Source organism: Spermophilus citellus (assembly GCF_964194105.1).
Source record: "Spermophilus citellus genome assembly, chromosome: 13".
NCBI lineage: Eukaryota > Metazoa > Chordata > Mammalia > Rodentia > Sciuridae > Spermophilus > Spermophilus citellus.
Window position 1 is genome coordinate 95,170,075 of NC_138193.1, and position 105,402 is coordinate 95,275,476.

At 42.4% G+C, this 105,402-nt stretch overlaps 5 protein-coding genes across 11 annotated transcripts; 2 read left to right on the forward strand and 3 right to left on the reverse strand.

Moving 5' to 3' along the window:
* Window positions 1–6,423: 6,423 nt before the first annotated feature.
* On the reverse strand, window positions 6,424–28,244 carry GCKR (glucokinase regulator; the record flags this gene model as incomplete). Its single annotated transcript, XM_081264402.1, is given in 20 exon segments — window positions 6,424–6,594; window positions 7,266–7,400; window positions 10,514–10,618; window positions 10,620–10,664; window positions 17,861–17,944; window positions 18,043–18,140; window positions 18,324–18,420; window positions 18,786–18,862; window positions 19,200–19,297; window positions 19,495–19,593; window positions 19,976–20,094; window positions 21,431–21,536; window positions 24,516–24,610; window positions 25,690–25,743; window positions 25,920–25,986; window positions 26,335–26,408; window positions 26,807–26,875; window positions 27,499–27,567; window positions 27,746–27,901; window positions 28,170–28,244. Coding segments are annotated over 20 exon segments (1,878 nt in total). The 5' UTR covers window positions 28,230–28,244.
* Window positions 28,245–30,686: 2,442 nt separating this feature from the next.
* Window positions 30,687–33,212, forward strand: FNDC4 (fibronectin type III domain containing 4; the record flags this gene model as incomplete). Its single annotated transcript, XM_081264851.1, is given in 7 exon segments — window positions 30,687–30,706; window positions 30,708–30,817; window positions 30,902–31,017; window positions 31,260–31,464; window positions 31,921–32,010; window positions 32,322–32,446; window positions 32,635–33,212. Coding segments are annotated over 7 exon segments (702 nt in total). The 3' UTR covers window positions 32,671–33,212.
* Window positions 33,213–35,007: 1,795 nt separating this feature from the next.
* On the forward strand, window positions 35,008–72,021 carry IFT172 (intraflagellar transport 172). 4 transcript variants are annotated; one of them, XM_081264505.1, is made up of 48 exons: window positions 35,008–35,152; window positions 38,483–38,626; window positions 38,830–38,942; window positions 39,664–39,703; window positions 39,989–40,054; window positions 40,268–40,347; window positions 40,547–40,634; window positions 41,389–41,603; window positions 42,495–42,618; window positions 43,034–43,129; window positions 44,561–44,722; window positions 45,066–45,119; window positions 45,298–45,401; window positions 45,571–45,656; window positions 48,746–48,858; window positions 49,949–50,116; window positions 54,011–54,147; window positions 54,319–54,426; window positions 56,229–56,313; window positions 56,546–56,638; window positions 57,311–57,388; window positions 57,816–58,064; window positions 58,178–58,256; window positions 58,446–58,566; window positions 59,039–59,183; window positions 59,692–59,781; window positions 60,361–60,458; window positions 60,578–60,713; window positions 60,797–60,913; window positions 61,258–61,400; window positions 62,519–62,612; window positions 62,960–63,024; window positions 63,220–63,400; window positions 63,607–63,716; window positions 63,809–63,938; window positions 66,231–66,329; window positions 66,508–66,617; window positions 66,752–66,815; window positions 67,028–67,114; window positions 67,397–67,513; window positions 68,279–68,389; window positions 68,688–68,807; window positions 69,506–69,601; window positions 69,795–69,854; window positions 69,934–70,032; window positions 70,573–70,726; window positions 71,532–71,623; window positions 71,809–72,021. In XM_081264505.1, the coding sequence occupies exons 1-48, from the start codon at window positions 35,114–35,116 to the stop codon at window positions 71,896–71,898; spliced, it is 5,250 nt and encodes a 1,749-aa protein (XP_081120631.1). In that variant the 5' UTR covers window positions 35,008–35,113; the 3' UTR covers window positions 71,899–72,021. The 4 variants fall into 4 exon arrangements, with proteins under 4 accessions (XP_081120631.1, XP_081120632.1, XP_081120633.1 ...); XM_081264506.1 differs by lacking the exon at window positions 35,008–35,152 and adding an exon at window positions 37,798–37,830; XM_081264507.1 differs by lacking the exons at window positions 35,008–35,152; window positions 40,268–40,347 and having other exon boundaries at window positions 38,487–38,626.
* Window positions 72,022–72,036: 15 nt separating this feature from the next.
* Window positions 72,037–73,653, reverse strand: KRTCAP3 (keratinocyte associated protein 3). Of its 2 annotated transcripts, XM_081264517.1 has the most exons (6): window positions 73,246–73,653; window positions 73,090–73,149; window positions 72,728–72,934; window positions 72,483–72,617; window positions 72,264–72,376; window positions 72,037–72,140 (listed from the first exon to the last, which is right to left on the reverse strand). In XM_081264517.1, exons 1-5 carry the CDS (start codon window positions 73,402–73,404, stop codon window positions 72,269–72,271), a joined length of 669 nt encoding a protein of 222 aa, XP_081120643.1. In that variant the 5' UTR covers window positions 73,405–73,653; the 3' UTR covers window positions 72,037–72,140; window positions 72,264–72,268. The 2 variants fall into 2 exon arrangements, 1 of the variants encoding a protein (XP_081120643.1); XR_014018529.1 differs by having other exon boundaries at window positions 72,264–72,617.
* A 132-nt stretch (window positions 73,654–73,785) lies between these two features.
* NRBP1 (nuclear receptor binding protein 1) lies at window positions 73,786–84,404 on the reverse strand. Of its 3 annotated transcripts, XM_081264512.1 has the most exons (19): window positions 84,255–84,340; window positions 83,630–83,783; window positions 80,875–81,104; window positions 80,577–80,699; window positions 80,297–80,398; window positions 79,814–79,903; window positions 79,619–79,659; window positions 79,163–79,257; window positions 77,582–77,665; window positions 77,333–77,391; window positions 77,074–77,172; window positions 75,729–75,861; window positions 75,485–75,590; window positions 75,290–75,340; window positions 75,058–75,193; window positions 74,819–74,872; window positions 74,662–74,725; window positions 74,420–74,475; window positions 73,786–74,333 (listed from the first exon to the last, which is right to left on the reverse strand). In XM_081264512.1, exons 3-19 carry the CDS (start codon window positions 81,082–81,084, stop codon window positions 74,229–74,231), a joined length of 1,608 nt encoding a protein of 535 aa, XP_081120638.1. In that variant the 5' UTR covers window positions 81,085–81,104; window positions 83,630–83,783; window positions 84,255–84,340; the 3' UTR covers window positions 73,786–74,228. The 3 variants fall into 3 exon arrangements, with proteins under 3 accessions (XP_081120638.1, XP_081120637.1, XP_081120639.1); XM_081264511.1 differs by lacking the exon at window positions 83,630–83,783 and having other exon boundaries at window positions 84,255–84,404; XM_081264513.1 differs by lacking the exons at window positions 83,630–83,783; window positions 84,255–84,340 and adding an exon at window positions 78,662–78,685.
* Between the last annotated feature and the right edge of the window lie 20,998 nt (window positions 84,405–105,402).

Here is a 105,402-nt window from a genome sequence, read left to right on the forward strand (position 1 = left end):
TGATTTTTCAAGAAGAGGGAGAGAGGTCAAAATAGCCTTGCACACACAAACATGTTCCCTGTCTCTTGCCATGTGATACCCTGTACCACATCAGAACTGCTAGCAAGAAGGCCATCCCAGATGCATGGTCCCTCAACCTCGGACCAGAACTGTGAGCCCAAATAAAGCTCTCTCTTGATGAAGTAGCCTGCCTCATGTATTTTGTTATGGTAATACAAAATGAGCCAATATAATATGTATGTTAAAATGTATTATTTATGTCTTAAATATTTACTTACCACATTGGACATGTACCTCGTTGTGGATTCCCTACTAGGCATGGAGTCCCGGGTTCTATCCGCAGTACCACTAATAAAATTAAAAATAAAAATTCTATGGGCTGGGGTTGTGGCTCAGTGGCAGAGCGCTTGCCTAGCACGTGCGAGGCACTGGGTTCAAGTCTCAACATCACATATAAATAAGTAAAGGCCCATCAATAACTAATAAAAATATTTTTAAAATTCTACACGTTTAGCTGGTTACAGTGGTGCATGCCTGTAATCTCAGTTGAAGCTAACCTCAGCAACTTAGTGAGACACTGTGTCAAAATAAGAAATATAATGGGCTGGGTATGTGACTCAGAGGTTGAATGCCCCTGGGTTGAGTTCCTGGTAGCAAAAAAAAAAAAAAAATCTACATGATTAAAAATTATATTCTGCAGGTGATAGAAATAGTGTTTCCATGTGTCCATTCATTCAATTTTTCTCATCTTAATGCTCAAGCCTATATTATTCCTAAGCTTTTGTCTGATTTTCCATCAATTACTAAGACAGATATGTAAAATCATTTGCATGGATTTATTTCTTCTTTGATATCTTTAGATTTTATTTTATTTATTTGTAATTATTTTAAAAATCATAATATGTTCCTGGTGAATTAAACCTTTTATCACTATGAAGACCCTCTTTCTCTCTAGAAACACTTTGTCTTAAATTAGAGACTTGCTAAATTGCTGAGGTTGGCTTTGAACTTGTGATCCTCCTGCCTCAGCCTCTCTGAGTTGCTGGGATGCACAACTGCGCCTGGCTCTTTTTTCCATTTTTACTTTCAATCTTTCTATATCCTTTAAATACTGGATATAAAACAAAAAAAAAATCTAAATATATGCTAATAACAAGAGACATATCAAGGACAAAAAATGCATTTGACTCAAATGTATGTCAAGATCATTGTATTGTCATGAGCAACTAATAAAAAAAGAAAAAATGATTTTAATTAGAGCATGTAATCCATTTACACTTAATGCAATTACTATAATACCAAATCAAAATCTTACTTTGTACTTTCTAACTTGTCCTGTTTTGTTTCTTTTTCTCTCCTTTCTTGCTTTGTATTTAGATGACTATTTTTAAATTACTCCATTTTCCCCTTTACTAATTGGAAATTAGACACTCTGGTTTTATTCTTTTCATGTAGGAGTTAACAAACTATGGTCTGTGAGTTAAACCTAGCCTGCTGCCTGTTTTGGCAAACAAAGACGTATCTTCATACATCATGCCCATTTTATGTATTGTCTATGGCTGCTTTCATGCTACAACACAGTCAAGTAGATACATAGGGCTGTCGGCCTGCAAAGACCAAACTATTCACTATTTATTGCTTTATAGAAAAAGTTTGCCAATGCTACTTTTAATGGGTTTCTTTTTCTTTTCATTCCTTCTTTCGTCCTTCCTTCTTTCTTTCTCTTATTGAACTTTACCAGAGACACTTTACCACTGAGTTACATCCCTAGCCACTTTTTAATTTTTATTTTTGAGATGAAATTGCCAAGGTTGACTTCCAATTTGCGATCTTCCTGTCTCGGCCTTCCAAGTAGATGGGATTGCAGCCACATACCACTGTGCCCAGCTATTTCTTTTTCTCCCGTCCGCCCCACCATGGTGCTGGGGATCAAACTCAGGGCCTCCCACATACTAGGCAAATACTCTGCCTACACAAATCCAAGTGGAAATCTCCCCCCTCCCCCAGAACCAGGGATTGAACCCAGGGGTGCTTTACCATTGAGCTACATCTCCAAACCTTTTTATTTTGCTTTATTTTGAAACAGGGTCTTGATAAATTGTCCAGGCTAACCTTAATCTTGTAATCCTCCTGCCTCAGCCTCCAGAGTAGCTGAGATTACAGGTATATGCCATTGTGACCCACTCTGGTAGCTATTCTTTAAAAATGCAATATGCACACTTAATTTATCAAAGTTTTAATCAAGACCTTTATCCTCTTTTGGGGGGAAGTATCATGGATTGAATTCAGGGGCACTTGGCCACTGAGCCACATCCCCAGCCCTATTTTTTATTTTATTTAGAGACAGGATCTCACTGAGTTGCTTAGCACCTTGCTGTTGCTGAGGCTGTCTCAGCCTCCGGAGTCACTGGAGTCACTGTGATTACAGGCATGTGCCACCAAGCCCATCCAACCTTTATCCTCTGATGGATAATTCAAGGCCCTTAAAATATTTTAGCTCCATTTACCCCTTCCCATATATTATATGTTAATGTAGTCAGGAATTTTAGTATTTTTTTTTTACAGAAGAGTTATGGAGATAGTATGTCAGTCCCCAAATTCACCTTTCTTGCCTGATGCTAATACTACATAACTTTGGTGCATTTGTCAAAACTATGATGTTGACATTGGTACATTTACCCATTAATTGAATTTCAGACTTCATTTTTATTTTAAATTTTCCCACTAATATCTTTATCTGTCCAGGAACCAACAAAGGCTACCACATTGCTTTTTATATGTATGTGGTACTTGGGATTGAACCCATGGGGCGTTTTGCAACTAAGCTGCATCCCACCCACCCCTGCTTTTTCAGGTTGGCCAGGAACCTGCAATCCTCCTGCCTCAGCCTCCCAAATCACTGGGATTACAGGTATGGGTTACTGCAGGCTACCACATTGCATTTAGTCCTTCCCCTCCCTGCTCCTCCCCCCCCCCCCCCCCCCCGCCAGTACTGGGGATCAAACCCAGAGCCTGGCACTTTCTAGGTAAGTGTTTAACCACTGAGCTATATCCCCTGCCCTCAGGCAGATATTTTGTAAAATATTCTTCAATTTGGATTTCTGTGATGTTTTCCTGATACATAGAGACTGAGGTTATGTGTTTTGGGGGGGAAGTATACCACAGGGTGGCATGATGGTCTCATTACATCATATCAGGAGGTACATGATATTAGCAGTGATGCTCATCTTGATTACCTAGTGAGGGTAGTGTTTGCCAGGTTTTTCCACTATTTTCCTTTAAGCCACACTGGAGATGTAAGGGGTATGGAGTGAGTAGGCTCCATTTCCTGAAAAGGGCATAGATTCTTGTATTATTTGGAATTCTTGTGCAGGAAAGGTTTGTCTCGGTTCACCACACTCTATTTATTCCATCATTTATTTTATGGGTATGAAGTTGTGTGTATTTGTTTTTAAAACTTTGTGTTATAGTCCAATATTATGCTATTTGTATTGTTGCTCCATCATTCCAACTTTAGCCATTAGGAGCTCTTTCTCCTTGGCTCTGATGACCCTTTGGCATATTCCAATCATTGTGGAGATCTTAGGTCATTGTGGAGCTGCTTAGGTCCTCACTAAGCACTAAGTTGCTGAGGCTGGCCTTGAATTTGCAATCCTCCTGCCTCAGCCCCCCCACCCGGAGCCTCTGGGATTACAAGTATGCACCACCACACCCAGCCAGATGTTTGTTTTCTCCAAATCATGTTAAAAGTTGTCACCCTACCATTTACCTTTAAGCAATTCTAATAAATCTTTGAATTTTCCATCTGAGCTATATCCCCATCCCCCACAATTCTTTGAATCTTTATTTTAGCTCTTCTGAGTCCAAATTCCATTGACAATGATCTGACTTTCTGATACAGGATTCACATTCCAATGGAAGTCTCAAACATTCCCAGGTTTTCTTTGACTGTTCCTTTACCCCACTCTAACCTCCTTTCTTCCAAAATTTTTGGTGATTCTTGGATTACCCTGTAATCTCCCAAAATAATTCTGGCAGCTCTCTGTACTTACCCTGCTGTTCCAATCCAGTTCAACTGTTTTATATTAGAATTGCTTATAGTGCTTGTGAGTTTCTGAGGGGATAGGGATCAGAGCTTAGTCATCTTTGTGTCCTCTGCAATGCCAGAATTTGTCTAGTCTCCAATGTCTCCCAAGGTTAAGGCACACACTCTACTTTGTTCATAATACCTGAATATCACATCCAACTATTTAAGAATTAAATTCTCTGGATATCTTTCTACTATCCAAGAACTTGGCAAGTCAAAGAACTGGAGGCTTCTAGAGCTTTCTTGCATCCAGTGTGGGGGAAATCTAATCCTGTACTATCTCCCAGCCACAAGTAGGAGTGGGCTACTGTACATGTTGGCATCATCTATAGGATCAAGCCTGCTCTGCCTGGGGCTCTAGAAATCTGGATATCTCCTCTGATGACCTCGCTCATGATCACAAGATGAGAGGTGGGTTTATCCAGTGAAGAAGCACAGGAGACATTGTGGGTAAAGAGAAGCAAAGGGCCTTCATAGCATCCTGGCCTAATTTCAGCCATCTTGAGTGATAGAGTTAGGAAGAAGTATTTATGTAGAATGAAAGACAATGCTATGGCACTCAGAAGGCACTGTAAGAGTGGTACTGGGGGAAGGGATTTGGTTAAAAATCTAAGACAGCAATGTGAACATATAGAACAAGAAAACATAGACCCCTCCACACATCTGGAAGCCTGCAGATATATGGAGGAGCCTATGGCTGCTTTTAAGAACATGATTATCCTCATAAAACTGAAAACTGGCCCCTTAGCAGTCACCCCCCCTGCCTGAAAGTTCTTCTTTAATTGGGGAGGTTTTATCTCCAGGAGCATTATTGGGTGTCCACCATGTGGATATTTCTCTGCCAAAAGGGGGAGCCAGCTCTCTGCCATTGGAGCCATATGTCACAGGTACTGAAGAGCTGGCATAGATCTGGGAGGAAAGGGGGACCTTTGCTTTGTCAAAACATGCAACAGCTGAAGTCTAAAATACAGACTGAGGGGCTGGGGCTGGGGCTCAGTGGAAGTGCACTTGCCCGGCATATGTGAGGCACTGGGTTCGATTCTCAGCACCACATATAAATAAATAAATAAAAATAAAGGTCTGTCGACAACTAAAAAAAAAAAAAAGCTAATTAAAATAAAATACAGACTACAGAGGTTTTTAGTATTCAATGGGTCTCATGTGAGGATGCCGAATTCCAGTAATAAGGACCCCGTCTTTCATGACTAATTGGGATTGCCTTTTTCTGGGTGACCTATTGTGAGGATTGCCTTAGGCCAGAGCCTAAGCAACTCCATTTTAAAAACTGCAGTTTGAAACCTGCAGTCTCACCAGACATACCCACAGGGCCCTCCAGTATGGCCACAAACAAGTTACTTCCGCTCACCTTGATAAACAGAGTAAAGCCGCTGGCAGGCTGTTCTTGCCTGATAAAAGGGAAAGGTGAGAAGATCAGGGAGGAGACCACCAGACCAGATGTTTCTGACCCCAGGGTAAATGATGTCATGGAGAAATCCGGTGGTAGCTGATAAGGATTGAAAGGGGGTCAAAAGCCCCCAAATTTAGTATAAATAATAGAGCTGATGAACAGGGATTCAGCCAGCTGAAACAAGGATGCATTCAGTGGTAGAGTGCTCGCCTAGTATGCATGAGGCACTGGGTTTGATCCTCAGCACCACATAAAAATAAAAAATAAAGGTATTGTGTCCACCTAAAACTAATATATATATATATGAACCTATAGAGTGAAATTGCATTGAGTAGTTTGAGTAAATAAAGCACTGAAAGGGGCAGAAGCACGTGGACCTTCTTTATTTCTCCCCTCGACTGCATACGTCGCAATTTTGCCCCCTCGCGACACCTATGCTAGGGACTCAACTCCTTCCCTCTCTCCCAGGAATTACCTAAAACTTCCCACCTCTCCTTGTTTATGTGTCTGTCACAAACGCGTGCAGGCATGCCTGCCTATTGCAGATGAGAATACAGGGATGTCGGAAGAGGTTTGGACTAGGGGGCAAAGGAATGGGACAAATCATTAAAAAATCAAATCTGCCATTAGGACCAACTCAAGCCAGTCATCCTGTCCCACCCTTGTCTACTGAGTCTGACTTACTGACTTTGATGGATAACTTTCCAAAACAGGAATTTAGTTTTATTTCTAAAATCAGAAAAAGCCAGTGAAAGTGAGAGACACTGAGTCAAGAGCAAGAATTTCTCCCCTGAGAAGGAGAAAATCTTTCTCCCCACCAAGTGCTGCTGGTGCCCCTGGAAACTGGATTTCTTCCTCCTACCACATGTGCTGCTGGCACAAGTCCCCTTCAGCTGGGCTGGGTTCCCTCACACCTGAAAATGCCAGGTCACTGCAGGGCAGGCTGTAGAGACTCCAGGGGGTCTGTCCTGCGCTTCCGACCTGGCCCAGCAAGGGCGCTCCTGACAGCCTCACAGACAGAGGGAGCTGCAGCCAGGTGTGCCTGAGCCTCAGGGATGGAGCATCTGAAGAGAAGGCTCAGCAAGGCTACAGGGATTACCTGTGGGGAAGAGGCAAGGAGAAGTAAAGATAGAGAAAGTGAAGTCATCTAAGAAAGAACCCTGGAGAAGCTAGAGCATCCATCAGGCTGGATGCAAAAATAGATTGTTTTCAATACTAGAAAGTGGTAATGAGGTGGCTCAAGAGCAGAGGGAAGCCAGGTGTGGCGGCCCATGCCTGTAATCCCAGTGGCTCAGGTAGTTGAGACAAGAGGATCATAAGTTCAAGGCCAGCCTCAGCAACAACGGTGAGGTGCTAAACAATTCAGTAAGACACTGTCTCTAAATAAAATACAAAATAGGTTTGGAGATGTAGCTCAGTGGCTGAGTGCCCCTGAGTTCAATCCCCAGTACCCACCCACCCCACACAAAAAAAGAGCAGAAAGAAAACTTCATCTTAACCCAGTAAACTGTTCATCCTTCAAAATCCAGCTCAAAGACCCCACTCTTCTTCTTGACTCCCCTCCAAGCCAGAAGGGAGCATTCCTTTTTGGTATATTTTTCACACCTCTGTTATCACTTGCACTGTCATGTTCCCCATGAAGGGGAGCTCCTGGAGAGAAGGCTCAGCAGAATATCACTGAATTTTGTAAACCAAATATTAAGCAAAGTTCCTGACATACTAAAAGTACTCAGTAAGTGTTTGTTGAGTCACCAGCAGAGGGCAGGCTACCTGTTCCTTCTCCTGTGCAACCTGGATGTGGCAGGAGATGGGAGCAACCCGAATTTCATCCGAAAGAGGCTGAGGAAAGTGGATCGCTTGGAGGAGACTCTCAATGCATCGGGCCTTGGACTGCCCAGAGAACTGCTGTTGAAGAAGTGGTTAAGATCAGCGTCGGCTAGAAGACCAAGGGAACTAAGAATGGAGAGAAGAAAGAACTGGGGAATTGGGAGGCTAGGATCCTAAATATTGACTATAGAGGTTACAGGGAATTTGTCCCTTTGGGCAATCCTGAAATCCCCAAATGTAAAGAAAAACTGGGCTAAAGAAGTTGGTGGTGCATCAATGTTTATAGCAGCACAATTCACAATAGCTAAACTGTGGAGCCAACCTAGATGCCCTTCAGTGGATGAATGGATTAAAAAATGTGGCATATATACGCAATGGAATTTTACTCAGCAATAAAAGAGAATAAAATCCTGGCATTTGCAGGTAAATGGATAGCGTTGGAGAAAATAATGCTAAGTGAAGTTAGCCAATCCCAAAAAAACAAACGCCAAATGTTTTCTCTGATATAAGGAGGCTGACTCATGATGAGGTAGGGAGGGGGAACATGGATGAATAGATGAATTCTAGATAGGGAAGAGGGAAGGGAGGGAAAGGAAGGAGGCAGGGGATTAGCAAGGATGGTGGAATGTGATGGACATCATTATGCAAAATACATGTATGAAGACACGAATTGGGTGTCAACCTACTTTACAGAGATGAAAAATTGTGGTATATATGTGTAATAAGAATTGTAATGAAAAAAAGTCCATGTATAAAGACGTGAATTTGTGTGAACATACTTTATACAAATATATGAAAATTTGTGCTCTATATGTATAATAAGAATTGTAATACATTCTGCTGCCATGTATTTTAAAAAATAAAATAAAACAAAAAAGAAGTTGGTGGTGGGCCATGAGGTTGGGTTAAACTGGAATTAATGATGAATTAGTTCTGCGACGACATCCCAGCAACCCCATAGGTAGGCAATTTTAAACTGAAGTCCCTCCCTCCAGTTTCTTTCCTAATAAAATCCACCCTGCACATTGCTGTCTAGCTATCAGTAAATAATGCTTCCATTTTGTCAGTATCATTCTGTTAGTTTAGCACTGCCAGAAATAAAATGCAAGCCACATATGAATCTTTTAAGTTTTCCAATAGGTACGTTAAAAAAAAAAGAGTGAAATCATTGTTGACACATTTTATTCAACCCAACATATTAAAGTTATTTCAACCTTATAAGCAATATTAAAAACTATGAATGAGATATTTTATGATATTTTTGTAATGAATCTTTGAAATTTATTTTTTATTATTAAAAAAAATTAGTTGTAGGTGGACACAATACCTTTATTTTATTTACTTATTTTTATGTGGTGCTGAGGATTGAACCCAGGGCTTCACACGTGTTAGGCAAGTGCTCTGCCACTGAGTCACAATCCCAGCCCCATGAAATATGAGATTTATTTACAATTACAACACACCTCAATTTGAGTGTTTGATATGCAAGGCTAAAAAGTGAGGTTCAGTCCTACAAACACAATAATGTTGCATTTAATGAAAAAAATTTTTTCAGCTGGGTGCAGTGGTGCACGCCTGTAATCCCAGCAACTTGGGAGGCTGAGACAGGAGAGTTCCAAACTTGGAGACCAACTTCAGCAACTCAGCAAGGCCCTAACATTGTCTCAAAATAAAACTTACAAAAAAGGGGGTGACTGGGGATGTAGTTCAGTGGCTAAGCAACCCTGGTCTCAATTCCCAGTACCAAAAAAGAAAGAAAAATTTCACTACTTTAATTTTTATATAAAATTAAAAATTCACACTAGCCACATTTCAAATGTTCTAGAACCATATGTGGCTGCTGACCATTGTTTTGGACAGCACAGATCTACGTATATTTGGCAAGTCCAAATTCCTGAATGGCTTTAACTTTTCACAATCCCTTCTCTTCCTGCTCCTTTGTAATCCCTCATTACTATGTAAAGTTACTCTCCACTCTAGTCATATCTGTGTTCCCTACATAGCACACCTAGTCCTCCTTCTGACCCTTGGCTAATGTGTTTACTAATATGAATACAGTTCTGCCTTTCAACTATCCAAGTCAAAACCACCAAGTCTAAATCAAATATCACCTCTTCCATGAAGCCTTCTGCTTGCTACAGTGCAAACCAACCCCATCTTCTTTGAAGTTCTATTGGACTTCAGTAGGTCCATGGGTTGTTTCAGGACCCCAATGGGTGCTCATTAAATGTTGGATATATTGATTTTTTTTTCCACATTGGATTGCCAGATTTAGCAAACAGAAATATAGGATATTCAGTTGTATGTGAAATAATGGGAAAAAAATTCATATACATTCCAAATACTGCATGGAACATTTATACTTAAAAAAAAAAAAGTGTTCGTTATTTATCTGAAATTCAAATTTAATTGGTTGACCTGAATTTTTATTTGCTAAAATTGGCAACTTTACTTTCAAGGTCATCCCTCATGCTAGCTGCTCAGCATCTGTTCCTCCTCCTTCTGGAATCTGCATCTTGTTTTCCTCTGGAGAACTATGGTTTTCCCATGCTCAGGCCACAAGTTTTGTGAAGCTCACCTCCCACCCTTTCCTCCATCACCATGTTGTAGGGAAAGCACACGAATCAGGTTGGGCAGTGATTGGTTCAGGGGTGTGCAGGGGACCAAAGACAAGCCAATGAGAGCCTTCCCCCAGGCATTTGTGGGACTCACAGGACAGATGGAGTCTTTTCCTGCTGGGGTTGCTAAACTGGCAAGGATATCAGCCTGGTACTACTTATGGTCAATTTGCCACCTACTGGAGAAGATCTGTCCCAGAATGAGAGCAACAGAAGAAAGTAGAGGTAAGAGGTGAAGTTTCTCAGTCCCACCATCAGAGAATCTGGCTGCCCTAGACTGTTCCATCCATAGGAGCAATCATTTGCCTTGTTTAGTTTACACCAGTATAAATGGGGTTTGTGTTACATACTTGTAGCTGAAAGAATCTTGCCTACTAGTTTTTGTTTCACAAACAAGAACCAATGTGTGCACACACACTCGGGGGGGGGGGGGAGGGGATGCATCTGACACAAGGAGGAGGAAAGGCACAAAGCAGAAAAATCAGCCCTTACCACTACACATCTCTCTGCCTCTGCAAAATGCCTTCCAATGGCAGCCTAGGTTTTAAGTCCAGGCCCACCCCATCACTTTACCTGCAGCATGGCCAGTGCCCTCCAGAACAGCTTGGAGTTGCCAATGCGGAGGTCCAACATGTAGTTTTGTAGGATCTTCCCAAGAAGAACATGGGCCCCTGTACTCAACTGTATTCAGTATCCACTTGGTGCTTAGCTCACGCTGAAACTTCTAAAAATGGCAGACACATGGGGAAACGGAAAATTAGAAGATGGGAGAGCAGCAGGATAGAAAGGGCTGCATTACTAGACAAGAACTAAGGGTGGAAAACCAGGAACTAAAAGATAGACATCACTTGTTTAAGCAGCACAGGGTTTAAATACTAGGATAATGGGTGTAAACCAGAACATCTCAGCAAACCTAACAGCTGTACCCATTTGTGTTTTTAAACCCTGGGCAAATATTTTTTCTGAGTCCTTCCATAGTAGGTTTTGCTCTTGCCAAAAATTTCTTTTTGCTCCTTGAGTACCAGAAAAGGGAGGATATAAGTCTTGGGACTCATCCACTAAGCCACAGTTTCCCTGAAGGCAGAGATGGTGTCTAATTCTGCTCCGGAGCCCCAGACCTTTTGATAATGATTGACACATGGCTCCTAATAAATACATGTTTGTTGAAAAATGAATTTCGTTTAATCCTTACATTATCTCTACGAAATAGATATTTATTTATTTATTTATCTATCTATTTATTTATTTATTTATTTTGAGTTGGGGGACTGGGGATTGAATTCCGGGGGCACTTGACCACTGAGCCACATCCCCAGCCCTATTTTGTATTTTACTTAGAGACAGGGTCTCCCTGAGTTGCTTAGCACCTCGCTTTTGCTAAGGCTGGCTTTGAACTCTTGATTCTCCTGCCTCAGCCTCCCAAGTCGCTGGGATTACAGGTGTGCACCACTGTGCCTGGCTGGAATAGGTATTTCTATCCCATTTCTACCTATGAGGAAACTAGAAGTCAAAAATAAACTAACTTGGATAAGCTTATATGATAGTGAAACAGAATCAGGACTTAAATCCAGGTCTTGTGATTCAATGATGAAGGTATTTCCTACTTTGCCACAATTATCTCCTAGATGAATGAGAGAGTGCATGTGAAAGCATGTTGAAAATTAAAACGTATGGACAGGTACTGTGAGTATCAACTGCTATTTGACCTTAGCCCGGATATCTTGTTCACACTGTGGCCCTTATCTATTACTGCATTTGTTGTAACAGGGATCTAGCCAACATGTTGAGAGGAGTCACACAATACTAGAAGGCTGAGGAAACAAGACATCACTATGAATTTTTCTTTTTTATTCTGGAACCCCTGAAATAACTAGTCACACAAAATCCTGGAAGAGGGTATACTGTAAACACTGCCAAGGACACTGAATACAAAAACAGAAATCTGACCATTCTGACCAATCAGCACAAGGCTGGCTATTATTTAGCATTCATGCTATGGCTACATATCACACTACCCTGTAGGACAGAGGTCAGCTAACTGTGAGTTATGTTCTTAGCCATTTGCACCACTAACCATTTTTATGATTAACACAAAAACATTTTAAACTTTACATAATTTAGATATACATTCATTTAAAGTTTATAAAGTACAGTAAATCTGAATTATAACTGGGAAAATCTTTAAATAGTAATGAAGGGAGGAGTATCCCTAGTTGATAACAAACATACTATTAAGTCTCTATTATATATAATACTAGCATATCAATAGACTGACCCCTGGAACAAAACAGAAAGTCCAGAAATGGACCAATTAATATGGAAATTGAGTATGTGATACAGGTAGTATCCCAAGTCATTCAGGAAAGGATAGACTAAAATAAAGATTAATCAGGTCAACCTCAAAAAAATTAAAGATTTTTAAAACATTGTTTTAATTGTAGATGAACACAATACTTTTATTTTATTTATTTATTTTATGTGGTGCTGAGGATCAAACCCAGTGCCTCATACATGCTAGGCAAGTGTTCTACCACTGATCCACAACCTCAGCCTCCTCCCCCCAAATTAAAGATTTTTGCATGGTTAAAACCTAGAGAAAATATTTACAACATATATCATGAATAAATGGCTAATGTCTTTGGGCTGGAGTTGTAGTTCAGTGATGGAGCGCTTGCCTAGCATGTGTGAGGCACTGCATTTGAACCTCAACATCACACATAAAAAAATAAAAGGTACCTTAACAACTAAAAAAAAATATTTTTTTTTCAAAAAAAAAGCTAATGTCTTTGGGACCGGGGTTGTAGCTCAGTGGTAGAGTGCTTGCCTAGCATGCATGAGGCACTGGGTTCAATGCCCAGCACCACATAAAAATAAACAAATAAAATAAAGGTATTGTGCCCATTACAACTAAAATAATTTTTTTAAAGGCTAATGTCTTTATAAAGAACTCAAAGTCAGGTTCCAAAAAGATTAAAAGCTCACCAGAAAAAGAGGTAAAATTCATTAACATGCAATTCATAAAGGGAATAAAAAAGATTCACAAAAGTCCCTTAACCAGGTGAAAAGTGCTTAGCTTCACACATAATAAAAGAAATACAAATGAAAACTACACAGAAATGATATTTCTTAACTATCATATTGGCAAAATCTGGACAGTACTCTCTGTTATGGTTTGGATCTGAAAAGTCCCCAAATTCTTGTGTTTTGGTCCTCAGTACAGCAATATTCAGAGGAAGGGCTTTTAGAAAATGACTGGCTCATGAAGGTTCTAACCTCATCAGTGGATTAATCCATTGGGTGGATTAATAATTTGAATGAACTACTGGGAGGAGGTGAAACCGTGGGCAGGCAGTGCATGGCTGGAAGAAGCAGGTCACTAGAGGCATGCTTGGGGACTATATCTTGCCCCTGACTCTTCCCTCTGTCTCTTTATCTGATTCCCCCTGCTATGAGCTTTCCTCTGCCAAATTCTTCCACATATTTCTGCCTTGGAGCCAGTTCACCTTGGATTGAAAATTCTGAAACTGTGAGTCAAAATAAACCTTTCCTTACTTAAGTTGTTTATGTCAGGTTTTTTGGTCACAGGGATGAAAATCTGACTAACACTCTCAGAGAAGCTACATGGAAGAAGCATTGCTGGCATGAGAAGCAACATGGTACAGTCCTATAGGGGATCACTTTGCAGTATCTAACAAAATTACATATGTATTTACCCTTTGACCCAGTTCTAATACTTCTGGGAATTTATCCCCCCAAAGACTTGTAAGATTACAAAAATACATGCACATTCATTGCATCATCGTTCGCAGTAGCAAAATACTGTAAACAACCTAAATGCCCTACACAGGAGATTGGCTGGGCAAACTATTATACATGGGCACATACCAAAAAGCTAAACACCAACGAGAAAGAGAGCTTTAATTGCAATGGAATCATTTTCAGAATATCTTGTTAAGCAAAACAGGAAAGATATAAAAGATATGCCACCCTTGGCTTAAGAAAGGTTTTTGGTTGTTGTTGGTGGCGGTTTGTATTTGTTTTGCAAAAATAAACACAACAAAGAATGTTCAAATATGGATATAAACATGCCCCAGGGAACCAACCTGAATGAGCTCTAATTTTGAGCATTAAAAAGAGAAATGAATGGGGGCTGGGGTTGTGGCTCAGTGGTAGAGCACTTGCCCAGCACATACAAGGCCCTGGGTTTGATCCTTAGTACCACATAAAAATAAATAAATTAATTAAAGATATTGTATTCAACTACAACTAAAAAATAAATATTTCTTAAAAATATAAATAAATAAATAAATAAATAAATAAATAAAAGGTATTGACAGCTACAACTAAAAAATAAATAAATATTAAAAAAAAAAACAGAGAAATGATGGGCTAGGGTTGTGGTTCTGTGGCAGAGCACTTGGATAGCATGTATGAGGCACTGGGTTCGATTCTCAGCACCACATATAAATAAATAAAATAAAAACCATCAACAACCAAATAAATAATAAATAAGTTAAAAAAAAGAGAGAGAGAGAAATGAGCGGGGTGAGGTGGCACGTGCCTGTAAAGCCGGTGGCTCAGGAGGCCGAGGCAGGAAGATCTCAAGTTCAAAGCCAGCCTCAGCAAAATTGAGGTGCTAAGCAACTCAGTGAGACCCTGTCTCTAAATAAAATACAAAATAGGGTCGGAGATGTGGCTCAGTGATTGAGTGCCCCTGAGTTCAATCCCCAGTGCTCCCCACTCCAATTAAAAAAAAAAAAAAGGAGAGAAATGAGCTGGGTGAGGTGGCACACCCCTGTAATTCCAGAAATTTGGGAGGCTGAGGCAGGAAGATCACAAGTTCGAGCCTTAGTAACTTAGCAAGGCTCTAAACAATTTTAGCATGAACCTGTCTCAAAAATGAAAAGGGCTGAGGATGTGGCTCAATGGTAAAGCGCTCCTGAGTTCAATACCTGGTACCGAAATCAAAACCAAATAAAACATACACACACACACACACAAACCAACAGGTAACAACAGGAATGTATTAAGACACATTTAATGCGGGACATACCTATAATCCCAGCCTCTTGGGAGACTGAGGCAGAAGGATCCCAAGATTGAGGCCAGTCTGAGCAACTTAGCAAGACCTTGTCTCAAAATAATATAAAAAGGTCTGGGGATGTAGCTCAGTGGCCCTGAGTACCTCAACACACATGGACACACATACACATGCATTTAACAACAACAAACAAAAAATTTATGAGTCCAAAATGACACTAAACACACACAGATGGGGTGCATAGTGAAGAGAAAGTTTTCTTTACAGAACAATGCCAACCAATGAAAATACCTAGAAGGGATAGAAATAAAAAGTCACCAGTTTAAAACCACAATAGTTGGTTCAACCAAGAATCATCAGTTGATGCTAAAACTATGGGTGAAGATTGTTGACCAACAGGATGCAGAGAAATCTAATGAACATCTTCCTAACCAAATGATCAACTATAGCCTCACCAGTAAAGGGACAAACTGATATCAGTTGCTCCTGATGTGACAGGGCCCAACCCCACCTGTGGGTACTCTTATCAACTTGAATATAATGACTAAACAGCTGGGCAAATCCAAAATGAGGCATGTTCTGGAAAATACCTGAACTAGACTTCTAAAATGTTGTTGTCATAAGAATCAAAAAAGAGAAAAACTGAGGACTATTAAAGGAAACCAAAGAGACCTGATTAATAAAGGCAACGCATTATCCTTGATTGGATCCTGGAATCAGAAAATAAAAACAATACAGTGATAATTGGGGAAATTTGAATATAGCTTGGATATGAGTTAATAGAAGTGCAATAATGGTCATTTTCCTGAATGGATAATTGTGTCATATTTATATGGCAAATGTCCTTGTTCTTGGGGGACACATTCTAAAGTAACTGGGATGGCGTTCCCTCATAGCTCCAGCTATGTTTCAAACGATTCAGGGAAAAGAGATAAAGCAAATGTGGCCAGAGGAGTTAGTGAATCTAGGGAAAAGCCTGTGAGAGTGTTCATTGAGCTATTTTTTTTTTTTTTTTTAGAGAGTGAGAGAGGAGAGAGAGAGAGAATTTTTTTTTTTTTTAATATTTATTTCTTAGTTCTCGGCGGACACAACATCCCTGTTGGTATGTGGTGCTGAGGATCGAACCCGGGCCGCACGCATTCCAGGCGAGCGCGCTACCGCTTGAGCCACATCCCCAGCCCTCATTGAGCTATTCTTGCAAATTATTCTCCGAGTTTGAAATTTTCAAAATAAAAATCCGAGTGTAGTTTACATAAAAAATATTTCTACTACTAAAGATTCACAAGCCCTAATGGAAGCCTCCTTCTTTTAAACAATTCCAATCCATTTAGAAAGGTAAACTCGGGGGCTGGGGATGTGGCTCAAGCGGTAGCGCGCTCGCCTGGCATGCGTGCGGCCCGAGGTTCGATCCTCAGCACCACATACAAACAAAGATGCTGTGTCCGCCGAGAACTAAAAAATAAATAAATATTAAAAATTCTCTCACTCTCTCTTAAAAAAAAATAAATAAATATTAAAAATTCTCTCTCTCTCTCCTCTCTCACTCTCTCTTTAAAAAAAAAAAAAGAAAGGTAAACTCAACATCTAGAGAAAGATAAAAACTAACAAAGACAAAGTGGATAGATTTGAGTACAGAAAATTTTAAATAACTTATCTCCATATCAAAAACATAGAAATCAAAGAAACATAACGAGCTGGAAAACTATAAAACAGAAAAAAAAGTTACTTGGTCTATACATCTCCTTATAAATCAGAAAGAAAATAAACAACTCCTAAAAAGAATGAGAGAATATACTAGAAAGAGAGGAAGAACTAAAAGGAAAAGGATCAAATGGCCAATACATATCTTTAGATATGCAACCCAATGTTCAAAGGGTGTGAGGGAACAAGAAACTTTGCACTTTGTGTATTAGGGATTATGATGCCATCAAGGAGCCTAGATGTGTGGAGAGGTACAGAACATGAAGGAAGGCCAAGGTGACATGAGATCAATTAGAGAAGACTTTTTAGAAGACAGGCAAATCTCATAGGAGACAATGAATGTGGGAAGCATGACAAGAAGCAGAGAGGTAACAAATGCACACCACTTGCAGGAGAAGACAAAGATGTACATTAGAATGAGAACTGCTCAGGGGAAAAAAGTTTTCCACAGACTTCTTCGTCCAGTGAGGCAGCAGCCAGTTGTGTCTGGTCAAGTGGGGAAACTTCCTGAAGGAGACGGTTCAAATAATGGATGAGAGACCACATCCCTCCAGGGCAACCCTTCAAGGTCTTGGGTCTGCCCCATGGAGAGTGGGCAGATAGTGAGTGTGAAAACTAAGACCCAGCGATGTAAAATTGCTTTTTTCCTTGGGTTACACAGCAGAGCTGGACTAGCACCCAGTTTTCCTGATGTCCATTCTAAACTAAAATGCAAAGTACACAATCTGATTATTATTTCTATGATTATTATCGGTGTTTGTCCTGGATTATAATTTTTTATTATAATTTCATTATCAAGCAGGGGACCATATCAATGCAATATATATACACTAAGTCCAGCTTAGAATATCTTGCCAAAAAGCCATGCCCTAAAGGTTTTTAGATTGTGATGATAACTAGAGTATCCACAATTAACCTGTCAATTTCCGTGATAGAAGGCAGGATAAATGAGCATCTGTTAAGTAATCCTGCCCGTTTTGATTGTTCCTAGAGGGACCTGAACCCAGTAGCTCTTTGCCTTGGAAACTCTGTCTAGTGACCTGGTAACTCAAGAACTTGCCTGGCTGAATTGGCAGGGGGGCTAGATATCTCTGTCCTCCTGCTTTGGGTTTTCAATTTCTGGAATCCTTCCCTCTTTTATCCCCTCATTGTGGATATTACTTTCTCATCCCCCTTACCTGGATGAAGTTCCCTTCATATTCAAAGAACAGCAGTGGCCACGTGATACTGATGATGGAGGGAAAGAGCTTCTTCAGAGGGGTCTGAAGGTAAACAGAGAGGAGCAGGAGTGAGTAGCATGTCCAGGAAGGCCTGGCTATAACTGCCACCCAACGTCCCCTCCTCAAGGCTGGAGCCTCACCGGCAGAGACTGCCCCACAGTGCTGTGTGCCAGGGCCTGGATGTTAATGGTCTTCTCTTTCACCTGCTCCACCAGTGTCTGCACCTCCATGAGGTTGTCTAGGGGTGGGCATCAGAGTTGAAAGATGTGCTAGTCTCCTTCCTGCCACCCTGAGCTCCAGTCAGGACACTCACCCCATCCCTCCCTCTTAACAGGTGTCCTAAGATCCAGAGAAAGGACAGCTTCTCTGCTACCCTACCACTTCCAGCCCTTCACCCCTTCACTCCCACCTCCCCTCTTACCATCCAGGGTGAAAATGAAGAGCACAGTGTCAATTTCCGTGATAGAAGGCAGGATGGAAGTCAGGAAGTCCTCCTGAGAGAAGGAGAACTGGGGACCCTGGGGCAGAAGATGATGGGAGAGTCCCTTCCATGAGAACACTCTAGAGCACAAGACTGAAGAGGACTTAGAGGACATCGAGTGCAGCCCTTTGGACTACAGATGTAAAAATCAAGGTTCAAAAAGGTAGTGTTTTTGCCCAAGATGATGTAGCAAGTCAGTGGACTGGAGCCAGGTTTTAGGAAGTAAAACCAGAGCCGTCCACACCCCCCAAGCTGCCTCAAAGCCTAGTGACCTCTAATCCATATTCCCTTCTCTGGACAGTTTATCCCATCGTATTCTCACTTCCACCCTCACCTTCCCCTATTCTCCCTCCCCCTGCACACCAGTGAAATTCACAACTTCTCCAACTGTCTTCCTCTGACCTGGTTGGTGAGCTCAGCCTTCTGGTTAAACATGTCACTATGATCACCCATAAGAAAGCCACGGACATCTCGGAAATCTGGAAAGTTTAATGACAAAGAGAAGTGATGGGGTTTATAGGAAAGGAAGGCTCTAGGCTTTAGGAGCTAGGAGAAAAGCAGAAAGTGGGGTGTGGGTGAGGAGTTACCCATGTGGGAGGCCATAGTCATGAGCAGAGGTGGGAGTTGAGAGATCAGGGACTGAGATGGGATGGAAAGGACGAATAATTTGATTGAAATGCCTATTTAGGTAGGGCAGGATGGACACTGAGGAACCTCTGTGAGATCCTCCATGGGTTGGCAGGAAAATATCTGGATAGTGGACAAATTAGTTGGAGTCAGGTGGAATCAGGAAGAATATTGGGACTGGGAACCCACCAGCGCCAAAAGTGTGGATGCACTCTACTCCATCCATGATGGCAATGATGCCAAGGGTCTGCCAGCCAACCAAATGCACTCGGCCTTTTTTCTCCAGGCTGACAATGCATCAGAGATCAGGACATGAGTGATCACCAGAGGTCAGAAATACATATGGAAGAGCATAGGCGTAAACAAACAAGAGTCAACCATGACCCTTCGGGTAGATCCATTCACCTCCCTATGTTAGCATATCTCACAGATCCCTACTCTCCCCTGCTCCTAGGATGACCCTTCCAAACACAAATCCAAATACCTGGTGCTGACTTGCTTCATCAGGGTGGCAATCTTGGAGCTCTGACTGTAGGTCACCTGATGAGCCCGCTCAAATGTCCGGAGGATTTCCAGGAGGCATCTAGAAGAAAAGTCAACAGTTCCCAGGAGGGCCCAACATCTCAGAAATTTAGGTACTCCCCACCCCATCTAGGGAAAGGCACAATTCTCATAAAACTAAAGCTGCTGGTCCATGGTGAGGTGGGCACAAAACTAAAGAGCAGAGAGAGGAGTAAGGGCATCAAGAGAGCTTTTGGGGAGGATGGGATCAGAGAGTAGATGAGAAAGTAAGTGAACCATCTGGGAGATAGACTAGAGACTAGGGAAGGAGGCCATAATGGGATGGTCTCCAGCCCGTATGACCTGGATCATGCCCAAGTTAATAACCTCTGGACCTGGTCCTCCCATTTCCCCCTCCACCATCCAGCTGACTGTGATCTATCTCTTGCCCAGATCCTTCATACCTTTGAGATGCCGCAATGCCACAGTCCACAGTCTTATGAGCTGCTAACAACAGGGTTTCCAGCAAGATCTTGGTGGCACTTCCGCCTTTCATCCGGGAGGAACCGCTGAGACCCTCAGGCTGAGGAGGCAATGATACTCAGAAGGGATTGATAGAGGAAGGAACCTGGAGTCCACCAGTTAGTGACCCTGGACACAGAATATGGTTGGTGATCTCTGGGCATGGAATGTGGTTGGTGACCCTTGGGCATGAACTCTGGTAGGTGACCCCTGGATATGTACCCGGGTTAATGACTTTGGGCATACACTCTGGTTAGTGACCCCTGGGCATGTATCTTGGTTTGAACCTTGGGCATATACTCTGGTTAGTGACTTCTGAGCATGTATCCTGGTTAAAGACCTTGGGGATGCACTCTGGTTAGTGTCCCTGAACATGCTTTCAATAGTGGTGGCTTCCAGTGTGTTGTGGAGAGGAATGCTTGGGTAGGCTTAACTGAAATAAAGAGGGAAAAGGCTATCTCTGGTCATCCTTGTGGTGCTTCAGGATTCTCAGGGAGGAGGTCTCTTCTGAATTGAGTCAAGGGTTTTTTCAGAGAGTGTTTTTTTCTGAAACTTTCTCCCCACTTTAATACTAATAATACTTTCAGCAAAGTTTTTAGCAGAGCAAAGCTAATACTCAACTACCATGTTTTGTGGTAGTTTGTCAACCCAAATGTCATAGTTCCCATGCTTTGGACAAACCCATGAAGCAGCCATTGCAATAGTACCGATTTGTAACACAGCATTCCAAAAACTACAGCAAAGATAATTTAAAAAGAAGTGATTGAGAAAAGAAGATTGAGAGCCTGTAGAGTGGAGGAAAGAGATGAGCATGGAAGAGAGAAGGTGGTGGAAAGCTTCTGTGGTATGGAATTTCCTCTTCTTATCTCACACAAGGAAGATCAAGGAGAATGTCATAAATGTGCCCACCACAGGCAGAGGGAGGCAATGGCAAGGCTTTGGCTAAGGCCAGAATAAGGGTAGATGGTACCAGTAAGATGCATCCGCAACCCAGAAAAGAGGAAAACAAAAATTAAATAGGAGCCCAGAGGCTAAGGCCTGCTACATCCTGGAGAGGATGCAGAAAGACAGGAATGGAACAGCATCCCATATTTGAAATTTAAATATATGAAAGAGTCTAAATGAGACAACAATGGCTAGACCAGGCTGTCTATACCCAGATGGAAAAAAGCTACCCTAGATCACTAAAGTGTTTAATAGTTATTGATTTGAGAATCAGAGTTGGAATAAAGATAAAACACTTCAAAATGAAAATAGGATTTCATTTAAAATATGCTAGATGACACACAATACCTCAGGAATTTGAGCAAGATGAACTGAACCACAAATCAGAGGCCCTAAGCAGCAATTCCCAGATGCTTGAGGGAGGGCATAGAAAAAGGAGAGAGAGGCCGTACCCCTATGGCAGGATTCAGCACAAAAGCTTCCTGTTTCTCTTGCATTTTCTGCATCCGCTCTGCTACTTGCCGGAATGTTGAACTCCAGTCTTCAATGGGGTCATTTCTGGAGTCCAGAGAGACACAGAGGTAGAAGAATTGTCTGTGAGGATCCAAAGGCAGGACTTCCATTGGGAGTCAGGGTCAATGACCACATTAAGATTGCAGTCAGAGGTCAACAACTTTGTAGAGAGATATGCTTTGGAGCTCATGGGGTAGTGTGTCCTTGAACCCCAAGGATAGGATTAATAATACTTTCAGCAAAGTTTTTAGCAGAGCAAAGCTAATACTCAAGTTTAAAGTTCTAGCAGGAGACAAGAACCTTATATCCTGGCCCTAGCATCAGCCCCACTGCCATAAGCCCCACAGCCATGGCCACCCTAACCTTGCTCTCTGTGGCCCACTAGGGGAATGCCCATCGCCAAATGTCAGAATTGCCTTCTATCTTAGGGTCCTTTAGCAGCCCTTCCCATTGCTGGAAATACATTCTGGAAATCCTTCCAAGGGAGGAGGGAGGGATAAGTCCATAGTGAGGGAACCAAGCTACAAGATACTATTTGTTTGTTTGTTTGTTTTTTGGGGGGTGCTAGGAATTTATACCCAGGGCTGCTTAAGCACTAAGCCATATCTCCAAACCCCCACCACCACCTTTTCTTTTTCTTTTCTTTCTTTCTTTCTTTCTTTCTTTCTTTCTTTCTTTCTTTCTTTCTTTCTTTCTTTCTTTCTTTCTTTTGATGGTGCTGAGGATTTGCACATGTGAGGCAAGCACCCTACCAACTGAGCTATATCCCCAGCCCTCCAGCTATTTTTTATTATTTTTTGTTTTGCAATAGGACCTTGCTAGTTGCTTAGGGCCTTGAAAAATTGCTGACGCTGGCCTTGAACTTGAGATCCTTCTGCTTCAGCCTCTGGAGTTGCTGGGATTACAGGTGTGTGCCAATAAGACTGTAATTTTGTTCTTTGGGTTTTTTTTTTGTTTGTTTGTTTGTTTTGGAGACAGAGTCAGGCTAGGTTTGAACTTATGATTCTCCAGCCAAACCAAGACACTGGGGTAGAAGACAAGCAACACCATGCTTGGCTAGCTGCAAGATATGAAGCATACATAGCACCTGACAATTGGCAGGCATTCCTTGAATAAATTAATCAAGAACAAAGCAATGTGTTAATGAGATAAGAGAGCTACAGGCTTGTTATCTGCTTAGTTACAAATCATAGAATGTCAAAGAATGAGTATCTCCTGTATTTGCTTGCTAGGGAACAATTTGTGAATCACCTACTGTGACAGGACCTTAAAAAGTCACTTCTGCACATCGCATCCCTAACTTCCCCTTATCAATCCCTGCAAAGATTCCCTCCCTTCTTGAACTATTTTGATATATTTTTTCTTTTGTATAACTCCTCTTCTTCTCCTTCTCTCCTTCTCTCCTCCTCTCCTTCTCTTCTTTTCATTTTTTTTTTGTACCAGGGATTAAACCCAGGGACTTTTGTAAATTGCTTAGGGTTTTAGGGTCTTGCTAAATTGCTGAGGCTGGCTTTGAACTTGCGATCCTCCTGTCTCTGGCAGCTGTTTTGTGACTTCTAAAGCAGACAAATTTTGCGTATTTCATATCCATTGCATAAAGTTATTTCTTATTAATCATTTATCCTCAGGCTATTTCTAAAACTTCCTAGAACCTTTAAGAAAGAGGAGACTTAAGCAAAGAAGTGAAATAATGTCTATATCGTGTGGTTTAAAATTCAAACTCCTAGACTTGGGCTGGATATTGAAATCACCAGGGGAGTTTTGTTTTTAATAATTATCCGTTTCTGGATATCATATTCACCCTCAGATTCAGAACCAATAGTTCTGGAGCAGAACCCAAAAATCAGTATATTTTAAAAGCTTCTCAGATGACTCTGAAGATCAGCCAAGTTTGGGAGTCACTGATTTAAGGAACAACTGGAAGATCTCCACGCCTACATTGTTTGAAATTCTTCATTTCACTTAGTCACAGGACCTGAAATTAGCATCCACTGCAGCAGATATATTTTTGGTGAAGGAGAGTCCTCCATGAAAAGGATCAGGGTTAGGAGTATCTCAGACTCATTTACACCTTTTGTAGGAATTATACTACGAATCTAGAGTCTGAAACTTGGAAAAATACCTCCAAAAGTACCCAACTCATTTGCCTCCCCAAGATCACCACAAAACATGCAAAGCTGCTCTAAAATAATCAAAAAGCCAATGTTGTGATCCTTTCAGTGACAGGAAGCCCTCAGTCATATCGGGTGGCCCACTCCATGAGTTTATTTAGCAGATTCCTCTAAAACTGGCTGTACAGTGGAATCTCCATGGACACTTTTTAAAATGGACATTTTGGGGCTTTACCTCCAAATCAATAAAATCAGATCTCTAACACAAGGGGCTAAGAATTTTCTTCCCTCTTATTTGTTATTACCCAGGCACCCTAAGTATAGAACCACATCTGCACACTATTGGTTAACTTTCTCTGATATCAGACAAAATGGGAGGGAGGTTGTTTGACAGCACAGGGCTCTCAGGGAAAGAAGAGGGGGGTGGATTTGAACAGCCAGAGGGGAACAAAAGGGTGCCTGGAATGATGAGAGATATTGGGAATGCAAATAAGAGAGCTGAATAAACAGGAGTAGGTGCCACTTGGCATCTGCTACTTTGAAAAGACCCTTGGTGCTCACCCTAAATAAAAGCACAGATCTTTGTGGTATGCATTCTCCTCACCCCAATTTTTCTGCTCACCCTTGTTTTCCTTAACTCTTCAATCCTTCTTTTGAATGTATGCCAACTTGTGTATTTGTTATGTAACCTTTGTAAACTGCCTTCAATCCTCTCTGAAACCAGGGGAGAATAATTCAATCAACCAATCAAAAAAAACTTCATAAACTTAGGGGTACCCCATATTTACTTTAGTATTCTGAGATTTGGCAAACAAAACTATTCCATCTGTCCTCCTTTTGTGATTGTACTATAGACTTTGGCATGTCGGCCCCAACCTCCCCCAGGGCTGGCCAGTCATTACAAAAGGCTCACCTGGCCATGCTCACTGGATTGAAACCAACCAGGACAGGCAAGAAGACATCTGTGTTGTCCATGCAGTAATCCATCTGGCCTGCCACAAAGGGAGCCTGATGGTGGTGAGAGAGGAGGACATGAGGAGGGGGTTACTCTGAGTGTTGCTCCAAGGCCCCTGTGCATCAGAATCCCCCAGAATGCTTGTTCAAAAGGGAGATTCCTAGCGATTAAGAGGATCCTAAATTGGGGGCTAGGGATGTAGCTCAGTGATAGGGTGCTTGCCTAGCATGCACAAGGCCCTGGGTTTAATCCCTAGCATCACAAAAAGAAAAAAATTTAAATTTAAAGCAGAGGCACATTTTTAACAGATACCCTAAGGATCCTACATTTTTAGTAAGTTTTTCTAAGGAAATTTTCTATTCTGTAAAGTTTGGAAATTACTGAACTAAACTGCAAGCTTCTGGAAATCAGTATCCTCTTCTCCTTGTATGCCTTCCTCCATGGCATGCACTGCTGGGATCTAGATTTCTGCTCACTGAATTCTCTCTGATTGAGAGCTGTGGAGTTGACAGGAACCTTGGGGTCCCTAGTTCAGTGCTTCTCAAACAAACTATTTGAGAATCTTGTTAAATGCAGATTTGGACTCAGTGGGTCTAGGCTTGAATCTGAGATCCTGAATTTTTTAACAAATTCCAGGTGATGATGTTGGTGGTGCAAGGACTAAAGTTCATGTAGCAAAGGACTAGCCCAAGGGACATATTTTTCTGAAAAGAGCCAGGGAATAAATACTTTAGGCTATGTGGGCCCTATGATCTCTGTCCAACTAGTCGTCCCTAGTGCTATAGCACAAAAGAGGCTGTAAACTATATGAAAACACAAGTGGCTATGTGCCAGTTAAACTGTTTACAAAAACAGGCAGCCAGTTAGATTGGCTGCCAGCATAGTTTGCTGACCCCTGGACTAGTCCATATATTTTGATTGATGATGGATCAATACACAGTTATTCTGAGATAGGATCTCTTTTCCCTCTTCCCACATTCATACAACTGGATCTAAATTAGTAAAACTAATTAAAATTCCTTGTGCAAATTTTCTGTTTTCTAGCACCCACATTGTCTACCTTCCATACTATTCCATTCTCATCCCTTTTCTTCTTGTAAAATTGATCCACTCAACCTGCCTTCACACTTACAGAGAGTCCCACTGAAATGCCAATGACGATCACCCTTTTTTTCCCAGCAGTCACCTAGGGCAGGCAGGAAGATGAGCAAGTTAAATAACTGGGAGGACTCCTGGGCCCACCCAATAATAATATTAGTTATCGGGGCCAGGACAGACTTGATCTGAATGTTGGGGCTTTTATGTCCCCATGAGAAGGAACAGACAGAGGTCTCTGGTTGAATATTAGTAGGAAGCACAGACCTTCTTCAGTTCCTCAATCCCGTGTAGGGCACTGTCTTCTGTCCTTTCCCTAGAGGCCACCACAGACCTATAAGGGCAGACTTAAGGTCAGAGGCACTGGTTGTAAAGCAGAAGTCTATGGCTTATTTAGGGCAAGTTATGCTGAGAGAAGGGAATGAAGGAAAACAATCATTGAATGAACACCTACTGTTTATTGGGCACCATGATAGACACTCCATAGAGTTGAAACACTCAAATACCTACAAAGGCCAGTCAGGTAACCTAAGTATGTAAAGTAGGCCAAAAGTAAGGCGATAAAGAATGCTGGGGACTGAGGTATTTTGGAAATAATCTTTGTCTAAAGTCATTCAAATTCAGGTTCTAAAATAACACATATTCAGGCCAAATGAAACATTTATAGGCCAAAGTGACTTACCTGTCACCCCCTGCAATGAGGTAGGTATAAAGAGGTTTTTGTCCTAGACCTTTCATTAGCTGGTTAAAGGAGACCTGTCAACAGGGAGAATATGTGAAGAAGTAAAGACAGTGAAGGAACAAGTAACTTGGACTTTCAACTCCTAGAGGGTAAAAACTGTATAATTATCTCTTAGGCCAGTGCTTAGCTCATTCCTACTTGGAATCTGCCAGTTAAAGATGCTAGTTGGAGATGATTATTTAGGGATGCATGGGATGTAGAGACATTACCAATAGAATGGTGGGTCTCCAATGGGCTCAGGAGAAATCGGACTCCATGGTGGGATCTAACTTTTGGAGGAGAGAGTGAGGCATGCAGCCCAAGTCTAATGAAGGGTCCACCTAGAAACTTAGCTATGATGACCTTCATGGACCTGGGGGATCATCTGCAGAAGGGAGAGAGAGGAAAGAAAACTGGGGAACAGGGTACTCACTGACATGAGGAATGCCATCCGGCCAGAGGTGCCCCCTCCACTAAGTACCACCAGCGCCTCCTCTGGCTCCTGAGGAAGGAAAGATATCTAGATTGCCAGGACCCAGCTGGAATATAGGGAAGCACTTTCTTTTCTTTGTCATTAATGGAAGAGGACTTCAAGGGACTCCTTATCCCTCCTTGCATCACAAAACTGAACACAACATTGGCTATGTGGTGTAGTCAAAAGAACACTGGATTGGAGAAAGAAACTTCAGTTTGACTCCCATCTCTGACATAGCTATTTATTCAGTCCCTAATTTATTCTAGAAGGGGCTGAGAGCAGCTTTGTCATTCAAATAAAAACTTAAAAGCAGTATTATCCAATAATTATTAGCATTTGGGCAAACTACTGTGATTATTCTAAGTCTTTTCTTTTTCATCTGAAAGTAAACAGACAGTAACACCAACTTCACAAGTCTTTGTGTGGATAATGGATGTGAAAGTGCAGGGTCAATTATAAAGTATTATGCAGTTAATAGTTATTATTATTATTATTATTATTATTATTGATTAATAAGATTACAATAAGGATCCAAGAGGGAGGACTGAAAGAATGGACAACTAAGATCCATAAAATAAGAAATGGAGACCAAAGAAAGAGAAAGAGGGAAACAGAATAGCGTAGGCAGGGAACAAACAAATCATCAGTACCTTCAGCACATCCTGAACTTTCTCAGCCACTTGCACCATGGTGGTCAGAACTGATTCACTGTATAGTCTCTACAGGGATGAGGCAGGAATCAGAAGCCAAGAAAGGGAGGTCAGTGGATCAGGATGGAAGAAGAGAGGGTTCTCGGGGTTTCCAAAATCAGGAGCCATTGTCTGGGAGGGCAGAGGCTGAGAGGGGGCTGGGGTTAGCATCTTTATCAACTGTGTCCAGGGGCTGGGGCTGGGTCACCTGGTATGTGGGCATGGCTTGCCCCTCCTCCTGGAAGATCTCAGCATCACACTGCCCCAGCAATCGAACAATTTTCTCGGCATCTGCTTTGTCTAAGTCCCTGGTCAGTGGGTTTGACTTCTCTGTGATTGGCACAGCTGCCTCATACCCAGACAACTAGAGAGGAAGGGGATAAGGATGGGGCAGGAAGCCAATGCCTCCTTCACGCCTGCTGCGCTGGAGGTAGGAGTAGCGGCAGACAGTGTTTGAACCACACACACACACCCAATACTCACACACCAGGACCTTAGCCTTCTCTTGATTATTTGAGCCTATTAGGGAAGGAAGATCAGGAGGGAAAATAGGAAGGAAAAAGGAGTGGGCAGAAACCCAGGATGGAAGGAAAGGAGTCAGTGCAGAAGACCAATATCAAGAAGGGTCTTACCTCCCACTCGCCAGGCTCTGGGGTCTCAATCACGTGTTGAAACCGTTTTGTGCCTGGCATGGTCCTATAATATGGACACACTGTTCTGCCTGCCTCTTCAGCCACACAAACCCCTCTGGTCACAATGACTCTGCTTCCAATTGGCAGGGCTTTATCTGAGCCACAGAGATGATTAACCCAAGAACCCTGGCCTCTCTGAGCACCTCCCCCAGCATCTCTGGCTACACCACTCTTTCCTGGTTACTAGGCTCTCAGCACTCTGGGGGAGCTTCTGGGGTCCTCTTTGTATGCACCCAAAACTTGCCAGCCCCTTCTATATTTTCAGAAGAGGAAGAGCAGAGGTTCATTACTCTTGCCCTTTAGATACAATGCTCTCTTCTTTGGAAGACCTCAAGCTTGGGAGAGCAGGACAATACCCAGTCCAGAGAGAATCTCTGGGCAATCTCTGGATGCCCCAAGAGGCCAGAGGTCAGGGTCCTTGGATCAGCAGAAGTCAGAGGACCTGGACCATGGCTTGATCACATGCTCAGCACTCTGTTGTTCTTTCCTGCTCTACTGGCCCATTTTTACCTCTCCTCTCAGAAAGGAAAGCAACAGAAGCTTCAGAGCCCCAGGTGTGCACAAACTGAGTATGGGGGGGGGGGGAATGCTACAGAAATAGAAATACTGCAACGAGAACAAAAGACTCTGCCCTAAATACAATGTTATCCAACATTTATTTACTCTGAGCCATGCACTTTTTACATACAGTATCTCATTGAATATATCAACACTAATAAATCAATATTAAGCCAGGCATGGTGGTGCATGCCTGTAATCCCAGTGGCTCTGAAGGCTGAAGTAGGAGGATCACAAATTGGAGACCAGCTTTGGCAACTTAGCAGGACCCTGTCAAAAAGTATGGGGGGAGGCTGGGGGAGCTGGGGTGTAGTTTAGTGGTGTAGTGTCCCTGGCTTCAATCACCAGGACTGGGAAAAGGAAAAAAAAAAAGGTCAATATTGTTTGACATCCCTTGTTTTTCAAATCGTGGAACAGACTCAGAGAAGTTCAGTTAGCAGTTAGTTGCTTAAAATCACACAGTTGGCTGAACTGATACACCTAAAATCTCCAGATATTATACTAGGCCAAAGCGTGAAATAATTTAGGGACTTTCATTTCCTGAATGAATGAAACAACTAACAGGGTGCAAATCAAAAATAAACACTCACATAGTATTATAAGATTTAGAGAGATCTTTCCCCAATATTGTCTCATTTGATCCTCACAACAACCCCATTAGGTTTCATATGCTTTGCTTTATATGTGGAAAAACTAAGATGCAGATTAACCAATTTCTCTAAAACCACACAGAAAGTGGCAGAACTAAGAGCAGGAAGATTTGAGAGAGAAGACAGAGACAGAGAAGACAGAGACAAGAGATAGCCAGCCAGCCATAAGTCTTTGCTCTTTACTTCTCCCTCTAAGACCAGCACTCTTAACAATCTCTTCATCTCTGGGTCTTAACATAATGCCAAACACATAGGAGATACTTCGTAAATATTTGCCGAATAAATGAAAGAATGAATGAGAAAGCGAAGGGAATCAAATAATATTATGAATGAGACTTAAAAAGCTGACGCAGTCTACAAGTAATAGATTGTTGAAACAATTATCTCCATCACTCCTCTTCTCAGTCCCCGCCCGCACCGGAGGTGGAATCCCTCCTCCCAACTTGGCTAATTCCTCCCCGGGAAGGAGGGGTTCTCCAGGTGCCCAAGACCCTCGCACTTGCGTCTCTTCCCGCGCCCCCGCCGGATCATCGGCTTGAGTCCGGGGAGGAGGGATTGGGGGCCCGGGAGGCCGCCATTGGGAGGGTCGTGGGAGGAGCCCCGAGAGAACCGGGGTGGGGGGGCCGAAGGGGGGATGACGGCGGCGAGAACCCCGGCGGGGCGGGGTGGGCCCGCACGTCCCGGACGGGCTGCGGCGGAGCGCGCGGAGCCAGCTCTGCAGAAGGCGGCGGCTGGCTGGCCGGCCGGGACGGTCACATCCCGCTGCAGGGACCGGCGGAGGGAGCCGCACTGCCCTCCGCACCGGAGACCCAGGCAAGCGGCCAGGCCGCGCCGGCAACGCCCCCAGCTCTGGGACAGACCGCGCGACCCGCGCGGACTCTGGGGTCCGCAGACCGGCAGCCGTGCCTACTCCGCCACTGTCCTCTGCCGGCAACTCGGCCTCGCGCTGCCGGCCTCGCAAGGCCAGTGCCGGAATGGGGTAGGGGCAACGCCAGAGTCGGAGGATGGGCCGCCCCCTGGGCACCGAGCAGCCCCCGGAGGCCTGACCGATCGCGAGGACCCGCGGAGGTGGGTGTGGGCAGGGAGAACCGCGCACTGGGGTTGCCGCGGGTTATGCGGGGGCGGGGAAGGCGAGCGGAAAACCGGGCTGCTGTGGGCCGTGGGAAGCCTGGGAGAGCTGCTGCCCACCATGCGTTCTGGGCAGCCTCTGACCCTCACAACTCCTGCCTCTTCCAGGAGCCCCGCCTGGATGTTAAGCGGATGCTCCAGTGCCCCCTCAAGGGACTATGGGGACCATGGCTTCGCTGATGCCTCTCTCCCCATATCTAAGCCCCACGGTCCTCCTGCTGGTCAGCTGTGACCTGGGCTTTGTGCGAGCAGGTGAGTAAAGACCAATGGGGGTGAGGTCAACCGGAGCTGTGAGTGAGTGAAACCTGTTAACCTGTTAACACTGGGCACCCACAGACCGACCTCCCTCTCCTGTGAATGTGACGGTCACTCACCTCAGAGCCAACTCGGCCACTGTGTCCTGGGACGTCCCGGAAGGCAACATCGTCATTGGCTACTCCATTTCCCAGCAAGTATGAATCACCCTTCTGCTTCCCCGACCTGTGTCCTTGGATCTCTGCACATTCCTTCATTATATCCACCCTTTAAATTCCCCTCCCAGAGGTCGGGGAATCTGGGAGCTGGTGTTTCTTGGCTCAAGCTGCCATTTTCACCCTACTCCCTTGGAGTGCTTGGATAGCCCGGAGGCCCTGGTTAAGCCCTGTGGCCAGGAACTGGGGTGAGGCTGCCCTCCTCTCCCATCATCTCCCTGCAGCGGCAGAATGGCCCTGGGCAGCGTGTGATCCGGGAGGTGAACACCACCACTAGGGCCTGTGCCCTTTGGGGCCTGGCTGAAGACAGCGACTACACAGTGCAGGTCAGGAGCATTGGCCTTCGGGGAGAGAGCCCCCCAGGGCCCCGGGTGCACTTCCGAACTCTCAAGGGTTCTGACCGACTGCCCTCCAACAGCTCCAGCCCAGGTGAGGGTCTGGGCTAATGAGTTCTTTGGCTTTTTTCCTGACTTATAATCTCATATTTGCTCCCCAAGGCAAGCAATCATCTAGCTTAGATGAATAGAGGGATGATTTATTCATTGTACTGCCAGGAAAGGAAGGAAAAGCAGGTGGGCAGGGGACTGGGTATAGACGCACTGCTAATGAATTCTTTGGGGGAAGGGCTTCTAAGCTTCCTTTCACCCAACCTCCTGTCATTTCAGCTGCAGCCTGCTTGAGTGAGTTCTGTACCTGACCTGCAGCCCTCCTGACTATTGGTCTCTAACCACCTGTACATCAATGGCTTCCTCCCAGGGATAGGCTACCTTACAACTCCAGGGGCCATACTATGATGGGTCCAACCTGATTCTAATCCCCAGCATCTCCATTCTGCAGTTTTAGTGAATCCTCTGTAACTCTGGAGTCTGTTTCCTGTCTTCTCAGGTGACATCACAGTGGAGGGGCTGGATGGAGAGCGACCACTGCAGACAGGTGAAGTGGTCATCATCGTGGTGGTGTTGCTCATGTGGGCCGGTGAGTAAGCTGCTGGTTGGAGGACCAAGTACTTAGGGTGTGGGACTCAGTGAAGGGGGGAGGTGGCGAAGGTTTTTCTGTTAGGAGAAAATGGAGTGGGAAAAATTACATGGGGAGATGCTTGTTTGAGGGAGGATCATCAAGACAAGTTTAAAGAGAATGAGAGGAGGCTGTTGAGAGCCCAGAGACAAAGACTGCCTGGACACCAGGAATCCAAAGATTTTCTAGAAGTTGTGTGGGTATGTTGTTACTCTCAAGGTTGTGAGTAGAGAGGCTGCCATCAAGGCTTAGATGGTATTGTTGTGTTTCAGCTGTAATCGGGCTGTTCTGCCGTCAGTATGACATCATCAAGGACAATGACTCCAACAACAACCCCAAGGAGAAGGGGAAGGGGCCAGAACAGAGTCCTCAGGGAAGGCCAGTGGGAACAAGACAGGTGATATTGGGCCAATGAAGGTGGGAAGGATAATATGGGCCCAGAGAAGCAGCCAGGGAAAGGGATGAGACCAAAGAGGGGCAGGAAAAAGGGGAGAATGGAAGGTCTGGGATGGAGGAGGCCAAAGAGAAAGGATGGCATCTACTACCTTGCTGAAAATTAAAGACCCAGGCCATTTTCTTTCACAGAAAAAATCATCATCAATCAACACCATTGACGTTTGAGTGAAGATGTGTGAGTGAAGATACAGAACTAGAAGAAAGATGCAGTAACAACCTGGGGATGGGGATGGGGTGGGGTCAGGGAGAGCACATAAAGGTGATCTAACCAAGACTCCAGAGGGTAACACACTCTCATGATCTCAAGCTGGTGCCTATCCTCTTTCCACCGTGAGCAGGGACAGAAGGTAGGTCGGTTAGAGTCTGCACCTCCGGACCTAGAGAGCGGATATCAGATGAAGCATCTCCTATACCCCAGGCCCAGGGAGAGTCATTTATTCAATCCTTTCCCATTAGGTCCCAAATAGGGGCCCCATTTCACCTGCATCAGGACTCTTGGCATCCCCAGCTGCTCTCACATCTTGCCTCTGGGCCTTAGAGAGGGGTGTTTCTGTGGGTACTAGCCCTCCCCCAACCAATAACAGGAATCGCCTGGGACTAGAGGCAGATGCTGCACTGCACTACTCCAATGTCTTCCATGGAGCCTCTGGTGCTCCCCCCTCACCTGGCAGCCCCTCCAGCTGCTGGTGACCTCACTCCTTGGACATTTTTCCAATAAAGGTTCTTGAACAAACTGGAGCTGAGTTTATATTCTATGGTACGCTGAAGACAATCTCCACACCTCATCACTTATATTTGACTGTACATGGGCATCTCACACCATCACCAACTTGACAGGGGCAGATGTATTGTGAGGCATTTGCTTTAATTCTCTGGTCTGAAATGAGTGCAGAGAGACCAGGAAGAAGGGGCATAGAAAACTAGAGCCCCAGTTTCTTTGCTTTGTTGAATGAGAAGGGAGAATACTAGAAAAGACAAAATTCTTCCTGTGCCAATGGAAATTAAGTTATGTCATATGACAGAGCCAGTAGCCTTGTCATCTTCACTGCTTACATCGCTGGCCCATCTCTACATCATAATTCTGTTGACTCCTCTGTCAACCCTATAAAAGACTGAGCAGTATCTTGGGGACTAATGAAAGAGCAGCTACACTAATGGATCCCTCTGTGTTGCATTCTCCTATCCTGTACATTCTTTTGCCTGTTCTTCCTGCCTTTGTCTTTCCTTTCATCTCCATCTCTACCTTTGTTCATTCAAAGTCAGTAATAATTGTAATGCATAAATTTACACAACCTGCCACCATATTCAGAGGAGGAGTTTAGAAATAAAATCGAGGGGGGTTCCATGCCAAAAGAATTATAATTTTGGCTCTATGATGCATTTGTTTCCTGTGAAAATAGGGGCTATCCTCTACTCTTCCCTATTTTCCAAGAAGGAGTTGGTGGGAGTAAGAGAAATACCTGTTGACACAGGTGACCACTGTGGAGGAGAGGCTTCTGAACCCAGAATATGTCTGAAGAGAACATGTGACACTTTCAGGAGAGTTATAAGTCTACTCAACCTTGTATCATTCCACAGGAGGCTTATGAGTAACTCCTTTACTGCATTTTGATCTCTCTGATATGTTACAAGAAATTAAACCAAAAATTTTGAAAGGCACCCTAATCCTAACAAAGATCAAGAAATCAGTACCTTTTGTACTTAACCAATCTCCAACCCCAGGTGTGCAAGCTTTAACCTATCAGGAGAGCTCTGGTCTGACACATAAAACATCCTTATATAAGCAGCAATCTTGAACTCACCATTATCCAGTGCCCAAGTAGGGCATCTTTCATTTCCCTGGCCACTGGTTCTAAAACACTTCCCTCAGACTCTGGAAACCATCATTTCTTGGGACAGGAGTGTTACAGGCTATAGTGACCTCGCATGGAGATAGTGAGCTAAGACTCCAGAAGGAATATAAAGAGTATTTAAATCTTCCATTTCTGGGTTGAGTCCCAGTCCCACCCCTTACTGGCTGTGTTAACTTGAGCAAGGGACACCCCTAATAGTCTCCTGATATATAAAATAGAATAATGCGATCCTATTTAAAAGTAGCTTTGAGCTTTAACAATATAATGTATGATTCATATTTTGCCCAGTACCACGCAGACACATCCTGTGCAAGTCGGGTTACTTATTTGTGTTTAGTTCCATCAAATGCCCTTTGTCCTATTCGCCCCCCCGCCCCACCACCACCCGCCCGCCTCACCCACCCCGAGAATTTGAGGAGAACACTCTCAGCCACGCTGAAATGCATCAAAGAGCAAGATGATTGCGAGCCGGGGACTTGCTGAAGGCTTGTGGGTGGGACTTGGTCTTTGGTTTGCATGCAGCAACAGGATTGGTTGAGGAGAGGATTCGTCAAGAATCCTCTCGGACCAGCCCAAAAGCTCACTGCGCTTGCGCACGCAATTTGCTTCGCCGAGAATTCATTTCGTGACCTTGCGTCGTGCGCGGCGCTCCGGTCGCGTACGCGTCAGCGTAGTCGCATCGGCTGCTTGGCGGGTTGTCCAGGTAACCGCTGGAGTTGTCGCTGTCTGTAGCTTCTGAGAGACAGGTGTGCGTCATGCAGCTGAAGCACCTGAGGACCCTGCTGAGCCCTCAGGTGAGGAGTTGCGTGCCTCTTCCCTCCCCCGGACGCAGTGCGTTCCGATAAAAGTCGGGGCACTGAAGTTTATAATGATGAGCGCCTGCCGTGCGCAGAAGACTGTAAAGGATCTAGCGATGATGCGGACTCCGCTCGGTCTGTACAGCCTTCAGTAGGCGAGGTGGACCGCTAATCACCGTAGTTTTCCGTACATTTCATAATCCGTTGTACAGCAGGCTCGGTGCTGGGGCTCTAAGGAATCGCTGCCCCTGCCTTCAAGAGCCTCATTCCAGAGGAAGACCTGCACGTGTAGGCCACGAACATAATTCTACACAGAAGGAAATAAGCGCTTTAGGTGCAAACCCGAAAGAGGGAAGGGTGGAAGATTGAACCTTCATTCTGATCATGAAGTTTCGTCGCCTCCAGTTCATAGAGGCTGGGCACTAGGGAAGGAACCCTGAACATGGTGGACAAAGGGTGGGTTTTGGAGTTAAAAGACCAGAATCCAAGTCCCAGTTCCACCACTAATCTAGCCGTATGACCTCTGACTTTAGGCCTTATCACGCAGTTTCTGAGCACTCCACCAGCTTACAATACTAGCAAACTTAGAGACTTGGGTGAGAGTTAATGAAGTAATATACACAAAAGAGCATTGCAAACTATTAAAAAAAAAAAAAAAAGCAGTGTGCAAATTGATGCACAAGAGAGAACATTCGGAATTGAAAGGGCTACCATAAGGCCAGTAGTAAGAATATCTGTCATAATTGAGTGCTCAATATACACCCAGGCAGCATAACTAAAAATGTTAGCATTGTGATTATAGTCAGACACACAGAGATTTAAATCTTGGTTCTGCCACCTACAAACTGTATAGAAACTTGGGAAAATTACTTAGCCTTTTTGTGCCTCAATTTCTCCCATCTGTAAAAGTAGCGTTAACAGCATCTATCTTGAAATTGTGAGGTAAAATGAGATAATGTGTGTGAAGCACTTATTAAAATGCTACTCTATGGAAGTGCTTGTTAAAAGTTAGCTGCTTAGGGCTGGGAAATATATTGCCTTGCATGCACAAGGCCCTGGGTTCAATCCCCAGCACCCCCCCCCCACACACACACAAATGTTAGCTGCTATTGTTCTATTCTCTATCTCGCTTAATCCTACAACAGTCCAGTGGGATACAAAATGTGAAAAAAGAATTAGCCAGGCATGGTGGTGCACACCTGTAATCCCAACTACTTGGGAGGCTAAATCAGGAAGATCACAAGTTCAGGGTTAAACTGGGCAACCTAGTGAGTCAAATATAAATAAGGAGCTGGGTGTGGTGGTGCTCACCTATAAACCCAGCAGCTCTGGAGGCTGAAGCAGGAGGATTGCAATTTCAAAGCCAACCTCAGCAATTTAGTGAAACCCTGTTTGTAAATAAATTATAAAAAGGGCTGGGGATGTGGTTCAGTGTGAAGTATCTCTGGGTTCAATCCCCAGTACCAAAAATAAAGAAGGGCTGGGGATATAGCTTAATGGTAAAGAACCCCAGGATTTGATCTCTAGTAGGGAAGAAGAGGGAGAGAGGGGGCAGGGGAGGAAGGGAGAGAGGAAGGAGGAGAGAGAGGAAGGAGAATTAATTGATTATGGTACTTCACAGAGAATGCGGCATTTGGAAAATAAAAAGGAAATTATAAAAAAAGAAAGTTGTACTTCTTACTCAGTAAGTTGCTCCAGAATCTATAGTTTAAAAATTGCTTTGTCCTAATGGAAAAATTGGAAATGGATTCCTCCTTCAATCTCTTAAAATAAGATGATGTCATGATGCAGGTAGGGCCACATGCCCAGGATCAGGCACAGCCATGGAGCAGGATAATCAGCCAAAGTTGATGAATTGTCCTCAGCACTTCTAACCTAATGTAATGAAGAGTTGGAGGATGACAGTGGTGGTGGTGGTGGTGTAACCATTTTCTGGCTCTACTTTGGGGTTTGGTCAAAAAAGCCTAATATCAGATGTAAGTGGGTTAAGAGTAAAAATTGACAATGTGTTAAGCCAGAGGTCTAGATTCCATGTAATTAATCACAACAGGATTGAAGCTATTATTTTAATTTTGTTTTTAGTTGTAGCTGGACACAATACCTTTATTTTATTTATCTTTATGTGGTGCTGAGGATCAAACCCAGAACCTCAAATGTGCTAGGCAAGCATTCTACTGCTTAGTCACAACCCCAGCCCCAAAGTTAGGTTATTTTGTTTGTGGTGCTGGGGATTGAACCCAGGCCCTTGTGCTCAGCACTCTACCAACTGAGCTATATCTCCAGCCCTATTTTAATTTTTATTTCAAGGAGGAAAACCTTTAGGGATAGAAAAATAGAAGACCAGAGCTGGTGGTGGGAGGGTCAGACATGAAAAGAATAATCCATTAGGTGCTGATCACTTCTAACTTGAGCTTCTGTGAAGTGAGTGGTTAAGAAGGGGAAAAGTGGCATTGCTCATCCTAAGTCTCAACTCTAATTATGTAACTTCCCATTCCAAAACTTTCTCTGTCTTTCCATTTACTGCAAAATAAACTCAAACTCCTTAGCCTGGCCTCAAAGATCCATTCTGATCTGGCCTCAGTCTGTTTCCTGCCTTGTCTCTTCTATTCATCTAAACTAAATTACTTTTTCTCATCCAGAATTCACCTTTGCTCATGCTCTTCATTCTATTCCAGGTAATTTCCCTTTCAACTGCATTCATTCTTCAAAGTTAATTTTGACCACTTCAGCATAAAATTATCTTGGGCTTCTCCAAATTATTACTGCATTCTGTATGTACTTCTCTTATGGGACTTTTCCATTTCATATCATCTTATGAGATCCTAGGGCTGGGTGTGTCTTACTTTTCTCAGTAGGTGCTCAAAAACATTAATTTAATAAGTAGCTAAAGACTAAAACTTATTAGACCAATTAAATTTATTTCAGTATCAGTCCTGGGATATAAGGGAACAAGGAGGCCATTGCAGGGATATATTGGTATAAGTGACTTAATGTTTTGTATTATGAGTCTAAAAGCACATTGCTGGGGCTGGGGGTGTAACCCAGTGGTGGAGCGCTTACCTAGCACTAGTGAGGCACTGGGTTCAATCCTCAGTACCACATAAAAATAAAATAAGGTATTGTATCCATTAAAAAAAAAAAAGCACATTGTCCAGGATCTGACGGCCTTGGAAACCAGAATGGAACATATGTGTCTTTTTATTTTAAGGAAAACACTGTGATGGGAAGAAAATGGAACAAAATCATAATAAAACTAAGGGAATGGGAAACACTTTTGGCATTCTAGACTAGCACCTGGTGTCTTTTTTTTATCCCTTTGCTCTACAGGATGGAGCTGCAAAGGTGACCTGCATGGCCTGGTCCCAGAACAATGCCAAATTTGCTGTCTGCACAGTGGACCGAGTGGTATTGCTGTATGATGAACATGGGGAGCGGAGAGATAAATTCTCCACCAAACCAGCTGACATGAAGGTGAAGAGTACTTGTGTGTACCTTAACCCGTTGAGGTAGCTTTACAAACCTGGAAAACTTCTTAACCTACCTCCTAGCCATCGGCTTAGGAAATGGCCTACCCTTCTTTTTCTCAGTATGAATCGAGCCTGTTAGAGCAAACATGTACATTTTCTCCTTATCTCTTTCATGTATACTCATTATCTTTTTCTTTTTACTTTTAGTATGGCAGGAAGAGCTATATGGTAAAGGGCATGGCTTTTTCTCCTGATTCCACTAAAATTGCCATAGGACAAACTGACAACATCATCTATGTCTACAAGATTGGAGAAGACTGGTGAGGGCAGAGATTGGGGCATGGGATGGCCCAGAAAAGAAAGGGAAGGCATGAAAAATGCCTCAGTTGGGGAAGAATAGAGAGGACGGGGAGCAAAAGCCAGGCATGGAAGGCAGAAACTTTCTGGAGTCTGTTGCTATTGCTTCAGTACCTTTGTCTGTCCTGTGTGTTCTGCAATCCTATCCTGAGTAATGAGTCTAAGGTCACCAGAAGTCCCCCATGAGATCCTGACACCCAGTGTGATGTTTTTTTCTTTGCTGTTTTGTTCCAGAGATTTTCAGGGTCTCTCTCATGCCTCCTTTAAGAATTCCTCCAGGGGGGGCAGGATACACTAGGACCAGGAAAGTTATCTGGTCTTTCCTTTCTTGCTTCAGCATCATTTTTGGCAATTTATATATGGAAGTGGGTTTTTGGTGGGTTTTTTTGTTTTTTGTTTGTTTGTTTGTTTGTTTGTTTTGGTACTGAGGATCAAACCCAGGGGCACTTAACCACTGAGCCAAATCCCCAGCCCTTTTTATTTTTTATTTTGAGACAAGGTCTTGCTAAGTTGCTTAGGGCCTCACTAAGTTGCTTAGGGCCTCACTAAGTTGCCGAGGGTGGCTTTGAACTTATGATTGTCCTGCCTTGGCCTCCAAGTTGCTGGGATTACAGGTGTGGGTCACTTTGATACTTCACCCAGTATCGAAGGGGTTTTTAATGTTTTTCTCATTTTATTTGGCAGGGGTGACAAGAAAGTCATCTGCAACAAGTTCATCCAGACGGTAAAGTTCAGACCAGTCCCTGGGAGCTTAACTTGAGCAAAACATATTGATATATCTGCTTGTAAATGTAACCAGGAGTTGGCATTTTATAACATGTCAATATGACTTTTCCTACTGCAAGGATGAAGGTTGCCTGGCAGCTCGTTTGCTTTCCTTCTATGAGCCCAGTCGTGTCCCCTTCTTTCCTTCCCTGTGGAAGACTAGGATGGTAGTGTGTGGTGGGGTGGCCAGGTTGTGCTAAGCCACACAAACAGGGTTACCCTTTTCACCATTTCTTTCACATAGAGTGCTGTTACTTGTCTGCAATGGCCTGCAGAATACATCATTGTCTTTGGACTGGCTGAAGGCAAGGTAAAGGAGAGAAGGGAGACACGAGAGAAGTGGTAGGTGGAGATAATGGGTCTGGAAAGAGAAATATGATTCATTTTCTCCCTTCAGACCAAGTTGTGTGTTGGGGGTAGAGAATACATAGGGACCAGTTTTGTGCATTTTGCTTTTTTTCTTAGGGCCTGGGTGAAATTGAAAGTTACCTAACCAGACTTGTATCCATTCTTCCATTTTCAGGTTCGTTTAGCAAACACTAAAACTAATAAATCATCTACTATCTATGGAACAGATTCTTATGTTGTGTCACTGACAACAAAGTGAGTAAGAAAGAGAATATCATGAGAGCTTGGAAATGTCAGGATAAAGCTGTTGGAGGTCTAGATTGGGAGATCATAGTGTGAAATATGGAACCACATATAGAATAGGGTTTGACAGAGAAGAGAACTTTCTTGGAGAGACAGAATAACCTCTTCCTCTACTTCTTACCTTTACTCCTTTTCTCTCTTTGTTTTTTAGTTGCTCTGGGAAAGGGATTCTCTCTGGTCATGCAGATGGTACCATTGTTAGGTATTTCTTTGATGATGAAGGCTCCGGAGAGTCACAGGTATAAATAAAGGATGCCCTGGAATAGGACTAAAGGAAGTTTCAGGATCCCTCCTAGAGGAGACTGGACATCTAAGGCACTAAGATTGAAGCAGTAGGGGAAGAGGCTGGAGGAAGAGATCTGAGGATCTCAGGGAGAGAAAGAGTTGGATGTGGCCACAGAGAGGAATCATGTTCAGAAAGCTGGAGTTTATTATTTATAAGAAGGGATGATTCAGGTCTGGAGAACCTTAAGACAAAGGGAAATAAAGACTCTGAGGGGAAAGAAAAATGAAAATTATCCTCATTTACATATATAAATTCATAAGAAAAAAGTTAACTGTTTAGAAAAGGACAACATGGATGTTTTGCTCTGTATAATTCAGTATTGTTTGAATCATTTACCCTATAAATTACTCATATAATAACTAAATTTAGCCCTCCTAAAAAAAGGAGGAACCATATGCTCTCTGTGGGCCTAGACTATATTGGTTAATGTGTAAGACATCTCCCTTATATGGCTTTTCTAGGTGCATATTAGAGATCTCCAGCATGTCACTATTTTGTGAATATGGCCTAGAACTCAAGGCCATAACTTTATATGTTGTGTGTATATATGTGAGACAGAAAGGTAACTTGTGGAATCTTCAGGATTAAGATGTGTTAGGGTGGGAAAATGTTGGAAGAAATATTTCTACAGGGTAGGATGGTCAAGTGGGTTATGAGGTACTGAGAATGAGGAATTTTCAGGACAGAACCCTCTACTTCTATCTTAGGGAAAGTTGGTTAACCACCCATGCCCACCCTATGCCTTGGCTTGGGCCACCAACAGCATTGTAGCTGCTGGCTGTGATCGGAGGATTGTGGCCTATGGAAAGGAAGGCCATGTGCTGCAGACTTTTGATTATAGCCGTGACCCTCAAGAGCGGGAGTTCACCACAGCTGCAGCAAGTCCTGGGGGTCAGTCCGTTGTGCTTGGAAGTTATGACAGGTAGGTCGGCTTTCTGATGTCATCTTCTGCCTCCTTTTCCTGTGAACCCTCTGCTGTAGTCAAATTATTCTGAACCAGAGTAAGAGACTAGTCAGAATCAAGTATATGTTGAAGGAGATTCTCAGATTATAAATCATGCTCTTTCCCCTTCCTGTTTCTACCATGCCTTGGCATACTGGCACTTCTAAATGTACCATTCTTGTGTTTTGTCTCTGTGCCTCTTCCTGGGATTCTACAGCAGAATCATTTCCTATTTCTTTGTGTTGCCATTGCTCCTTTCAGACCACTGGCTTAAAGTTTATCACATTATATTATAGTTTATTGCTTGTGTCTGTGGCTGTAATGAAGAATCCTTGAGAGAAGGGCTTATTACTTACCCTCTTATCTCCAGTGCTTAGATTAGCATCTAGTGCAGGATATACAGTCAATGTTTGGTGAATGAAGAAATGAATCAATGAACATAGTGAATGTTAACATTAGATAAACAGCTAGGGTCTGGGACCAATCACTTCTTGGGAGCATGATTTACCCTGGCTTTTTCAGTCTCGGTTTCTATCTCCTTCAATCGTATGTATCTCCTCACATTCTTTTCTTTCTTCCCTTACTCCTACCATTTCTCCATTTCTCTTTTTATATTTTTGTACTACTGATTGTTCATTTTTCTTACCTACCCTCATCTGTTGTTTTCTGCACTCCCATCTCTTATTCCATTACATTTTGCCAACTTCCTTTACCACTTTTTTGTCCTCCCTCAGTAGACTGCCTAGCTTGTCTATTCTCTGATTTCCTTTCTTCTCTGATATAGCAAGATTGATTTCCTTCAGTTACTAGTTTATTTTCACTCTTTTGCTCAATGTTCATCTCTTCTAAAAATCACATACTTCATTTCAGACTTCGGGTACTCAACTGGAGCCCTCGAAGAAGCATCTGGGAAGAAGCCAAGCCCAAGGAGATTGCCAATTTGTACACTGTCACTGCCTTGGCCTGGAAGCGGGATGGCTCAAGACTTTGTGCAGTATGTTACTAGTAGCCCCTTTCTGGATTGGTGACTTTCTCCAAACTAGGAAAAAAAATCCTGCCTACCCTAAAACACTCTCCCTTGGCACTAGAGAATCTCGTCTTTCCTTTTGATTCCAATCTAAAAATCTGGTGTTAAAGCCAAGAGAGGGAGATATATCCTTTTTCAGAGGCTCCAAAGGACAGAGTTTGGTAGGCAGGGCTTATTTCTCCCTTATTATTCCATGCATGTATGATGTCCTCGAGGCCTGTGTTTGCTGCCTCTTTTCTTCTGGACTTCTGAAACACACCAACCCTTTTGTAACAACTCTTTTCTAGATTTTAAAGCATAGATTTAGGGGATGTCTCTAGATAGCCTCTCCATGCCAGTGTACTGTGTGTCTTACGTTTTATGCTGTCACTTTCCTTTCTAGGGCACACTCTGTGGTGGGGTGGAACAGTTTGACTGCTGTCTTCGAAGGAGTATTTACAAGAACAAGTTCGAGTTAACATATGTGGGACCTAGCCAGGTGAACACCAAGATCTTGCTTGGCTCTTTCACCTTTTTAACACTTCCCTGCCTGCTAGCCACAACCACAGTGTCAAATTTAAGCTTCACTCATCTGACAGAGCTATTCTGAGGGATAGAATGTGTCAGGGAAACTCACTAGCAACCTTCCTGCTATAGTTCTCCCACCACCATATTGTAAGAAGAGGTTTAATCACCAGGCTTAAGAAGTACAGAGATTGCCAGTTCCATCTTCCTTGTTTAAAATGTTGCTGCCTATCCACTATAAACTGGGCAAGTAAACTCTGTTGTTTTAGGACCCATGAATGCTCATATATGCTGTTGCAAGTTAATTTGTAGTTCCCCAGCCTACTTTTCTCTTTACCTCTGTTCTTTCCTTCATTTATTATTCACTGGTTCCCTCTTTCTTCTAGTGTCTCTAGAAACATTTTATTCTTTCTATCCTATGTATTAGCACCATTAGGCATTGAGAATATAAATATAATTATCTGTAAGATATTTTCTCTTAAAGAGATCATTGTAGGCTGGTTGTAGCTCAGGGGTAGAGCACTTTGGTTGGCATTTGTGAGGCACTGGGTTTGAACCTAAGCACCATATAAAAAAATAAATAAATAAAGGTGTTGCATCCATCTACAACTAACTAAATATATATGAAGGCTGAGTGATAGTATGTGCCAAAATGTTAGCAATTCTTTATCCTTTCAAAAAAAAAATCATTATAGCAAAGGACATGTATCAAAAAATAATATTAAAAAAAAGTACATGCTGGACACAGTGGCATACACTCATAATCTCAGCAACTCAAGAGACTGAGGCAGGAGGATTGCAAGTTTGAAGACTCCCTTAGCAACTTAGCAAGACTCTGTCTCAAAATAAAAAATAAGGACTGGGGCTGTTGCTCGGTGGCAGAGCGCTTGCTTCACATGTGTGAGGCACTGGGTTCAATCCTCAGCACCACATAAAAAAATAAACAAAATAAAGTCATGTCCATCCACAACTATTAAAAAAAATTTATAAAGGGCTGGGGATGTGACTCAGTGGTAAAGCGCCCATGGGTTAAAGTCCTAGTACCTAATAATGATAATAAGTAATACAGTACTCTCTTATAACTTATTACATGAGAATATAATACAGTACTCTCGAACTCTTATAAAAGTTTCCACAAATGCTATAGTGATTGGTTTTACCCAATGGAACTTTCAGAATTATATGTATTATGAGTAGCAAAAGAGATAATATATGAAAGCATTTCATGAATATTAAAGCTCTATGTAAGTGTAAGGTATCATCATTGCCAACAATGTCCTAGGCCAGGTGAAGAAACAAGGTATTAGCTATGTTCAGCACTATGGAGGTGGGCAAAGACCACAACACATTCACACTTCTTTTGGCCTGGGGAAGCCTAAGGAGCTCGGACCTGTCCCTTACCAAGGTGATTGTGAAGAACCTATCATCAGGAACACGGGTGGTACTCAAGTCACACTATGGCTATGAGGTGGAAGAAGTGAAAATCCTGGGAAAGGAGCGTTACTTGGTGGCTCACACGTCAGACACACTGCTTCTGGGAGACCTGAACACTAATCGCCTCAGTGAGGTAGGAACCAAGAATGGAAGGGTGGGTAATGGGGCATCTTGGCTTTTTACTCCTGGGGACCAGGCCCCTTGGGGTAGGAACTCCTCAGGAAGCTCTAATATTCTGGGGACCTGGTTTCAGGAATGAGAGGTTTAGAATTCTGGAGTGATTAAGAATCTCCATAGTTGGACTGTTTTTATGCCATTTCTCAGAAACATAGGTACCAAAGCAAAATCTGACAAAGCATCTTTTGCATGGTTTCAAAGCCTCTCTAAATTTGACCTCCCTGCTTCCCACCTGTCATTCTTTCAGCCTCACCTTGGATAATTATCTACATTCTTATGTCTTCTCCTCCACTTCACAGGTAGCCTGGCAGGGATCTGGTGGCAATGAGAAATATTTCTTTGAAAATGAGAATGTGAGTAGAGCTTGATTTCACTTTACCATCTTGATTAGCCCCCTTCTAGCTCCTGTGTCAGAAGAAGGGCAAGTGACAAGGGATAGTAAGATAGCAAGGAGAAAAGTCGGAGTCACTGTGAATACAGTACACCTAATTCCACTGTTTTTCTTCATGCTTCCTTTCCCATTCTTCCCAGGTTTGCATGATCTTCAATGCTGGAGAGCTAACCCTGGTAGAATATGGGAGTAATGACACCTTAGGTTCTGTACGCACTGAATTCATGAACCCTCACCTCATCAGGTAATCTCATGAGGTTCTTTGAATACTTACAAGCTAAAAGGATTTCTTTTGGACTTCTAAATTCTGTGTCCTCGGGTTACTCTAAAAACCATCCCATGTGGTACTTCAAAGGCTTCAATAAAATCCCCAACTAAGCCCATTTTGCTTTACCTCACCTCTTATGTTTCAGTGTCCGTATTAATGAGAGGCACCAGCGAGGAATGGAAGATAATAAGAAACTGGCTTATCTTGTTGATATTAAGACTATTGCTATAGGTAAGATTCTGTCATACTTTTAACAACAAAAGAGATGTTTGTATTACACTTCCATATCACAGGATTGTATTCAGTGGAGAATCCAGGAGTCAAAGGCACCAGGTAAATATGTAATCCCATTCTTACAGAGATTGTGTGAAATGTTTGAGTCCATTTGTGTGTCTCTATACCTTGTCTAGATGTACACAATTGGGTACTTATTGCATAAACCTGCCCATATAACTATTGTGTTCTCTAGAGATATATCTTAGACCCTGCAAATTGGAAAGAAGAACTATTAGAAAATTTATAAGTTTTCCTGTTTAGCCTTTACAGAATCATAGACTTTCTTTTAATATTTATTTTTTTAGTTATAGTGGACAAAATATCTTTATTTTTATTTTTATGTGGTGCTGAGGACTGAACCCAGTGCCTCATGCGTGCAAGGTGAACGCTCTCACTCTGAGCCACAATCCTAGCCCCAGAATCATAGACTTTTTAGAACTGGAAAAAGTCCTTATTTTTTTTTTTTTTTTTTTGTATAGTTTGCCATGTGACTAATAATGACAGAATTTTTTTTGCATTTCACAAGTGTTTGCAATTATAAATCTTACTTTATATTTTTATATTTTGCAATTATAAATCTTACTTTATATTTTTTTGTCATGAAATGTCTCAATAATTTGAGGATAACGTACCTATACAATATATATTTAAGAATGGGGCTCTGGAATCAAACCATCCCACTTCTCTGCTTGCTACCTGTGTTATCTTACCTAAGTTACTTGACCATTTTGTCCCTCAACTTCCTTATCCAATAATGGGGACAAAAATAGTGCCTACTTCATATGAAAAATACTCAGATTGATGTACAATAAGCACATAAAAGTGTTAACTATTAATAGTAATGATATTATTACTTATTTACCCATACCCAGTTCTGTCAAATCCTAACATTTTGTTACATTTGCCTTATATCTTTTATCTCTTCTCTTATTGTTGAGCATTTAAGTTATTGATTTTTCACTATTACAGTGATTCATTTCTTTAAGATCTATACCTAGAATGGAATTGCTGAATCATAGAGGAGATGTATCTTCACTCACTAAATATTTCCAAATTGCTCTCCAAATAGATTGTACCAATGTATTCTCACCCTAGCAATTAGAGTTGCCATTGTTCAGTCTCTTCCCCAATACTGAAATTGCCTGACTTCATAACTTGGCTCATTGCTGTATATGAAACAATATCTCCTTCTATTAATTTCATTTATTTACTTATCACTTGGATTTCTTTGTCTGTGTACTGCCAGTTCCTATCCCTTATCCATTTTTAAAATCAAGTTGTCTCTTAATGATTTTTAAGTTCTTTGAATATGCATATGTAACCCTTGATGGTTATTTGCATTGCAGATATCTTGTCTGCACTGTGGCTTGTTTTTCTTCTCCTTTGAGTGTTTTAGCGCTCAGACACTTTTAATGTAGTCTATCTGATCACTTTAAAAAAATAGTTTGTGATTTTTGAGGTCCTATTTAAGAAATTCTTCCCTATTCCCTCCTGTATTTTAAGATTTTTAAATTTTGCTTTCCACCTGGAATTTATTTTTATGTATAATGTGGGTAGATTTAATTTTGTTTTTTTCCATATGTTTAACCATTTATTGAAAGTCCATTTTTCACCCACTAATTTGTAATGCCATTTCTCTCATAAATCAAGTTTCCATATACATGTGGGCCTATTCATAAGGTAGTTTTACATTTCATGAATATTTCACATAAGCTTCCTGAGCTCAGAAATATAAATATCTATGATGGAAACAATAATGTAGTTCAAGAGGCCCAATATTCTAGTGACAATAATAAGCTATGAGACTTTATAGAAGTCCAGTCACTCTTTAGTTCTCATTGTCAATGTATGTAGAACAACATAGTTCTTCTATTACATATTTGGGTCACAAGCCCCTTTGAGTGTTTAATAAAATAATGACCCTCTGTGAGAAAAATGTATGTACACACATAATTTGTATACGATATCAGGGTTCATGAAGTTCTAGCATTCTATGATTTACTTGTATTTGGGGCATTAAAACATGACTTGATCATTTTGATTTTTAATTAAAAGAAAATTTCCTTTAAATTGATCTTCCCATTAATATACATTAGCTGACATTTGGTCTTTTTATGTAACAAAAGCAGGCACATTGCTCATTAATAATGTATATCAGTAGGAGATGTGAATGGCTTTGATCAGGAGACTCTGAAAACGTCTCAGCCAACCCTGAGTGGTCTGCCTTAGATGTGATCATTTTTTTTTTAATATTGTTTGTAATACTCAGATAAAACTAAAATATTAATCCTCTGCACTGAGCAGCCTAACTTTAGTCACAGGCTTCTCCTACTTTTGTCTGTGTGCTTTTCCCATTCTTTACCCTTCAGAGCTCTTACACCATAGGCACACAAATCTGGTCATCATTTCATTCATTAGCTTTCTCTCACTGGTATACAAAAACTGGCTCATCCTTAATGTGCTCAGTGCTGCCTTCCAGAGGATTTCATAAGTAGTAGAAACTGCTTATACAGTAGTTCTGATCTTATGAGGCAAAATGTAGGAGTTCCAGAGAGGAATCACATTCTTTGATAGATCTGGACCTTTTGAGTTAACTATAGAGTGAAACAAAACCATCTACAGTACTAGATAAGATAATTTTTCAAGCATCCTAGCACAATTTACTGTATTGGTTATTTCCATTTCCTTGTGACACACTGTAGACTGATGTAACATTCTCTCTTTTTAACACACACACACACACACATATATGTATGTATCTATATATGTATGTGTGTGTGTGTGTGTGTGTGTGTGTGTATATATATATATATATATATATATGTCTTAATACCTTTATTTATCTATTTTTATGTGGTACTGAGGATGGAACCCAGTGCCTCACACATTCGAGGCAAGCGTTACCACTGAGCCCCAGCCCCAGCCATGATGTAACATTCTTAAAGCCCAACATATGATTTTAAGACCAGACCTTTACCTACTACCTCTTGCCTGGTATATTACTATGCGGAATCTTTCTTACCTCTCTCTCCTTTACTCTATAGTGGATCTGATTGGTGGTTATAACATTGGTACCATCAGCCATGAGAGCCGTGTGGATTGGCTGGAACTTAATGAAACTGGGCACAAACTCCTCTTCAGGGACCGGAAACTTCGTGTGAGAAGGGTTACTTTGGCCTTAGGCCTTGGCTGGCCCATAGAGGGTGTGAGATAAGCTGTTTCCAGGGTTGGGTGGGGGCAAGATGGGGCATAATTTCTTTGTTCTGTTTGCCATTAGCATAGCAAAAGGTATAGAGGAATCAATATTCTCTGTATTTAGAATCACAGACTGTCCTGTATTACCCTCGAGGAGACTGTATTATGATGGTAACCAAATCAAGAGGGGAGTTTGAGAGCTGATTTCTCTCTTACTAGTCACAAGTTTATGTCTTCATGAAACCTCCATGTCTGCTTTCCTCCTCCTGGTGCCTAGCTGATCTTTGTCCAGATTTGCTGCTCCAGTGCTCTTCAGCCACACATTCCTGAAGACATTGAAGCTGGCTTGAGTCTCCTCCTAATCCCTTATTGATTCTCCTCTCAATATGATGTTACCAGCAGGGTGCAATTGTGCACACCTATAATCCCAGTGCCTGTAGAAGCTGAGGCAGGAGTATCGAAAGTTCAAAGCCAGCTTCAGCAACTTAGTGACTTAGCAAGGCCCTAAGCATCTCAGGGAGACCCTGTCTCAAAATATAAAGGAATGTGACTCATTGATTAAGCACCCCTGGGTTCGATCCCTGGAATTAAAAAAATATATAAATACACACACACACACATGCATGTGTGTGTGTGTATGTGTATGTATGTGTGTATGTATATTTGGATGACATCACCAAGGAATTCAACCTTGGAGTCAAAGAAACAATCTAGTGATTGTTGATTTCAGTGAAAGTCACATTACAAATTTCCATATCACCTAATTTGTCTGGTGTCCTTCCTTTTGGTAATTCTGGCCCAGAGTTATTCTGAGAATGAAAATCTGATCTTCACCTAACTTTAACTCCTTAGATGTATATCTTTACTGTTTTGGTCATCTCTTATTTGGCCAGAGTCAAGATATACAAATTCATCATAAACTTTAAGGGGTAGATCAATAAACTTTGAAATTCAGCATGTACCTGACTGGTAGGTCAGATCATTTTATCATAAGGGAAAAAGATTCCCCTATAGCCCCTTCTAACTATGCTGTCTGCCTCTTCCTTTTTCAGTTGCATCTGTATGATATTGAAAGCTGCACTAAGACAATGATCCTCAACTTCTGCTCCTATGTGCAGTGGGTTCCTGGGAGTGATGTGCTGGTAGCCCAGAACCGAAACAGCTTGTGTGTGTGGTACAACATTGAGGCACCTGAGAGGGTTACCATGTCCTCTGTCAGGGTATGTTGACACTAAGGGAACCTCAGACATTATGTCAGGCTTATTAATTAGAGCCCTGAGGAGACTATAAAGATTACTTGGTTTTCTCTGCCCACCATCCATAATCTCTGATGCAGTTGGCAGGTATCCCCATTAATGGACTGGCTTCCAAAACTATCCTTATTCAGTTTCCTGATATTATATTAGACCCTTGGTATACGGTTCCTCATTATAGTGGACTTGGGATTTCACTGAGTTCTCTCTAGGCTGGAAGATAGATCCCTGGTGGGAAGGGTGGCTCTATGCTGTTCCCTTAGTGTGCATTCAATGTTTTAAGTCATCAGAATTCCTTTCTATCTCAGATTGCAAGTAAAACTCTCTTTGCTGTCCCATCAAAACATCATACACACACAGTAATCTTTCAAAATCTGAGAGGAATCTATGAGAATAGAAAAGAGACATGGGACCCTGTGCTAGGCTAGTATGTATGATGGTGTGAGTGTGGATAGAGACTTGATGCTTTGTTTTGGTTCTTTTTCTGTCTCTCTGTTTTTCTACTTTGTTGCCTCATTTCAGACTGAAATCTAAAATTTGTCTTTTTAAAAAAAAATACGCTTTTTTCACTTTGAGGTTTGGGGATTATACATCCTAGTACTATAGAAATTACCCTTGAAAGTATAAAGTCTCAAATTAATCAGCATGTAACCCTCTCTCCCCTGAAAATAATGCAAGGACTTTAAAAGGCTTTAACTTCAACCTATCCTGCTTTTGCAATTATTGTCCAGTATTTTAGTTCTAATCTTTTTTTTTTTATCCCCAAATTAGACATTATCTGTACAGGTAGAATATAGATTTATCATCCTGGTATCAGTTTCTTGTGTTCACCTTTTCTTTTTGCAGTACCAGTCTGCCCTCTGGAATTATTTTTCTTCTTAAAGAATATCATTTAGAAATTTGTGAAAATTTCTTTAGCAAAAGACAAGAAATTTTTAAAAAATGAGAAGTACTCAGTTTTTTATTATCTGAAAATGTTTTTATTTCGTTTTTATTCGGAAAAGACACTTGGACTCAGTACCCAACTCTAGGTTGACAGTTCTAAGTTTTCTTAAACTTTTCTATATGTTATCCCAATGATTGACTTCCATTGTCATTCTGACAGCTTTATTAGCAGCCCTTTCTGCATAGGTGATCTGTTTTTTCTCTTTAGTTGCTTTTTTTTTTAAGTTGTAGATGGACTTTTATTTATTTATTTATTTATTTTTATGTGGTGCTGAGGATCAAATCCAGTGCCTCACACATGGTAGGCAAATGCTCCACCACTGAGCTACAGCCCCAGCCCCTCTTTAGTTGCTTTTAAAATCTTCTATTTATTTTTCTTAGGTATTTTGAAGTTTCACTACAGCGTCTCTAGGTACAAATTTTTTCTCTCCTACTGTCTTTTTTTTTGCAGTAGTAGGGATAGACCCTAAGGTGCTGTATCACTGAGTAAATCCCCAGCCCTTTTTATTATTTTATTTTATTATTATTTTGTGTGTGGGGGGGGTATTACTGGGGATTGAATTTGATGCATTGCTATTGAGATATTTCCCCAACTCTTTTTATTTTGATCTTGAGATAGGGCCTCTCTGATTTTCTGAGGCTCGCTTTGAATTTGTGATCCTCTTGCTTCAGCCTCCCAAGTTTCTGAGATTACAGGCATGTGCCACCATGCTCCTCTCTTTTTTTGAGGCAGAGTCTCATTATATTGCCCAGGCTAACCTCAAATCCCTGGGCTCAAGTGATCCACCTATGACTACATGCATGCACCCCACACCCAGCTAAATATAATTTTTTTCCCACAGTGCTGGGGATTGAATTCAGGGTCTTGTTCATGCTAAGTACAAGCTCTACTTGCTGAGTCACCTAGATATAAATTATTTAAAAATTAATTCTGCTTGATATATATTGTGCTTCCTGTATTTGTGAATATTTGTATTTTTATCCATCAGTCTTAGAAATTTCTTAGATATTATCTCTTCAAACACTGCTTCTTCTGTCCCTTTCTCTAGTCTCTTTATCAGCACTCTTATTGAGCATATGTTAGACTTCTTATTCTATCTTTTTTGCTTTTTTAACTTCTCTTTCATAGTTCCTTTCTTCTGAATGTAGCTCCATGCTACATTCTGGATAATTTCTTAAGACCTACCCACCTTTCAGTTCTGTAATGCACTTTTCATTCTTGTCTAATTTGTTATTTAAACCATCTATTGAAGTTTTACTTCAGAAGTTAAATATTTCATAAAATTTTGTTTGGTTCGTTCTCTAATCTGCCTTACTATTTTGATAGTCTCTTATTTCTATTTTTTAAAACTGGGAATTGAACCTATGGGCACTTTATAACTGAGCTAGATCCCCATCCCTTTTTGTTTTTTATTTTGAGAAAGGATCTAAGTTTTTTAGGGCCTCACTAAATTGCTGAGACTGGCTTTGAATTTGCAGTGCTTCTGCCTCAGCCTCCTGAGTTGCTGGGATTATAGGTGTGCACCACCATATCTAGCATTAGTCTCATATTTCTTGCTTAATTTTCCATTCTGTCTTTTAGGTCTTTAAGCATTTCATACTTAGTTCATAATTATTTTATAATCTGTAACTTTTTAAAAAAATTTTCAATGCATTATCTATAACTGCTATTTTTTTAAGAGACAGAAAGACAGTTTTTTTTTTTTTTTAGAGAGAGTGAGAGAGGAGAGAGAGAGAGAGAGAGAATTTTTAATATTTATTTCTTAGTTCTCGGCGGACACAACATCTTTGTTGGTATGTGGTGCTGAGGATCAAACCCGGGCCGCACGCATGCCAGACGAGCGCGCTACCGCTTGAGCCACATTCCCAGCCCTATAACTGCTATTTTTAATATCTAAAATTCTTGAAGGTCTAAAACTGCTATTTAATTACCATTTGCTCTTTCATAATTTTTTTTTTTTGTATTTTGGTGATATTTTAGTTGTGAGCTCGTGTATTCAGTGTAATCTTTTGGGATTTTGAGACAAGTTTTTGGACTCATGGACATGTTTTCTACAAGAAATAATTCACATTTGCTTTTGCAGGAATCAGCATGTTAATTATCTGAACACTTGGTTTTGTTGCCTTCACTAAAGAGTGGACCCCACATTTAAGGAGAGGTCTCTTTCAGCTTCCATGTTCCACTGAAGGGCTCTAGTTTTATTTTCCTGATACTGTGTTTGCCTTCAGGGCAACTTCACTTTCCCCCTTGCTCAGTTTCCATTATTCCTGCTCAGACTTTTATCATATCAAATTTTGTTTTCCTGTCTGATCTCTTTTTGAGAGGGTTAGGTAGGATACAGGTAGGGAATATTCTTAGTGATTTCTTCAGGTGAACTCAACAATCCATTAAAAACTATATTCCATTAAAAGTATATTTCAAGCCAGGTATGATGGCACACACCTATAGTCCCAATGGCTTGGGAGGCTGAGACAGGAGGATTGCAAGTTCAAAGCCAACATCAGCAATGTACAGTGGCCCTAAGCAACTTAGCAAGACCCTGTTTCAATATAAAAAATAAAAAGAAAAATAACTGGGGATAGTTAGGCACCCCTAGGTTCAATCTCTGGTACGAAAAATAAAAAAGAATACCTAGTCTGTGGTATTGCTAAAGAAGCAGATACCATACTTTGTCTTACCTCCAGACTTTGCTTTGGTGCTGTTGCATCTGTGAGTGCACTTTGATACTTTTGATACTGCATAGATAAGGCATTTTTATCTGATTGGTAGAAACTAAAAGATTAGGAAAACAAGGACAAGTATAATTCCCTCCACGTGTGAGCACTACAATTGGGTGAGGGTGGGTCTGTTCTGCAGTTGATTTGGTGGAAACACTAACCTGGAATTTGGGGGGATGGGGCTATGATCTTTTACAGGGAGATGTTATAGGTCTGGAGCGGGGCGGGGGAAAGACAGAGGTGATGGTGACAGAAGGTGTGACTACCGTTGCCTACACGCTGGATGAGGGCCTTATTGAGTTTGGAACAGCAATTGATGATGGCAATTACACCCGGTAAGAGGCTGCTGATAACTAATGTGGTAGTGGGAGAGTCTGGGTCTGAGAAGGGTAAATAGGGTGAATAATAACCTGGCCTCTTCCCTCCCTATGCCCCAGCACCAGTATTCCTCTGTGTCTTCTAGATCCTGCCCTCCTTCCTTATCCTGTGTTTTCTTTTCTCTCCAGGGCAACAGCCTTCTTGGAGACCCTGGAAATGACCCCAGAAACAGAGGCAATGTGGAAAACCTTGAGTAAACTGGCCCTAGAGGCAAGGCAGCTACACATTGCTGAGAGGTAATGCAGATGTGTAGAACTGAGGTGCCTGGCAGCTAGCCTGATATGGGGTTCATAGGGACTGACCCCATGAGCAGTTTACCCATGGGCTGCTCCTGCCCAGTGTGTAGGCACTGCTTCTCTTTCTGTTGCCAACAAGTACGAGAGCCCTTCTGTGGGGCATTTATTCCCAACACCCTCCTATCCTAGATCATAAGGGAATGCCTTTTATTATTTTTGCTTCCCCTTCTTGCAACTAGATTCCCCTTAAGAGTTTTTAACACTCAAACCCTTCAGTCCCATGTATGTTGATGTTCTAGGAGAGGAGTTAATAAGACTTTAGATTCTAGCCTCCTTGAGTTCAAACCTCCCTTCCACTTACCAGCTTGTGTAACCTTAGAGAGGTTATTTACCCTTTCAAAACCTGTGCTTTATTTTTCTCTATGTCAAATAGAAATAATAATAATATTTACCTCATAGAATGGCAAAGAAGAATGGTAACAGCAGAATAAATGAAAGAATCTTGCAAAGAGCTTATAGTATTATAAGTGCTCAATAAATGTCAGCTGCTATTTTGGATAGGAACCATCATTGATCCCTTTTCCCCCATTACCCCCATAGACTCTGAGCAAGTTTAAGGACTCAGTCTTCAAAATATATCCTGATATATCTGATATCTGGTCCAGCCCTACTATCTGCCCCTAGTGCAGACCACTGCCATTTTCTGTCTGCAGTATTATGAAGATTCTTAATGAGCCTCACTGATACTAGTCTTGTACCCCTACAATTCACTGATTCTACTGCAGATGAGGTAATTTTGTTTTTAAAACATAAGTTAGCTGGGTATAATGGCACATTCCTCTAATCCCACAACTTAGGAAGACTGAGGCATAAGGATCACAAGTTCAAGGCCAGCCTCAGAAACTTAGTGAGACCCTGCTTCAAAAAAAATAAAAATAAAAATAAAAAAGGATTGGGGATATAGTTCATGTATAGAGCACCCCTGGACTCAATCTCAGTACCATAAAAAATTTTTTAAAAAGTTAGATTGTAGTCATTTTTGTGACCTTCCACTAGCTTACTGTTAATACTTAGTATAAAACCCAGGCTCCTGGGGTTGGGGCTATAGCTCAGTACAGAGCACTGGCCTAGCACTTGTGAGACAATGGGTTCAGTCCTCAGCATCACATAAAAAATAAATAAATAAAATAAAGGCATTCTGTCCATCTACAACTACCAAAAAAATTCTAAAATAAATAAACAAACAAATAAAATAAAGATGCTGTCCATAAAGAACAAAACAAAACAAAACAAAAAAACCAGACCAGACTTCTGTGGCCCTGCAAATATTCAGCCTCTGCTTTCTTCTTGTGCCTGTTAGCTACTTGCCCATTAGTCTGGCATCCATGTTTATTCTTAGGGACCTTTTCACTAGTCATTCCTTCTGCCTGAAATTATTTTTCCCCATCTTGCCATGACTAGCTCTTTCTCATAATCAATTATCAGCTCAAAAATTAGCTTCTCAGACTCTGACTACCAACTTCAATCATTCACTCAGTTACTAATGACAGAATCACCCTGGTGTTTCTTACTTTTCATCTTTTCAAGTTTTCCTTGTTTTTTTGCTTACTATTATTTGTCTATACTAGAATGGAAGTTTCTTGAGAGTAGGGCCTTCATCTTCCTTATTCCCCCATTGGGCCTCCAGTGACAAGAAGAGTGCCTGGCACATAGTAGATGCTCAGTGTGTATTTGCTGAACCAGTGGCTTACTGATAGTTGTGTGATAACATTACTGTTAATATTATTGCCTCCATGCTGTAGGTGCTTTTCTGCTTTGGGCCATGTAGCAAAAGCCCGGTTCCTGCATGAGACCAATGAGATTGCAGATCAGGTGTCCAGGGAATATGCAAGTATTATTCTCTTGACTCATTTAGTTTCCCAGCTGAGATTTCTTAATATTCACTCCTGTGATTCCTAACTTTCTAGCTATCCCTAGTTTCTTTCACCCTGTCCATCCCTCCTCTACCCTCAATTGGACCATTTTGGAACTGCTCCTCAAATGTATCATCCTGTGTCTTTCCTGCCTTCCTGTCTCAACCCACACAGACAGAATGACAAAACCTTCTTTTTCCCTGCAGGGTGGAGAAGGAACAGATTTCTATCAGGTCCGAGCACGTCTAGCCATGCTGGAGAAGAACTACAAACTGGCTGAAATGATCTTTCTAGAACAGGTAACAGGAAAAGAAGAACAGGACAGAAGAGAAAATCTAAGGGGGAAAGGGGAGGCAAAATCAGAGAAGGAAAGAGAACTGACTGACTAGCATTCCCCAGAGGTTTAAGGGAGAACTTCTAGAGGGTTATAGAATTAATTTCCCTCCTTCCTTATTTCCTTCTTTTGTCTTAGTCTTTAATCTCACAGACTTCCTCCTTAGGTCTTCAATTTCTTCTTCCTTTTATAAACAATCTACAATGTTCCCTCTATTCAAGAGCTTCTCTCTGCAATTCTTATGTACAAGAGTAGTGTCAGGCCCCAACTTACACAATTTGAGGAGCCCTCTTTAAGAAAAATTGCCTTTGAAGATTTTGTGGAAATAAGGAGTCCTGTAAAAACAAGAAACTTAGGTTTCTTTTAGTTTCATAGTAAATCTAACTCTGGGGCTAGGAGTGTGGCTCAGTGGTAGAGTATGTGCTTAGTAGCACAAGGTCCTAGGTTTGACCCCCACAACAAACAAATAAAAACAAAACAAAGAGAGAGAAAGAGAAATCTATCTCTGTTTATTCAATAAGTAAAGGGTGAGGCTCTTAGTCCTCGTGGCCAGGCATCTTAAACAGGCTGACCAGGGAACACTGGTTTTTGACCCTCATATCTTTCTGGTGTCCCTTCTTCTGCCTGGTTCCCCTAGAATGCGGTTGAGGAGGCTATGAACATGTACCAGGAGCTTCACCGTTGGGATGAATGTATCGCTGTGGCTGAGGCTAAGGTATTGTTCTGTCTTCTCTACAGTTGTTCAGAATTTGGTCCCACCAATTTCAGAAACCTCCTTTTGTCAAGGAGACTGTAGGAACTAGAATAGTGTTGGGGCTGGGACCTGACAGGGTAAGAAGTTGAGATACTGGTGGCCCATGGGACTGGGTGCAGTGGCTCATGCCTGTAATGCCAGCCATTTGGGAGGTTAAGGCAAGAGGATTGCAGATTTGAGGCCAGCCTCATCATCTTAGAGAGACGCTGCCTCAAAAAAGGCTGAGGATGTAGCTCAGTGGCAAAGTACCCCATCCTCCCTACCCCCCAAATAAAGATATGGGTGACTTGGGAAGATTTCCACTTTTACAGAAGGACTGGGGAGGCAAGAAAAGCAGAAGGGCAAGAAGGAGGGATGTGACTTTTGGTTTTCCTCTGTGTATATCCAGGGACACCCAGCCCTGGAGAAGCTACGCCGGGATTACTACCAGTGGCTGATGGACACACAGCAAGAGGAGCGAGCCGGTGAACTACAGGAGAGCCAAGGGGATGGACTAGCAGCCATCAGCCTCTACCTCAAAGCTGGGCTCCCTGCCAAAGCTGCTCGGCTGGTACTGACCCGGGAGGAGCTACTGGCCAACACAGAGTTGGTGGAGCACATCACCACAGCTCTCATCAAGGGGGAGCTCTATGAAAGGGTAGGGCTGATTTCCTTTTCCTAGACCTTATCATTTGCACTGTGTACACATTTCCCACCCAGAGGAGTCTTGGGGTGCATTCCTTCTATTAACACATTCCTATGTGTTAATAGGCAGGTGACCTCTTTGAGAAGATTCGAAATCCACAGCGGGCCCTTGAGTGCTACTGTAAAGGCAATGCATTCATGAAAGGTATAAGCTGTCCCTTACTGTTGTACACTTGTGCTCACCCAGTTTCCTGCACCTCTTTTGGAGTATCTATTAATTTTACTGGCTTCAATTCTCCATTTCTTACCCATTCTCCATGCTTCATTTCCCTGTCCTATTTTTCTGTGTTCCATCCCTGTAATTCTGAGCCCAGTGTGTCTCTGTCCCTGGCAGCGGTAGAGCTGGCTCGATTGGACTTCCCAGTGGAGGTGGTGAGACTAGAGGAGGCATGGGGGGACCACTTGGTGCAACAGAAGCAGCTTGATGCAGCCATTAATCATTACATTGAAGCCAGGTATGGTAGCATGGAGGTATAATAGAGATTTGGGCCTGAAGTGAGAAGCACTGGGGCAGGGGAGGATACCACAGTCTAGAAGAAAAGATCTAAAAATGTAATTGGAGACTGGGGATGTAGCTCAGTGGTAGAAGATTTGCCTAACATGTGCAAAAGTTTGATCTCTAGCACTGCAGGGGGGAAAAAAGATTGACATGTGCTTAAAGGGGCACTTTAGCTGGATATATTGGCACTCACCTGAATCCCAGTGACTCAGGAGGCTGAGGCAGGAAAATTACAAGTTCAAGGCCAACCTTGGCAACTTATGAGACCATATCTCAAAATAAAAACAAAAAAAGGGCTGGTAGTGTATCTCAGTGGTAAAGTACCACTGGGTTCAGTGCTTAGTACTGCAAATAAATGAGGGGGCTCTTTACTTCCATTCACCTTCCTCTTTCCTCGTACATATTTATGTCTTTCCCTACTATGCCAGGTGCTCCATTAAGGCAATTGAAGCTGCCCTGGGTGCCCGCCAGTGGAAGAAGGCAATTTATATATTAGATCTACAGGACCGAAACACTGCGTCCAAATACTATCCTCGTGTGGCCCAGCATTATGCATCTCTGCAGGAGTATGAAGTAAGGAAAAGTCCTTTCTGTAGCTTGAGGCAATGCAGTATAGGGGAATAAGAGGAGCACCCAGAACAGGAAGTAGAGTCCAGTTTGCCAAATCCTTCTTTCTGGGACCCAAACAGCACTACCATCATAAGTAGGAAGAAAAATGATTCACTTCCCCAGTTTCATCCCAGCATGACACAGACCTTCCTTCCAGATGTACAGGGTGATCTCTTCCTGTGCCAGCATGAGTATTCTTTATGAATAACTCAGCATAGCTACAAAGAATTGCCTTGCATTGCAGTATTGTGACGCCCTTTAAAATTCCACTGTATTGTTCTCATACTGCTTTGAGCTGGTCTTTTTTCTAAATAGTAGGTGGTACAATTCATCTATACTTATTCTTTCTTCTCTATTATTATAAGATAGTATCCAAGTCTTTCTATCAACCCATCTGGAGTTAGTTTCTTCTTTGTAAAAGCTGCTTTAACTCTGTTGTTCTGATCTTTTGCATCTGCCTCTCCAACTGCAGATTGCTGAGGAGCTCTATACAAAGGGAGACCGGACCAAAGATGCCATAGACATGTACACCCAGGCTGGCCGCTGGGAGCAAGCCCACAAGGTAGAAAATGGGTGAAATCCATGATGAAAGAAGGCTTCTTAGTGATTATGTTGCCTCATTCCTTGGTCTCTGATTTCCTTCACTAGGTCTCTTTCACTTGATCTCCCTCCTTCACTAGGTTCCTGGAAAGTTGAGAAAGAGTTCCAAAATATAGTCTGGATAATTTTATTCCCTAATCAAGGGGAAAGAAGAGATGAGGAGAAGCTCCTGACTCTGAGTATAATTCATAAGAGAGCAGGTGGATTTGGGATCTGAGCTTTGGTCACTTGTAACTTTGTTTTTTGCCTGTACTCTAGAACTCAGTGGGGGCAGTTGGAACATAAAATTTGGAGCACATGCTCCCCAGTACAAAGCCTCACAAACTCTCTTGAAAAGATCTCAAAATGTATTTTAGCAGAATATAGTTTGCTTCTGCTTCTTATGAACTTGGAATTCCCTGAATTGACTAGAATGAATGGTAACCAAACTCTTGTGACTGCGGGTAGAGTTCAGAGTTCCTGAGCAGACAGGTTCCCCCGAAGACCTGCTTCCCTTGGGAATTGGCTCCTGAGGCTACCCAGGATCTATATGTCTGCACAGCTAGCAATGAAGTGCATGAGACCAGAAGATGTGTCTGTGCTGTACATCACACAAGCCCAGGAAATGGAGAAGCAGGGCAAGTACCGTGAGGCTGAGAGGTGAGGCATCAGAGCCAGAAAAAGGGATGATGGGATCTGAGGATGCTTGCCCTCTGCCCAAAAGCAATGGCAGCAGGCATCTAGGTATAGGAGGCCACTGGTGTATCTCCTGTCCCCAGGCTGTATGTGACAGTGGAAGAGCCTGATCTTGCCATCACCATGTTCAAAAAACACAAGTTGTATGATGACATGATCCGCCTGGTAGGGAAGCACCACCCAGATCTACTCAGTGACACACACCTCCATCTAGGCAAGGTGAGCCCTTCTCTTGGTCCTGCCCAGCTCTTCTCCAGCCAGGCTTCCTTGCCTCCTCTCTATCCTGATCTATCTTCCTGTAGGAGCTGGAGGCTGAAGGCCGACTGCAGGAAGCTGAGTACCACTACCTTGAGGCCCAGGAATGGAAGGCAACAGTGAACATGTACCGCTCCAGTGGGCTTTGGGAAGAGGCCTACCGGGTAAGGAGTACACACCAGGGTACCACCATTCCTCTTTTACACTTTCAAGTGACTAATTCTAAACTGGTCATAGCATCTTTGAAATTATAATGAAGACCAGAACCTCTTTTGCCAGAAACATATTCACATCTGTATACACAAAATTTCACTTACAATTTTAAAGGTTGTGGACTTCCTAAAGCCCAACCTTGGTCCCTAAGCATTTCAACTCAAGTTAAAAGACCTTTTTTTGTTGGTGGTTTAGAATATATACCTTATCCTCATTAGAGCTGAGGTCAGGAGGTCAGAGATGAGAAGGGAGCATACTCCGCAGTGGGGGATTGTCCAATGACATTGTTTTGCAGGTGGCCAAGGCTCATGGTGGAGCTAATGCCCACAAACATGTGGCCTACCTTTGGGCAAAGAGCCTGGGAGGAGAGGCTGCAGTTAGACTGCTTAACAAGCTGGGACTCCTGGAGGCTGCTATTGACCATGCTGCTGACAATTGGTAAGGCCTGAAGTTTATCCTCCACTGGCCCCATCCCAATCAGAGCCCCTACATAGAGAAAGAAAATAGATGTTTAACTGAGAAATATTTCCAAAAGCTGAGGCAAGAATGAAGAAATGTGGTAAGGAGAGATCCTTGGAAGGATACAATAAAACAATAAGAATAAATTAGTAACTCTGCTCCCATTTTCTGGGGACTCAGTGTTTCATCTTTGGCTGTTCTAAGAACGGTTGAAAGGGAGCAGTTTGGAAAGCTGGGACTGCACTGAGCAGTAACTTAGTTCTGGATAATGGAAGTGTGAGTCTGTTCTTTTTTTTTTTTTAAGTACTGGGGAGTGAATCCACAGGCACTTAATCACTGAGCCACATCCCCAGCCCTTTTTTATATTTTATTTAGAGACAGGGTCTCACTGAGTTACTAACGTGCTAAGGCTGGCTGTGAACTTACTAACGTATTAAGGCTGGCTTTGAACTCATGATCCTCCTGCCTCAGCCTCCCGAGTTGCAGGGATTATAGATAGGCCTGTGCCATGGTGTCCAGAAAAATGAGCTTCTTTCTTTCCTTTTAATATTTTTTAGTTGCCAATGGACCTTTATTTTGTTTATTTATATGCAGTGCTAAGAATCAAACCCAGTGCCTCACACATGCTAGGCAAACACTCTACCACTGAGCCACAACCCCAGTCCCAAAATGAGCTTTTCTTAAGCAAAAGTTACAAAGGCCAGGAACAGAATCAGATCACTGAGGGTAGTCTTGCTTGTCTTTGGAGAAGCTTTTTTTTTTTTTTTTTGCTAATGTGACGGGGCTCAGGAGAGGGTGTGGAGCAGCAGGAGCCCTCCTTGCCTCTGCCTTTCCTATTTGTCTGCCCACCCTCCTTCTGATCTCAGGGAAAGCATAGACTTGTCCAGGTACCTCTGGATCCATGGTGACAGTGATGTAATCATCATAGGGCTGCCAGCCTGTCTTCTTTTATATCTCTCCATGATTCTCTTATCACTTCATATCCATTATTTAAAAGGCTATCCCTTTTTCTCCTGTCAATTCTTGGTCTTTTTCTGTTTTCTCTTGCTTTTTATAAGTATTAAGTAAGCAAACCCTGTCTGTACCTTCTTTTTCAGCTCCTTTGAGTTTGCTTTTGAGCTTTCCCGGCTAGCACTCAAGCATAAAACCCCCGAGATTCATCTCAGATATGCTATGTACCTGGAGGATGAGGTATGGATGTTATTATTTTTTATACTGGGGATTGAACCCAGGGGTACTTAATCACTGAGCCACGTCCTCAGCCTTTTTAAAACATTTTATTTAGAGACAAGGTCTTGCTGAGTTGCTTAGGGCCTTGCTGAGTTGCTGAGGCTGGCTTTGAACTTAGGATCCTCCTGCCTCAGCCTCCCAAGCCACTGGAATTACAGGCATGCACCACCACACCTGGCATGGATATGATTTTGCCACTCTATTCTGCCCCTAGCCACTGATGCCAGATGTTCAAACTCCTATCTCCTGGCTGCCTATAATGCCAGCCATCCTTTCATCACATGTGGCTACCCTTTCTTTTTCCATAGGGTAAGTTTGAAGAGGCTGAAGCAGAATTCATCAGAGCTGGTAAACCCAAGGAGGCAGTCCTCATGTAAGTTACCCCATAAATTCCTTATCCTGTTCTCCCAGTCATAGCCCCAGGATCTTTCAGGTCATCTTCACCTTCATTCAGACCAATAAACAGTACCAAAAAATCTGACTCCCCCTCAGTGACACTGCTGTTTGTATCCTGCTATTAAGGCCTCAGTCTTATACTCAGTATCTCTTTTGTCTCCCCATGGGGCAGGTTTGTCCACAACCAGGATTGGGAAGCAGCTCAGCGTGTGGCCGAGGCCCATGACCCAGACAGTGTTGCGGAGGTGCTTGTAGGACAGGCCCGGGGAGCCTTAGAAGAGAAGGACTTTCAGAAAGCAGAAGGGCTGCTGCTTCGGGCCCAGAGACCAGGCCTTGCCCTCAATTATTATAAGGTGGGATACTGGATTGGGGGCCACGAAGGGAGGGTGAGAGAGTATGAGAGACCATAGAGAGCCATGCTGGCCCTGGTACTAAAAGATTGGAGAAGTGGGAAGACAATCAATAACAAGAGAGGGCCAGGAAATCAGTGGGTCTTTGTGTGGCAGTAGGATGCTTCCATACCTCCCTCTGCCCTCCTGATACCTGAAATTCTGAGTAGGAAGCTGGACTATGGAGTGATGCTCTTCGGATCTGCAAGGACTATGTACCTGGTCAGTTGGAGGCCTTGCAGGAAGAATATGAAAGGGAAGCTACAAAGAAGGGGACCAGGTATGAAGCCAGAGGTCCCTGCAACATTGGCAGTGCTGGAGGATAGAGGTCATGAGGTGCACAGGATAGACCGTGCCCCCTCATCTCCACAGGGGCGTGGAGGGACTTGTGGAACAAGCTCGACAATGGGAGCAGGCTGGAGAGTATAGCCGTGCAGTCGACTGCTACCTCAAAGTGCGGGACTCTGGGAGCAGCAGCCTGATGGAGAAGTGCTGGATGAAGGTGAGGGCGCCAGACCTTCCTGCTCTCCTTTCCCTGGGTCCTTTTGTGCTCAGTTCACCTTCTCAGACATTCGTCTTGATCCTCCTGTGTCTGTTTTTAGTCAGATAACCGATATCTGTTGAGGGCCTGCTGTATGCTAGAGCCAGAACCTATAAAGATGATAAAGGGGGGTGTAAGACAGAGCTCTGAAAGCCAGAAATTAGAAGTTAGAGGAAGACATGTCTCAATTAATTAATATTGTACCTGAGAAAAGACTAAAGGATATGAATTAAAGTGGAGTTAAGGGAAGGTGAGATCTCTGTGGGCCAGAGCTGGAAAATCAAGTCCAGACTCATGGCCAGAGAGAGAGGCCATGACAAAAACATGTGTTCCGCCTCTTCTACCCAAGAGCTCCTGAAAAGAACCCTCCAGCAGATTAAGCCAGTCCAGTACATTTCCCTAATTCTAAGACAAATGATATTAGAGAAACAACCAATAGGTGTGTGTATGTGAGAGAGAGATAAGATATGGGCTCACACAATTTTATGGAAGTAGGCAAGTCTGAAGGGTAACTGGCACATTGGAAGCCCAGGAAAGCAGATGGTGTTGTTCCTGTTTGAAGGTGTCTGGACTCCAGATGCAGAAAGTGTCCGTGTGTAAATTCCAGTCTGAAAACAGTAAAAAGCCAATTTCCCAGTTCAAAGACATCCAGACAGGAGGAATTCTCTTACATGGGGAAGGACCAAGATTTTTGTTCTGTTCAGGTCTTCACTTCATTGTGGTCTTCCACATTAGGAAGGGCAGTCAGCTTTATAATGTAAATGTTAACCTCATCCCAAAACATCCTCATACACAGTAGATGAATTGGACATAACTTTCTTATGTTCATATATGAATACATGACCAGTTAACCCCACATCACATACAACGATAGGAATGGGAAACTATACTCCATGTATGTATAATATGTCAAAGTACACTCTACAAAATACACTCTACTGTCTATAAAACAACAAATTCAGCAAAAAAAAAAAAAAAATCCTCATAGAAATACCCAAAATAATGTTTGACCAGATATGGACACTGCGTATACCAAGGTAACACATAAAATAACCATCACACATATAATCACAATCAGGATGCACGTTTAGTTTAAAGACTGTACCTCAGATACAGTGCAGTATAGTACTGGGAGTCATGGACAGTTGAGATTGTCCCTCTAAATTCAATGTTGGTGTTATGATGTCCCTGCAAGATGTCTCTTAGGTTTCTGAGGTCTTATCATTGAATAGCCCCTAGAAATTTGAACAAAGGAAGTAGAAAGATGGCTGATGACGGGTTATGAGAGTCTAGCCAATTTTAATCTGCAAGTATTTATAAATATCTGTTGTGTTTTACTCTGGAGCACTGTTTATGAGGTTTTTGCATGACTTGCCCTTCTTCAGATTAGTCAGAGGATGGCGGGGGAGGGAAATACTGTTTAAACTTTGAAGGGTTTGTCAGGCCAAAAAAGGCAAGAATAGGTGAGGGAAAGAGCAGGGGGTAGACTGTAGCTAAACTGCATCTTGTGGAAATTAAAATCTGGGAAAGATATCAATCTCACACTGAAAAGAGAGTGGCCTTCTAGGATGCTTGGATTTATAGAATGACTGAGTTTTAAGTGTTGAAAGGAATCATCAAAATCATCTAGACCAGCACTGTCTGCTGGAAATGTGTAAGTCACAAATGTATGCCACATATATAATTTAAATTTTCTAGAAGCCATGTTAAAAAATAATAATTATAATATATTTTATTTCACCAAATTTATCTAAAATATTGCCACTTCAACATATACTCATCAAGCTTAACATTGTTAAGAGATTTAATTCTTTTTTTTTTGTACTATCTTCAAAATCTAGTGCATGTAAGTAAAGAAACTGAGACTTGTAAAAGCCCAACACAAATAATTGCCGAATGCCTGGACTATTCATTTCAGAAGTTATTTCCCTATATACCATAATACCAAGATTCTATTTGTGACAAAGAACTTGAGAAACCACTTTATCACAGGTACCAGCACCAAATGCAGTGACCTCAGACAGCAAAGGAAGTGTCTGGAAGAGTTACAGTAGGCAGAACAGAACAGATTAGACCACTGATGGCCAACCAAAAAGTCATGAACCAGGCTTTGCCCAAGAAGGTAGAAGGTGAAGGAGAACACAGAGAGAAAGTTGGCATCTGGAGGGGAAAATGTATGAAAGGGGTGAGACCAAGGAGCCCTAGTAGTGTTTGTTTCTCCTACTCATTTCCATCTTCTTTTCAACCACTCAGGCAGCTGAACTCTCCATCAAGTTTCTGCCTCCCCAGCGCAGTCTGGAAGTAATTCGGGCAGTAGGACCCCAGCTGATTGGAATTGGAAAGCACAATGCAGTAAGTAGAGTGCTAGGACTGAAAAGAAACAGGTCCACAGAGATCAGTGGAATGGTGACATCACACCTGCCCCCTGGCAGGTGCAGCAATGTTCTGGGGCAATGAGGGAGAGCTCACCAAGAAGAAACTAGGGAGTCCAGGGGAAAGATGGTCTCCACTTTGATGTCCCACTGTTTAGGCTGCAGAGCTCTATCTGAACCTAGACCTTGTCAAGGAAGCAATTGATGCTTTCATTGAGGGTGAAGAGTGGAACAAGGCTAAGCGTGTGGCCAAGGAGTTAGATCCCCGGTAAGCTCATGACCCCTTCTCATTGGGAAATTGTTTTACTTTTTTTTGTAAACACAGGGAAAACATTCTTTGGGGGAGGGTTTCATCCCAAGATAATGAAGCTTGAGATCTCTATCCATTTCCCATCTTCACAGGTATGAAGACTATGTGGACCAGCATTATAAGGAATTCCTCAAGAACCAGGGCAAAGTGGACTCGGTGAGACTTGAAGAGTTAGTGAGAGACAAGATGCAGAAACAGGGCTGGAGGGTTAGCTCAGTGGTAGAGCACTTGCCTAGCATGTGTGAGGCCTGAGTTCAATCCCCAGTGTTGCAAAATCAACAAAAAGATTAGAAGCAGAATGTGGGTGAGAAGTTTTCTTTTCTCCCTCTGGTCATCTCTTCTGAACTATCTTTTGCATTATTCTCTAGCTGGTAGGTGTGGACGTGATTGCTGCTTTGGACCTGTATGTGGAGCAGGGCCAGTGGGACAAATGCATTGAAACAGCTACTAAGCAGGTGATCCTCTCTCCTCCCCATTCCAGCTCCTCTCTACATATTCCCTTGATTTTCTGCCAGCTCCAGAGCTGCCTCTCTCACCTCTACCAGAATCTAATCTCCAGAGATCCTAATCAGAACCAGAGAGTACAGTCTGATGCTGCTTCATATTCTGATATTGGAGTCAGAGTTGCATATGCCCATTGCCTCCTAAACAAGTCCATGGCTTTAAGTTACCACCTCCTCCCTGCCTGTCTTACCAATCCCTACCCTCACCTGTGCTTTTCCTCCATCCCTGGACAGAACTACAAGATTTTGCACAAATACGTGGCTTTGTATGCAACTCACCTGATCCGGGAGGGTGGCTCTGCCCAGGCACTGGCTCTCTATGTACAACATGGAGCTCCTGCTAATCCACAGGTACCAGCCTTCTCCTTGAGGCAAATGTTTCCACCAGGGGATTCTTTCTTCCTCTAGAATTACCCATCCCTTCAGGGACTGTCTTCTCAAAGGATTCTGCCCTTTGAGAACATCCTGGCCAGAGTCCCCATCCAACCTCTCCTGATGTGTAACCTCTCAAGAAGACTTACCCTTTGAAGAAACATTCAGTGAGCTATTTGTGCTCTTTGTACCCAAGGACCTGTCTTTCAGAGGAGTCCTGCACACTCCTCCAAGGCTTACTTATTGACTTTCCTCAGAGAATAAACACTGCCCTCCTATCAGAGAAACACAGCTCTCTAGAATATTAGTCCATTAATATTATGACTGCATTCTCATTCATGTATTTTCCCAAACTCAAGAGTACCAGCTTATAAGTAGTTACTTTCTCTCTCTTAAGATAATCAGCACTTTTCTTCATCAATGTCCCTTTGCTTCTACACAAACAGCTGGGCACAGTGGCACACCTACAATCTTATCAACTTGGAAGGCTGAGGCAAGAGGATCAGAAGTTTGAGGCAAGCCAGCCTCAGCAATTTAGTGAGATTCTGTCTCAAAAAGTAAAGAAGGCAGGGGATATAACTCGGTGGTAGAGCACCTCTGGCTGGGCTTGATCCCTGGTACTCCACCCCCCCCCCCAAGAAAAACCCCACACATAAACACTCTCCTCCATTTGGCTCCACTTCCACTGACTTTCTCTCTTGCTTGAGCCCCACACTCTGATCCCCCTTCTCCCTCAACCTCTAGAACTTCAACATCTACAAAAGAATCTTCACGGACATGGTCAGCTCTCCTGGGACCAACAGTGCCGAGGCCTATCATAGCTGGGCCGATCTTCGGGATGTCCTTTTTAACCTGGTGAGGAAGTTGGGTCCACAATGGCGTAAAAGGGCTTCTCTTGGGCTGGGGATGTGATGGGTAGAGCACTTGCCTCACATGTGCAAGGCTCTGGGTTCAATTCCTACCTAATACTGCCCAAAAAGAAAAACTCCTCCACCTGTCCCCATCCCAGTCTCTTCTTTCATGCACATAAACCATAAACTGTTACTCTCAAGATGTATTTTACTCTCCTCTGTCCAGGTAGCCATCAGTGACTTCTCTGTCACACTGGCCCTTCTCTGATCCCTGAGCCAGCCTCGCTCTCTTCCTTCCCTAGTGTGAAAACCTGGTGAAATCCAGTGAGGCCAACTCTCCAGCTCATGAGGAGTTTGAAACGATGCTGCTGATTGCTCATTACTACGCCACTCGCTCTGCAGCCCAGAGCATCAAACAGCTGGTGAGATGCAGTGCGGGGAGATGAGGTGCAGGCATCTTCAAACCTAAGAAGCTGAATGAATCCAAGTTCTGGATTCCTGAGCTTAGATTCTTGGACTTCCCCTCTTATATATAAATCAGTCTTCAACCTTTGTTGAAGTGGGTATTCTTCCCATACTGTCTTGACCTTCTTAGGGCTCGAGGCCCATACAGCTTCAGATTATTTTTTTTTGTTGTTAGATCTCCAGTACCCGACCCATGCTAGGCAAGCACCCTACCATTGACCCACATCTCCAGTATAGTTTTAGTATGTTTAAACCTTCAAATTCCATGATTTCTTTATTCAACCCATATAATGCACACGTTATTTTATTTATTTACTTATTCATTTATTAATTAAAGATTAAACCAGGGGCATTCTACCTCTGAGCTACATCCCCACCATGTATACATGCTTTTGACTTATTTTTGATAATTTGCTGTGTATTTATTTCATGTAGTTGGATGACAGAATTCTAGAAATGGAAGGAAGCTTAGAAATAATCTAGGCCCAGTTCTGTTGTGCCAGTGAAAGAAACTAAGAGCCAAATAGCTTGAGATACAGATCAGTTTAACACTGATTATTAGTTTTATAGTTTTGTGGCTATTAGTTACAGGATCATTCATCTGGTAGCTCAGCCACTAGTGCCAAGATCCTAAAGCTTTGCTTTCAATGTCTAGGAAACTGTGGCTGCCAGGCTTTCTGTTTCACTCTTGCGTCACACCCAGCTACTACCTGCAGATAAGGCCTTCTATGAAGCAGGCATTGCTGCCCAGGTGAGCTGGAACAAGGAAGGGTGGGGCTGAAGCTAGAACAGAGTCGGAAGATAGAGAATATCCCTTGAGCTAAGCTGAGTGTGGGGTAGATACAGGTCTCCTATATCTGCTTGCAGTGTGTCCCTGTATCCAGTGGCATCCAAGCTCAGCTTGCTCTTTCTCATTTGCTTTTTTTTTTTTTTTTTTGCCATAGGCAGTTGGCTGGGAGAACATGGCCTTCATCTTCCTCAACCGCTTTTTGGATCTTACCGATGTAAGGAATCATGTGCAGAGGTTGGGAGGCTTTGCCTGTCACAAGCTGTACTTATGTCATGGTGTCCACTGTGCCATAGGCAATCGAAGAAGGGACTCTGGATGCCCTTGACCACTCTGATTTTCAGGATACAGACATTCCATTTGAGGTGCCACTACCAGCCAAGCAGCACATACCGGTAAGGGTGCAAGGTTGGAAAATGGGAAGGTGTCAACAAAAGAGTGCATTAAGAAGGCAGGACAGGGGCAGGGGTTGTGGCTCAGTGGTAGAGTGCTTGCCTAGTATGTGTGAGGCACTGGTTCAATTCTCAGCACCACATATAAATAAATTATAAAATAAAGGTCCATGGACAACCAAAAAATATTTAAAAAAAAAAAGGCTACAGGGGTGCGCACACCTGTAATCCCAGCAACACACCTATAATCCCAGCAACTTGGAAAACTGAGGCAGGAAGATCTCAAGTCTGAGACCATCCTGGGGAACTTAGCAAGAACCTGTTTCAAAATAAAAATAAAAAAGAGCTAGGGTATAGAAGAAAGGAGGACAGCTTTGGGTTGCCATCTTTAGAAGGACCTCAGCTCTCATTATTGTCCCTCAATTCAAGGAGGATCATTTATGGCTGAAAAGCTGGTGTACAGGATGAGGGTATGGGAAATCCCATCCCCTGAGCCATTTGCCCTACCATCTGTGAAGCACTTGCTCCCTCTGTCCCCACCAGGAAGCCCAGAGAGAAGAGGTTCGAGACTGGGTACTCACAGTCTCAATGGACCAGCGGCTGGAGCAGGTTCTGCCTCGGGATGAGCGTGGTGCCTATGAGGCTTCCCTAGTGGCAGCAAGCACTGGAGTTCGGGCACTTCCCTGCCTTATCACAGGTATAGAACCCCACAGCACCTCCTTATCCTATGGCACGTAGAAAGGAGGGGAAAGTAGAAGGATCAAGAAACTTTATTTTTGGGCTGGGGATGTGGCTCAAGCGGTAGCACGCTCTCCTGGCATGCGTGCGGCCCCGGTTCGATCCTCAGCACCACATACCAACAAAGATGTTGTGTCCGCCGAGAACTAAAAAATAAATATTAAAAAAAAATTCTCTCTCTCTCCCCCCTCTCTCACTCTCTCTCTTTTTTTTTTTTTTAAAGAATTTTAATATTTATTTATTTTTTTTAGTTTTCAGCAGACACAACATCTTTGTTGGTATGTGGTGCTGAGGATCGAACCCGGGCCGCACGCATGCCAGGCGAGCGTGTTACCGCTTGAGCCACATCCCCAGCCCCTCTCACTCTCTCTTTAAAAAAAAAAAAAAAAAAAAAGAAAAGAAACTTTATTTTGCCAGGCGCAGTGGCGCACACCTATAATCCCAGCAGCTCTGGAGGCTAAGACAGGAGGATTTCGAGTTTAAAGCACCACATATAAATAAATTATAAACGGCGAGGCGTTTAGCAACTCAGCAAGACCCTGTCTCTAAATAAAATATAAAATGTGGCTGAGAATGTGGCTGAATGGTTGAGTGCCCCTGAGTTCAATCTCTGGAACCAAAAAAAAAAAAAACATCATTTCACTTTAATTTAGTAAAGGGCACCTAAGACAAATGATAGCCATCTTTATCCCCAGGCTTCTCTTTATTTCCACCCTCTTCAATCTCTCTCAAACTCTAGTTCTTTTTTTTCTCTTCTCCCACAGGTTACCCCATTCTGAGGAACAAAATTGAATTTAAGCGTCCAGGGAAGGCTGCTAACAAGGACAACTGGAATAAGTTTCTTATGGCTATTAAGGTTAGAGAGGGAAACTTGAAAGCGGGCAGGGAGAACAGCATTACTGGAGGGGCTGGGAAAGGCTGGGATTCTTTCAGAAGATAGGTGCAGACCCTGCATTTGCTCCCCAGGACACGGAGATGAAGTTGATGTCCTCTGTACCAGCTCTAATGAGTTTCTGTGATGTTCTTTCTCTTTACTCACAGACCTCCCACAGCCCAGTATGCCAGGATGTGCTGAAATTCATCAGTCAGTGGTGTGGAGGGCTCCCCAGCACCAGCTTTTCCTTTCAGTGACTGGTAAAACTGAGGAAGAGTTTGAGCCTTTCCCTCATTAAAGTTCTGTAAGAAATTGATACCACTGTATTCTTTGATGAATCACCCCCAACACCAGCACAGTACCCTTTCCCCAAAAAAAGAATTATAATCAAGTAGAAAAAAGAGACGTTCTTTTATTACAATTATCGATACCATCCTGGTGTCAGGGCCCCTTGTTTAGTGGAAAACACTTGTGGACTGAGCCTTGGAACATCACCTGTCTGATAAAGGAAGAACCAATCCAGGTCAGAGAGAGGAGCAGCACAGTAAAGAACCAGCCCTGGTCCCAAGAACACTTCCATGTCCCCTTTCTAACCCAGACCCCCACTCTCAGGGCCCTTTACCTGTCCTAAACCCAGGTTTTCTGTGACTCCTGGAGTTCTTGATGTTGATCTAGTAGCTGCACATTTTCCTGCTGTTTACATTTAGGAGGTTCAAGCTCTGTCAGTTCCTCTAGCTGCAGGAGAGGGTGGAGTTTGTACCATGGCCCTGAATGATACATCAACTCCTTTGTAACACAGACTGGCTGTATTGAATGAACCCTTCCGGTTTCTCTTCCTTACCTGCCCCTGAAACCCTTCCTTCCTGCAGGGCCCAATTCCATGCAGGGTGAGTGCTGCCACACAGCAGTAACCAGACAGAGCAGCCTCAGCTGCAGACATGAGCAGAGAAGGGATCCAGAGAGCCAAGGCTGTATCCTAAAAGCAAAAAGCAAGGATGAGGGCTAAAAGGGAATGTGACATAAGCCGCAAATGAGGAAATTAAACGGGTAAGACCAAGGCTTTGTGAATGGCAAGAAAGCACTCACATAGATTCTTGTGGGGTCAAAGGGGCAGTCCGTGTGACCAGACCCCTGGTCCAGTGGGATGGAAGGATCCAGCAGTCCTGGATGGCAGTCAGCAATAAGTCTACGACCACCATTGGCCACAGTGAGTGACACAGCAAGGAGAAGGCCCATGGAGCAGGCAGCAGACAAGAGCAAGTTCACTAGAGCCAGGGCCAGCAGGGCCCAGTGCTAGCAGAGCAGAAGATTAATAATGGTGAGCAGCCTAGGCCTAGCAAAGTCTGCCAATAACTAGACAGTTTTCTATTTGAGGCTCCTTCTTCACAGTGAAAAAGCTGACAGTTCCTCCGCCCTACCCCTCTCAAGCTCCAGAAGTCCCCTCTCACCAGTGGTGAACGAACAAGGTTCTTGGATGCCAAGAGAGCCACAAGTCCCACGGAAACACTCTGCGGAAGATACCAAGCCTTTGGCCCACTGGCGCTCTGCACGTCGCTCCCTCCCCGCCCCCCACCCCGCCCCGACCCCCCCCCCCAGGCTCTCACCAGCAGCCCTGAACCCACAGAGATGACATTGGCGGTGGTGTACTCCGGTGTGACAGCGCCACGGGGGTTGGCCACGTGCCTCAGGACAGTGCCGTGCAGCACGGCCCCCAGCAGCAGGTTCACGTGGCCCACCAGGATCAGCGCTAGGCCCACGCGCATCAGCCGCCGGGGCCCGCGGGCTGCATCTGTAAAGCAGGGGGGAGGGCAGACCTGAACCCGGAGGGACAGGTGGCACGTAGGGCCAGCTATCGCCTGTATGACAGGCTGAGGGGTCTCGGGGACGGAGGGGAGGGGCGGAAGTTACCAAACACGCAGAGGCGGTAGCACTTCATCCTGTGGGTCGCGTAGCCGCCCGGCGGCTCTACCTGGGTCTGGCCCCGCCCCGCCAACCGTGAGTTCAGCCCCGCCCCCCACCTGAGGCCCAGCCTCCACAGCCCCAAGGCAGCTCTACCTGGGCCCCGCCCCTCCACCTGAAGCCCGCCCAATGGGCGACTGGCACAATCTGCTGCACTGTCCAGGGGAGGCGCAAACACACGACAGTTTTAGCAAAAAGTAGACTTTATTACAGCAGCAACTGAGGCGAATCGAATGGCCCCCCAGGGCCACCACTGCAGCACCACCTTTCTCTCCCGCCCATCCGCCCCAGCGGGATTGTAGAACTCGGCTCTCCCAGTGCCCATGGGCCTCCTGTCCCACACAGGCTGGGCGGAGCCACCAGGTCAGCTACTAGCCCCCAGCTAGAAGGCGGCTGCTGAGAAGGCCCAGGCCCACGTCTGTGCAAAACAAGTAAACAAAGTGCAGAGGGGAGGAAGAAGGGGGGAGGGGAGCACGATGCTCAGAACCAGGGAGCCCTCAAAGCCCTCCTGAATGATAAAGGACTGAAGGGGCTTCACAGGGTAATACTGACTGGGGGGAGGGGCAGGAGGGCTGCAGCATGTCTAGGGACAGCCACAGCTCAGATAAGGGCCTGGCCCGAGTGAGCTCTAAGAGGAGACAGTGACAGCGGCTGAGTTGATGGTGTTGTTCCTGGCAAAATTGAACTTGTTCAGGGTCTCCTCCAGTAGAGAAGTCAGTCGGCTCTGGTCAGCCTGGGAAGAGGAGCTCAGTGAGGTAGGCTGAGATGAGAGAAGTCAGGGAGACAGCCAGGGTAGAGGAAGGCAGGCAGGAACCTCACCTCACTAATGAAGCCCAGCTGCACCAGCTCAGCTGCCAACTCTGGGATGTTCTCATCTGACAAAGAAACAGGAGGGCTGAGTATAGTAGGAAGGGACACAGAGCTCTTCAAATTTTAGGGGCTAAGACAGTTATTCTGTGGGAGCAATATTTTACTGACTTGTCATCTTCCCACCCCTGAATATGTCCCTTAAAGATAAAGCTCACAGGCCCTCCATCCTCCAAGCAAAAGGAGAGACTCACTTGGCATCAGATCACAGCTCAGATGCCGGTTCAGTTTGTCTTCCAGCTTCAGCAGAAGTGTTAACTAGAGAACAAGACCAATAAATAAATAAATAAGGCTCCTCTTCCTCCACCCTCTGCCCACCCAGTCCTGTGCAGTCCTGGCCTTGAGCCTTACGTGGTGTTTGACTCCCTCTTCCACTGATTCAATGTTGCACTGCATCAGCACCACCTAGGACACAATAAGACAGGACAATTACTGGAATAGAAAGCAGTCACACCTGGAAGCCTTCATAGGCCACACGACATGATGACCAGAGGACAGAAACACACACTTTTTCTCTAATGGGTAAGGCTTATTTGAGCTGCCTCTTCCCCAGTGACCATGGACACATTCACACCTACATAGCCCCCCACCTTGCGGGTTTCCACCTCGGCTGGCTCAGGTGTTGGAGTCTTAACAGAGGGGGGAACTACAGGTGATGTCACCTCCTCCTGCTGTGGCTGCTGGGGCCTAGGCAGCCCAAAGGCTGTCAGAGGGTAGATCCCATTCCTGGAAGGAGGTAAAGACAGGTTACATGGGGCTCTGGAGTGCCTTAGGACACCTGCCCCTGCTTCCTTAAGGAAGCCTGCCTCACTCTTCCCTTACCTGACATCTTCAAGGAATTTGTCTAATTCCAGAGCTGGTGACTGGGAATACCTAAAGAAGAAAAAAAAGGTAATGGAAGTAAGGGAACAAGCAAAACAGCAGACTCAACCTTTCCCTGAGAATGAGCATTTTACAGATCCTCAGAGTGGTAGTAACCCATTTGTCCCTTTTAGACCCTCTCAGTTGGTTACTCACAAAGTTTGAACTGCTTCTCTTCCTGGACCTGCAGGGATTTCAGCCAGTACAGCACTGGTATCCATGTTTTTGGTGATCTCCTCCAGAGCATTCTCTGGGATCATGTCTGGAGGGCATGATGGAGTAGAATGTTATGAATAGTGGAATGGAAGCACAGGGCCAAAGAATCTCTTTGGAAATAGAAGAAAGAGAGCATGCCAGTGAGAGTTGGGAGAAAATTCCTAGAAGGGTCAAGGGGACTCACGTTGGTGACCCACAATGCAATGGGCAGCAAGGAGTTTGAGTGAGGGCACTTCAAATAGTGCTGGGTGGAAGAGAAGTTCTCTGGCTGTTGGTCTGCATGCAGGCTCAGACTGCAGGCACTTCTGAATGAACTCCTAAAAAAAAGGGATAAGAACTGGAGCAGGCATCTGGCAAGCAGCCCACCGAGTTCATCTTTAAAGCTCTCATTACACTTAGAACAAGGCTTTGCACACACTAGGTTTCAGCACTTGTGGAGAGAACACTGACAAATGTACTTGAAAGGGGTTTGAAAATATAAGATAGTATATCAAAAGATATCATTCACTGTCTTTCTGGTCTTAATTAGTTTTTATTCTCGCACCACAATCTTTTAAATATTTTTCAACTTTTCCCTTCCCAAATTTTACCCATTGTGGTAAAATTCACTTTATTTCCCAGGCCTAGTATCACAATTTTTTGTCTACTACAATCACTGAAATCCACTGGATTTCCCATGCTTTCTTTAACCATGCTAATCCTTTTTTACCTCCTGGAGGTCCCATGACATAACCTTTCTTACTTTTAGTCTTAAACGCCATTAAGGTCTGATACCTCATTTTTCACTTGAATATTCTACCACAATGTGAACTAGAAACTTATTTCACACTGCACTCAAGACTTCTAGTTTTTCTTCTTTTCTTTCCTGTTCCCCATTATACTTACCTCTAATGAGTTACAAACTAGTCTTGGACTTTCTTTTTTTTTTTTTTTTTTTAAGAGAGAGAATTTTTAATATTTATTTTTTACTTTTCGGCGGACACAGCATCTTTGTTTGTATGTGGCGCTGAGGATCGAACCCGGGCCGCACGCATGCCAGGCGAGTGCGCTACCGCTTGAGCCACATCCCCAGCCCTTGTTTGGACTTTCTTGTCCAGCTTCTACTTACTATAGTCAGTCTATCTACCGATTCATAGTCCTTAGGTCCTTTCAATAGGTCATTATTTCCAGGAACCTTCTAACTAAAACTATATAAATATGAAATCCCCAAATGACTGATTTGATTAATTTAAAGTGATTATTTTGCTTTCAAATATCAAGAGAATTTAGCAACTGTGTACAGTAACCATCAAATTAGTTTACCTCCATTTAGACACACTTCAATTAACATAAAATTTTTAACCCCAATATTACCATCTTAAGCTCTAACCCGTTGTATGTATACAAAAACAAGGTAGACACCTCTTAGGGAAATTTTACATTTTTGTCTTTTTCTGCTTTATGTTTTCCTGCTCAAAGAGTCTAAGTGAAGAAAAATATGAAGACACCTGAAAGTCAGTTAAGAAGGCAGCAATCCTGAAGAGCCTTACCCTCTGTAATGAGTCTTCTAGAAGCTGGATGGCACTGCTGATGGCTTCTTGTGGCACATATGAGGATTCTCCATTGCCCTGAATCTCCAGCACTGCCATCTGCAGTGAGGAGGAATCCAAAGGAAAAGGAGAGACCTAAGAACCCCAGTGCTCCCACAGTCACTCCCTCAAGATCAGCATCTTCCTTGTCCTCTATTTCCCTCTTCTGTCTTCTAATTTCACCCTTTCTTTTTGCCCCCCTCCCTCTTTAGTTCCTCACCTCCAGTGCACACATGCCAAAGGAATAGATGTCCACTGCTGTTGTAACATTAGTGACTTCTAGGAAAACAGAAAGGACTTAGTGAAACAGAGGACTGAGGACAAGGGGTGGCAGATAGGCCTTTAAAACATAATTGTATGCTAGTAAAGTAGACTATAAGTTTTGGTTGTATTACCACTGTACTTCAGAGGTTATAAGGTGCAAAACACCAGGGCATGAGGACAGGACAGAGAAGCCAGGATGCCTCACCTCCATACTCCGGTGCAAAGAAGTGTAGATTCTTCTGCTCTTCCCGACAAGTCTTCACATGATTGTTGATAGTGTCAGGAGCCACTGGGAGTATGGAAGATACCCATAATCTGACCACCATCAACAAAGCATAGTCTCACTCCAGAGAGAGAGGCCCCCAAAAGCCAAATTTTTTTGAAGTCTCCTTTCTAACCCTTAGCAGACACAAACCTATCCCCTTTCTCATCCTGAACTACAGACCATACATGGACTCTACCTACCTCCCCCTTTTTCAGGCCCACTGCTTCATATCTGAGGATCCAAACTCAGGAACAACAAAGGATTCAGATAACATTAACAGACACTAGTTTTGGGCTAGTCAAGAAGCAACATATCTAAGGGAAATTTTTCACTTGTGACCTGTTCATCTTCCCATAGTCCCAAATTTATCTAATCTCCGATTACCATGAAAATATTCAGTTTTATTTCTTTCATCCACCTTTCAATTTAACATAAAACAAAAGGCAGCCCTTCCTAATCTGAGAGGATTGGAGACCTTACGAACTTGGATAAAAATGGTGAAGAAGCAATAAATATAACTGAGGAGGCTAGCCTCCTTCTTACCCACCTTTGCCAGAAACTCAAGAATAACTCAGAATTAAATCAATACCCTTGAATCAGTTTTACTTTGAGTCCACCAAAACTTTTTAGACCCCTGTTCTACTCTCTTTCTCAACGCTGCCTGCTACAGGGCTGCACGAGGAACCAGGGCCAGGCCTTATTTGGACTCACTCCAATCATAACAATGATTACAAGTCACAGAGAATCTGGGAGCACAGTATGATTTGGGGAACCAGCCTGATGATGAGGGGGAATATGAATCTAGGAGTAAGTGTCCAGCCAGGCAGAATCCACAGGAAACAAGCAGGTTATGGAGGGGCAAGCAGGTAGAAGGCTGACAGGGCAGAAGCTAAGCAAGCAAAATTAGGCAGGGGAGATAGGGGACCAGGCCTTGCTCCCACGACTGCATGCACTGGGCAGCCGCACAGGGAGCAAAGGGAGCACAAACAGAGCCCCAAGTGGGGCAGAGGGAGCTCTCACCATTAGCAAAAATCCTATGAAAGACTGTTGGGAACAGAGCAGCCCGTAAGCGGGAGGGAGGAAAACAGAGAAAAGTTGTGAGCGATGGAGCAGCCAAGCCCCAGACAAATGGATACATAAACACAACACACGGAAATGTACACTGCACACAGATACACAGCAAATGAAAGCACTCACAGCAGGCACAGCCCGGAACCTCCTCTGGTTGGGTCTGGGCCCAGGGGCTCAAATCAGATCTCACATCCACTTCTTGCCTTTTCCCAACCTCCTATCAATATTTCTGTATTAACCCAAATCTTCCTCCAAAAAAGGTACAAAATTATATACTCTATCCCATCTCCACTAATTAGCTGCTCTCTATGTAGTATCTCTAGCAAGATCCTATCTATTATCACCAGCCCACACCTCAGAATTTTGCTGTTCTCTCCCATTCTTTTCATCTTACCCCCTAGTTCCCAAATTCCCGAGGCTCCCCTGCCCAGAACCTCTCCCTCCCCTCACCAGAGCCAATCTTGATGAGTCCGTTGTGCTGGATGAAGATGGTGTCACAGGTCAGGTTCCCATGGATGATGGGGGGGTCACAGGAATGCAGGTAGCTGTGGGGGCACTGGGCTGTTAGAGGGGCCACTGGGAAATTAAGGGCAAGGGGAACCCAAGGGTTAAGAGAAGCAAGGGCCAGGTTTCCTGCTGACCACCATAAAGATAATCCCCAAACTCTGAATCTGGATTATGCCTGATGATTTAAATAGATGTATAAGCATTAAGAGAAAGAGGCAGGAGACAGTGTTGCAGTTAGGACAATAAGAGAAACCCTTTACAAAACTTGTAGGGGGCCTAATCTTGACAGTATATCAGTCAAAGTGGGGAAAGGCAGAATAGAACATCAGAGTAGTACCCTACAATCTGGAGGAACTACATTAGGAAATATGGGAAAGAAACTAAGCAAATATTACTTACCTTAGAGCAGAAAGGATCTGTGTGCACCAGCGTTTCCAAGCCTGGAAGAGAATTTGGTTGAAAGGTCAGCAATAACCCCCTCTCTTAACCCTCCCACCAGTCTTTCCATCTTTCCATAACCTCCATAATCAGATTTATAATTAATACAATCTTTTAAAATCCCAACCAGCCTAAAACTTGGCCCTCCCTTCATACTTTTTCATTCATGGTCTTGTGGTTCTTTTTGGTCTTCTTCAGAAATTGCTTAAGACTCCCAGATGACATGTATTCAGTGATAAAAATGACCTGGGGAAGAAAAGCTCTCATTATAAGGCTTTACAGTAGAAATGATCTCTTACCTGAAAATATTTACACGGATATATATTAAATTTGTAATTTTTTCCCAACTTTCTCTCCTTTTGTTCTTAGCATTGTTTCTTTAGTTAGATTGAATAGCACCATGAAAACTACTCAGCAATAAAACCTATGGGATAAAGGAAGCAAAAATTCACTCTTTTTGCTCCATCTATATCCAGATAACAGGCATGGGTGGAAGCTGAAGCCCTACTCTCACCACCACAGCAGCTGATTCCAGTTGTTTCAAAACTACTCAGTTTCAATCACTGAGCATAAAAAGAACAATAAATGTAGCTAGAATCTTGCAGTTAAACTCAGGAAATACCAGGAAAAAATTCTTACCCTGGCCTTGTTCTCTTTAATGTCAGCCCAATACTTGTGAAATTTAACAATGTTGAGATGTTCCAACTGAATCAGATTATCAAATACGGCACGGACCTTTTCCTGGAACAAGGGAGACAATGGGATAATGGAGCTCACAAATCACTATAATAATTCTAAAAAGCCAGTTCCCATTCCTCCCCAGAAATGGTCTAACCCCAACATGCTCTCCTCATAGCCAGCTGCCTGAGATCTATTCCTCTTTAGCACCATTCAGTGGCTTCCTGTCACCATCACCTACCTCCTGCAGCTTGTAGTTCTTGCGCTCAGAGAACTGTACCTCATTCCACACAACCTCCACACCCTCCTCTGTATCCATGGCCAGGTATGCACTGTCGATACCTGGCACATTCCGCTGATTTACCTGAGAAGCAATTCAAATAGAAATTCAAGTTACTCCATGACTTCTCTATTTTAATACTCCATATGATCCTCCCCTAATCCCCAAACTGTTAAAGTTTGATCTCCCCTTTGAGACTGCTCCACCAGTCCTTATTCTCTTAGAATTTACAATCCCAAGAGTAACATTATCATCGTACCTCTTCTCTCCTCTTCTGCCAGCGTCCACAGGGTGACTCTTCCAAGATCTCAGATTCATCTTCACTTTCTTCTTCTTCCTCTGGGGATGCAGCTGAAGTTGTGGAAGTCACAGGAGGCGAAACTGATGTCAGGCCAGGAGCTGAAGATGAGGATTCTACTTTTGGGTCCGAGCCACTGCTGAGTACTGTCTGGGACTCCCCCTCCGACATGCTGGAACAAACACTCAGGCCTGCATTGGTTGGTTGAGGACAAAGGGAGAAGGCAGAGAAGGTCAAGACAGATCTACAAGGTGGGCATGGTGGTGCAAGCCTGTAATTCCAGTGACTTGGGAGCTGAAGCAGGAAGACCACGAATTCAAACTCAGCCTCAGCAACCTAGCAAGGCCCTAAGCAACTCAGTGAGACCCTCGGCAACTCAGCAAGGCCCTGTCTCTAATAAAAAATAAAAAAAATAAAAAAAAAAAAAGGGCTGGGGATGTGTCTTGTTGGTTAAGTGCTCCTGGGTTCAATCCTTGGTACCAAAGAAACAAAAAGATGGATCTACATTTAATAACCTTAATAATCTCATCTGCAGGATCAAAGAAATATAAAACAAGTAATTCCCCTTGTCTCCTTTAAATCCAAAATCAGAATTACTCCTATCTAAACATTGAAAAATTAACTACTCTAACTCCAGTCTACAGAAAGGGAGCTATCTTAGTTGAAGATGACTCACTCAGGAGTGACAAACACAAGACTTATGGCAGCATAATCCCACTTAGTAAGGTCCAAAAGAACAGCAGAATCAGATGTTCCATTCCTTCTCAGCAAATATTCATCCAACAGGCTTCCCTTTGAATCCCCATATATCCCTATTTGCCCTGTGCTCAAGAACCAGGATACATAGGTGATATTCAGAACAGATGATTCCAGACTTCAAAATGTTCTACTGAACCATCCTTAAGGCTAAACCTGTACCACCCCCAGCCAACATATCCAGCTGAAACCCTTAGCTGATTTAGCCAGCTGAATTAACCTTGGCATCCACTATCCAAACCCTCCTATACACAGAACAAGCCTGCTGGCTCATGGTGAGACTACCTTCAGGCCAGGTGACTTAATCCCTGATGACCTCACCAGGGCAGTGGTGACTGAATCCCTGATGACCTGACCTTCCCTATGATGTGAGAGTATGGCAAATGGGTATTGGTTAGCAACATTTTTAAAAATTATTCAACAAATGTTTAGTAAGCACTTAGTGTGGATCACACACTGGGCAGGTGCTTTAGATACAACAGTGAACAAAATAAATGAGATGTCCACAGTTATGAAGCAACAAATTCAAGGCAGATCTAAGACTTTAAACTTCTAGTTTTCATTTCATTCACATTGCTCAAAGGTTCTGAAGTGTCCATTCTCTGGGCACTGGATCTAACATAGGTATTTCTTTTGGGAACAAAAAACTCAAGACAGGGCTGGGGTTGTGGCTCATGTGAGGCACTGGGTTCAATCCTCAGCACCACCAATAAAATAAAATGTATTGTGTCCATCTACAACTAAAAGTAATAAAAATTTAAAAAGCTCAAGACCTAACTATTATAGGATAAAGTGTTATACAATATAACATTTCTTCAGGGGTATAGTACTTGAAGGAAAAAGATAATGTCATTTACCCATGCAAAAAGTCACAGGACAATCACTGAATATTATTCTTCACCTCTAAGAACAAAGGCTGTTGAATCTGTGGGCTTAAGGGATTGCTGTCCTGTATGAAAGTAATATCCTGGAAAGTACATCTGCACCTCAAAGTCATTTCAGAATGCCAGAAGCCTCCAATCAACATCAATCTTTTAGGGCTGGGATTGTGGCTAGGTGGTAGAGTGCTCACCTAGCATGCATGAGACACTGAGTTCAATCCTCAGCACCACATAAAAATAAAATAAAGATAAAATGATTCTCACTTCTGTCCATCTCTCCCCCAAGGTACAAGGAAGTTTAACACAAGTCAGGAGACTTTGTAAGATGAAATTCTAGCGAATACCAAGGAGCAAAAAAGCACTACAGAAAAAAACAATCTGACAAGATATTCTTACATTAATTTCTAGGTTCTTGCCTATCCTAGAGAGATTCAACTCAGTCAGCCTAGAAAGCTACTATAGTATCTGTTGTTTTAGTAATCAACTAGAAAAGTTGGGCTAGAGATCGTTTTTCTTCTTCCCCAGAAAATAAGAAAACAGTAAGAACATCTGTATCAGTTACTTCCTAAAGCAGCTGAATGTGTCTATCTTTTAGTAAAATTACTAGATTACAATAGGAGATACTAATGGAATTTTAATACAGAAAGGCTGTAGCCAATGGGATCTGAAGAAACTTCTGGACCCAGGGCACAGACAACTAATCCACTTGGGTTTCACCAGAGGAGAAACCAAACTGTCATCAAAGAAATAGATGCCCCAAGAATGTGCTTGTCTCCTTCCTCCCAGTCTTGCCCCTATAAGGAACACGAGGGCAGAGCCCAAGATCCTTCAGTGCCCCTCCTATTGATAAAGAAACCTTTGCAACACTGGGGGTTCTGCTCAGGGGTATCTAGAGGCTCAGTAAGATCGCAAGGCTCTCCTGGTCGCCTTCAGCCACCCTGAGGCACACGGTTCGTTCACTTCGCTCAGCGTCGGCAGTCCTGCAAAGTTGTTCCCGGGGCCTATCATAACTAGACTGCAAGCTCTCGGTACGTCAACTTCTCGAACGCCCTCAGTCACAGACCCCGAGCAGTCCTCACCCTGAGCAGACTGCAGAAAACCTCTGAGGCCCGCAGAACCGTCCGGTCGGAAATAAAGCAAGCTCGAGGGTGGAAGATGGCCCTCAGAATTTCACACTCCAACAGGTCGCCCCGCCAGGGTCAGGAAGCGCGCGGGCCGGGGAGGGAGTTCTGCCTGGAGGGCCGGGGAGCGCGCAGCGGCCACCTCATCAAAGGCCGGCCCCGCATCGCCGTCAGGCCGCAGGCCACGCCCCCGCGCCATCGGCGCGCCGCCCAGCGAGCAGGCCAGGCCGGGACTCCGCGCTTCCTTCCGCAGGCCGCGGGGCCGCGACTGCCGCCCCCGCCCCCGCCCCCGCCGCCGGCCCCGCCTCTCGCAGCCGGAGTTCCAAGCGAACGCTGGGGTCTCCCGACTCGCGCCCGCAGAATTCTGGGCCGCCGCCTCCGCCACACCAGAGAGGCCGGGCGGGCAGACGAGCGGGCGGGCAGCGACAGTGGGGCCGAGGTCGCTCAGGAGGGCCGGGCCCAGCCGGGCCTGGCTGCCGAGTGAGCAAGGCCGCCTGCAGCACGGCCGTCCTGAGGCTCGGGGTCGACCCCTCTGTCCTCTCGCGAGCCCCTCCCTCCCGGGCCTCATTCCCCGGGCGCTCACCTCCCGACTCCGCGCCCGCAGTCTGCGCTTCAGCTCCAGCTCGGGTTCCGCGGCCCAGGATCACAGCGACTCCCTCACAGCTGCGCTCCGCAGCGCAACCGAACTGCGGGCCCCGCCCTCGCGGCGTCCGGACCAACAGATGGGCGGTGCCGCACCGCCGCCAGGTTTCCATTGGACGGGGCGGTGGGGGGCGGTGCCCCAGACGGTCGCTCGCAGGTTGATCTTCAGCCGGGTCTCCTCCCCTTGCGCCGCTCCCGCAGAAGCCTCGCCGAGGTTTCGGTGTTTTCGGTCCCTACCGAAGCTTGTTTCGCTGTCCACCCCTCCGCCCAGTCCAGGTGCCCCCCAGTGATTGTGCTGGAGTAGGGGAAGGCCTTCTTCCTCTTGAAGGCGCCATGACAGTTCTAATCTCACGAAAAGACAAAAGGATCAAAAGATATAGCTTTCATTGGAGGGAAGAGCCCACCCACTTTCACTATTTGGGGACAGTGCAACTGGACACCAGTTCTTCAGGAAGCTTTAAAAAAAATCACAGCGTTGAAAATTGATAGTTAACTCTCTGCATAACACTATTTGCCAAAACTTTGCAAGAGGTTCTCACAGATGTTATCTCATTTGGTCCTCACAAGAATGAACTCATTGAAGTTATCTTTGAAATTATTTATTGATAGTTGACAAATGCAAAAGAAGACGAAGAATCAGAGGCCTTATGGTATTTAAGAAATTAAATTGATAAATGTAGCCTGGGGTGGTACCCCACGCCCTATTCGGGAGGCGGAGGCATGAAGACCGCAAATTCGAGGCCAGCCTTGGCAATTTAGGAGACCCTGTCTCAAAAAGGGCTAGGGATGTGGCTCAGTGGTAGAGTGCCACTAATTTCAATCCCTGATACGGAGGGTGGAGAATAAACCTAGAATACAAAACAGATTTATCAAAGTCTTCGTTGAAAAGCTATTTGGAAAGAATTTAGATTAGCTGCGCGAAAATGGAATGAAAAGATGATAGATTCTGCGTGAGTCATTAATCTGTGAAAACTAAACGCAGAGCCTGAGGAATGGAAGTTGGTTCTGCCATTAGAAATGTATTATGAAGGGAGGAGGATGAATCAATCATCCGAACTCGGGAATGTCATAATCACTAAATTTCACGTCCTTAAAGAGAATCTCTAATGGTACTTCACCGGGAGAAAGGAAATCTGGCAAACACTCAATTTCTCTTTTCTTCACCTCAAAGTATTTATTTTAAAAATTAATCTTTCCTGGGCTGTGGCTGTGGCTCAGTGGTGGAGCACTTTCCTGACATGCGTGAAGCGTTGGGTTCCATCCTCAACACCACACAAAAATAAAATGAAGGTATCGGTGTCCACCTACAACTAAAGTAAATTATAATAATAATCTTTCCTCCTTCTTTTACCTTTGAGAGGACTCAAAACGTCTATTTATAAATATAATGAAAGTTATGGACCTTCTTTTGCATTTTTTTCCCAGAAAGATCGGAAACATGACGTTATAAACAAAATGGACATGTGGCCATTTGTATCAATAAGGGCATTAACAGCTCAAGAAATCTCATGAATAGAAAATTTGAATATATTTTCAAACATTGCAGAATTTCAAGTTTGTCTTAAATCTATTATGTTAAAATTCTGCATTCAAGCCAGGCATGGTGGCACACACTTGTAATCCCAGCGACTCTGGAGGCTGACACAGGACGATACCAAATTCCAGGTCAACCTCAGCAATTTAGTCAGACCCTGTCTCAAAATGAAAAAAAAAAAAAAAAAAAAAAAAAAGGATTGGGGGACATAACTTAGTAGTAAAGTGCTCCTGGGTTAAAGCCCCACTGCCAATAAAAAGAAAAGAAAGAAAAAAAAATTCTACATTCATGCATTAGAGAGTGATGTCTAGCAAGGGGCCCCAGTGGACCAGTTCAGGCACCTGGAGTACAAGGGACATATTCTTCATTTCCCTCAAATTCATTATAGGATGATAGCTATGATTAGGGAAACATGTTTATAGCTCTCAAAAACAATTCTGGGCTTTCCTGATGTTTTCTTGGCTTTTCTGTTGCCACTGTCTCAGCTGAATTCAGAGTTCATCTCCAGGGTTGAAAGTCTCCACCCTGGAAATCAAGTAAATTCATGTCTTCCAAATCTTGCAGTAAAACTGATATATTCCACAAAGATGTACCATGGGTATTTTGCTCTTTTGCATCCTCCCTGCATGAATTTCAACTGTGCTATCCCTGATGATAATGGTGTAGTGATGTAGTTCTTGAAGTTAATCTGCCATAATTTTTTCCTGAAACAAGTAGAGCAGACTTGGGAACAGCGAGGACAGCAAGGAATGGGCTTAAAAATGCATTTACCAGCCAGGCACACTTGTAATCCCAGGAACTCTGGAGACTGAGGCAGGAGGATCTCAAGTTCAAAGCCAGCCTCAGCAGATTAGTGAGGCACTTAACAACTCAGTGAGACCCTGTCTCTAAATAAAATATAAAAAAGAGCTGGGGACGTGGTTCAGTGGTTAAGTGCCCCTGGGTTCAGTCCCCAGTACCAAATATATATGTTTCAGTATAATATAATATTTAGACAGTAGCTTCTGTGAGCTAGGCACTGTTTTAATTGCCTTATGATGTATCAATTCATTTAATCCTCACAAAAATCATATAAATCAATTACTATAGAAAGTGAAATCTTTTGTAATACTAATTCTTCAAAATGATTAAAACTTTGATATATATTTTCTCCATTTCTTTTTCTATGTACATATTAATATATATAATATAAAATGAAAACAAGTTTATATTACATCATCTTTTTCAATTTATATTTTCATCTTTTTTTCAGTGTAATTCAAATACTGTAAAAAGTATTTCAAGACTTTTACTCTACTAATAAAGTAATCCTTTGCCCATATGTGCCAACATTTAATAGCTACTAGTGGATATTGGAGTAATTTACAACATTTATTATTATAAATAAAGCTGCAGTGAAATATTCTGCTACATACATCTTTGCCTGCTTGTGAAAATTATTTTTGTATATTCTTACAAATGGAATTGCTGAGTCAAAAGATAAGAACACATATATATTAAAAAAAAAGAACACATATATATTAGAATGACCAAAATCCAGAACTCTAACACCACCAAAAATTGTGGAGAAGTGGAGCAATAAGAACTCTCATTTATGGTGGTGGGAATGCAAAATGATAGACACTGAAAGACAGTTTGGTGATTTTTTTATTATTATTTTTTAAATATTTTATTTGTTCTTTTCACTTATACCTAGTGAAAAGTAGAATGTATTTCGGCATATCATGCATACATGGAGTATAACTTTCCATTTTTGTGATTGTACATAATGTGGAGTTGAACTATGTTCAGTTTGGTGATTTTTTACAAAACCAAATACTCAGGGTTTGTGGCACAGGTCAGCAGTAGAGTGTTGCTTAGCACATGCAATACCCTGGGTTCAATTCCCCAGCACCAAATCAAAACCAAAAGTTAAACATACTCTTATCACATGATCCAGCAATTGTACCCCTTATTATTTACCCAAAAGAGATAAAATTTATGTCCACATCAAAGCCTGTACATGAATGTTTATAGCAACTTTATTCATAATTGCCCAAAGTTAGAAGCAGTGAAGATGTCCTTCAGTAGTTGAGTGGAAAAATAAACTGTGGTATATCCAGACAATGGAATATTATACACTGATTTTTTTCAAAATGAGCTATCAAGATATGGAGAAACCCCAATTACAACATATTGCTAAGTGAAAGAAGTCAATCTGAAAAGGCTAAATACTGTGTAATTCCAGTCATGTGACATTCTAGAAGACGCTAAACTATGAAGACATTAAAAAGATCAGTGGTTGCCAAAGATTTGGAGATAGGAGGAGGTATGATATGCAGAACACATTTGAAGGGCAGTTAAAATACTGTGTATGATACCATAACGATGTTATACGCTTATATATTATCCAAACCCATAGAATGTGAAAAAGAGAACCCAAAGGTAAATTGTGGACTTTAAGTATGATGTGTCAATATAGGTTCATCAATTGGAACAAATGTACCCTCTTATAAGGACCATTGGTAATGGTAGAGACTATGGATGTTCAGGGGCAGGGGTAGATGGGAAATCTCTGTATCTTCCTCTCAATTTTGCTGTGAACTTAAAACTGCTCTAAAAAATAACCTAAAAACAAGACAAAATTAAAGAGCTAATACATGCTGACTTGTACTGAGCACCCTGCTCGTTAATGTGTGTGTGTGTGTGTGTGTGTGTGTGTGTGTGTCTGGAATGTGTGCATTTATCAGATCAATAACAACCCAATCAGGACCCCCAATCCCCCATCCAAAATACTTCATCCTGTTTGAAAGTTAATGAGGAAGATTAAAAGGAGATATTAAAAGGTCAAAATTAAATCTTCACTTCCTGAGGGGACAGGGTATGAACTAAGAACTTCTTAAATTTGAATAGATATTGCCAAATTGTTCAAAAGGTGTCCAATAACAATGTGAGGGGCTAGGGATGTAGCTCAATGGTAGAGTACTTGCCTACACATGTGTGAGGTCCTGGATTCAATCCTCAGCATCACATAAAAAAAAAAAATAAAGGTATTCTGTCCATTTACAACTAAAAAAAATTTTTTAAAAATATAACAATATGTGGGCTGGGGTTGTGGCTAATTATAAGTGAAGTGAAATATCTTTTCATGTTTTTGTTGTGAAACTATATTTCCTCCTTCAGTTCCTTCTTTCTTTAAGTTCTTTACATATTTTTATACTGAGTTGATTCCCCTCTGCACTGGCTTATAAGAACTTATATTAGGAAAATCCTATTGTTTTCCCAGTTCCCTACAATGTGAATTTCATCCTATTGATCCTCAAATTTTACTCTAATTTATTAGATCTACTCCAAAATATATTTCTCATTCTTTTTTTTTTTTTTTGCGTGTATGTTGTATTGGGAATTGAAATCAGAGGTGCTTTATAGCTGAGCCATATTAGTTCTTTGAATTTTTAATTTTAAGACAGAGTCTTACTAAATTTCAGAAGATGGCCTTGAACTTGCAATCCTCCTGCCTCATTCTCCCAAGGTGCTGGAATTACAGGTGTGCACCACCTTGCCCAGTTCTTTCTCATTCTTTATTCTCCATGATCTTCATAGCTTTGGAACCAGTAAATAGTTCTGACTTAAAACTCTCTCTTCCCTTCCTTTTCATTTTTAAAATTTTTTTTAATACTTATTTTTTAGTTTTCGGCGGACACAACATCTTTGTTTGTATGTGGTGCTGAGGATTGAACCCAAGTCACACGCCTGCCAGGCGAGCGCGCTACCGCTTGAGCCACATCCCCAGTCCCCTTCCCTTTCATAATGATGATTTATTTCATTTCTCTGTTGACTTCTTACCCTTTTTTTTTCTTCGTGCAGGATCCAACCCAGGGCCTTTTGCATGCAAGGCAAGCACTTTACCAACTGAGTATAGCCCCAGCCCTTGACTTCTCATCCTAAATTTTTTCTCCTATCTTTACCTTCTATTCCTCCTCCTAGCCATCAAGAGGCCCCCCAATTTTTTTTTTAAAGAGAGAGTGAGAGAGGAGAGAGGCGAGCACGCTACCGCTTGAGCCACATCCCCAGCCCCAATTTTTTTTTTAATATTTTTATTTTTTGGCGGACACAACATCTTTGTTTGTATGTGGTGTTGAGGATTGAACCCGGGCCGCACGCAAGCCAGGCGAGCACGCTACCGCTTGAGCCACATCCCCAGCCCCTTAGAGGCCCAAAATTATATCTGTTGTTCTTTCTTTACAATCCTTTAGAAAATATATCCATTGATGAGTTTTTAATATATCACCTAAATTATATTTATCTCCAGTAGTTGCCTATTGACTAAGTTCCAAGATAATATTGAATGTCACTTACATTTTAATTTTTGATTAATGTTTATTAATTCTATATATTAATGGGATTCAGTGTGATATTTCTATACATACATACTGCATGTAATGATCAAATCCAACCTCCCTTGATCCACCTCTCTCCCCCAACACACAACCTTCCAGCCTCTACTACTCACTATTCCACATTCATGTTGACTATTTTAGCTTCCACACAAGAGAGAAAACGTGGTATTAGTCTTTCTGTGTCTGTCTTACTTCATTTAAACATAACGTCTACCAGCTTCATCAATTTTGCTGCAAATGACAGGATTTCATTCTTCTTTATGGCTGAATAATATTCCACTTTGTATATACACCACTTTTTAAATCCATTTAGAGACAAAGTCTCACTGATTTGCTTAGTGCCTCAATGCTGCTGAGGCTGGCCTTGAACTCATGATCCTCCTGCCTTAGCCTCCTGAGCAGCTGGGATTATAGGCATGCACAACTGCACCTGGCCCAAGGAACAGTTAATTAAATTAATGTTGAAATAGGGGGTGGGGGTAGAGCTCAGTAGTAGAGGTCTTTCCTAATATTCATAAGGCCCTGGTTTGATCCTCAGTACTGGAGAAAGAAAAAAAGCTGGGGTGAGGGGAAGTGGGTAGTCTCAAGGCACTGTCTTTCTTTATTCCTGGATTGTGTATGTATGTGAGTGTGTCCGTGAGTGTGTCTGTGTGTGGTGTGTGTTTCGAAGGAGCAAACCTTTTTTTTTTTTGGGTGGTGCTAGAGATTGAACCCAGGGCCTCATGCATACAAGGCAAGCATTCTAATCACTGAGCTATATTCCCGGCTTTATTGAGATATAATTGACAAAAATGTATGTTGGGCACAGTGGCACACACCTGTAATCCCAGATACTTGGGAGGCTGAGGTGGGAGGATTCCTTGAGACCAGCCTGGGCAATTTATCAAGAACCTGTCTTAAAATAAAATTTAAAAGGTAGAGGACCTGGGGATGTAGCTCAGTGATAGTGTGACCTTGCATTCAATCTCAATTCCAAATATTGATATTTGGGTGTAAAATATGGTGCTTTGATATATGTATACATTGTGGAGTGACTATCACAATCAAGCTATTTAGCATATTCCATCATCTTACATAGTTACGTGTGTGTGTGTGTGCTCACGCATGCACACACACATATGGACATTTAAGATCTACTCTCAGCAAATTTCAAGTATACACTATCATTATCTATAGTCACTATGTTGTACATTTGACCTCCAGAACTTATTTATTCTGCACAACTGAGTCTTTGTTACACTTTGACCAGTATTTCCCATTTTTTCTCCCCAGTCCCTGACAATCAGTATTCTACTCTCTGCTTTTAGGAGTTTGAGCTTTTTAGAATCCACAAATAAAGGAGATCATCAAAATAGATAGGCTCTTTCTGAGCCTACCTATTTTACTTAGCATAATGTCCTCTAAATTTATTTATTTTTTAATTTAATTTTTTTTTTTAGTTTTCGGTGTACACAACATGTTTATTTGAATGTGGTGCTGAGGATCGAACCCAGGCCGCACGCATGCCAGGTGAGGACGCTATCGCTTGAGCCACATCCCCAGCCCCCTCTAAATTTATTCTTATTGTAACAAGGGACAGAATTTTTTTCTTTTTAAAGACTGTATTAATATTCTATTATCTATACATATATAATTTTCTTTTAAAAATATTTTTTAGTTGTAGTTGGACATAATACCTTTATCTTATTTATTTTTGTATGTGGTGCTGAGGATTGAACCCAGGCCCTCACAGGTGCTAGGCAAGCACTCTACTACTGAGCCACAATTCCAGCTCCATGTATAATTTTCTTTACCCATGTATCTGCCAATGGAAACCTAGGCTGATTACATATCATAGCTATTTCTATATTCTTGGGAGCAAGCTATGGTGAATAATGCTGCGATGAACACAGAAGTGCAGACATTTCTTTGAGATCCAGTGGGATTTCTGGATCATATGGTAGTTCTATTTTTATCTTTATTTTTGGAACCAGGGATTGAACCCAGGGGCACTTTACCTTTTAATTCTGTATTTTAAAACAGGGTCTCACTAGGTTACTTTGGGCTTTGCTAAATTACTGAGGCTCTTTGTACTTGTGATCAGCCTGCCTCAGCCTCACAAGTTGCTGGGATTACTGGCATGCACTACTGTGCCTGGCTCTATTGTTTAATTTTCTGAGGCTCTCCAAACGGTTTTCCATAATGACTGTTCCAATTTACATTTCCACAGTATTGTACAAGGATTCCTTCTCGCCTTTTGTCTTTTTTGATAACAAATGATCACCTTCTAATAGGTGGAAAGTGATATCTCATTGTGGTTTTGATTTGCAGTTCCTTGATGATTAGTGATGTGGAATTTTTTTTTGCATCTACCTATTAGCCATCTGTCTATCTTCTTTTGAGAAATGTCTATTTAGTTCCTTTGCCCATTGTAATTGGATTATTTGTGTTCTTGCTATTGAATTTAGTTCCTTATGTTTTGGATATTATCAGATGTAAAGTTTGCAAATATTTTCTCCTATTCCATAAGATTTTTTTTCACTCTGTTATTAGTTTACTTTGTTGTAAGAAGCTTTTTAGTTTGATGCAACCTAATTGTCTTTTTTCCTTGAAACATTTCTATTTCCTCTAATTCTAAGCTTCTCAGGTGACCTGATAGTCTGATCTTCCAAGTTGATTATAGCTTGCGTTGTGACACACCAGTTGTACAACTCTTTGAATTTACAAAAATCTCCCCTCCCCACCACCCCACCCAGTACTGGAGAATGAACCCAGGGGCACTATACCACTAAGCTTTATTGTCCCTTTTTTTAATTTTAATTTATTTTTTTTAAAGAGAGAGAGAGAGAATTTTTTTTTTTAATATTTATTTTTTAGTTCTCGGCGGACACAACATCTTTGTATGTGGTGCTGAGGATTGAACCCGGGGCCGCTCGCATGCCAGGCCAGCTCACTACCGCTTGAGCCACATCCCCAGTAGAAGTCTTTTTTTTTTTTTTTAAGTTGCTTGAGGGCCTTGCTAAATTGCTAAACTTGAGATTCTCCTGCCTCAGCTTCCCAAGTCACTGGGATTACAGGTATACATCACAATAGCTGTCTTTTACTGCAAATCATTAAATTAATAATGAGTAAATCTGGTGGTGTGAAAATCACATGCACCAATAAAACCATACAGACTCTTTCAGGGTCTTGGTTTCCCTAGATCAGGTTAATTGGAAAAAGTGGTTACTTAAGCTTTCCTTTTTTTTAATATGTTTTTTTAGTTGTATTTGGACACAATACCTTTATTTTATTCATTTTTATGTGGTGCTGAGGATCGAACCCAGGCCCTTGCAGGTGCCAGGCGAGTACTCTACCCCTGAGCCACAACCCCGGCCCCTAAGATTTTCTTTTTTAATATGAGACTCAATAACTATATCTTCATCTAATCATCCCTCAAGGGATATGGTGTGGATCCTTTCTTTCAAAAAAGTATCTTCAAATTGAAAACATGATCAAAATGCTCCTTACTCCAAGCTTGGCATTTATATTCCTATAGGACATCCAACTTAGAGAAACCTAGATCTCTTAATAATTATGAATTATCTAAGGTGCTCCAAAGCATACACATCCCCAAGACCCTCCCTGGATCAAATAATTGTGAATTTCAGGAGTGGGAGTGGGAAGAGACTTGGCTTTCTGTCTACGAATTATTTGATACGGGTAGCCAGACTCTATTAGTTTGAAGGGTCATAACCATCACCTACTCCTCCCCTGATCCCTGTCTAGGAATGATCCCTTACGGCACTGCCTCATCTTTTAGGCCTCTCAGCTTCATATTTTAAGTTATTAAGTGGGGACTTGTTTAGCTCTATTATGGTAGTCATATCATAATATTTAATAAAGAATTGAGCCAACTTCTTTCTTTTTGACCCAAATTCCAAGATAAACATAAATAGGGTCACTGAAGAGGAAAAAAAAATCTCATAAACACATCCCATCTAAATTAAGAATTCACTGAGATGATATGATTTCCCTAATTGTGTTCCATTATGTTAGACTCAAATTCATTTATTATTTTTTCTGTATTTTATAGGCATAAAGGTAATACCTGTCTTGCTTCACAGGAATGTTGTAAGTTTAAAATAATTATCAGGTCATTCCACAGTTTTTTCTGGGCTAAAAATCCTAATGCAGTGCTGGGGATGTGGCTCAAGCGGTAGCGCGTTCGCCTGGCATGCGTGCGGCCCAGGTTAAATCCTCAGCACCACATACAAAGATGTTGTGTCTGCTGAAAACTAAAAAATAATAAAATTCTCTCTCTCTCTCTCTCTCTCTCTCTCTCTCTCTCTCTCTCTCTCTCTCTCTCTCTCTCTCAATCTCTTAAAAAAAAAAAAAAATCCTAATGCAGCCAGGTGCAGTGGCACAGGCCTATAATCCCAGCAATTTAGGAAACTGGAGCAGAAGGATCACAAGTTCAAGGGTCAGCCTCGGCAGTCAAATGATCCTGTCTCAAAATAAAAAATAAAAAGGACTGGGGATGTAACTCAGTGGTAAAGTGCCCTGGATTCAATCACCAGAACCAAAACCAAAACAAAACAAAACCCAGAATGTAAACCTTTTAATTTGCTTTACATACTTAACTTACCTTTGTTGTAGTAATAAAGACAACTTTCCTAAATCTAAAATGGTTCACTGAAAAAAACAGATTCATACTTTAAGGAAAGGGCTTTGGAGTTCATTTTATCATTAGTAGTCTAAGACTCCATTATTTCACAATTTACAGCTGTCCTGCCAGGCCTGAATCAAAGAGCAAATTTTAATTTTATTAAACAAATATTGATTTAGTTTTGACCATGGAAGGCAGTACAATAACAAACAAATATGACAAAGTTCCTTAAAGAGCTCATATTTATTTGAAAATATATCTGTGTAACTTCTTGACAAATCCAACAACAGATATATGAAGTACAGATAGTCTCCATCTTACACTGGCTCACCTTATATTTTCTTCCAAAAGTACCAAATGACAATACACATTTAGTAAAAAAGTACTTCATGTTTTGAATTTTTATTTTTTCCCAGGGTAGTGATCTGCTGGGCAGTTCAGTGAGCCATGCAATCATGAGAGCAGACAACACGCAGTTTTGGTAAACTGATGTTTGGTAGGTCAGGTGTATTAAGTGCATTTTCTACTTATGAATATTTTCAACTTAAAATTGTTTTATTGGGATGCAATGTCATCATAAGTGGAGGAGCATCTATACATAAGATGAATAAAGGATTGATTGACCTCATGGACAAAAAATACCTGGGAAGGTATGTTGGGCTGGAAAATAAGCCCCAAAGATATCCATGCCTTCATCATTGAAATTTGTAAATGTTACTTATAGAGATTTGCACATGTTTAAATTAATACCTTTGAGATCAGGGAGATTATCCTGGATGATCAGAGTTTGCCCTGAATATAATGATAATTTTATTAAACAAATATTGATTTAGTTTTGACCATGGAAGGCAGTAAAATAACAAACAAAAGTGTGGTGGCACACTTCTATATTCCCAGAAACTTGGGAGATTGAGACAGGAGGATCCCAGCCTGAGAATTTAGCAAGACTCTGTCTCAAAATAAGAAATAAAAAGGACTGGGAACCGGGCATGGTGGCACATGCCTGTAATCCCAGCAGCTTGGGAGGCTGAGGCAGAAAGATCATGAGTTCAAAGCCAGCCTTGGTCAAAGCAAAGCCAGCCTTGGTCAAAGCAAGTCGCTAAGCAACTCAGTAAGACTCTGTCTCTAAATAAAATACAAATAGGGCTGGGGATGTGGCTCAGTGGTAAAGCTCCTCTAGGTTTAGTGCTGAGTGGTAAAAAAATAAAATCAATAAATAAAAGTAACAACCAATGTTCATATAAAAGGGTAATTTTGCCTACAGAAAAAAAGAATATGTGACCACTGAAGCAAGAGATTGAAGTGATGCCAGGAAATGCAGGCAGCTCTTGAAGTGGGAAAAAGCAAAGAAACAGATTCTTCCCTACAGTCTCCAGAAGAAAACAAAGCTGTAGGTAGCTTCATTTTAGACCAAGTTCATCTATCTGTTCCCCATGTAAATGAATACATCTGTGGGGTTTTTTGTTTGTTTGTTTGTTTGTTTTGTTTTATTTTGTTTGTACCCAAGATTAAACTCAGGGGCACTTGACAAAAGACATTAGTTATTAAATTTTAAAAGTAAGCCTTTAGGACTAATAAAACAAATATACACTGCTATGGTTTAAATGTCCCTATCAAAATTCATGTTGAAATTTAATCCCCATTATGAAATATTAAGAGGTGGCACTAGGTAAGATTATTAAAGGGGCTTAAGTAATGATGCCTCATTATGGGTTATTTTGAGAGTGAATCTGTCTTAAAAATCAATTTGGCTTCCTCTTTTGGATGAGGCCTCTCACCATGTGATGCAATACACCGCCTCAGGATTCAGCATACAATCTGCTCTAGCAAGAAGGTTCTCACCAGATGCAGCTGCTCAACCTTGGACTTTTCAGCCTCCAGAACTGTAAGAAATAAACCTTTTCTTTACAAATTTCCCAGTCTTGGGTATCCAGTTATAACAATAGAAAATGGACTAAGACACACACTGCAGCACATGAAAGGAATATTTGCTCAACTTCAAGGATAAAAATAAGGTTGTAAACTGGGTGAAGTGGCACAGGCAGGTAATCCTAGTGGCTTGAGAGACTGAGGCAGGAGGATTGCAAGTTCAAGGCCAGCCTCTGCATCTTAGTAACACCCTTTCTCAAAAAAAAAAAAAAAAAAGCTAGGTATGAAGTTCAGTGATAGAGTGTCCCTGGGATCAACCCCTTCTTTCCTTTCTTCCTTCCTTCTTTTCTCCCCTCCCTCCACCATTTCCATTGTGTTGAAAGTGGGAACCCTAACAACCCTAACATAGCCTGACAAACTCACTGTGTTGAGAAGATCAATTCTGGAGTTCAGGTGGCTAAAATTACCAGAACGGATGGAGCTATACAGAGATAGAACTATGAAGACCCACAGAAGAATCCTTTCAAGATTTTGTGTGAGTACTGAGCTAAACCTACATGTGAGAAAACTACAAAGTCTGGGACAAAAAAGAGTAGGTGGAGTACTCTTCCAGAATGCATGAAAGCCAGGGAATAATTTGTGTTCCCATTGGCCAGAAAGCAGAGGCTTCCTAATGCATAGGACATCAAATGGAGTCCTCAGAAGGGTAGTGCCCATGTAGAAGAGTAAAATTTGTTCTAGTGTGAATCAACCTAACAAATCCTAACAAAACTTAAAACTAAGCCTTAAAAAGATTGTACTGTTTCTGAGCAAAAAGGGAAAATTCACAATATCTGTTATTCAATAAAAAATTACTAGGCAGGGGCTGGGGATGTAGCTTAAACGGTAGCACGCTCGCCTGGCATGTGCGGGGCACTGGGTTCGATCCTCAGCACCACATAAAAATAAAATAAAGATGTGTGTCCACTGAAAACTAAAAAATAAATATTAAAAAAATTACTATGCAGGAGGCTGGGGTTGTAGCTCAGTGGCAACATTTGCCTTGCATGTGTGAGGCACTGGGTTTGATCCTCAGCACCACATTTAAAAAATAAATAAATAAAATAAAGTTATTGTGTCCATCGACAACTAAAAAGATGTTTTTAAAAAATTAGTAGGCAAGCAAAGAACAGGAAGATATAATACATAACAAGGAGAAAAAAGGAATCAACCCAGAAATTATACAGATGAGAAAATTAACAAAATAAAATTCCAGAAACAACTAAGGGATTAAAAAATGGCTATTACATATTTTTATATTCAAGAAGATAGAAGAAAGCATGAGCATGGTAACAACAAAGAAGGAAGATACAAAAAGACACATATTGAACTTTTAGAGATTAATATATCAAAAATGAAAGGGCTTGGGGAGTAGTTCAATGGTAGAGAACATGCTTAGCATTTGTGAGGCCCTGGGACCCATCTCCATACATGTACACATGCATACACACAACATGTGCACACACACAGAATGAAAGAAAATAACACTGAATGGAATTAACAGAAGATTTGATATTACAGAGTGAAAATTAGTAAACTCAAAGACATTACAATGAAAACTATCCAAAATGAAACTCACAGAGGTTAAAAAAAAAAGTCTGAAAAAAATCACTGGAGTATTAATGCTACAATATCAAGCTTTCTAACCTACATGCAACTATAGTCTCAGAAATAGTGATGAGAAGGTCATAAATATAGTTGAAGAAATAGTAGTCAAAAACTTTAAAATTGGAGGGGTTGAGGGTGTAACTGAGTGACCGAGTATATGCTTAACATGCACTAGGTCCTGGGTTCAATCCTAAGCATACACACACAAAATAGAAATTTAAAATTTTAAATCGGAGAAACACACAGTTTCAGGGATCTCAATGAACCTCAAACAGAAGAAACAAAGAAGGAAACCACATTGAGGCACATAATAATGAAATTGTTGAAAACAATGAGAAAAATCTTTCAGTGCCCAGCATGGGGGATGGGGTGAGGGTGGGAGTGAGGGGAGTAGGGGGAGTGAGGAGGGTGGGGAGATAGATATCAAGAGACATTGGGATCTCGAGGGGAGGAAGAACTATTATTAGGAAGGGAAGATGATGTATGGTTAAAGAAATAACTGTGAATATAGAGATTAATGAAAAGATTTTAACAAATATTGATTGAAAAGGGAGAACTAGGGCTGGGGCTGAGGCTCAGTGGTAGAGCGCTCGCCTGGCAAGTCCGAGACCCTGGGTTCAATCCTCCGCACCACATAAAAATAAATAAGTGAGAGTATATTTTAAAAAAATGAGTTCTTTAAGAGGAGTTGGTGAAGTAACATGCTTATCATATGATCTACATAATTCCACTCTGGCTATGCACCTAAAACAATGGAAAGCAGGGATTCAAGCAGATATTTGTATCCCATTGTTCACAGAAGTGTTATTCACAATAGCCAAAAGGTAGACATATCCCAAATGGCCATCAAAAAATTAATGGATAAACAAAATGTGTCATACATAAAATATATAAACAAGGGGTAGGTAATGGAGCAGTTGAGGAATGAAAGTGACCAATATATGCTATATGCATGTATGAATACATCACAATGACTCCCTCTTTCATGTATAACTGTGATGCACCAATTAAAAAAAAAAAAAAACACTAAATAATAGAAGAAAGACCAGTAGAACAGAGGAAGGGGTCAGGAGGGTTGAGGGAAGGGAAAGGGGAGGTACTGGGGATTGAAAATGAGCAAACTATGCTATATGCATTTATGATTATGTCAAAATGAACCCCACTATTATGTACAAACTGTAAAACACCAATAAAAAAAAGAAAAAATTAGTGCACACGTGTGTATTTGTAGGGGAGAGAGGGAGAGAGAGAGAGAGAGAGAAAGAGTCTTTCTTTTCTTTTTTTGTTTTTGTTTTTGGTACCAGGGATTAAACCCAGGAGCACTTAACCACTGAGCAACACCCCCAGCCCTTTTTTTACATTTTATTTATAGAGTCAGGGTCTCATTGAGTACCTTAGGGCCTCCCTGAGTTGCTGAGGCTGGCGCTGAACTCATGATCCTTCAATGTTTCAGTCTAACATGCCACTGGAATTACAAGTGTGATCAACTTCCACAGGCTTCAGTCTTAAAAAAAGAATGAAATTCTTATACATGGACAATATAAATGAACTTTAAAGATGTATGCTAAGTGGAAACTAGCCAGATACAAAAGGATACATATTGTATGATTTCACTTATATGAGGTACCCAGATTAGTAAAATTCATAAAAAGTATCATGGTGGGCTGGGGATGTGGTTCAGTGGTAGAGCATTTGCCTAGCATGCAGGGTCCTGAGTCTGATCCCCAGCACAGAAAGCAAGAAAGAAAAAAAGGATGGAAGGAGGAAGAAAGAGAGGGAAAAGAGGAAGAAAAGATAGTGGTGGTTGCTTGTGGGAGTGGGGGAGTGAGAAATGAAGTTATTGTTTGGGTTGGGTTTTGTTGTTGTTGTTGTCATTGTTGTTTCTTTTTTGAACTAGGGATTGAACCCAGGGTTGCCTTACTGCTGAACTACATCCCCAGCTCTTTAAACAATTAAAAAAAAATTTATAAGGGTCTTGGGGCTGGGGTTGTAGCTCAGCAGTAGAGCTTGCCTAGCACGTGTGAGGGCTTGGATTCGATCCTCGGCACCACATAAAAATAAATAAATTAAATAAAGGTATTGCATCCAACTACACCTAAAAAAGTAAATATTTTTAAAAAGTTTATACAGGGTCTAAATTGCCGTGGCTGGCCTTGAACTTGCAATTTTCCTGATTCGACTACCCATGTTGCTGGGATCACAGGTGTGTGTCACTGTGGCTGGATCAGAGTTGTTATTTTTTTTTTATTTGTTTTAATTAGTTACACATGACAGTACAATGATTTTGACATATCTTTCATTTGAATCAGATGGGATATAATATTTCATTTTTCTGAGTATACAGGTTGCAGAATCACATTGGTCATGCATTCACATATATACACAGAGTAATAATAATGTCTGTTATTGTTTAATGGGTACAGAATTCCCATTTGAAAGAAAGTGTTCTGAAGATGTGTGAAGATGGATGGCAGAAATGGTTGTACTACAACTGGAATATGCTTCAGGTCATTAAACCATTCACTTAAAAATGGTTGAAACAGTGAATTTTGCCAGGCACGGTAGTGCATGCCTGTAATCCCAGTGGCTCCGGAGGCTGAGGCAGGAGGATTGTGAGTTCAAAGCCAGAAGAAACTCAGCAAACATAAGGCTCTTAGTGACTCAGTAAGACCCTGTCTCTAAATAAAATACAAAACAGGGCTGGGTCTACCACGCGTCCTGCGCAGTGGTTTCATTAATGAGGTTCTAGGCATAAAGTTAGTTAGAAGAGATCAAAATAAAACACACAAACCAGTTACCTTATTTATATTGCTAGGTCCGAGACGGCTCACCTCCCTGGTTCCCGCCTCCAGCTGCCCAGTAGGGCAGCGAGGATTACTCTGGGCTAGCAGGAGAGAGAGAGAGCCAACACGCCTGGGAGTAGCCTTTTATTTGGGGAACAAGAGATTCAGGGGAGAATTCCATCCAATGAAGGTTGAGGGGGGGCTGCACTCCAAGGTCAGGGTCAGTGATTGGGTCTCCGGGGTCAGTGGTCATGCACACCCCCACACGGATGGGCTCTCTCATCAGGAAAGGGTCGGGAAAGCTTCGACACAGCCAAAGCGCCTCAGGCCCTTAACGGGAGTCACCCAATCACGTGTCAGAATGGCTCCCGACAGCTGGGGATGTGGCTCAGTGGACAAGTCCCTGAGTTCAATCCCTGGTACCAAAAAAACAAAAACAAACAACAACAACAAAACAGTAAATTTTGTTATTTATCTTTTAGCACAATAAAATTTAAAAAGTTGAAATTAAATCTATAAATAATAATAAGATTAGAGAGATTAGAGGTAGTTAAAGCTGAGATCTTTTCAAGATGCAGATACAAACACTGATAACTCCAGATTTTATAATATTTATAGTATATGTGAATGTTTTTTTTTTTTTTTATAAAGAGAGGAGAGGGAGAGAGAGAGAATTTATTTATTTATTTATTTATTTATTTTAGTTCTCGGTGGACACAACATCTTTGTTTGTATGTGGTGCTGAGGATCGAACCCGGGCAGCACGCATGCCAGGCGAGCGCGCTACCGCTTGAGCCACATCCCCAGCCCCAGTATATGTGAATGTTAAAACTGTGAGGGGGGTGCTGGGATTGTGGCTCAGTGGTAGACCACTTGCCTAGCATGTGTGTGAGACCCTGGATTCGATCCTCAGCACCACATAAAGATAAATAAAGGTACTGTGTCCATCTACAACTAATAGTATGTATACACACACACACACACACATACACACACACACACACACACACACACACACTGTGAGAGATAGCTGGGCAGAGAGGCACATACTTGTAACTCCCGCTTCTTAGAAGGCTGATGCAGAAAGATTGCAAGTTTGAGGCCATCTTAGGTAACTCAGTGAGGCTCTGTCTCAAAATAATAAGAAGGGTCTGATATAGGGTGCCCAGTGACTTGGAAGATAAAGCAGGAGGATTGCAAGCTCAAGGCCAACTTCAGCAACTTTACAAAACTCTCATCAACTTATCAAGACTTTGTCTCAAAATTTAAAAAATAAAAAAATAAATAAAAATAATGAAAAATAAAAAGTACTGGAGATGTAGCTCAAAGGTAGAACACTCTTGGGTACCAGCAAAAATAAATAAAATAACAAATGAATAAATAGATATTAAGAAATTAATCTCATTAAAAGAAACTTTCATGTTGGATTTTCTAAAAGTGTAGCTGCATTGTTGTATTACATAACTTTAAATTATAACCAGTAAGGTTAAAAACACAGGTCAGTCTGCCATCACTGACAGAAGCCCAGGAGATAGACCCACATGTGAAGTGGAGAAGAAGCCATTTTGGTAGACCCGGTAGCAGGATTCCAGTTGACAGGTTTTCCATCACTATTATTTAGTCTTTAGCAGATTGTAGAGCCAAGTCATTGGCTTCAGAGGTCATTTTTTTTTTTTTTTTTAGTTGTCAATGGACTTTATTTACTTAAATGCGGTGCTGAAAATCGAACCCAGTACCTCACATATGCTAGACAAGGGCTCTACCACTGAGCCACAACCCCAGATGTTTTATAGTTTTTTTTTCCACTGTGACCCTCAGTTTTAAGACATTTTGCCCTAGTGACAACCATTAAAAAACAACAGAACTTTGCTAGGTAACACAATAGGGTTCTCTTGGGCCAATCCACCAGATTCAGCCTATAAGCCCTCAGTTCTCACGGGCCTATACAGCAAAGGAATACTCTTACTCAGAGATTATGAGGAGTCCCTAGGAAATGGTTAAGTGGACCACAGATCCTCCCTGGAAATTACTCTCACTTTTGCCATGCTCCAGACCACTGATTCTTCTGGGCTTCATACCAACTCTTCCTTACCCCAATGGACATAGATCTCACTTTTTAATTTTTTGGTGGTAGGGACTGAATCCAAGTCTTTGCACATGCTAACACTGAGCCCCCATCTTCTCACCTTATTCCCCAAAACTCAACTCAGTTCAGGCTGTTCCATTTAACAAGACAGAAAGATGCCAGGTGTGGTGGCTGGCATAGGCCTATAGTTTCAGCAATTTGGGAGACTGAGATAGGAGGATTGCAAATTTGAGGCCAGCCTGGGCAATTTAGCAAGACCCTGTCTCAGAGAGAGAGAGAGAGAGAGAGAGAGAGAGAGAACGCACGCTGGGATAGCTTAGTGGTAAAGCACCCTTAGGTTCAATTCCTACTTAGTATGGGATGAGAGGAGAGGGACACATAGAGGCCAGACACAACAAGCAAAGAAAAGCTCACTTTTGCCACTAGAAGTGGCTGTTCTTCAGATTCCTGATAACAGAGTTGGCTCACCCTGCCTGCTACTCCCACCAGGAATCTCCAGACTGTGGTACACCTTGGAATTCTAATGCCAGTGACAAGCCAACCATCTGAAAGATACTTTTTTTTTTTTTTCAGTCCATAATTTGCTTATTTCCACTCTACAGTGTCTAATGAAGGGACCATACTTTTCCTTAGGGAGAACACTTATCTCTACCTTGACCTGGCCAATGCAATCCTACGAATTGCTGACACTTTCCAGTGTTTGGATAATCTGACTTTATAGCATGCCACCTGTGAGAGACTAGTGGTCCAAGCCAGTCTGTCTTCTTGCATGAAGTGTGGGAATTAGGTTGGCACTCTCCTCGGGAGTTGGGTTTAGCTATGGAGAACCACCATCTCACCTTCTCACCCTTTTCTCAGTCTCTCGGATAACATGTGATCTCCTGTGCACAACACTTGGATAAAAAATACATAGGGGGGCTGGGGATGTGGCTCAAGCGGTAGCGTGCTCGCCTGGCATGCGTGCTGCCCGGGTTCGATCCTCAGCACCACATACCAACAAAGATGTTGTGTCCGCCAAAAACTGAAAAATAAATATTAAAAATTCTCTCTCTCTCTCTCTCTCTCTCTCTCTCTCTCTCTCTCTCTCTCTCTCTCTCCTCTCTCACTCTCTCTTTAAAAAAACAAATACATAGGATACCTAAGAGAAAATTGAGACTTTAAAAAAACATTTCTGTCTTTGTCCCTATTTTGGAAAAAAAATGATGTTTCCCCGCAAGGGCACAATCCTGCTATGCACAAAATTTATGTTATTGAAATAGATAATACTCCAGCATATTGAGATGACATATGTGAATGTGGGTTAATGATCCTTTTATGGTTTTCTTTAGGATAATATTTCCTTTTGGGGTAGGGGATGTGGCTCAAGTGGTAGCGCGCTTGCCTAGCATGCTTGAGGCACTGGGTTTGATCCTCAGCACCACATAAAAATAAAGATATTGTGTCCACCTAAAACTAAAAAATAAATATTAAAAAAGGTATTTCCTTTATATATTTTACAGGGTCCATTCTAATGATTTCCCTGAGTAAACAGACTGCTTCAAGATTTATGTCTCATCTTCTAGAAATATGACAATGCAACTATAAAATATAACATTTCTCTGAGTTCAAAGTCTCAATTTTGGGATACCTGTTCTGTGTTCTTTTAGGTGACTGTCAGTCAGGTGTGACCACAAGAGGAGACACAGGTGAGGCACAAGAAAACAAAGTCTTCTATACCCACAGGTACTAGAGAGGAGGTGCCACATGCCATGCAGTCTTACAGGGAAAATGCCACAGTTTGGTTAGGTAGAAGGACAGTAGCAAGGGGAAAATATAGGCCAGAGCCTTTATTGCAGTTCTAAGGGAAAGGCAAGGCAGGGCAAGGCAAAGATTTTATAGGACTGGTTCTAAGCATTTGGGGTACTGCCTAATTGCCTGGGATGATTAGGGAAGAATATTGGCTCCTGGGGTGTAAAGACCAGATAAAGGAGGTCTAGCTCCAGATTGGTCAAATTGTATATCAAAGGCATGTTCCTGGATGAGTTCTTTGTTATCTCTAAGGACTGTCTACCCCTGGGAGGGGCAGTCTTTCTCCTTCTCAAAGGGTTTTCAAAGCTGTTACAGAATTAATACAGAAAATGTAAAAATATATGCAATACACCATCTCTTTGAAATTTGTAAATAC

Bases quoted from the DNA above. Each gene is read 5' to 3' on its own strand.
- KRTCAP3 (XM_081264517.1), bottom strand. From the start codon at position 73,404: ATGCGCGTGGGCCTAGCGCTGATCCTGGTGGGCCACGTGAACCTGCTG. The intron at 72,618-72,727 runs GTGAGTGCTTTC...TTTTGCTTTTAG, and splicing joins TTGACCCCACAAGAATCTAT to GATACAGCCTTGGCTCTCTG. The intron at 72,377-72,482 runs GTAAGGAAGAGA...CCTCTCCTGCAG, and splicing joins AGGAAGGGTTTCAGGGGCAG to CTAGAGGAACTGACAGAGCT.
- NRBP1 (XM_081264513.1), bottom strand. From the start codon at position 81,084: ATGTCGGAGGGGGAGTCCCAGACAGTACTCAGCAGTGGCTCGGACCCA. The intron at 78,686-79,162 runs GTGAGGGGAGGG...TGTTCCCAACAG, and splicing joins ACTCATCAAGATTGGCTCTG to TCTTTCATAGGATTTTTGCT. The intron at 75,591-75,728 runs GTGAGTCCCCTT...CATGCCCTCCAG, and splicing joins TTGCATTGTGGGTCACCAAC to ACATGATCCCAGAGAATGCT.
- IFT172 (XM_081264505.1), top strand. From the start codon at position 35,114: ATGCAGCTGAAGCACCTGAGGACCCTGCTGAGCCCTCAG. The intron at 41,604-42,494 runs GTAGGTCGGCTT...ACTTCATTTCAG, and splicing joins GTGCTTGGAAGTTATGACAG to ACTTCGGGTACTCAACTGGA. The intron at 60,714-60,796 runs GTGAGCCCTTCT...ATCTTCCTGTAG, and splicing joins CACACCTCCATCTAGGCAAG to GAGCTGGAGGCTGAAGGCCG.